The sequence below is a fragment of the Tiliqua scincoides genome, chromosome 15 (genome assembly GCF_035046505.1).
Source record: "Tiliqua scincoides isolate rTilSci1 chromosome 15, rTilSci1.hap2, whole genome shotgun sequence".
NCBI classification, from domain to species: Eukaryota; Metazoa; Chordata; class Lepidosauria; order Squamata; family Scincidae; genus Tiliqua; species Tiliqua scincoides.
In genome coordinates, this window is record NC_089835.1 from 2,554,314 (window position 1) to 2,689,378 (window position 135,065).

A 135,065-nucleotide genomic window follows, 5' to 3' on the forward strand; every position below is an offset into this window, starting at 1 on the left:
CTGTGGACAGTTTAGTGCATTGAGTGACAGACCAGGAGCAGTACAGTTGCAACTCTAGGCACGCTTACTTGGGAGTAAGCCCCCCCTGAATTCACCCTTCTGAGAAGTGTACAGCAGTTTCCCAAACTGTGGGTCACAAGCCGATATTGGTGGGTCGCAAAAAATGAACCCAGTTTCAGACTTTTGTCTAGCTTAACTGCAGATTTTGCTCCTTAGTTCAGCCTTCTGGAATAAGGGTCTGGGGGAACAGAACTTGAACTTCATTTCTAGAGAGAGTCTAGAGTTTGTCTATACACATAGAGACATACAAACTATAAGTAAGTTCTCTAGCAGTCTTGGAAGCACAGGACCCCAATTGTTATAATTTATTAATAAATATTATTAATTAATAACATATTTTCTTCTAGATCTCTTTTTTTGTTTGTTTGTTTAGTGGGTCATGATAGATTGTCATTTTTAGAAGTGGGTCCCAGAGCTAAAAAGTTTGGGAAGCATTACAGGATTCACTCACTAACCTGGCCTCTGAGGCAGTGACGTCACCTTGTCGCATGACAAGGTGACATCATTTCTGGGTTCTCCCAGGAGGAGAGGGTGGTGGCAGCTTTACGCCCCGTGTTCCTTCTCCTGTGGAGGCTTCCCTTTGAAGGAGAAGGAAGGGGTCAGGACCTCATCTGTAAATAGGGTGGAGTCTGAAGGGCAGTCATGCACTCCCCCTGGCATAGCCCTCCGGGCAGGTTCCCCTCAAGCTCCACCCTAGTCACACCTCTGGGAAGCATTGATGTATAGCAGTGTTTCCCAAACTGTGAGTTGGGACCTACTATGTGGGTCATAAGCCAATTTCAGGTGGGTCCCCATTCATTTTAATGTGCATTTTTAATATATTAGACGGGATGCTCCCCATGGTCTGTGACTGCATTTGGGGAAATGTTGCATATCTGTACTTTTAATAGGCTACCGTGTATATACTTTTAACCATGATAGTCAATGGGGCTCACTCCCAGGTAAGTGTGGATAGGATTGAATGGGATGTTTGGGGATCAGCAACAGCTTTGTTGGGTTTTGAGCGTTCTTTATTTTAAAAAATTTTTTAAATGCATACTTATTGCAAACTTTTAAGGGTGCAATCCTAACCCACTTTCCAGCACCGACATAAGGGCAGTGCAACTCCGAGGTAAAGGAACAAACATTGCCTAACCTTGAGGAGGCCTCCGTGACTGCCCCCCAACTGCAGGATGAAGCACATGCCCCACTGGCACAGGTATACCAGTGCTGGAAAGTTGGTTAGGATTGTGCTCTAAGTTGCATACTAATGGCCCAATCCTATCCAACTTTCCAGCTCAGGTGCAGCTGCAATGCAGCCCCGAGGTAAGGGAACAAATGCTCCCATACCTTGAGGAGGCCTATGTGACTGCACCCCCACCACAGGATGCAGTGCACGCCCCATTGATATAGCTGCACAGGCCCTGGAAAATTGGATAGGATTGGGCTCTAAGGCTGCAATCCTAACCACACTTTCCTGAGAGTAAGCCCCATTGAACAAAATAGGATTTACTTCTGAGTAGACCTGGTTAGGATTGTGACCTTAATTTATTTGATTTTGTCACACGGGGGGTGTTAAAAATTTTTCTGCTTGATGATGTCACTTCTGGCCGTGACATCACTTCCAGGTTAATGACATCACTTTCGGTGGGTCCCAACAGATTGCCATTCTAAAAAGTGGGTCCTGGTGCTAAGAAGTGTGAGAACCACTGGTGTATAAGACTGCACTGTTAGTAGGGAGCTAGGCCTGCTGCAATGCCCCATGTGCCCACGAGGGGGCAGAGCAGAATTGTGCTTATTCTCCATTTCCCGATTCTCCCCCCACTTGTCAATTTATGCAGAGCTCTTGAAAGAAAGCATCCATGGGAGCAACAGAAGCAGGTCACAGGTGCATGACCTGTGCCCATCACAACTGACACCCCCCCCTCACAAGCTTTTCACTGCATATTTTCCCACCCACCTTGCGGTGTGACAGTGTCTGCAACAGGAAAGGACACTGAAAGGTGTGGATGGAAGGGTGGGGTGGGGGCGATGGTGCTTCTGTGCTGTTCTCGGGATTGCAAAATCCCACGCTCTTGGAATTCCTCACACTTGCTCACACCTCACAACCATCAAGGAGGGGTGGGGAGGAACGAAGGAAGCAAATGCAACAGAGTCAACGCTACTGGGAGAGGGCTGCGGCCTCCCCAGTCTCGAGACGGGCCAAGTCTGTTCTCTGAAGATACAGCTTTGCTGTATCCTGAATCATCAATAGATCAGTGGTGTAGCAGTTACCTTCCATGCAGAAAATCCAAAACTGAATTGCTGCTCCGTTTTGTTGGAGACACTCTAGCCAACCACTCTCCTCCACTCCATCCCCTGCTTCTTTTTTGACACTCTAGCCCACTACTCTACTCTCCTCCACACTTCCTGTTTGCTCTGTCCTGGCTCTTTCCAAAATTGGGGACCAGCCCAAGCGGAAGTACTGCTCAAATACTTTCAGCACTCCTTTTTTGGGTTGTTTTTCTTCAACCCCTGCCCTCATCATGGCACTGCAGCCTCCTCCTCACTTTGCTTCCTCTTATCCGCCACAGTTCCTGCAAAGCTGGCCAGCTGGGCTGGTTCCTTCCTGGGAGCAGAGCCTCCCCAAGGACTGCAAGCAAGATAAGGATGAGGCAGTGGCTGGGTGGAGCAGCTAACAGGTGAAAGACACGTGGCCTAGAGGGGATGGTGGGTGGGCATGGTGTAGCCCCCCACCAGCTCACCACCAACCCTAGCTTGCTGTTAGAGATAGCCCCATCTTGGGGGTAGGCTGACCCCACCGGAGAAGGAGGAACACTGGAGGAGGAACAGAAGGTGTGTGGAAGTGGTTCCCCACTCACCAAACTGCTGCCTGAAGCGACCACCTCAGGCGGCCTTATGGATGGGCCAGCCCTGATCACTGTAACCTTATGCGACAAAATCAACCTAACCCCAAGGAGATAAAAACCACCCTTTACAGCTCACTGCTTTGTTCTGGTTTTGTGGTTCAAATGACTCTCCTCTGCTTCCTGAGCCAAGGAGACATCGAATCACTTTCCCGGATGCTGTTCTTCACTGTCTGCTCTGTGTTAATACTGTATACAATTGTGAGCTGCAGCGATTGTGAGCTGCCTTGAGTAAGTCCAGGCTGGACACAAAAAGGCTATTCGCACACACTTAGTAATATATACAGTACAGTATATTTTATTCTAACCAACCAATATGGCTATATGTGATTTTTGTTGTCTTGGATAATGTATCTGACTATCCCACAGAGGGATTTTGGGTCTGGAGGAAAAATGATTTTTATCCCCTGAAGGCAGGACTTTAATCCTTAGGGGTTAAATATCTTCCAGATCAGCTGGAGGAGGTGGGGTAGAAAGACAGAGTGAGAGAGCCCAGACCCTAGGCGGGAATCCTGGAATTGTTTCCATCAGTTGCCCCCCCCCCCATGTTCTCCTTCAGCAGTGACTCCAGAGGGGAATGGGGTACACCCTGGGATGAACAACATCAGTCAGATATTCTACCCATCATGCTTTACCCTTAATTAAAAATATAATTATTTATTAATATTAATTTATCAATGCTAATCAACATAATATTAATTAATTAATTAACATATAATTGTATTGGCAACCTTCAGTCTTGAAAGACTCTGGTATCGCGCTCTGAAAGGTGGTTCTGGCACAGTGTCTAGTGTGGCTGAAAAGGCCAATCCGGGAGTGACAATCCCTTCCGCACCGGGAGCACGTGCAGTCTGTCCCTGGTCTGTCTCCCTGGCTGTGGGCCTTCCTTCTTTGCCTCTTTGCCTCAGACTGTTGGCCAAGTGTCTCTTCAAACTGGGAAAGGCCATGCTGCACAGCCTGCCTCCAAGCGGGCCACTCAGAGGCCAGGGTTTCCCACTTGTTGAGGTCCATCCCTAAGGCCTTCAGATCCCTCTTGCAGATGTCCTTGTATCGCAGCTGTGGTCTACCTGTAGGGCGCTTTCCTTGCATGAGTTCTCCATAAAGGAGATCCTTTGGGATCCGGCCATCATCCATTCTCACGACATGACCGAGCCAATGCAGGCGTCTCTTTTTCAGCAGTGCGTACATGCTAGAAATCAATACTAATTAATTAAACAAATACATAATAAGATGAATAATAATTAATTGACTACTATAATTGATATTAATTAACACAATATAATTGATTAATATTAATTAATTATACAATTAATAGTAATTAATTTACATAATCTAATTGATATTAATTGACATAATATAATTAATTAATATTTATTAAATATGCAAATGCATCATATGATGCACAGTAATTAACATAATATAATTACCATTAATTAGCAATATAATTCAGTGATTCAGAGCTGTGGGTTGGGACCCACCAGATGGGTTGCGAACCAATTTCCCCATTCATTTCAATATTTTATTTTTAATATATTAGGGTGCAATCCTAACCAAGTTTCCAGCAATGGCATAGCTGTGCCACTGGGGCATGTGTGGGGCAACCTGCAGCTGGGGGTCAGTCATGGAAGTGTCCTCAAGGTAAGGCAGTGTTTGTTTCCTTAACTCGGAGTTGCATTGCCCTTAAGACAATGCTGGAAAATTTTCTAGTGCCAGTGCAGCTGTGCCAATGGGACAAGCACTGCATCTGGCAATGGAGGCCTCCTTGTGATATGGAAACATTTGTTCCCTTACCTTCTGGCTGCATTGCGGCTGCATCAGGGCTGGAAAATTGGACAGGATTGGGCCCTTAGACTGGTCTGTGGCTGCATTTGGGGAAATGTTACAGACCTGTACTTTTAACATTCTACTCTGCATATGCTTTCAACAATGATAGTCAATGGGCCTTCCTCTTGGCTGACAGCCCAGTCCTATGCATATCTACTCAGAAGTAAGTCCCACTACAATCAATGGGGCTTACTGCTAGGAAAGTGTAGATAGGATTGGGCTGTAAGTGTGGTGTGGGTAGGATTGCAGCCTAGGATTGTTCAAAATTTTCCTGCTTGATAATGTCACTTCCAGTCATGACATCACTGGATGTCCTGGATTACAAGCCATGATGTGTATGTGCAGCCTCCTGATTTTAAAAATGGGCTACGTCAGATGCAAGGGAGGGCACCAGGATGCAGGTCTCTTGTTATCTGGTGTGCTCCCTGGGGCCTTTGGTGGGCTGCTGTGAGATACAGGAAGCTGGACTAGATGGGCCGATGGCCTGATCCAGTGGGGCTGTTCTGATGTTCTTATGACAGATTCTCATTCTACATAAGAACAACCCCACTGGAAGTCCAGCTTCCTGCATCTCACAGTGGCCCACCAAATGCCCCACGGAGCACACCAGACAACAGGAGACCTGCATCCTACAAAGTGGGTCCCAGCACCAAACCACTGTGTTAATGAATTAATGTCAATTATATTGTGTTAATTAATTACTATTCATCATATGATGTATGTTTAATTAATTAATTAATCAATCTGTTTGATTGATCTGCTTAACTAACTAACTAATTAATTAATCTGTTTAAGGTCCTGAGATTCTCATTGTAAAAAGTGGGTCCTGGTGAGATGTGTGAGAACCACTGAGATAATTAATTAAATAAACAAATACATCATATGATGCATGGTAAATAATTAACATAATATAATTACCCTTAATTAACAATATAATTAATTAATATTAATTGCAAAAGCAAGTGCATCACACTTTGGGGGCTCCAAAGCTTTCCAGGAGCTCCAGCGCTCCCTGCCTCGCGGGGCTTCCTCGCATTGCAACCACAGCGAGGGACGCCGCCGGGCGGAGAGATCTTCGGCTGTTTCCGTGGCCCCGAACCTCCCTCGGCTGTTTCCGTAGACGCCGAACTCCTTCGGCTGCGCCCCCTCCCCCTCCGGAGACTGCTAGACTACGAGGGGAGAAGACTTTGGCCCCGCCCACTGCACGGAATCCCCACCCCCTCGCGCTCGGCCGCTCGGGCATTTCCGTGGCCCCCCGGGAGGCGTTCGGGTATTTCCGGAAGCGCAGGCGGAACTTCCCGAAGCCCGGCGGAGGCGGCCATGTTGGGAGCCGCCGCCGCTGTTGCTGTGTGAAGCGGAGGAGCGGCGAGTGGAACCCGGGCGCTGCGCGGAGACGGGAAGGGCGCCGGAGCCGGTCTCGGAGGCTTCCAGCCGCGTCCAGGCCCGCCTCGGGGTCCGGCTGCAGCTCGCTGCGCACCCTCGACCGGCGCGGCCTAGTTCCAGGACCGCATCCCCGGCCTCGCGTGACCCGCCCAGCCGGGCACCCTGCACCCTGCCCGGCCTGGACCCCCATGTCAGGTGGGCGCCGGCGCTGCTGCCTTGCGGCCCCACGGTGAGCCCCTTCCATGCTGGTGGCCCGGCCGCCCCCCCCGCCCTGAGGAGGAGCAGCAGCCAGGCCCTCCAGCCGGGCAGGGTCCGGGCGAGGGAAGAGCCCAGCGGCGGGCCCAGGCCTGAGCCATGTCGACCAGCGGGAGGAGCCCGCTGCCCACCGTCAATGAGAGGGACACCGAGCAGGTAGGGGTCGCCCTTGGCTTTCTGGGGGGCGGGGAGGGGGCTCTTCTGGGTTGCCACCTTTTCCCCACCCACCCTGCTCCGCCGCTGCCTTTGAAGCAGCAAGCAAGGCACATGCAGAAATCTGGCCCTGGGGTAAGCTGCCCCCCACCTCTGCACCCCTTGGAATGGTGGTGGGGGGGGTGAGGCGATTGTGGGAGAAAAAGCAGGCAAGGCGCATGTAGAAATCTGGCCCTGGTGTCAGTTGTTCTCCCCCCCTCCACCACCACCTCTGCACCCCTTGGAACAGTGATTGGGCGTGAAGCAGTTTGTTGGGGAGAAACCTACACCCCTTCTCAGTCAGGGTGTTGGCAAAAAGGCAGCTTGAAAGGAAGGAGCAGGAGAAGGTGGCAGCTTCACAGCAGGAGGAAGTGGCTCCAAGAAAGGTCCCTTAGAGTTGCATGGGAGGGAGAATCCAGCCAAGCTGTGCCTCTGTCTTCTTCTCTCCCCCCCTACAAATTTCAGTTTTGCAGCCCTTTGATTGGAGTTGCCACCTCTTTGATCATTCCTGCTCCTGTGTCCCTTTAAACAACCAGTTTGATGTTCAGATAATGCAGTGAGAGTAAAGCTTTTTCCTGTTTCTCCATGTCTGTTTCAGGGGAAAACTTCCCCTTCTCTGCTACTTCTGTGCATGCTGTCAAATTGCTCATTGTCAACCACAGGCACAAGGAAGTGGGGGGGGGGTGCAAAAAGGGCAGCCCTCGCTTTTCCTACCCTAGTGCTGCTCTTGCTGAGGGATGGGGGGGTTGAAGAGTTGCATCTGGCTTGAGCTCCTTTCCCTCTTAGACCCTTCTTTCCCGTGTAAGGGTGCCAGTTTTCTTTTACTGGCCCCTGCTCTTGTGTGTTTTTTTTCAACACCAGCCTGACAGCAGGGGAGATCTTAACAGGTGCGAAGGTTGTTTTATCTGCTTCATCTCTCGGCCTTCAAGGGAAGGGAAGCTTCCGCACACGTCAGGCTGCTGTTCAAAGGCTGAGAAACAGGGCTGTGTCTATAATTTGTGATGAGAACTGTGTGTTAGAGGGGAGGCCAAGAAGGCACTCTTCCTAGCCCATCTTTCCTGAAAATGTAGGGGGGTTGTGGGCATAGAGAGGGCCACGTGTGAAGATCTGGGTGAAAGGCAAAGGAAGTGAACCAGAAAGAGCTTCCTTTTGCTTTTCTACCTATCTGGGGTGTGGGATGTGGTAGGTGTTGCTTTGGAGGATGATTGGAGAAGCAGCCAACCAGGTGCGAGGGTGAAGGAAGGGAAAGGTGCATTTGAAGCTCACAGCTCATTGGGGAAGATCCTTCCTGCCTCTTTTCTCTTGCTCTTTCTCAGGAACACCTTTGAAAAGTGAGAGCTGCCTTCAGAGAATGACACCGGTACTGAGGCAATTATTCCATGGAAGGGCCTTCTCCCTCAAACCTTGCTCTTCGGGACATATACTTCTGTGAAGTGGGGAGCTGATTTTCCACTTCTGCTCCAGCACACGTGGTTAAGGGATGGGATAGGAGGAGGAGACTGAATAGTGTGCTGGAACATTGGGGTCAGGGTTCTTGTCTCTTCTGCTGGGTATATGGGTAGATGGCATTCTTGAGGCTTGTTCTACTTTCTTGTTTCTGCAGGTAGTGTTGTGGGGTGGGCTGGGGGAGCCAGCCTTTAAAGACTCTCTCATGTGTATGAGAGAGAGGCATACCCAAAGCCTATCTTGGGAAAACCATGATGCCCTGCACCCCTGTATGGATCCCTCTTCCCATGTCTTTTTTTTCTTCAGATGAATGTCTCCTTGGGGTGGTACTCTTGTCTTTTCTGTGCGTCCTTCCGGTTTCATTATTTACACTGTGCAGGCCAGTTGTCTGCGAAACTGGCACAGGTTGGCACCTTTTTCTGACTTGTCAATGGATGAGCTATATATACCTAGGCTGTGTGATTTCCTCTAAGCTAAATTACGCCCTGGCCATTATCTCATCTCCTGTGGTTGCCAAGATCTGCTCTGAATGGTGCATGATAGAGAGATTGTATCTTGATGACTCGACCCAGAGCAAGGGGGTGCTCTTTTGACCAAATGTGGGGGGAGGGAGATGCTGAGGGAGGGCAAAGGGCAGAGAGAAGACAGCTGTCTCTTCTCTGGACGTACATCTGTGTATGGTTCTTTCCCAGCATTTAATAGGTAGGGTCTTTAAAGACATTTGGATTCTGCTGGAAGAACTGCCGAGTATGAACTTGTCCGTTCCTCAGATGGTTCTGTCTCGGGGATACCCTTGATGATAGCGTCATCTTGTGTGGCTGACTTCCGACTTAAATCTGTTGGGGACAGCGCTAACTTCCATGTTGCAGCTGAAGGGCAGGGACTTGAGAGAATGGGGATTTAAGGTTGTTTCCCGAGTTTGTGTCTGAGGTGCAGTTTGAACCCAGGATTTTCACACCTTTAAGCCACTGTGCTGCATATGGAGTATGCATAGGAGACTTCATTACATTCTTAGCCAGACTTTCCTTTCCATGGAGGTGGTTCATGTTGGGGTTACCTCTTGTCCAGGCCAGCTTATCTTCTACCAGGCTGGCTGCATTGTAGGCATTCAGACAATGTCCTGGGACTTTGCATGACATGCAGTTGCTCACACACACCCCACCCTACATCCCTTGTGTCCAGATGCATCCCGTTGCCTCTTGAGAGTGCAGCTGAGCTCTTGGAGAGCTGCAGCGAGTCGGTGTCAATGCTTCTGGGCTGGATGGGCCAACAGCTTGACTCTTACACTGACCTCAGAAGAACTCCCAGGAGCAAGACTGGTCCAATCCTGTAAAACTGGCTACTGGTAGCATCTCTAGGTAGAGCTGGTAAAAGACTCCTGTCCAGTGTTAGCGCAGTTTTGAGTTGGTGCAGAGAGTCATCCAGCTGTTGTGGCTGTCTCCAAGGCAGTTCTTCTCTAAAGAGCAGGAGAAGGAAGTTCAGGACAGGGGTTGCCATGGTCCTGTTCAGTCAGTGTGCTCTGGCCACTTCAGCCCAGCCAACCCCTCTACTCCAGACCAATGACCCAAGGCAGCATACTTGCACGGGAGAGGAAAGTGTGGGGCTGTGCTGAGCGTAGTTGGAGCTTGCTCACCACTTGCCATGTTGAGGGTGGCAACCAAAACTGTGGCTTCTGAAAACCTGTGCCAACCAATACGATGCTAGATAGACCAGTGGTCTGACTGAGGATAAGATAGTTTCACACACTCGAGGCCTTTGGGTGGAGGTGCTGGCAATCTGTTGCTTCTTACTGAACCACCTTGTACTTTTCCAGCAAGTGCTGTGGTGGATTTTGATCCATTTTATGTAGGGAATGTTTTGCTTCCCATGTTGAACGCCCTGCTGGGGCTGTAAGGCCACGAATGCTCTGTTGAGTAGATAATAGGCTTTTATCCAATGGGCCTGGGCAGGAGAGATTTGTCTCCCACCGAAATGTTTTTGCCCTAGTGAGCATTGATGGGTTGAGATGGAGGCCCCTGGATACAAGGGAACAGCTCTCTCCTTGCCTGTGGCAGCTCTCCATCTGTGTGCTGCGCTTGAGGAAGGCTCTTCTGTACTGGCTCCAGCCTTCCTCCTGCTCACGTTGCTTGACTGCCCACGGAACCAGCGCTTGCTCAGAGCTGCAAAGAAAAAAACCGGCATCCCACCCTTTTTGTCTCATTCAGCACTGCGTGCCCCTCTCTTTCCCTCGCCCGCCTCAGCGGCTTCCTGCTCTTGTGGGCTGTTCCTGAGGCTTCCGCAATCACTTAATTGCGTTGGTGGGGCAATCATGTTCTTCAGCAGGGGGAGGGGTGGGAATAATGCGTAGAGAGTAAGGGGTGAACTGAAGATGGAGGCTGCAGACCCTACATAGGCAGGAGTCTGGTTGTCAGTATTGGACCCTAGAGATGGCCCTCCCAGAGGAGGCTAGATCAGAGAGGTTTTGAGTGATTGGGCTCAGGAGAGGCTGTGGCAGAGCCCTTGCACAGAGTCCAGGTACAATCCCTGACTCCTCCCAGGTGGGCCTGGGAATGGTCCTCCTGGTTTTCTGGAAAGCCACAGCCAGTCAGCCTAGACAGAACTTCGCTGGGTGGCTTTAGTTGTTTGCGTGTGGGAGTGCACTATTTGAGATGTAGGCTCCAAAATTTCTGGGGCCAGCCCTGTTTGGCCCATACCCAGTTCACGAGTTCGGCAGTGGCAGCACCCTCCTTCAGAGGCCGAGCACTGCCTTGGGCTCTGCTGCCAGGGTGATAGGCCATGCATCTCACCAGCCTGTTCTGTCTCCTTGGCCCTGCTACATGTCTTCATGCTGCTGTTGCTTTGCCTCTCTGCGCTCCCAGTCAGATTTTTGGCCTTGCAGCAAGACTGGGTTAACAAATTCCAGCATCTCTGTGCCTCTCCCCCCAAGGGACAGCCTTTGCTTTGCCCAACTTTTGGACACCCTACTTCTGAGAGTTCCAGTTCGCCCAGACTTCCCCTTCAGCTTTGAAAAGGACTTCCTCAGGGTATGGTTTCTGGTCTTGTTTGTAGTGGATTAGTAGCCGTGAAGTAACCCTCAGTTGCATATTCTCCATCACTGTCCCTTTTGCCTGGACCTGCCTCCCTCCTAGTCTGTGTGTCATCACTTCAGACCTCAACCTACCTTCTCCAAAAATCCTTTGACTCAATTCTTTATTCCTCTTTCTCCTACTGAAACCAACCCTAAATGGGCATGACGGTATTTACTCATTTTCACCCCTCGTTAAGATGACGTCTCCCTTTCATTTTCTCATCCCTGGTGTTGGAACTTTTGATTTGTAAGCTTCTCGGGGCTGGAGCGTAAAAGGGTTGAACTACTGATCTACTTAGATCAATCTGATCTGTATCAAGCAGGAGTCCTCTTGTCCATCTCTCTGACATACAGTGATGTCCCTCGCCAGGTCTCTTGGCAAACCCATCATTTAGTTAAAGCTTTCTTTACAAAAAGAAAAACCACTAGAGGTTTTTATTAATAAGAGTTGGCTTCCTCTTGGCTGCCTACTGTTTAAATATTCTTATTTTGCTGCTATTAAACTTTGGTTTGGTGTTTGTATCTCCTTTTGATTGGTGCATTGCCCTGGGGAAACTTTTTGGAAAGGCTGCATATCCACAGTAACCATTACTAACAGCAGTGACGCCCAGTGAAGAGAGAGAGGGCTGTTTGGGGTCTTGCTTCTGAAGAGAGGGGCTCTTGCTGCAAAGCTGGAACTCTCTTCCTTGTTGATGTGAACCAAGCAGAAGACAACTCTTCACTGCACTGAGCACAGCTTGACTTTCTCTTTTTTGAAGATGGAGGGAAGGAGGCTTCAGGGCAGGGTGCAGCTGTTCGGTTCTGCAGAGGCACCTTGTGACGTCCTTAACCATTTACAGGGGAAAGGTGGCAGGCTAGGGCTGTGGTTCTTTGAAAACAGCAGCTGCTGCAGGAGAGAGACCTGGCAGGCCCTGAATTCCATCCCAATGAGCCTCTACCCATTGGCTTTGTTATCCTCTCCTCTTCCGGTGAGTTGTCTTTGCCCCCACAGGGCCAGACTGCCTTGTCTTTGCCCCCCCCCGGGCCTGACTGACCTGCCTCCTCCCTCTGGCCTAGCCTTCCACTGCTGCCTTCCCCTTGATTTCCAACCCGTCCCCCTGCCAGTCAGCCCTGTTGCACTGCAGAGTGGGGAAGCCTCTAACTTCAGCTACTTGGACTCTCCCCTTCCTTAGATGCAAGCACCTAGATGTGTCTTAGCAACAAGGCTCGAAAAAGGAAGGCTAGCATAGAAATGAGGCAAGTTGGACTAAATATATCTCTAGCATCCCTGATGTTAGGGCCAGCTCAGAGATGAGAAAAAGCACCAGTTTGGATCTGGGACCTGGTGCTGGTTTCCTTCAGATCTCTTTTGGCCATCCTGGCCTGTGGTGGTTTTTCACATGGTTTCAGAAGGGGTTCCCCCTCCTCCTTTGTCCATGAAGCAACATTTCCTCTGCAGGTTCCATTTTCTATTCTCAGAAGCTTCTTAAAAAATAACTGACATTTAATCGTGACTGATACACAATAGTGTGTCCATCTGTCTGCTCTTTCCTCTGAACTTGAGTTGAAGATGGGCAGAAACGAGTGCTTGAAGTGGCTACCACAGGTATCTGATCTAGTGCCAATGAGCACTAGAATTCAGATTTTCATTCTGGTTCCCTAAGAGATGTGGAGTCTAAAACAAGCCTCAACGTGTTTTTAGCTGTGCAGGAAATATTCCCTTTATTTGGTTTTCTGCCTAGAAATATGCTTTTTGCTAAATGTTCTCTGTTGCATGTCAGATGGTAGCTGGTTTGTTCAAGTATTCAGGTCTTTAAAAGTGGAGGACGGGGGGAGAGAGAGGGAAAAAATGGTTTTCTCCTTGTTTTTCACCTGGATTGAATGTTTGTGTATGTTCAGCTTAAGCCCAGTTGTTATATAATCTAATTATACAAAACTCCCTTTTTATTGAAAACTCTGTCCCCCCAGGGAGAACTGGTGTACTCTCTCAGTTTCCCCCCTCCTGCTTTTGATGTATCTGAAACTTTTCAGATAAACAGCTCTTTGACTGTACGCTACCTTGTTTGGCCGGCGCAGCGTCCTGGTCAATGGAACCTCCTTATACTACCCATCGCCTTCCGTTTGGTCCCTTGCAGTTCTTCCACAGTCTCTCCCTCAAGTCCCCTCTCCCCACCCTGTGCTTTTGGTCTCGCTCTCACCACCTCTGTGGGGCAATACGAGTGGAAGGCCATAGCACACGGGATGCATGTATTGGAGACAAAATGCAGAACTTTCCCTTCTGCGTCAGCAACAACTTCCTCCCCTCTCTCTTCATGGTTCCTAAGCGAGCTTTTTTTATTTTGTTTGTTGAATATTTTGAGTTGATTGTGCGTGTAGCTCCATCCATGTCGTAGGCACGTTGAAGAGTAATAGATGAGCCACAAACCCAGGCGCCTTTCCAAAGGCATGACCAGTACAAAAAGTATTGTAGGGGCTAATGGGTGAGGGAACCAATGGCCTAAAGGCCAAAAGGAGGTGGGACAAATGTATGAGGGACTGGCCAATCATTAACTCCTAGCCATGGTGGCTGTTTGCTCCCCTCCAAGTTCAGGAGGTGTCCTGTGTCCACTTATCTGTGGCAGATGCTGTCCTTGTGTTTCTTAACCACCCATCTGATCTCTCCTGCCATGACTGTTCTCAGCCTCCTTCTCCTCTTCCTCTGCCTTTCAGAATTGGGTGGACTCTGTCTTTCTACCTCAGTTTGCCCTTCTCTGCTTTCAGTTGGCCTGAAAGAAGGGGTAGGATGACACAGCAGCAGTGTAGGCTGATTGGCTGCCCCGTGTGGGTATAACCAATCAGGAACTGTGACTGCTCATTGGCCCACTCCTCTTCCCCAGCAGGTTGTTGAAGGTGGGTCCTTGTGTTGCGGTTTGAGGGTTTGTCCCAGCATTTGACAAGTTGCAGGCCACTGCTGGAAAGGGGAGGAAAGGGAGAGGAGGCCTAGCTAGTGTGGATCTACATGGACACACGCAGAACCATCACCTTCTCTGCCACAGTCATGAACAGATGGATGCCCTGAAAATTTAGCCTTGCCTTGCTCAGCAGCCATGATCCTGAAGCAGCGTGATCTTAAGGACATACTGCTCTTGGCAGTCTCTGTTCTGTTTCCAGTTGTCAGGCTAAAGCTAATGCAGGCAATGGCAATGCATCTGTTGATCCAAGCTGGTTAGAGATTGTGATGGTATTGCAGGCCTGGGCCGGTAAGCAGGCCTCGAAATCAAACTCCAGAGCAACTGAAAACCTGAGAGGGGACCAATCCATCCCTCTTTGGAGCAGGGATTTGCACTGATTGTTTGGGCCCCTCAGCCTCTTTGTGTATATAGCTATACGGGGTCTTGTTGTGTGTCAGCTTTGCATTCTTCCCGGGACCTCTTCTGCAGCCATTCCATTTTTCTGATACTGCTGTTTTGCTTCTGTTCCCTCCTCCTCTTCTATACAAGACAGCCACCCTGAGTCAGGCCCTTAGTCGCTTTGGCCCAGCATTGCTGAACACTGAGCAGCAGCAACTCTCCTGGGTTTCAGGGAAAGAAGAGTCTTTCCTAGCACTTGCTGGAGATGCTGAGCCTGGGAGCTTTTGCATGCAGGGCAGGGGAACTGTGACAGTTCCATCCCCAATTTCTGTCACTTTACTTTAGAAACTGATGTGAAATGCTGCTGGGTGTTCTTGTGCGCTCTCACTGCCCCCCCCTTTCATTCTTTTGTGAAGATATGACTGCATCTGTGCTGGGCAAACCTCTGGCCGGATGTCTTGGGAGCCCTGGCTGGGTGGATCTTTTATGTAGTCCATGTAGGAGGAGGGTTCTCATCCCACCCTTTGCATTTCGTCAGAAAGGTGGAGGAGGAGGGTCATGTTTCTTCTTGCCAAACTCGTCAAGCCAGTTCCGATAATTGTGTGTGTGTGTGTGTGTGTGTGTGTGTGTTCTACACCATGAAGAGCTGGAGGAGAGAGATGAAAAAAACTTCACGTCCGTCTTGAAGGCCACACTTGATAGATGGGAAATTTTCCTGTAACAAGTGGAGACTCTGTCTTTCCTTGGACACTTTGTCCGAGAGGCATGGCCTTTCTTGTGGGCCTATCTGATTTGCATTCTTAGAAATCCCCCAGCCGGCACGGGTGCATCCTCTTCTGTGCCCACAGAGCGAAAGCTGCGTTTTCTGTCAAGTTTATTCACAGCCATCAATTGTACTCAACCTTGTTCTGTGTGAGAAGCTCTAGGTGTGTGACAAATTTTTTTTTTTAAGCCATGGATACAGAACAGGTTTGATTCTGTGTGTTGGTGTTGCACAGTGTCTGAGACCAGGAAGTCGAATCAAAATATAATTAAAGAAACATCTCATTAAAATAGGCAACTTCCCCTCAGTTGTCTGACTAGCTCAACGGTCTTCCACTTGTCAAGAACCGGGATCCATCTTCAGGGGGCCAAAGGGGAGGGCAAGAGTATGAATGTGTCTCTTCTTTTTCAGCTTGTTGTTTGCCTGTTCTTTCCTTCCAGGCCTTCAAGGGAGCCAAGCCTTTGGTCCATCTAACTCTGTGGGAATGCTCAACGGCTACCAGGGTTTCAGGAAGGGGTCTTTCCCATCTGTACCTGGAGAAGCTGACAGCTCCCAGGAAGACTATTATGGCAAGGCCCAGCCATTGACCAGGGAAGTTGCAACTGTAGGGAGATTTCCTTCTCCCTGTCAGAGAGGTAGCCTTTGCTCTGTTCCTGTGGACAGTTGCCCAAGAACTGTTGCTGTAAGTGGGCCTCTGCAATTGACAAAAGCACTTTGCAGTTGTTTTTACGTGGAGATGGTTATTTTGAAATTATTGCTTCAATTCATCACAAGTCACCTTGAGGGCCATTTGTAGTGTTGTGGCTAAGGCTGCAGTTTTTTACAGCCTTCCCTGGAAGTAAGCCCCACTGAACCCAGTGGGACTTACTTATGAGTAGGCATGGATTGGATTGTGCTCTGAGAGACTGAAGTGCAAATTGGGACCTCACTGGCTTAAAGGCCCCCCTCTCCTGCCATGAGCTCACTTGTTGCGGCCTTGGGGCAAAACACTTGCTCTCAGCCTCAATCTTCCCCATCTGCAATATGGATATAATGCTACTGACATATGTGACAAGGATGGCATCAAGGTAATTTGCCTGAAGCAACAGGTGCACCCGGAAAGTAAAGCATCATCATTATTCTAAATCCTTCAGATAAATGAAAGACACCTGGGACTCTGTGCAAGGCATGTACTCTGCCCTTGACCTCAGAGCACCTCCCAGTGCTTCATAGGCAACCCTGCAAACTGTCCTGCATCAATCAGGAAATGTAGATGAGAGGATCCCTCAGTAATGGAAGAACCAGCTCGCTAACCTGCAGGTGGAGCTGTCCTTGATGGGCGATTAGCACCCATTCTTGAGCGCTGTGGTGTTGGCTTAAAATCAGACATGCAGAACCCATGGAAAATGCCATCTTGAGCAATCCAGGACCTGCGCTGGGGGGCAAAGCACCCTCTGTGTGTAAATCTACTTTTAATTAAAACTACCGAATGGAATGCCAGAGTGTTCTCTCTCTGTGCCTTTTTTTCCGATTTCCTAAATCTCCCCCCACATTATCCATCTTAAGTTTGCTCAGGGCACGCAATGTTCCGTTACAGTTTCAGTTCGGCAAACCCGTTTTCCTTGTCTACTGACCTTGTGTTGGCGAGAGAGTACGTGTCTGGGTCACGTGCCTCCAGGTACGACGGATTGCAGCGGGTTCTGTGACTCTTGGGCTGATGCTAGGAAATGGAAGCACTGCTCCTGCCTCTGCAGAGAGGGAATTAACTCTTGCCTGGAGGTTGCACCTTCAGATTGTAGGCAAAACTTTGCATTTGTGACCACATCTGAGGAGTAAGTCGGTAATGGGGCTGGCACCGTAGGTGTAGGCCAGATGGCAGGCCCTTGGTGTGATTTGGCTGACTGTGCCATAAAACTTTCATAATTGCATCTATTTGACTGTCCTGATCTTGCATAAAGGCCTGTGGGTCAAAATAGCACCTGTTTGAGTTGTGTTTCAGAAGCCACAATGCCTTTCTTTCCAGTTATGCAGTCACTAGCTTCTGGTGCTTTTTCAGGGTGGGCAACTTGGTACAGTCTCTCCCCAACTAACCACTCTTGTAAATGCCTCTCTTGGTGGGAGCGTGATATAGTCCAGGCACTCCTCATCACTGCCTGTTTGTAGCGAGGGATGGTTAATTTAATCATTTTCATCCTGTGTCTGTTTTGTATGCAAACCAGTATTATCTGAGATCTGTGTTAAGCCCCATATTCTGTGAACTAACAACAGAAGATGTGGGTGAAAAGGGTGTGCAGGGATTCAGTGACTCTTTGGCCTCCCCCCCCCCCAGCTTTTAATGGTGCCCTGGTGCTCTCTTTTTTCTTCTCTGATGAGAAAATATGCCTGGTGTGGACAGAGAGTGAGAAGTCTGATTGGTGGGAGATTTAGGATGGGTGAAAGGAGTGAAGAATTGGTCTGTGGAATTCACATTCAAAAATGTGTGGTGGGCCCCTAGGTGTGGATGACTTTTGAGGAGGAAGTTGGGTCCCTCAGTTGCTGCTAGTTGGAACAGCTGTGTACTCCCTCTGGGTTCATCAGCTGTTTGCCTCCAAACACCAGTTGTAGGGCAGCAGTAACAGGAGAGTGGGCTGCTCATGGGCTTCTTGGACACAAGTGGTGGGCTACTATGGGAATTAGGATGCTGGACTAGATGGGCCTGCTGTGGCCTGATCCAGCAGGGCTTTTTTTTAAACATGTTGGTGACACGCAGTTCCACTGAGTTTGGATCTACTGTGTAGGGCGAGCGGGAGCCTGGAGAGGCTTAACAGGAGGGGCTGGAAAATGCTTTCCAATTCTTTGGCACAGATGCCGAAGTCCAGCTCTGTAGGTGTGTTTCTTTTCGAGACCTGGGCGATTCTGTTACTCTGTCTCCCAGAGGTTCCTCTTGGTGGACAATGTAATCATCCAGTCCTTGACTCTGCAGGCAGCACCAGCGGGATGTCAAGTACTTCAGTGGCTGCGTCTAATTAATTGGCCTTACCTGTAGTGTTGTGCTTCGTGCTTAAAAGTGGCAAGAATTTTAAGCATCCAAGTGTTGAGCGGCAACTCCTGCTGTTCTCATTCTTTGTGCACTTAACCTCAGCTCGGCATATTCAGGCAGTGATGACTCACTGGCTCCTCTTCCTCTTTCCTTATATATCCATTTATATCCCATTCCTCCCTCAGAGGAGCTCAGGTGGCTCTCCCTCCCATGTATCCTCACAGCTGCCTTGCAGAGTAGGCTAGGCAGAGAGTGAGTGAGCTTGTGTGACTAGTCAAGGTCTCCCTCTCTCTCTCTCTCTCTCTCTCTCTCTGTGTTTTAAAGGGCTGATGAGGGTTTCAAATCCAAATCCCTCTTCTCCTAGTCCAGCCTCATAACTGGTACAGACTCTTCTCCTAGTCCAGCCTCATAACTGGCACGGACTCTCCAGTCATGTGGCATTGCAGGAAAGAGCTGCCTCTTGAAAATGCGTCATGATGAGACCTTCAGTGCTCCAGGGCAGTGATGTTCAGATTGTTAAGAACTGGGACCCACCTCAAACCCCAGCCTGCCACATGGGACCCATCTTTAAGGGCTTTGCCAGTGAAAAGGGTGGGCAAAGGAGTGCCTCTGTCCTCTGGCTGTTGCTGGATGCAAAAAGCAATCCGCATGCAGTGTGGCTGTTTTATTCTTCCAGCAAGGAGAGGATGGGCAGAGAGTGGCAGGGCAATACTGTGCCCTCAGTTTTGAACGGTGAAGAAGGGAGCCTCGGGAGAGAAGGTGGGTGGATGGGAAACTATGGGCGCCCGCTGAAGTTTGGGGGGGTCCTCCAAATCTAAAATCTCCAGTGGGGTTTACCCCAGCTAGGTCCCTGGCTTACACTGTGCAGGCCTGAACTGAACCGTAACACAAAATCAGCAGTGGCACCACCGCCACAACCACCTCCTGGCTCTTGACCTACCTCTGGTAAGGCCTATGCTCAAGTGAGCAGAGGTCAAGAAAGGGTGATGCCAGGATTGGGAGAGGCTTGAACTTCTGACTGCATCTAGAGTTCCGTTCTTGTGATGCGACATCCCAACTTTGTGAGCTTGTGTCAAAGCCTGTTAAATGCAAGGCACAGGGCTTGTTTCGTGGCTTGCGAGATCTTCCATCAGTGCCCTTTTGCCATTTTCATAGGCCAGGCTGGGCTATCTCTGCTCCAGAAAGTAAAATTGATATGAATCAGACATCAAAAGGACGGTAATTCTCAGAAGCCCAGCACAGGAGCACCAGAGTCTCCCTGGGCGCTCCGTAACACACTAGAAAACTGCTGTACTCTGGCAAAAGTTTTTGGAACAAGACCTCCCAGCCCCAGGGTGCTGGACTGGAATTTGTGTGAAGATTTGACATGGGGCTGTATGGAGACTGGGAGTGAATTGCTCCCCATGGGAAATGATTCCGCTTTGGTTGTCTATGTGCATTGTTAATCTTGCTTCTTAATAATTGTTAATCTTTAGCAGCTGGTGGGTCACACCCACTGTGGTTGGAGCTTTTACTCATCAGGATGGGTTTCCTGTGTACCTGTGCTCTGTGCATCAAATCAAATGCCTTTCTCTTGCATTGCAGGGCCTTCCATTCTCCCAGCTAAGTTCCAATCCCAGCCTTTTCTATCTTTGCCTGTGTATGCCACTGTAAATTCATGAAGGCCGCCTTTTGGCACATTTCAGCAAACAACTTTTTTGTTGTTACAGCAAATGCATAAGAGGTCCTGCTGGATCAGGCCAAGGGCCCATCGAGTCCAGTATCCTGTTTCCTAAAGGGTCCAGCCAGTTGTGTCTCAAACTTTTGAGCAGGACATGTAGGCAAATGGCCCTTTTCCAGCATTGCTGCCCTGCAGCTGGTGTTCAGATCATGATTGGTATCTGTTGATGGGAAACATGACAGAAGTCTAGCGAGTTAGGGAAACCAAATATGAGTGAAGAAATTATAGAGCCACATGGCTCCCGGCAGAGTCAGGAGGGTTTGCAGCTCAGTAGTAAAACCTTTGCCCTATGTGCAAGAAAGCCCTTGGTTTAGTCCCTACCTGTGTCTCCAGGTAGGGCTGGAAAATGCTGCTGTCTGAAGCCCTGGAGAACCACTGCCAGTCAGTGCTTGACAATGCCAAGCTACATGTAGTCCAAATACATGTGAACTTCCTGTGCTCATTCGGCGCCTCCACCAGTCACTGGGTTGGTTGAGCAGCAAATTTGCATGCAGGAAGTCCCCGGTCAGTTGCTAGTAGAATCTCCAGGTGGGGCATTGACGGTCCGGTGCTAGATGGATGGAGGGTGAGAGTTGGTAGTTGACAGCTTTGTATGTTTCTATAGCATGCAAAGGCAATCCTGTAATTATACATGATACTTTAATAAATGTCATTTTATTGCCAACGCTCCCCTCAGCATGTTCTTGAGGACGGCTTTCTTAAGACTGTCTTGTATTTACAACCATTTTTGTTCACAAAAATGCTTCTGGGTCAGGCTTGGGTGACTGCCTAATCTCTGGCCTTGCCTGTCGGAGTGTCTGTTTCTCAGTCTGCTTGCTGCCTCCTGCTCCTCCCAGGTGGGTGCCTGAAGTAGACTCTTGTTTTAGACTGCCTTTCGGAGTGGTGCTTTTCCCCCTCTGGCTGTGGCAACTTCAGGCCTACTTTTGTGTTTTCTCTGTCTGTATCTGTGTCAGCTGCATACATTGGAAGACGTCCAGTGGTGAATGCACGAAGTCGCATTTCCCTGCGTCGAGAGCAGGGCTTGTCAACCATTTCTTTGCAGGGACTGCTTCTTCTGAGGTCCACTTTGGCAGATCCTGTTCTTACAAGTACAACCGTCACCAGAGAAGATTGCCGTGTAAAGAAAATCCCCTACTTGCCCCAAGCTTGTCCATACAGCAGGGCTTCTCAAACTAGGGTGTTGCAACGTCCCAACCTGGGAAGGCAGCAACACGATCCCCAGGAGCGTGTCGCTAAGGGGGGGGCGCAGGGGCTGGCACATACTTATCAGTCCCTGCAGCAGCCTCCCAAAGGTGCGGTGAGCCCTGTGCGACCCTCTGCAAGGCTCCTCGAAACTTAAAAAGTGAAAGTGGAGCAATTGCGCTCCACTTCTGATTTTGTGAAGGTGGGGCGCAATCGCTCCGCTTTCACTTTCTATGCTTCGGGGAGCCCTGTGGGATCCTGGGGTTTGTGTTGCTACCTCCCCCCCACCCTCACAAGGGCTTACTGCTGCTCAAACTCTCCTATAGAGTTTGAGAACCGCTTCCTTACAGCAAGGGGGAGTCTTCTTAAGTTGCCACTCCATCCTGATCTTTTTTTTGTCTCCGACCTGTGTCTCTTTTGAAGGGCCAGGCTTGCTGTGCAGCTGCAACTACCCCACTGGCACACTGCCACCCTGGGTAGGTGTGGCCTTACGGAATAGTGTCACCCAGGCCCTGCGGCAGCTGATCCAAGTGCTGCTTGTCATGCTGTGAATAACCACCAATGGTACTCATTCTGCCTGAGGAAAAGCATTTGGCCTTTGAACACTGCAGGATACCTTCCCTTGAATCTGGGTCTTAATGCATGCTAATCACCCAGCAGTGGCCCCATCTTGTATAAGAACTGCTCATGTCAAGTCAGATCCTTGGTTCATTAGCTCAGTACTGCAGCGCACTCTGGAGTTTCAAGTAAGGGTCTTTCCTGGCCTGACCTGGAGGGGCTGTTGGTATTTGAGCCTGGGATTTCTGCCATGCAGATCCTTTGCCCTTTCTCTGAGCTATGGACCCTTGTTCCCTGTTGAGAAGATCTAGAGCCTTCTGTCTCGCTTCTATGCAAGGCTTTGTGGTGGATTTGAGCATTCAGCCTATTGGATATTTTGGTTTCAGCTTGCAAAAGGTGGAATAGAAGCTTGATCCTGCCCCCAGTTTTTTTAGTTTTCCCAAGTACCTGGCTGAACTTGGAGGGAGTCACGTCAACCTGGTACAGAAGCTGCTCCTAGAGGTGTTGAAGAAATCCAGATACAGCGTTTTTACCAGAGCTTCAGCAAAAGTGAAGCAACGTCCTCTTTCAACAGGTTGCTTCCTCCGGCTTTTGCTCTGGTGTCCTTAATGTGGGCTCAGAGTGGGGTTGCACTTGCTTCCTGAGCAGCTGCCCCACCCACACGAGGCATCCAGGCACCAAGTAGGCTCCTTATTGATGCTTGAGCTTCAGGATTTAATTAATTTAAAAGATTTGTATCACACCACTTGGAGGCAGCTTCCAATAGCAGTAACTGTAGCGCACCATTTTAAAATGGCAAAATAATAAACAGGGGCTGATTCCTTTTTATTCACGTGGCACCATCAACCTGTATGGCATTTTTCATAGAGTGAAAAATGGGCTTCTGCATCAAGGGACATTGGGCTGCTGCCAATTGGGGTAGGCTGGACTGGGCAAGGAAAAGAGTATTGATGTGACTCGATCTGAGGCAATGTAGTATGTTTGCAGGCGATGGGGGTTTTCTGGCGGTAGTTCTAAGGTTTTGAAATCCCCCCCCCCAAAGAAGCTTGCATTGATTTTTTTTGCCTCTTGTTGATGCATGGCCAAGACTTCGCTTCTTCAATTACTGTTTGGGTTGATGGTTTAAGTGAATGAATTGTGGAGGGACCATATCCCCCCCCCCCCATAATACTATATCGCAGTAGGAGCTCCTGGTTTGCATGCTGAAGGTCCTGGGTTCAGTCCCTGGCAGCACCTTCAGGTAGGGTTGGGGAAAACTCCTTGATTGAAACCCTGGAGAGAAGCTACCAGCCAGTAGTGGACAAAACTGAGTTAGATGGACTCATTGGTTCAGTGGGAGGCAGCTTCCTATATGACTTGCTGTGCTCTGTTTTGGCTTTGCCGTGTTGTCGTGGCATGTGTCATGTTTGTAGACTACTTTGTTGGTTTGCCTGTGCTGCCTTTGAGTTTGGTGGTTGTTTGCTGGCTGCCCTGAGGATCTTTGGGTCCAGAAGTCAAGGTAAACATGTTTTGGTGAGCAGTCAGCAAGGACAGTCTCATTGGCGGTAGCAATACAGGGTGGTGATACCTGCTCATCACCCATAGTTCTTGGTAGGTTTGTATAGTCTCTGAAAAGAACTGAGTGACTTTGACCTTCATAGATTTCATATGAAGATGAGTCAGACCGTTTGGTGCTGTCAACGCTGACAGTAGCTCTCCAAGGCTTCAGGCAGGGATTTGCCAAACCAGGAGCAGCCAGGGGTTGAAGCTGGCATCTCCTGCATACCTCTGACACTGAGGTAATTGCCCTCTGAGCAATTTAGGAGAAGGCTCTCTCCTTCACCTTCCTGGCGTGTGGAGGAGTCCCTTGTGCAGGCTTTAAATGGCAGCTGTTCTGGTCTGGAAGAAGGCATTTCTGAGATGTGTGTTTAAGTTCATGGAGGGCCCTGAAGATGAGCACCATTGCTTGATTTGGACCCAGAAGTGAACTGGAAATGAGGTCTGTTGCGGCAGAAAAGTGGGGGGGGGGTTAAACCCAAGATGTTCCTGTTTTCTACTGTCATAATAGGAGCCTGACACCAGTATTCCGCTGTAGTTGAAGCCTCCATATTGTATCCTTAAAGTTGGTTCTCTCTGAAGGCCAATGGAGCATCCTAGTTGTGTCCTGGTTGTGTCCTGGTAAGTAAGTGTAAGTGTAAAGTCTTGCACATTGGGGCGTATGAGGAAAGGCTACAGCGTTTCGGCCTCTTCAGCCTAGAAAAGAGACGCCTGAGGGGGGACATGATTGAGACATACAAAATTATGCATGGGAAGGATAAAGTGGATCGAGAGATGCTCTTTACACTCTCACATAACACCAGAACCAGGAGACATCCACTAAAATTGAGTGTTGGGAGGGTTAGGACAGACAAAAGAAAATATTTCTTTACTCAGGGTGTTGTCGGTCTGTGGAACTTCTTGCCGCAGGATGTGGTGACGGCATCTGGCCTGGATGCCTTTAAAAGGTGATTGGACAAGTTTCTGGAGGAAAAATCCATTCCGGGTTACAAGCCATGATGTGCATGTGCAACCTCCTGATTTTAGAAATGGGCTATGTCAGAATGCCAATGCAACGGAGGGCACCAGGATACAGGTCTCTTGTTATCTGGTGTGCTCCCTGGGGCATTTGGTGGGCTGCTGTGAGATACAGGAAGCTGGACTAGATGGGCCTATGGCTTGATCCAGTGGGGCTGTTCTTATGTTCTTATGTACCCCTGCACAGCCCTTCTGAAGGACCTGTTGATGGAGGAACCCGTGTGTGGCTAGCTTTGCTTTCATCCGCACCCACTGCCCTGCTCCTGTTTTTTTTTTTTTTTTTGCACCCTGGCCTTCCTTTCCTTTCCACCTCCCACTAGCCCAGGATCTTGCTGACTTTCTACCTCTTTTTCTTTCTCTAGTCCTGCCTTCCACCTCTAGGCTTCCCTCCCCACCAGTTAGTACTGTACTCCTTGCCTGCCATCTTGGCTGGCTCAGCTTTCATGACTTGGATCTCCTGAGTCCTGCTTGCAATCCAGACCTGTCTCATGCACAGTACTTGTGCTAGAAATGTTATGAAGGGCTTGTGTGAGCGAGGCCATGATCTTCAGGTTTGAGAATCACTTTGTCTTAAAGAGGGGAGACACTTAGCTCTCACTGCTAGGCCTTTTAAGTGTGCCATCCTGCTGCTAGCAGTGTTTTGTTTTTTCCACCTCTTGCTCCTACTTGAAGATTTGTTTTTTAATAGTAGATTCCAACCTGATTTGCTTGGAAAGTGTTCTTGTTTTTCCTATTGTAAGATGGCCCATTTGCAGTGATGCTTAGAGTTTGAGTGCAGCATAAATCCCCCCCCAACGGGGGGGATCTTTAATTACTCTGATGCCCTGGCAGAGAGATGGGTGCTAACTGATGAGGTGTTAGGCTGGCACTCTTTTAGCAAATGGGCTGGGGAAAACCCCTTATTTCAGTGGCCAAACCATCCTAATATTTGTTTCATTTAACCACAGAAAGTAGATGCACTCCTCAGTCGCTATCCTGTAGCTCTGAAACCACCTGAAAAGCAGCTCCTCTGCCTTGTTGCCACTGTTGCATTTTTGGCAAAAATATGTGTTTCTAGTCAACAAGCAGGACAGTGGGAGCCATTCTGCCATGTTCATGACAAGTGCTCAGGCAAAAAGACTTGGGCCGATTCTGAAGAATGACAAATTTATTTCCAGCATTTGGTTTTCACAGACTTCAGGCTGAAATAAATTGGAGATGGTTCAAGATTCTCTATTGTTTCTGGCAAAGAGAGGACACTCCCGCACCTTTTCTACCTGGAGATGCTGCCAGGGGTTGAATCTGGAACCTCCTGTCTCCAAAGCATGTAGCTCTGCTGCCAATTTAGGGATGCTGCTGATGGGCAAAGGGAGCTGTCATCCTGAGCCTGCCTGTTGGTCAGCCTAGCTCGGTATTGTCCAGCACTGATTGGCAGCAGCTGCCTTCCAGGGTTTCAGCTTCGGCCGTTTCCCAGGCTCAGCAGGAGATGCTACCAAGTATTGAACCCCAAAACTTTCTGCGTGCAGAACAGGAAATGTCCTACTGAGCTACTGCCCTTATAAGCTGTCTTATGCTGAGTCAGGCCTTTGGTCCATTAGAAGGGCAACTACTGTATTTATGTAAGGTATTTTTAATCCACTTTTCTATTAAAGTATCCAGAGCGGCTTACAGGGGATAAAACAGCAATCTATAAAGCAATTGCCACAGAGACAATAAATAAGATCTTTTTCAATGTAAAGTGGAGGAGATCGATTAAAAACTTACATGAGATCAAAATAGCAGCAACAAGACTCTGCGCCAACAGTAAAAAAAAAAAAAGCCTATAAAATGCTTCAACAAGCAGGAAGGTCTTAACTGGTCTCTAAATGATAAAATCATTGGTGCCCTGTGAAGGCTCTCTTATCTGGTTGCCCCTCCTCTAACTTCACCTGTTTGGGGGCACCCAGGAGAGGGTCTGTGATGTCTGCTCCGCTCACCCAAGGTCTCTCTCAACTTTTTAGTGGAGGAACCTTAATTCAATAGGAGGCTGAAGATGCTTAATCTGCATCATCTCAATTAACAGTTGGCAGTGCTCAGAAACTCTTGCTCAAAGTCTTCCGAGTGTCCTGGATCAGAGCAATAGAAATAATGTAGATCAGCGTTTCTCAAACTGTGGGTCAGGTGATCCAGTTTCAGGTGGGTCATGCAACATCTAGCTCAGCCGCCACTGAAAATATAGAGCTGAAAATACAGGGTGCAGAGCTGCTGGGCAGGGGAGGCTCCCAGTGGGAGAGAGGCCTAGTGCATTGCCCTGAATAGGGGGTAAGATGGGCACTGGAAAGGGGGGAGGGCTGTGTGGTTGGAGAAGGATCCAGATTTGCCTTCTGCTTTGACTTCTGAGCTACACAGAATAACAGCACAAGTGCACTGTCTCATGGGAACTTTGGCTGATTGTGGCTTAGGTTTGAAGCCTAAATTGATGATGTCACTTCCGACCTGACATCACTTCCAGGTTAATGATGTCACTTCCGGCAGGTCCCCACAGATTGTCATTCTAGAAAGTGGGTCCCAGTGTTAAAAAGTTTGAGAACTACTGATGTAGATAAATCACACATAGACACCACACCTTGAGGCACCATTCTCAAGCGGTGTGGGGTCCCCTTTCTCTGCCCTATATGCTCTTACACTTCTTGCCTCCCCACCCCCAGCATTTTCATCAGCGCAGGCTTTGAAACGTCTCTGTGGCACATCTTTTGCTGATCGCTGGAAACCGGAGCCCCATCAGAGAGCGCCTGGTTCTTTGGCTATGGCTTGGGCTGACTCCATTGTGTGCTGTACAGTGGGACATTGTCCTGGAACTCGTTAAGCAACAACAGAGATGCGAGGGGGAGAGGCAGATGCTCCATAGGTTCAGAGTGAGTTGAATGGGTATTTACAAAGGGATTGTTTTTGGGGTTAGCAACTTGGCTGGTCCAAAACAGACAAAAAACAAACAAACCCTGCTACCAACTGACTGGTTAATTTAGTAGGCCTGTAGGGGAGAGAGAGAGAGAGAGAGAGAGAGAGAGAGAGACTTGAATCTTCTGTGTTTAGCTCAAAGCTACAAAAGGAGGAAATTAAATCCCTAAGGAAGCACTGGCCAACTTTATCGGCAAGGGTCACTGTGCCGCTCCAGCATGTACAGTATTCCGTGTGCATCCACCCTCTGCTTGGTCTGAACTGTGTCATCCATTCACTGGGCCAGCAGAGTCATGACAGCATTGGTCTGTTCTCAGCACTGTGTGGGAGAGGCAAGCAGAAGTGTTCTTAAATTCTGGCATGACCAGGCCTGCAGGCCCTCTCCAGGTGCCCTGCATTCCAGGTGCCCTTGGGCAACATGCGTGCCCTGGTTTGAGTCACCCACCTTTGACACTTGCAAGCAATCTTCAAGTAAGTGTGAACCTTCTTTGGTCCCCCAAGGGGTATGCTTAACCACCCAGGGCCATTTTTTTTGCATAGGCAAAGATGTTCGTGGGTGCCCCTCTTCTCAGGTAAGAGGCCATTAGCAGGGTCCCACCCACCCTGTTCAGCTTCCCATGGTAATCCTGTAGCCAAACCAACGGGCGTATTTATTTTGTGCATTGCGTGGAGTGGAATTCTGTAGCCATGTTTCTTATTAAGGCTCAGGGAGCTGCGAAGAGGCCTTTGTGTTTGTGCATGTGTGTAAATGTGGATGTGCCACTGAATACTGCCAGGAGAGCACTGTTACCTTTTCCTGTGCGCTGTTGTGGGTTTCCTGCAGGCATTTGATTGATGTAGGAATCGGTGGAAGGTGTGTCTGACGCAACAGGGCTTTTCTCACGTCCTCCTAGGACATGGTATCCATAATGTCTTGTGTCCTTTAAGGGAGGACCTGCAGTCGCAGAGTGCGTGCTTTTGTGTCCAGAAGGTCACAGGTTCTGTCCCTGGCATCTTCATGGAGGGCAGAGAAAAAATTCTTGCCTGAAACCCTGGAGAGCCACTGCCAGTCACTGTTCGCCATACTGAGCTAGATGGACCCATGGTCTGACTCGGTAAGAGGCAACTGTCTGTCAGTCTCTCTTGGATTTCATGTGGAAGCAGCCAAGTATCTTGTGGCCCCTTTAAGACAGAATTGACTTATTGGGACAGAACTTTTCATGCACTTTGCCAGCTGTGTACAGTGTGACTCTTAGTTGGCAAGTGTATGATGCATGTGTGGGTACAAGGAGAGGAAAATGGGAAGCCATGGGGCTGTGGAATGCAAGAGTGACAGGAAGCCTGTATCCCTCCTCAACAGTGATAATTGGTGCTAATGCAATCATCCTGGGTTGGCTGTACCTGTCTAGCATTTGCAGCACAGAAGAAATGCATATCCCACCCCCATACCCCCAGGAAGCTACTTCCAGGCAGGGTAGGGCACGGCTTTTCAACCGGTCTGTTTGGTTTGCAGGTAGAATATTGCAAGTATTGATCTGCCTGCAAGGATGTGGCCTCTAAGTGTGGGGCTGGGCCGCTCACCACCCAGTCGTTCCCATAGCAAGGGAGAGGCTTCCCCTGTTGCTGCTGCCGCCGCCTCCTGATCTCTCCTTCCTCCTTGCCTGACCTTTTTGCCTCATTGCCATAGCCAGTACACTGTTGCCATGGCCTCTTCTGGTGAGGTTAGGCTGGGCAGAGGAGTGCCACACAGTCCCTCTGGCAGCGGTGATGCTTCATGCTCTCTCAGTATTGTTCCTCCCGTTCTCCTGTGAAGTAGCACGGCTTGAAAAGCAGGGGTTTAGAGAACCCCCAGCTGTGGGTGTTCTGGGATCTCTATCTGCCGAGTTGCATCTTCTGCTTCTAGATAATTCTCGTAAATGGGTTCATTAGGCTGAGTCCCTGGGCCGGAGGGCAAGTCAAGCAAGCAGCAGCTGGCCTTGGGTCACCCAGTAACCTCCATGACTCAATGGGCCTTCAGATCTGGATCTTCCTGCTCCACTACACAGACTGTTCTGTAAGATGTGGGCATCACCTGTTTGTCCCGAGGCAATCAGAGCTGTCTGCAGAGACTTTCTCTCCCTGGCTGGGTCTTGCTGATACCTCCATGGACCCGCAGATGGGAGCCTTCTGCCTCAGCAGTTGAGTGCTTAGAGTATCCTCCTGAACCCTCCCCCAGTCACCTTCTGTTCAGCTTAGTGACTTTTCTGGGTAGCAGCTATCTAGCTGGAAGCTGAAACTTTTGCTCTGGCTTCCTAAAGGAGGGGCATTCATGGGGGGTGCCTCCCGAAAGGTTTGTTTTTCCTCCTTTGAGAGAGTGTCTTCATTGTCAGATAATCGCTGGTGCAATATGTTTGTCCTGCTCCCAGCTTGATCAATAAGCTTTCTTCACTCCCAGTTTTTTGGGGGGAAAGGCAGGAAGAGAGCAGAAGGGGTGAGAGCCCTTTGCAACGGTTGTCCTTAGCATGAGACAGGAAGCTCAGTCCCAGATTACACGAGGACAGATCTGTGTTTCTGTATTCAGGAGCCCAGCCCTGCTGCCAAAAAGCTGTCTTTGGGGGATCTGCGATGTTATCTCTGCATCCAGGTGCTTAAAGGGCCCTGTCTGTAACAGCAGGTAAAAGGGTGACGCAAGGAGAGCTGCAACCCCAAGTTGTAGTTGGCAGGAGTTTAGACACACGGTGTTGCAGGGTCATAGTGAGGGGAGAGGCTGTGTCTCCGTGGCAGGGCATGTGTTACATGTGGCAAGCTCCCAGGTCCAATCAGTAGGGAGGGTGTGGAGGGCTTTGGAGGGGCTGGTTGGGCTGCCTGCTTATGCTCTGTCTCCTTTTAAGCTCCTTGGCCCACGGGACTGAGCGTTTTGAGAATAGCTACCATAGATCCCAGCTTCTTGCACCACCTTTGTGAAAGTGCAGCGTCCTGTATAGTCATCCACCACTGTGGCCTCTGTGGATACAAAGTTCTGTTGGCAAACATCCTGAATCTGAGTATGGCTCGTGGCACAAAATGGGAGCTAAACAGCTAGGGTTCCTTTGCCCTCTTATTCTCCCCCCCCCCACCAGCTGCTGAAGCTATTGTGTAAATAACACTCCTTCTACAATTAGGATAATGTGTGTTTCAACCAACTCTCTTCCACACAGCAAAGGAACCATAGGGCGGGGCTTTGACAGGATCTGCAAGCCATCTGGTCCAGTCCCTGTTGTTCTGTGGTGAGATTTCTCCCACCTCTAACTTCACGTATGTTAGAGAGCTCCATGACTAGGAACTCTCTAGTCACGGAGTCGCTGAACTAGGAGCCCCCACTGTCAGCAACCTTCAGTCTCGAGAGACTATGGTATCGCGCTCTGAATGGTGGTTCTGGAACAGCGTCTAGTGTGGCTGAAAAGGCCAATTCAGGAGTGACAATCCCTTCCACACTGGGAGCAAGTGCAGCCTGTCCCTGGTCTGTCTCCCTGGCTATGGGCCTTCCTTCTTTGCCTCTTTGCCTCAGACTGTTGGCCAAGTGTCTCTTCAAACTGGGAAAGGCCATGTTGCACGGCCTGCCTCCAAGCGGGCCGCTCAGAGGCCAGGGTTTCCCACCTGTTGAGGTCCACTCCTAAGGCCTTCAGATCCCTCTTGCAGATGTCCTTGTATCGCAGCTGTGGTCTACCTGTAGGGCGCTTTCCTTGCACGAGTTCTCCATAGAGGAGATCCTTTGGGATCCGGCCATCATCCATTCTCACAACATGACCGAGCCAAAGCAGGTGTCTCTGTTTCAGCAGTGCATACATGCTAGGGATTCCAGCACGTTCCAGGACTGTGTTGTTTGGAACTTTGTCCTGCCAGGTGATGCCGATCCTCGGAGGCAGTACATGTGGAAAGCATTCAGTTTCCTCTCCTGTTGTGAGCGAAGAGTCCATGACTCACTGCAGTACAGAAGTGTACTCAGGACGCAAGCTCTGTAGACCTGGATCTTGGTATGTTCTGTCAGCTTCTTGTTGGACCAGACTCTCTTTGTGAGTCTGGAAAATGTGGTAGCTGCTTTACCGATGCGCTTGTTTAGCTCGGTATCGAGAGAAAGAGTGTCGGAGATCGTTGAGCCAAGGTACACAAAGTCACAAGGTACACAAAGTCACAAAGAACTAGGAGCAGGTTTGCTTTATTCAATAATGACTGGGGAATGTAGAAGCTGTGTTGTGTTGAGTCAGGCCTTGGTCCATCTTTCTCCCAATTCCAACACTGACTGAAGTGGCTCTGTGTGGCTTTCCCCAGGCCTACTTGGACAGTCTGCCAGGGAGCGGAACTAGGACTTCTGTGTGCAAATCGGGGAGGGTGGAGCTCTGCCTTTGAGCTAGTGTAACTGTATTTTCAGTGCACGAGCAGTGCAGCCTCGCAAACAAGTTTGCAAAAGTAATTGGTGTGCAGCGGTGGAGATATGTTAGTAGTCCTGCACAGGTAGGTGTGCCATGTGAATAATTTGTGGTACATTGGTCACCTCACCCCTCACAACATCCTTGCTAGGCTAGGCTGAGGTAGGCTAGGCTGTGGCAGAGGGTGACTGAACCCAGATTAATCTACTGAGCTTCATGGCTTAGCGAGGACTTGAATCTTGTGCTTCTTCCTTTCATCCAGGTCATTGTGAGAGGTTTTTGTTGTCCCCCTGTCCCTTCCCTGTCCCAGCTGCTGTCATCTGCCTCCAAAAGGTGGTTGAATTACAGCAGGTGGAGACAGAAGACTGCAGCCTGCGTTGGCATGGGTTGAACTTGATGATCTTGCAGAGCTGGAAGGGACCTTCGACTGTCATGTCACTGGTGTGGTTGGCTCCTTCTCTGTGTTCAGACTGGGGTATTTGAGTCTGTCCACACCTGGGTAGGAGACAATGCATAACCTTTCAAAGTGCTTTCAAAGGCCGATGTGTGGAGTTTGTCATTGATTGTTGTTTTACCCACCCCCCATTGCAGACCTGGTGAACTGAGAGAGGGAGTGGCTTGCCACATTTGAGTCAGGGAAACATCCCAATTCCTAGTGCAGTCTTAAGCTGCTATGCTTGCCCAGGACGTGATTTGGATATATAGAGGAGGAGGCTGAACTGGGGCAAAGAACTTCCCAGCACTGGGGATCCTTATGCAGATTTGAAGCCTCTGTCAACAGACCTAGCTTCCCCCTGCCCCCAAAAGAGAACTCTGCCCCTTTTTTCACCCATTTGTCTTTCTGTTCCATGCTTGGCCCCTGCTGAACTTCTTCTCCATCCAGTCTTGCCAATGTGCGATCAGCTCTCTCCTGTTCAGTGTTATCTTTCCCAGCTACAGCTGCATCTCACTCAATTATTTGTGACAAGGTATGCTAAGTTTCTGGAAGTGTGCCAGGGTCCCCCCCCTCCCTTGTGGTGGGGGGGTGCAGAGGGAGAGCACTGTTTTTCCTGTTGCAGTGTGTGTTTCCCAGATTCCTCACAGCACTGCAAAAGAGTGGATCAGTCTGCTGCCAAATAGCAGGAAGCTCAAAAATGTGAACAAATCTCTTTTCCTCCTCCTTCCCCTTCACCCTCCCGCTGCTCCACCCCACACCTCCCTCTGGCTACTTTCAGAGGGAGGGAGGGAGAGAGGGAGGAAGAGGTGGCGCTACTCCCTGTACACAGGGAAGTAACCTTTCGGTTCTTGCAAGGAATAGGACGAACAAAAATTGCTTGCAGGGCTGTGAAAGGCAGCAAGCGGCTTGCCCAACTCTCGGCTCCCCATGACGGCTGCAATATGGAGGAGAATTAATGGGCTAGTGAGTACTTGGGGGAGGAGAGAAGGGGAAGGGGGCTGGCCCCAAACAGCCCTGTGGCTGTGGGTAACTCTCTTTTGGGGGGATGGGGGATGGCGTCCCCTCAAGCTGCGCTTGTCACTCCTGTCTAGCTCCTGCTGGGGATGGAGAAGAAAGCAGCGAGGTGTGACTTCATTCATCTTGGAACAAGATCAGTTGCAGTGTTTACCCAGGCTTGGTGGGGAGAGTGAGAGAGTGTGTGTTTGTGGTTTATACTGAGAACTACATCACCCTCTCTCTTATTTTTTGGGTTGAGTTTGGTTCCTATTCTTCCACTGGATTGTCCTCCTGCAAAAAGCTCAGTTTTGAAGCTTTTACTGGCAAGTCCAGTGAAATCAGGCTTCCCCCCTTCTCTTTCTCTAGTTTGTAGCAAAACATACCATTAGGCAGGACTGGTTTGTTCTCAGAGGTGATAGAAATTCAAATTCTGTACTGAGTACATCATGCCTTTTAAAAACTGGTCCCTGAGTTGTAGTGAATGTTTTATCCAGCTTAGTTTTGGTCATAAAAATGTGCTCATTTTCAGCCTAATATTTGAGTGTTTACAGCCTTTGGAGTCTTGGCTAGGGGTAGTGTGACATAGCTGGTGAAGTTGGGGTATGGACAAGTGGTGAGCACAGTAGGTGGTATACATCTGTGATAACTGCACATCTTAAGAGATGGGGCAGGTAGGGAAGGTCACCTGTGCTTCCAAGGGCTTTTGACGCACATTGGTGCATGCTTCCAGGTCACAACAATTGTGAGGGCTACAAACATGCTGCTTTTTAAAACCAAAGCAAAAGGATTGAAATTGAGGCTGCGGATTTTGGGAGTTTGATGTTTGCCAAGTGTCCCTCTTCTGCATGGGACCATGGAAGACAGACCTGTTGAGGCAGAGCTTGGATGGACCATGGAATCCTGCACCGGGGTATCTAAATCAAGGAACTGGAGCCATCTAATGTGTGTGTCTGGGCAGGCCTGCTATTAATGGTGCTTTTTATACCTCAGCTATTTTTATGGCTGGCATGCGTACTACAGCACAGCCAGAAAAACAGAGGTGCCTGGGGTTTATTTTGGTGTCATTGAATAATCTGCAAACACGTCGTCACCTCTGTCTTTCTTGGCGTCTTTCTTGGCGTAGCGGGAAGCCAGGGGGGAGGAAGGAGTACTTGGCTTGAAAGTTTTGAAAAATTTCACTTAAACAGGGTGATCTGTGCAAGGTGGTGATTCCTGAAGTATTAACTTTTCCATAGCCCACAAGAGGACTTGTTAGAAGTCAACATGCACCCAGTTCTTCTGCTTGCTTTTTAAATGCTCTCTTCACTGGCCCAGGAATGTATTTCTTTAAAAAATGTGGTGTGAAAAATATGAAAATGGCACAAAACGTGGAAGCCAACCAAAAGAGGCCCCCGTGTGGCTGCAGGTTCACCTGTATCACTGAAATTTGCATGGTGAATTTTGTTGAGCTGGCATCCTGTGTTCTTTCAACATCCTCGCAAAGTAGATCATGGATTCTGTTTTATATATGAGGGAGCCTTTTCCTGAGGTCTTGGAGCATGGCTTCTCCAAAAGCAGAGAGTGTGTCCGTGGCAGAGGTGGCATTGGAATCCGGGTCGGTCAGGTGTGCCGCACTACCTTGTTCTGGGTGCTTTGGATTCAATTCTGTCTCCAGGGTCTTTGCTTAAGAGAGCTCAAGCTTGCCTGTGTTTTGGTGTCACTGTTTCAGGAGACCTCCCAAATTTTGCTCCCAGTGTTTAAATGAGTTGTTCATTCTTGTCTTTGAGAGCCTGGTTTGAACTCTAAATTCAGAGCCCAGAAAATATTAGCAGGGTCCCCACCTGCTTGGGAGGGCTGACTGGCTAGCTTATTTTACTCTGTGGCCTTGAAATGGGCAATGGGAATATTACAGGGTGGCGGTGGTTGGCTGGGATAACTACCTTCCTTTCAGTCTGGCTACCTGGCCTCTGCTTTCATTTCAGCCTTTGGCTTCTGATTCAGGAAATGGTTGTGGCTTCCTGTCTGCATGTTTCCCCCCCACCTTCAAAATTGCACACCAAAGTGTCCTGAGATCTCAGACTTAACATACCTACCCAGGGAAGCTTACAGATCATCCTCAAGTGCTCAGGTGCGTTATTTGGTCTTTCACAGAGGGACCAACAGGTCTCACCCCTGTTTTCTTGTGTGTTGGCTTTGATTCTTGGATTTGTAATGCCGTTCTGTTCTTTTGTGTGCCCGTCCCCACAAAACACTACAAGTTGCCCATTGACCATGGCAATAGTTTCTGAACTAGGTTTCAGGGAATTGGGGTCAGCAGCTTGTCCACCTCTGTCAGTTTTTTCCAGTAGGGGAGGATCTGTATGTTCCAGGGTGCATTCTCAGTTCACACAAGGCGACAGGAGCATTCAAATGCACCCCAGAAAGTGTAGCTATCCCTGACCTAGAACATGCTCCAGAATCTAGTGTGTATCGGGGTTTCCTTGGCAAGTGGGTCGATTGTCAAGGCAAGGAGGTTCTGAGAGCCACTGGAGTGCATTTTTGTGCCTGCCTTCCCCTGTGCTGAACTTTCTGCCTCACATGCTGTCGTTTTGATCAAGAAGGAAGGAACTCTATGCCCTCGAGGGTGCAGGAGTGGGGAAGGGTGGGTGTGTGCTGCATGAGTGAAACTTAATCCGGCCCTTTTTATCACCTATATAAAGCTGGTGGGAGCCCCAGGCATTGATGCTTTTCCTTTCTGGCAGCTGTCCAGAGAGCAACTTGAAATGGAGGTGAAGGGGAGGGCAATAGTTCCTAGTCTGGGTGGAGGGTGCTTAGTCTGTGGTGTGGGTGCTTGGACAGTGGATGGGTGGAAACGGTAGCTGTGGGAGAGGAGCAGTAAGCCGTGCTAAAGACCGAGACCCGGTCTTGGAGGCATTCCAGGCTCATGGTTGCCTGGGCACCCAAAAAAGAAAAGAGTGACATTGGCACCTAGGAATTTGAAGCATTCACGTAGGACTCGAGAGACTTTCTGAGGCTTCAGCAGGCTTGGCTTGCACTCTCAGAAGGGTTTCTCCATGGCCATGAGGCTGGAGGCATCCTTCACCAAAAGGAAGTTGAATTGGGAGCCTGGCAGGCCTGTTGTTTAACCCGACCCTTTTAATGAGCTTATCAGTTATGAGGGGATGGAGTGTGGCTCAATTTGGAGCATTTTAATTCTGTAGCCTCCTTTGCGCGCGCACACACCCTGTCCCTCCCAAGTGAGCATTTTTTAATCCCTCTGCTTCTCTCACAGGCGGCTCTTATCTTGGAGTGGTATACTGGTGTTGGGCTTTGAGATACGATGAATCTGTTGGCCTTTTAAAGGTGTCCTGGTGGAAGGCTGGTGACAGCTGCTGAAACGTAGCCGAATAACACACGGGGGTGCTTGGAGCTGGGGCTGAGCAACCTTATTTGCTGGGGCGGGGATTGAATGTGTTTTATTAACTATGTCTGGTGTTCCCCATGTGTTGCTCACTTCTACAGCAGCTCTGCAGTGTAGGCCATGTTGCAAAGGTGGAGGTTTGTCCAAGGCTCCTTCGTGAGTTCCCGACAGGTAGATTTGGAGACTTCTGGTTTAGCATCTTAGCTGCTCCTCTATCCAAGTTATCAACTGTACGTCTCCACCACATGGCAGCCTGCTTTGGCTGGCTTGCGTGGCCCTTACTGCCCCTGCCGTCAAGTCCCCGGTTGCCCCCGTTCTGTGCAGCATGAAGGAATGCCCGTCTTCTGCCCCAAATACCACAGAGATGGGTGTGCTTCCCAGAAAGCAGATGGGGTGGTCATGGTTATGTGCCTAGGACTGTTAATGGGAGCTAATGAGGCTGGTTTTCCTGAGAGCTGTAAACAGCTGGAAGCCACTGAGTCTGTTCCCTAGCCCCCATGAGCATGTTCTCTGTCTTGCTCTCTTTGCATGTGTGTGTTTGGCCTGTCTCCTAGCTGTGCTTGGCTCCAGTGCGAGTCCCTGGAACTGCAGCACAGAACCCATTTGGCTTGATTTCACAGTCAGAGGGTGAGTGGGGATGCTTTCAAAACAGCCCAAGGTGTTCAGTGTCTGCAGTGCACCAAAGATTCTGCTGCCTGCAGGATACGTCTGAGCAACACTGCAAAGAGGCACAGCTGGGCAGAACAAGGCTGAACGTGTGCGCTGAGGCTCACACTCTGTCGTCAAGGGTTATATATGAACAGTTGAGGCTGCCTGGTACAGGATCAGATTTCTGGCCCATTCAGGCTGGCACTGGCTTTCCGCAGTCGTAGGCAGAGAGAGGTCTTCCGAAGCCCTGCTGCTTGGGGTTCTTTAAAACAAAGACGCTGAGGATTAAACCTGTGGCCACAGGCATGTGGAGCACATGTGCTCTACCACTGATGTGTGACTCTGTGGAACTTGCTAGAACCTCCAGCAGATGGGCATTTAAGTTTCTGTCTTTTGCCTTGGTGCCTGAAACCTGGAATTTTATGAGTGCTCTAGTTGGAGACCCTGATATGTTGCTTTCTGTTCAGTCTGACTGGAGAACCCTAGGATTCATGTAAAGTCTGACCTTTAGAAGTCTGTGGACCACTGAGGCAAAAATTGGAATTGTCATGGACTACTTGTGGCTGTGGAGAGTCTGGTCTCCACCCTCTCCGGTGGTCCGACTCCCATGCACTCCCCCATGTTGGAGAGGACAGAGAATGGCCTGCCCACAGCCACAGCTGACACTTCAATGGTTGTGGCTGTGGGCAGTTCATTCTCCACCCTCTTTGGTGGTCCACAGGAGATTGATCACTTCCAGTGTCTCGCTGTGCAAGGAAAGGTGATTTTTTCCCCCTGAAACATCATGAACCACTTCTCAGAGTCTTACGGACCACTTGTGGTCCCTGGACCACAGTTGGAAACCAATTTCTTGTCCTCGTGTTTATGGAGACGAGGTGTAAGAAGATGACGATGGCATTTGATTTGGAGGGTCTGGGAAGAATGCCTCATTGGTCATAGGATGGATGTTGTTCTTCAGAGCTTCTCATTTCTCCCCATGAGTCTCAGGGCCTCGCTTGCTTGCCTGTGCTCTCCTTGATCCTTGTGAACCCTGGCAGTCCTGCAGCCTGTAGCAGTTAGAGGCCTGGCCTGGGAGCACAGCTCGCTTAGGCTGAGTCTTTCTTCATAACGAGAGTCAGGTTCACATGAAGGGTGTATTTTTGCTGAATTCTGTTCGTTGGTAGTTTTGTGGAATGGAGGTTTTCAGCTTGTAAAATTTCCATTTTCACCAACGGTGCCTTGGTGTTGATACCGTCTTTTGGCCTGGCTTTGGATGCTGTATGGCTATGCCAGTTTTCTGCCTTTGTTTACCCATTAGCCGGAGAGCCCCCCTTGCCTGTACCACCTGTGTGCTGCTGTTGAATGGGCAAAGGGCATGTTGAAAGGCATTTTCAGTGACACACTTTATGGGTGTGGAAATCCCTCTTCCTACAAGTCCAGCACAACAACCCTTTCAGAAGAGCTTTGTGCATTGTGGGCTGGCATGCAACAGCCATGGGTTGATCGGATGTGGAAGCTGTGATGGAGAATGTTGGTTGTGTGTTCATGTTCTCTACTTTTATTGTAGAAGGTGACATCCCAGACCAAGCCCTTGGGAAAGAGTGGAGTAGAAATTGAATTGTACAAACAAGCAGGTTTTTTTTAGTCTGCAAGCAGCCCCTTGCCTGGTCTCCTGCAGCAGGTGGGATTTGCTTCCGGGATCCCAGGCAGAGAAGCTTTACAGAGGATAGTCGTTTGTGACCGAGAGATGATGTGAACTAACCCTGTGGACTAGCAACTTTTCTGGTTAGCCGGAGCAACCTGCTGGTGACAGCCTGCAAGTGGTGAAGCTGTATCTAGAGAGAGAAGGCACTCTGGCTGCTGCTCTCTGAGGGAGAACTGCAGAGCTGGCAAGCTGCCGGGTGTGCAGTTTATCTTGTGGCGCATACATAGTTGTCCATCTTTCCCCCCTTCTTCTTCCTCGGCTGGCAGTTTCCACAGCACTGGTCTCTTGCCAGCTTAATTGCAGAACCGCTTCACCCCAGAGTAACTGTAATTATCATGATTGTTTTAACTGGTGCCTAGCTGGGTTTTTCTCCTCCACCCCCAAGGCATTCCTTTTTTCTATCCTTGTGTGAAAACATCCAGACCTCTAGGCCTATTCCCAAACAAAGGGGTGGGTATTGTGGGCAAATGGCCAGACTGTTGGCAGCGGGTGATGAAGGAGTGGGGAATAAAGTCACTAGGACAGCAAAAGGGAGAATGAGAGAGGTCAACAGTGTTCCTTAGTTTGCAGACCCTAGGAAATGGCTCACATAACATTTTAGTGACCATACATAAAGCTCTAATAATGCTTTCAGCCTTTACAAAGCACATGTTGAGTGTTTTTAAAGCATCTCCAATATACAAGCTCAGTAATTTTCTTCACAATCCTTTTAAGGTAGGCCAGCATTTAGAAGGGGGCTGGAATGAGGCTGAGAGCTCAGCAACTCTGTCCATGTGTCACACCAAATCATGATTTGGGCCAGCCTGGGACCTCTCATTGTTGACACTCTAGCCCACCCAGTTCTTCTCATCTACACTTCCTCTTCCTTTTTGAATCCAGAGAGTGGGAGGAGGCTGGTATGTGCTTTCCATCAATCCTCTGCCTCACTCAGCTTTAATTTTACCACCTTTGAATAAGGTTAGTAAAAGCATAAATCATTAGATTTTTTTTCCTGGTTTTTTTTGCAAACTGTTTACTTTTACATCTGAACTGAGAAACTGTGGTGTGTACTTGTCCTGCAAGCCAGGGCTTGATCTTCATTTGCAAGGCAAATGCAAGAGAGAGGAAAACAGTGGTTTGCCAGGAGGGAATTAAGCTGAGTATGTGAGGGTGGGGGAGCAAGCATGCCTGATGCTTCTTCCTGGTTAACAGAATCACAAAATTCTGTTTGTATCTGAACTGAAGCAGTGACTTTAGCCTTCATCGGAGCCAGCGCATAGGGTCCAAGTCCCCTGTTCAGAGATCACCTACCTTTTGCCATTTACTGTGTGGCCTTGTGCAAGTCCGTCCCTTTGGCCTCAGTCTTCCCTATCTGCAATATAGATGTAATAATACTTTGTAGGGTTGTTGTGAGGATTTTAGCAAGATAATTGATGTGAAGTGCTTTGAAGTCTCAAAATGCTATACAGACACCAAGTTGGTAAGGTATGAAGGGGGGGGCAGCTTACATTGTAGCTCAGTGGTTCTTAAACTTTTTAGCTCTGGGACCCACTTTTTAGAATGGCAATCTGTCGGGACCTGCCAGAAGTGATACCGTTAACCTGGAAGTGATGTCATGGCTGGAAGTGACATCATCAAGCAGCAAAATTTTTAACACCCTCCATACAACAAAATCAAATCAAGTAAATGAAAAGTTTACAATAAGTATGCGTTTAAAAATTTATTTAAAATAAAGAAGAATCCTCCTGACCTTCCCAAGCAGTTGCTGATCTGTTAAAAAAAAAATTGACCAAACATCCTAAAGGTTGAAATTCTATCCATACTTAAGCTGGGAGTAAAGCCAATTGACTGTCATTGTTAAAAGCATATATACAGTAGCCTGTTATAGATCTGTAACATTTCCCCACATGCAATCACATACCATGTGATTTATTAAAAATAAAGTCTAATATATTAAAAATAAAATGCATATTGAAATGAATGGGGGGGCATACCTGAAATTGGCTTGGGACCCACTAGGTGAGAGGTGCTCAACCCACAGTTTGCAAGATGCTACTGTAGCTGTTTTGCTACCCCAGACCTTGTAAGCTTTTAAATAATAGTTAGAAGATTCCCGCCTTGGCCACTGTGGTGTTCCTTTGTAGTTGAGGTGAGGCCTCATATTCATCTTGTGTTGCTGTGGCTGGCTTTGGTCAAGTCTTTGGAGCTGAGGAGGGTCTCCTTGGAATTCACTGAACTCAGAAAGGAGAAAGAGCACTGAAGATGTTGCTCAAATTGGGGCTTTTGACTCTGGTGGGAGCTGGGTGGAGGGTTGCCTTTCTTGTCCTGTGCTGGCAAAGCCCCAGGCTCAGAGGCGCTGATTATGCAGGGTGAGTCAACAGAGTTTCCAGACAGTTGTCTCTGCTTAATCTGCCCTCCTGTGAAGGTAAACTGCCCTGACAGATTTTCTATGTCCTGCAGCCAGATTGCAAGGGTGTGATATTCTGTTGAGGCATTCATTGTCTGCCCTGCTCTCTCTCCCTCCCTGTCTTGTGAATTGGCCAGCCTTGCTTCGGGAGTCAACCAACACGTTTAGTGCACGTAAGTGCAAGTGCACTGTCTGTGCTTGCTTGTTGGTGCACACACAGTGTCTCTGCTGGGGCGCTGATTGCTCTGAAATAATGTCCTCTGTGGGTGATGGATAGAATTGCAAACATGGGTTGCGGTGGGAGGAATGATTGTGAGCGTAGCAGGTGCTGAAGGGGTGTTGCCCAAGGGTAACTTAATTTGTACTAGCTGGTCTTGAACTTACGGCTAGGGCAAGGTTATGAACAAATTCTGTGGCCTGTGACTGCCCAAAGATCACCTCTCCCTTGAAATGGCTGTGTCCCTTCTCCTTTGGTATTAATAATAATACCTTGAATTCTTGAATTCAGCACACCTGTGTTGGCACTGCTTCTCTTCTCTTCCTTCCTACAAACCTCAGAGCTATCTTTCCTGCAAAGGCTTTGATCTGATGCTTTTTTCTGTGCCCTGCTGCAGAAATTGGGAGCCAGAGCAGAGTTCTGTTGTCAGGTGGGAAGCAGCTCTCGCTTGGAATCGGTTTGCTGGTGGTGCTTCATGCAAAAATGCAGTTGGGCTTCCGGGAACGGAGTCATTCGCCCAGGGGAAATCTCAGCCAGGTCCGGCCTCATCTTGTGGAGGGAGTCATGTCTATTTCAGAGCATGAACTCAGGAATGTGTTGCCATGTGAATTCCCTATCAAATATTAATTAATCCACTTGGGAAAGGCTATAAGTGCAGTTCAGGATGGGGGGAAAGAATACTGTCAGCTCTGAGGATGGACAAACTACAAATGAAAATATTCAGGTGGAATTCCACTTTGAACCGTAAGAACTATACAAAAACCTTAAAATCACTCAATCACTAAGTGTCTACTGCAACTCTGAGCCCAAGTTTGTGTGACTGAACTGAACGCACATTCTTTCCCTGTTTCTGCCTCTGTCTGTCTTCCCTTCCTTGCTTTTCCCTCTGTTGAAATTTCGATTGTAAATTCCTCAGGGCAGGGATCTGAAACTTTGTCCTCAACACCTTAAAAGTGCCTTGTAAATTGATGACTATGTCTGTTTAGAATTCAGATGAGGTGTCAGCACCTTCTGCATCAACTGAAGAGGGTACAAGGTGACAGAATATTATTTGCTTAAAATATGTCCCAACTCACTCCTTCCTGTTGGGAGGTGAGCAAGAGATGGCTTAAAAGTATTTTCCCCTTACACATTAGTAGTCCTGTGCCTGAGGGCTTGCAATCCTAAAAGAAAAACAAAATGGTTTGTAAGATGAAAAGAGGTCAAACTTTAAAAATCACATTAAAAACATTTTCCCTTCCTTCCTCCTCTTCCTTGCAAGGCAGACACAGCTATACCCAGAGTGATTTTGCAAATCTGTGGGGAACAGGCACAGCTGGAAAATGCCACAGTTGCATTTCTGTGCAGATGTGTGCATATAATCTCCAAACAGAAAAGCAAGCACCTGGCTTGCCACACTCCAGGCCTTTCCGTGTTCCTCCTTGACATGCACAAATCTGAAAAACCAGCATTTAGAGCAAAGTTTTGCAGTGAATCAGGCTTCATAACTGTGTCATGTTCCTTGAAAGCATCAAGAACTGGTGTGCTGTCTCATGCATTAAGAGCATAAACTTGCACCAGTGCAAAGCTGATGCCTACCTTTCAGACGGGGTGGGGAAACCAAAAGAGAGGCACCTCTGAAGCAAGGGACACCCTTAAAGGTTTGACTCACAGGCTGGAAAATGCTCGGCCCAGGTAGATTAATTCCAGTGATTTTCAACCACTCTGCCGTACATGGTCTGCAGGTGTACCCTGGGAGTTTGGGGAAGGGTCACATTTTGGGGTCAGAGTTTGGGGGAGGACCTTTGGGGGATGTGAGCCCCTGACTGACAATACGGTGTGCCTTGTCAACTGTCAAAAAACCGTTGGTGTGCCTTGACTATTTTAACACTTTCTCAGTGTGTCATGAGATGAGAGAGGCTGAAAATCGCTAGTCTGTCTCCTTCAGGGAATATCCTCATGGACCGAAGCAACTTTTTTGTTCAAGATGCTTTCTCCCAGGGGTCTTCTCACAAGCTTTTAAGTGGGTTGCTCATGCAGCTGGAGGATGTATTATTAATTGACCCTAGAGATTATTTATTTTTTTACTGGATCCAAGTAATCTGGGGGGAAGGAGGTTTCTCAGCTACACTCCAGTGTCTAATGGGTTCTTGTAATTGGGCAGCTGTTTCTGCACTTGTCAGACTCAAAAGCCTTGTGCTCATGGAGAAACTATGTATTATTTACCTTTTATTGGCTTATATGCCGATTTTCCCAGCTCAAGCAGTTCATTCTTCCTACTCCAATGTGATTCCTTCTCTGTTGTCCTATTAGAACAACCCCTTTGGACACAGAAGAAGCAGGGTAACCCAAGGCCCTCAAAGGGGCAGAAACCAAATAATCTGTCCTTTCGTGGATTTTGGGAGCTAAATCCCTGGGCATTGTGGTCATAATTAGGCAACCTCTTTTTTCTCGCCTTTAGCACAAAACCAAAATGAGATAATGCACACACAGCTCTGTCCATTGACTCAGGCCTGTGATGTGATTAAGGACCACTGTTCATTTAAACAGTTTGCATGATTAGGGTTTTCGTTTGAGCAGCAACAAACTGTTAAGTTCTCCAGACTTCCTCATCTGGAGTCCTTTGAACACAGGGAGCTGCTTTCTGCAGAGTCCCAACCCTTGGTGTATCGCAGCTGCCCGAGCTCTGAAGTGGGGACTTTGTGCATACATCAGAGCTGCTCTGTAACTGCTACAGAGCTGATCTTTTCTTTTATGGGAACCATTTTTTGTCAATCCCACTACTGACACCTGAGGAGCGGGTGACTCACGCCCCAGTTGGGGCTGTGCTCCACACCCACCTTCCCTCAGCTGTGCCTATTTCAAAGGGCTACCCCATCTTGTACACTTCCAGCAGAGTTGGACCAGGCAGGGCAGCATCATGTGGTCAAGCACCAGAGACGTCACTAGGTTTGCATCAGCTGGTGCAAGAACTCACCGCACCTTTGTGATGGTCCTCTTCTCATACTAGACCATACAGAATAAATTGCAGTATCATATGCACAGCCTAAATGCAGTTGGCATCACTGCGGTTGGTGTCACCCCCATTCAGGTCGCCCAACAAATCAAAACGAAAAACCAACCAACTTGATGACACTCACACAACTGAATAGTAGTATTAACTCTGCTGCACGGAAATGAGAGTTGACTCTTACTAACAACTTGTTGGTTCCCTGCTGTGTCATAACACCTCATTGGCTCTTGGAACAGTCACTCTCATTGGTCAGTTCTGAGTTATGGAAATCCATTTTTTGTTGGAAATCGGGCAGTCGTGTTTTCCTTTTCTGCTTATTTAGCTATAACATTTGATAGAATAAAGATGTTCCAGTGTGGCTTGTTTCATTGCATTCTGCAATACATTACGCATTGAATGATATACAACATGATGGTGATATTTGATAATACCAAGATTTTTTACAATTTTGGCTGCTAGTGGTGGCCCCCCCCCCAGTGCATTACCTGGTGTGGTCTGCACCCCCTGGCATCATCATTGCCAAGCACCCTCTACTGCCTCACCCTCAGTGGTCAGAAAGCGCTGCTGTAGTGCTCCTGATGCTGCCTTTTCCAGAGTCAGGCTATTGGTGTACCTATTCCAGTATTGTCGAGCACTGACTGGCAGCATCTCCACAGGGTTTCAGACATGGGGTCTTTTCCGGCCCTTCCTGGTTATGTTGCCAGGGATTGAAACCGGGACAGGCTGAATGTGAAGTTTAAATGCTTTCCCACTGAGCTTACAACCTCATTCCCCTAAGGGAGCAGCAGAGTTTTTCAGTGGCTGTCTCTTAATTGGGATTTTTAAAAAAATCAGCCTGATTTCATTGTTGTTTTGTTGGGTGTGTGAAGGGTTTTATTGCAGTGCGTGTTCTGTTTTAATTTCCTTACACAGGCCGCTTCAGCTGTCGGTGTGAATGGCAGAGAGCGCAGCCTGGGAATACTTAAAAGGGTGAAAAGCAAGGTGATGGTCAGAGCATGTTCTGCGGCCAAATCAAGAGGCCCCTGTGAGCTGGCCTCTACTTTTGCATCTAACCCTCCCTTGCTCAGGGAACAAGAACAGTGAATGTAAAAGGAAGCAGGAGAAGCCCCTTCTGTTCGAGGCAGCCTCACCTTTCATGGAGCAAAGCTGGCTGGAATCCCTGCCACTTTTCAAAGCAAGGCACTCCTTCCCTCCTTGTCCTCGATAGCCTAGCTGCATTGCTGTGGTTGGCAGTACGCTCTCATCAGATCCTGCCACTATGCATCTGTCCCTTCCTCATTGGGGTTGCGTGGTTGCCCCTCCGGGCCTGGCCATACAAGCCACAGACAAAGGGGAAGCATGCTCTGGGATGCACTGCAGAGGAAAATCCCAGTGGGAGGTCGGGAAAGAGCAGAATAGGTGGAATGGAGCAGAGCTTTCACCAGAGGAAGTTTGAAACTGATGGGGGTTGGGGGTGGGAATGTGAGCCAAATGGTTTGGCTGGATGTTGAGTAAAAGTTTGTATTCTCAGCTCCCTATTTTTAGATTGTTTCTCAGATGCAAACTATACATGGTGGAGGGGGGAAGTTTCCGAATGAGTGCAGCTCTTGCCAAATTTTTGAGCCCAGCTAGGACCTCTTATCTTCTGGACTTAGGGTTCACCTGAGCCAGTTGTCTTGCCTAGTGGTCACTCCTTAATCCTGTGATGCATAGCAATTCAGTTTTATTCCGAACTGCTGGTTAGCCCAGAGGGATTCTCTTTCTCCCCAACCATTTAGGGAAGAAGGTTGGCCTGTGTCTTATTCGACTTCCTGTCTCTCTTCAGTTTTGTTTGTTTGCTTACATTTTTACCCTGCCATCCCTGCAAGGAGGTCGAGTTGGTGACCACAGTCTCCCTGCTCCATATTATTACCCCCCCCCCAGCCTTGTGAAGGTAGATTAAGCTCCCTTGGCAAACACGTATGTCTTTCTCTGTCATCCGCCTCACCCAGGAGACTCAGCTTGTTAGGTTTTCTACCTCCTTAAAAGCCTGCAAACGTTATAAACAGCTTATTTGTCCTCGGAAGAGATCGTTGCTAATTTTATTCCTTAATGTCAAGTTCAATTCGGCTGACACAAACTCATCTTGAGAATTCCCCTTTCTTCCTTTCAAGGATTCTTCCTGACTTCACCTCTCTTTGCCATTGAGGTTCCCTGTATTTCCTTCCTGTTTCATTTCTTACTCTGTCAGTATTGGGGGTTAGGGGCAAGGCAAACTAGCATATGGACCACCCTGTTGCTCCCTTTTCTGTGGGTGAAGCTTGGCACAGATGTCTGGAGCCCCTTTTATTTCCTGCCCCGAAAGCACTCTGGAGAGTGCACAGGACCTTGCAGCTGGCTTTGGGACTAATGCTTGTCTCATGGGCATGTCTCTTGTCTTAATAAATCAGATTTGCTACAGGAGACAGCAACAAAGGACTCTTGTCAGCTGAGTGGTCTATGAGGGACTCCCTGGGAATATCTCTTAGTATTTTGGTAATCTCCAGCAAAGGTGATGAGCTGACGTCTTGAGGTTCATCTCTCCCACCCCAAACTCTATATATGAGACTCTGCCTTGAATATCCAATTCAGAAGAACATGTGTTGGTTTTAATTTGAGAATCCTGGAGGAAATCTCTGAGATTTCTTGGACAGGGCACTGGGGTTTGGCTATATAGTTTTGAATCCCAGCTCAGTTCCAGGGCTGGGATGTGGGGTGCCAACCTGTGGCGTGACCTCTGGGGGATTTGTGGCCTGCTGACTCAAGGAGGGGGGCCTGTGGCATAGAGCGGGGTCTGTGTTTTAATCTGCCTCTCCCTTGTCGCACTCCTGCCCTAACCCCTCAGATTATTGTATGGAAAAAATTGCTCATGTGAACCTGTCCACAGGCTGGAATTTGGAGAGTCTGCTTTAGTGCTCCTCCACCACTGTGTGTGGTGTCTGTCTTGTGTTTTGTACTGGACTTATGGTACAATTGCTAGAGAGGGAGAGGGAGGGGGGAGAGAGGGAGGGGGGCTTAACAGCCTCTACTTGCTGTTGACCTTTGTTCCCCACCTGCAAAATGGAAAGGCTAACCATCTCCCTTGGCATGACTCTTGGAAATAGAGGAGGAAGAAGGAAATGGTCTTTCCTGTGTTGTCAGTGAAGATTAAGTACGGAATCAAAGTTTATTAGTCGTGGCTAGTGGTCTCGGATGAGTGTGTCATCAATGAGAAGAGGGCTCCTGTGGGATTGTTTGGAACAGAGCGAGCTCTGAAGCGGGACAGCATTGTGCACTGGGAGACTCTAATCAATTAAGCAGTCAAATTGGCGGTGGTGGTGTTGGCTGTGTTTGGATATTCCATGCAGGCAAGAATGCAGTGTGTGAGTGGCAACTGTTTCTCTGTATGTTTCATACATACACACACGTATGTAAATTGCATCATGGTGTCAGTAGGTACCAAAGGATCCCTTGAACCCCCCCAACCCACATGAATAAGTTTTCCGTAACAGAATACACATGTCTTCTTCTCCCTCAGTTAAACCCCACACCTCAGCTTTTCCTCTGTTGACCGTGTGCTGGAGCTGCATGTACCCCTGAGCCAGAGTTCAGGAAGGCAGCTTGCAGGAAATACATGCAAAACAGGTGGACATAAGGTCTGCAGGGTGTCCTTAGGTGGCCTGAAGTCCCAATAGGGTGTGTGATGGTTGTGTGAAGATTGTCCTTGTACGCTTAAATCACCGTATAGTCCTATGACTGCATTAGTAATGTAGTAGATATTTGCATGCTGTGGAAGTTGTGTTATGATAACAAGTGCCTCTCTCTTGGGAAGAAAGCCTTGCCCCTGGGTGGGAAAAGAAACTCTGCACATTTCCAGAGGTGCTTGGCCCTTGGTGCCAGAATGTTTGCAGGCAAGAAGTGGCACAGGTACCAAGTGCCCAGGAAGGGAGACCATCACTGAATTGACTGTGCTTGTTGGGGGTGGGATGGGGGGGAGCTGAACAAAGGCCCCTACTTAACCTGGCCCAGTGGAGTTTGGTAGTGATAATATCCTTTATGTGCATATGCCTGCATATATGTGCACATATCGTTTATGTGCATATGTACCTGCACAGGCTTATGGTGTCATGGCTCTAAGTCGTACAAATCCCTCCTCAAAGTCACCTTTTCCTGATGGCCTCTTCCTTTTAGCCCCCATTCCCACCTGTAACCAAATGTTAAGACTCGTATATTGTGTGTTACCTTTATGAAAACATGATGGTTGTATGACAAGTATATGGCAGGAGATCTGGTCTAGAGGGTAGAGCCTCCGTTAGCCCAAAGATAACATCGGAACATCGCCAGTTTAAGGCCACCGTCAGCTCTGTGAATGGCGACACCTTGAAGCAGCTGACAAGCCCGGAGCTGAGTTATTCCACCTTCTCTTTGGTGTGAGTGAAAAAGCGTCTTGGCTGCCCTTCATGTGAGAGATGAAGGAGCTGCTTGTCAGCCTGCGTGGGAGGCCCTGGAGGCCGGAAGTGATATCAGACCAGAAAGATCCATCTGAAATGTTGTGTGGTTCGTTGTTGTTGTTGTGCACCTTGGCAGTCCCCAAAACAGATAAGTGTTGCATTTTTTGAAGGCACACATGACTGTTTTTTAACTTGTCAAATGTAACACATGAGTTACAAATGTAACACATAACAAGGAACACAAGCAAACATGAATGTACGAGTAGTTAGATGGTATTATGCCCCCAGCCATGCAAACTCAAGGGAAGGTTTGCTTCTGTTCCTCACTGTTGTCCCCCCCCCCAACCCTTTGGGAACATGGGCCAAACTCTCTCAGTGAAATGGCGGACCTCTTGGCTCTCCAGACTGCAGCTTAAGGGGCTCAAGTAGAGAAATTCTCTCCTGTGTAGAAAGCTAGCACAGCAGGGGAGGGTGGTTGGCATTGCCATTTCTTGTCTGTGTAATCCAGCACTCCAGGTTGGCCCCAGACCCCCAGCACCAAGGGAGCATGTCAAATGCAGCCCTCTCCAACCCAAGGCCATGCCAGCTGCTGCTCCTCCTCCTGGATCCTGGGTTTCATGAGGAGCATGGTGGACCAGAGTGATGGAGATCTCTGCCCTTAATCCCAGACGATGAGGCACAGACTCCCCTGTGACTTAGTCTGACTCTTATGACGCAGAGCTAGGGCAGCAATGATGATGAGGTCCCGTGCCTACGTTACTAAAGACTTGGGCCCTTAGTGGGGACTTTCCATGTTCCGTGGAGAAAGGGGAAGGAGTCTGTCAAGGCTCAGAAGAGCCCTTTGACTGAAGGACAGCAGCCAGACAGGCAATTCTCTGAGCATGCTTCTGTCTCACGTTGAGCTCCGCTTGGCAAACCAACGATGAACATGGGAGGTTATCTGGGGGTTGCATCTTCTTGACTATTTACCTGCTTTAACTGCAGTTTTCCTCCCACCCACCAGGAGCTGTAGAATTAGCAGATTCCTGTGGAATTTTGCAGGCTGTGTTGCCTGTTTTCCATACCAGCCCTCTGGACAGTCCTCCTGTCATAAGGAGAGTGGCACTCTGTGGTAGACAGGAACATGCAAGGCAGATATAGGGAAGGTTCCTGCTCCAGCAGCTTTGAGACAGTGCAGGCCCCTCTTCCTACCCTATCAAGTTGCACTGGTTTTATACTCCTTACTGGTCTGCCTTTTGTCTTGAGAACTGCGCTTCAGCTACAGCTACTGAGGATTCTGTTAGTGATCCTTAACTGCTCCCCCCTTGCGGATCTGCATCTCCCTGAATTTTCAGAGGACCAGGAACAACCACTGAAGTGTGTGGATTTATGCCTCATTTGGGCAGGATTCTGTGCTTGCAACATCTGCTTCCAGCAGGCAAAAATGTTCTATTTGTGTACAGCAAAATTTATACAAAGCGGTTATGCAACACTTCTGGCCTTGGAAACCCTAAACGGTCCACGGCCTCAAGACCACCTTCTGTGTGAGCTTGCCAGAGCTTTGATCAGTCTCAGGCGCCCTTCTCTCAGGCCTGCCTTGAAGTCTGACTTAGTGAACTTAGTGAAGTTCTTTTGGCGGGTGTCAGAGGCAAGGCCTTCTTGGTAGTGGCACCTTGGTTTTGGAGCACTTGCCCCAAAGAGATTCGCCATGCTCTTTCTGGTTTTTGAATGGAAATTGAAAGCTTGTTTGTTCCGTGAGGTCTATTGAATGTCATGATGTCAGCCTGCCGTGACTGCTCCGTCGACAAGGTTTGTGGTGCTTTACACAGAATGAAGAGACAGATCCCTGCCCCAAGGAGCTTACAATCTAGATATTGAGAAGGGAGACAACATTGCCATGATAACCAAAGGACGTGTGTGCTGCTGTTCAGTTACGTGTCGAACGTGAAATGCTTTGTCTCCTGGAACATGTGCATGATGTTTCAAATTCCTGCCTAGGAATCTACCCTTCTGGCATCAGGCCGTAGTCTCTGTTCCCCATTGGAGCTTAGTTACAGTAGAGAATGGGGACCCAGGCAGGGTGCCAGAGGCTTCACGGAAAAGGTTGGCTCACAAAGGAAAGAAGCCTCAACAGGTGATTCCAAGAGGAAGTGTGTGGTACTTTGTGCGGGTGTTATGAGACTTTATTCTGTGCTATGTGACTGTTATGGTTTTGTTCAGCCGCCTTGTGCTGTGTTTGTGGGAAACGGGAGATAGTGATCTGTTAAATAAATATCGTGTAAGGTTGTTTGCCGGAGCTCATTCCAGCTGCCTTGCGCCCATCACATTAAATTTCTAGCTGAAACAGACAAGGACACTTCCCTTCTTTTCAGTACCTGAAGTGACTTTGTTGGAAAATTCTTAGCAAGTCCAGAGGAGCCAGAAGTAGAGGTGCTTTTTATTTTTTTATTTTTTTGAAGATTTCTTTATTTTGTTTTACAAAAAGGATCAGTACAGAAATCTTCCCCCTCCCCCCTGGTGCATTTTTATAAATTATAATTTATTATTGCTTTAAAAATTGCAATTATAATAATAATTAAAGGTGGGTGGTATAGGTGATATAGTGCCAGCAGATTCAGCAACTTGCATGTTGAGGTGTTAGCAAACAGTTTCATTTTTTTTTTTTTTTTGCAGATTTTGGGATTTTGTTTGTTTTTTCAATAACGAGAAGCACGTAAGGCGATGTTATGTGTTTTAATTTCGTCATCACTGAAAAACCCATATCTTGCCATAAGGGAAGGCCAATGGATTCTTGCAACTGTGTCTTTCCAGGTCTGACAGTTGCCAGGAGTTCAAATAAGTTTCAGCAGCTCATGAGGGGAAACTGACTTGCTTAGCTGGCAGCTGTCATAGCTCTGTGGTTTAACCCCTGCTTTGTAGGGAGAAGATCCCAGGTTCAGTTTGTGGCAGCGCCTTCAGGTAGAACTGGGAAAGCCACTTCTCTGGCCAAACCCCCAAGATGCTGCCAGTCAGTGCTTGCAGAGTGGAGATAGCTTGACCAAGGGTCTGGCTAGTAGACGATAGCTCTGTGTATAGGTTTCTGAGTAGCCACAACTGAAGCTCAAGGTTTAGCAATTGGTTCTGCCGGGCTTTAATTGCGCACTCATTTCCTGTGAGAAGAGCAAAGCAACATCAGCCGGAATTATAAGTTGGTTATAGTGTAACTTGATGAGATCAGACTGTTACTGGCTGCCCCACTTGACCCCAGTTGGTGTTGGAAGCAGAAGGGGGGGAATCATATTGCTCCCCCCACAAGCATAAATCTGGCCATGGCAGATCCGTGTTGAGTTGCACAAGCTTGCTAGGAGTCTTCCCCACTGGTGTTAAAGATGGTTGCTTCTCCAGCACAGGAGGCTCTGTTGTCAAACAGGCCAGTATGATAAACCACCCCCCTGGCAACTCTGTGGAATGCAGGTCTCAATAGGAAGCAATTTATCATCTCACCAACTTCTGAGCTATCTGATTCTGAAGCCCAGGATGGTAAACTGGAGCTGGAAACCAGTCCTGCCCTTCCCTCCCACCCTGTTGTTGCTGAGCATTTGCTGAAAGTATCCGTTGGGTCAGCCTGCAGAGTGCTGTCAGGGAGCTCTCACTCCGCAGCCTCCTGATTCTGCTCCAGGATCAAGGGGACAGTAAGTAGGTGACTGCCCTGCATGAGTTAGGAATTCATTCAGAGCCATATATAGGTAAGCACAAAAAGGCTAGAGTGGCACACTGTCTTGACTTCCTGTTCCAACTGGAAAGCTGCCTTTGGGGATGGCAGGGCTTAGCCCACAGAGAGACGCAGTGGCTCTGTCCCCTCTCTTTGTGATGTGGTGACAGAGCTTTTGCCCAGTGTTGGTTGCCCTCCAGCCACCATACTCAGTAGAAAAATAGGACATTTGCATCCAACCGCATTGGGTTTGGAACTCCTTGTTCTGAGCTGAACACATGACTATTTCATTCCAGTACAGTGCCAATTGTCCTTGGTGAGCTTCTCCATTGGAGAGCATGTTGAAAGTTGGCATAGTGGCGCTTGTATAGAGTGTGATGTGAATTGAGACCTTCCCAGTTTGAATCGCAGCCCTGCTATGAACTTGCAATGTAGGGCCTTGAGCAAGCCGTCTCAGTCTTCCCCATCTGTGATATGGGGTTTGTACTACTCATTGAGATAACACGTGTAACGCAGTTTGCACATTCGAAGGGGTTGGTGCTTTTATTGAAAGAGGGGTTGTGTATCGAGCAGAGTCTTGGTCTTTGGTCAGGTACATAACACAGACAGGGTCTCATCCCCTGTCAAAAAGCAGCACACTGTCTAACTGTCTGCGGGCCAGCCATTATCCTGGCCTTGCTTATGTGAAAGGTGTGTTGACACACCTGTTGGCAGTAGAGGGAGCTAGCTTCTAAGCAACAGGCGAAGGAGTGTTTCTCAAAGCTTCTGTACTCCTGGCACGTCGGGTCTGGGTTTGAATCCATTCCTGTTCCAGCCTCGCTGAGCAACTCTGCAGCAAATTCTGTCAGCCTCCCGGTCGCCATTCTTGATCTAGGAGGATACCAAACTTTAGTGGCTTAGAAAATGCAGGAATCTTCCTTGTAGAGAATTAGCTCGGAATTGCTCCTGGGATCTTCATAAGAACATAAGAACAGCCCCACTGGATCAGGTCATAGGCCCATCTAGTCCAGCTTCCTGTATCTCACAGCGGCCCACCAAATGCCCCAGGGAGCACACCAGATAACAAGAGACCTGCAAGGCTTCCTGGGAATTGTAGTTAAGAACATAAGAACAGCCCCACTGGATCAGGCCATAGGCCCATCTAGTCCAGCTTCCTGTATCTCACAGCGGCCCACCAAATGCCCCAGGGAGCACACCAGATAACAAGAGACCTCATCCTGGTGCCCTCCCCTACATCTGGCATTCTGACTTAACCCATTCCTAAAATCAGGAGGTTGCGCATACACATCATGGCTTGTACCCCATAATGGATTTTTCCTCCAGAAATTTGTCCAATCCCCTTTTAAAGGCGTCTAGGCTAGACGCCAGCACCACATCCTGTGGCAAGGAGTTCCACAGACCGACCACACGCTGAGTAAAGAAATATTTTCTTTTGTCTGTCCTAACCCGCCCAACACTCAATTTTAGTGGATGTCCCACTAAAATTTTCTGCACACCAAGCAGGGGCTCTGCCTTTTTCCTTCCTCAAAAGGTTACTTAATATGGTGGCTGTGAAGGGGAATGAAATTCCTTCTGCCAAGATTCAGAAGTTGCTCCCTCTCACCTGGTTAGCCAGTCCCTGCTGTGGAAGCAGGAGGCTGAGGTTTTCTCCTTGCTGACTGGTGTCCTAGTAGTGCATGGTTAAGGCTGCCACTGGGTAAGCTGATCCCTTCCTTTCTTCCTTCTCCTCGCTCCAGCCTCAAGAGGAGGGGCTGTTCCACGTGAAATTTCAGCAGCTTTTGCTTGCAAGAAACCGGAGCATCTTTCAGGATTGGTATGGTTGAACAAGAAACAAACTTTCATGTGTCTAACTTGGAGTTCTTGCTGATGTGGAACTGGTGCATTCAGTCTGCTGGATTGTATTCTGAGCTCTTTGCAGCAAGGCCTTTCATAAAGTGCCGTGTTAATATTGTGCTGTGCAGCTAAAACTCAAGGGGCTGTGTTGGTTTTGGAGCTGCTTATTTGTTACAGTGGAGATCTGGCTACTCTCAGACATGTCACATAAAGACATAAGGCTTTACACTCAGAACATCGATCCGTCTAGCTCAGAGATGTCTAAAGTTTTTGGCAAGAGGGCCACGTCATCTCTCTGAATTCATTCATGTTTAAAATTTGAATACATTTACATAAATGAATATATTAGAGGTGAAACTTATATGAATGAATGAAGGTCTTGTGATAACTCAAGGCCCGTAGAAGACCTTGTGCAAAGCAAGGTTGGTCTTACCTTTGCTGCTTCACAGGCACAAAACAGCAAGAGGCAGAGGGAGCCCTTAGCCCGCAGCTCTCGTGAGAGGTCAAACAGATGGTCCTTGTGCTGAGAGTGGTCACGTCGGGCCAGCGTGTGCTCTAGCAAGTCTCCGGAGGGCCAGAGGCTCATTGGAAACTGGGGGCTCCCTGCGGGCCAGATTGGGCATCCCTGAGTGGCAAGTGGCTCCCGGGCCGGGGTTTGGGCACTTCTGGTCTAGCTCAGTATTGACTACATTGCCTGGCAATGCTGCCCAAGGTTTCAGGCTGACTGTAGATAGCAGGGATTGGTCCAGAGGTCTCTTGGATGCTAAGCAGATGCTCTTCCAGACGACCCCCCCCCCCCCAAATGTAGAAGCTGGGGTAGTGTAGCAGCCAAGAGATTGTTCCAGAATAAGGCCAAATTGCACAGTCCACCATGACAACTGAACCAGCACCATTTACCAAACTGTGATTAGAGAGTAGTTCACCAACCAAGCTCCACAACCATGGTTTGAAACTTATTTTCAGCGCACACATTTGGCAAACTGTGGTTTGGTGCTGCATCTGAAATGCCAAATAATGTTTTGGGATTTTACTCCACCCTTCAAGGGGAGAGCACCTGGGGATTCTCATGGATGGTGGGGGAGAGAAAGAGAACACATGGAAACCATGGTTTGCCTGTACTTCTGAAATCATGTTCTGGAGTCTGAACCATGGTTTTTCTAACCACAGTTTGGTCTGAGTATATGAACTAACATGTTACTAGTTTCAGTCTCACAACAGTTAGGAATTGAGTGGGTGAGCAGAGGTAAGTCATTACCCTAATTTCCCACGCAGGTTTAAGAAGTCTGGTCTACCAGGATGTTTTGGCTCTAGGGCTGCAATCATGTTGACAAGTAGATTACTCAGCTGAAGTCTTACTATGTTACTATAACAGGAAATGAAAAAGGGAAGCATTTCAAGATGGACTCTCCTAAGAAAGAGCCATCGCTTCTATTCCTTATGAGGAGCAGCTGCAACACTTGAAACTTTATTGCTTGGAGGAAGAAAAGGTGATTAAGCAGGGTCATGACTGGGACTTATGCGGGACGTTTTTCTGTATCTCTCGCAGCACTAGAACTAGGGTCATCCAATGAAGCCAAGTGGTGGGAGATTCAGGGCAGACAAATGGAAGGCAGAATTAATTTATGGGATTCCCTGCTACAAGATGTGTTAGGACTGCTTTCAAAGCAGACTAGACAGATCTGTAAAGGGCCAGTTTAGCAATGGTTGATAGTCAAAATGGCCACACTGAACCTCCAGGTTCAGGAGCAGTCCACCTCTGAATGCCTGTTGCCGGAAAAGGGCTGTTTGCCTTCATGTCCTGCCCATGGGCATCCTGGAGGGAGCTGATGGGCCACTGTGGGAAACAGGATGCAGGTCTAGGCAGGTCTTGGACCTGATCCAGCAGGGCTGCTCTTAACCAAGGTATTTGTGTGGAGATTTTGGTCACATGTTTGTTTAAATATAATTTTGAAGTGATTAATGGACAGGCACTGTGGATTGGGGCCCACTATGTGGGCCACGAACCAGTTTCAGGTGTGTTGTGTAGCACCTAGCTCAGCTGCCATTGAAAATACAGATCTGAAAATACAGGGTGCAGAGCTACTGGGCAGGGAGGACTCCTGGTGGGAGAGAGACAGGGTGCTTCACCCTGAATAGGTGGGAAGCTGGAACAATGGAAAGGAAGGAGGGCTGCGTGGTTGGAGAAGGATCCAAGTCTGCCTTCTGCTTTGGCTTCTGAGCTGGAATGTTTGAATCCCAAGCTCTGCAAAATAAGAGCACAGGAGTGTTGTGTAATGGGACCTTTGGCTGATCACAGTTTAGGTTTTGCAGCCTAAATTGATGATGTCACTTCTGGCTATGACATCACGTCCAGGTTAATGACCTCACTTCCGGCAGGTCCTGATAGGTTGCCATTCTCAAAAGTGGTTCCCATTGCTGAAAAGTCTGAGAATTGCTCCAGTGGTATTTAAATGGAGATTTTGATCGTGTGTGCATTTAAATGTGATTTTTGCAGTGATTAATAGATTAAAAATCCCTTAGTTGACTATCCCACTTGCCTGCCTTTGAAAACTCAGTTGCTGGATAGCAGCTGCGACTAGTGTGTTGGGGTAGGCACACCTCAAACCCTTCCTTGCTGGTAAGGAGCAATTTAGAGTGGAGCACTGGCTCTTCTGCAGTGACCTCCTCCAGCCCAGAGGGGCATAGCCATATCTTTTCATCACCTCTCAAGCGGTGTTTATTCAGGACAAACAGACTGCTGGGGAGAAGCAAATGTAACTGGAGTTGCTCAGCTGCAAGGAACCTGACGAGCGGGTTCTGGCAGGGGACTGGAAGAGCGGGCACTGAGTGGGGGAAGGAGGGAACTTTCTCTAGGGCTGTGTGGGGGGAGGAAGCTAGGCTAGGCAGAGAGGCCCCACCTATCCTGGGTGTGTGCTTGCACACTGATGCCCACAGAGCCACCCTTGGATTCTCTAGTTTGTTTTTTTATAACACATCTGGATTTACTCAAGGTCAAAGGACTTTGGGGAGGCTTGAGAAAAACACTGACATCAAGCCAGAAAATGGAAGTCCCCAGTTTCAGTCTTGCCTCTGCCATGAACTCAGCTGATGGCCTCAGGCAGGCCACTTATCTCTCTACCCCCTTCCACCCCAGCCTCAGTTCCCCAACTGCTATATTTATATTTATTTTTAAAACTTAATCCTGTATTGCCTCCCCTGTGGGCAGCCCCAGGTAGAGCTCAAGGAAAGCAAACACAGTAAATAATCAAAGCACTGACAAAGCACTGGGCCATTAACACAAGCACCTCAATAGAGAGGGATCAGGCCAGCAAGCCAACAAAAATCACCCACTGAAAACATAATGGGACAACAAAGTTGTTACAGTGCACCAAAAGGAGCTACAGATTGGGGGTGTTACAGTTCTCTGATGGGATTGGTACCTCCTGTACCTAGTGGGTGATTTGTACCCTGTGACACCCAGAGCAGGGCCTCAGTGGATTATCTGAGCGTGTGATGTGAGGGCTTGTCTGGGAGAAAGCAATCATGAAGCCAGGGGGACCTTGAGGTGGTCGCCATCTTCCAGCTCTAACCTACTTGACTGTTGGAATAAAATGGGAGGCTGGGTCATGGTCACTACCTTGAGGAGGGGAGGTACAAGTCAAATCAAGAGATTAGAAAGTTCTGTAAGAAAGCACACTTTCGCTCTCTCCCACCCTCCTCAGTAGGAGAAATACGCATAAGAGGTGGGGGCTTTGCCTCGATTTGTGTATTTTCACAAGTGTATGGAAGGTGTGAAATTTAACAATGAGAGCCTGGAATAAAGGAGAATTAAATTTGAACAGTGTTTTTTTCACACTCGTGTCTGGGTGGGGGAAAGAACAAAAATTGCAGGGGTGCATGGAAGACCTTAACATTGGCAGAGAGGTCAAGAGTGATTTATGAAAATGTTCTGGAACCACCACCCCTGCACCATGAAAAACGGAACCTTTGCAAATGAAACAGTCCCTTGTTTCAAACCCAGATTCCCCTTTTGTTCCAGAACAGCACGTTGTTCCTAAAGTCTGTTGTGCGTTCAGTTACAGGCTGCCGTAACAGCTGCTTGTTTTCATGGGTGCTGGTGGGGTCTGTGTGTGTGTGTGTGTGTGTGTGTGTGTGTGTGTGTGTGTGTGTGTGTGTGTGTTCCCTTGATATTCTCTGTAGTGGGAGCTGTAGCTCAGCTTTTCGATAGATGACTTGATTGACTTGGAATCATAGATATCAGCATGGATTTTGGTCAAGGGTGACATAGAGGCACCCATTTTGGAAGGTCTTCCAGGAGTGCATTCTGACATCTCCTTCACTGTGGAACTGCTGTCATTCAGAAGCACCCTGCCGTGCACACACACACACACCCCTGCACGCCTGCAGGGAAGGTGGAGAATTTTTAACAACCTGCTCTCTGTCGTCACATTGCTCTACAGAGCCTGGGAGCGGCATGTGCAACCCTGTGAAGAAATCCTTCCAGCCGAACGAGCCCTGGAATCAGGCAGCGTGACTTTCGTTCTTTCCTGGTCGTTGCACTAATCGGCCCAGTGCCCTGCAAAGGAACCAGAGGCACTAGTCTGGCTCTCCCTTTGTGGTGGATGGGAGCAAAGAGGCTGGCTTCAATCCAGGCCGCTTGAGAAGGGAGAACCTGACCCCAGGCCTGGCTCCTGAGTGGCCGGCCACATCTACCCTGTTGCTTCAGAGTCAGGTTGCCCAACACGGAGGCATGAACTCAAATTAAGTCACTTCCTTGAGACGTACAAAGTTGTTGGATCGGCCGCGGTGACTGGGTTAAATATGGTCAAGTGATGCAAGATGGCAGCCACCTTGGAGTGATGTGGTGGTAGCGATGTCTGTGCTGTGAACTGGCATGCTCTTGCCACCTCTTCCTTGTTCGGGGATGGTTTTGCACAGGCCAATTCTTAGCGCTCCGTCACATGCCAAGGCCCAGAGCCAGACTTTTTAAAATTTTTATTTTAAAACTGAAGAAGAGGAATATAAATAGGAGGAAAGTAAATAAGTGAATGAACAGGAGGCAGGTTCAGTCCATGCAGGTAGAAGCAGTCTAGATACTCAGTGGTTTGATTTGTTGCGATAGCTAGAATCGCTGTGGGGAGAGTATGCTTAATGCACACTCTGTTGTGGTGTTGCTGCCTGCTCTCGTGTCCATCCCCCATACACCTCTTCCCCTGATGTAAAGAAATGGTTGCTGTTTTTTCCTATGGTGAAAAACTAAACTGTCTCCCGGAGGGGCCTTGTTACATGGGGAGCAAAGCCTGTCTATGCTGACAGAGGAAGCTGCAGCCTCCTGAGCTTGGTCTGTATAGCTCCTGTATAGCTTGGTCTGAGCTCCTCTTGGTCTGTATAGCTCAGTATTGTCAAACACTGGCTGGCAGCATCTCTCCCAGATGCATGAGGAATTTTTCCCCAGGCTGACCTGGAGGTACTGCCAGGGATTCAACCCAGGGCCTTTTGCATGTCAAGAAAGGGCTGTCCCACTGAACTGTGGTCCCACCTTTGACACTGGACATCCTGATCCTTGCTCGTAAGGGATGCCTAGGGAGGGGAGTTGCATCCTTTACGTTAAGCCCCATCTGTGTTGACGCAACAGTTGTTTTGATAGTTTTGAAGCACTGTAGGCCCTAGAAAGTGGTGGCTTTCCTTGGTTTCTTTGCAGGCAGCAAATAACCATTAATAACAGAAGGGAGTGTAAGACCCCTTCAGGATCCAGCTGAAGGCCCATCTTGGTCAGCATCTCATTCTCTACAATAGCCGGCTAGCCAGCTGCCTCTGGGAATCCCCCAAGCTGGGCTTGAAAGCATACCCGAGCATCGGTCTGTCTGCCTCCATGTTGTCCACTGCACTTACATCAGTGTGTGTGTGTGTGTGTGTGTGTGTGTGTGTGTGTGTGTGTGTGTGTGTGTGTGTATTGATTCGTTTTAAAGAATGTCTTAACTTCAGTTCAGTAAGCCTGCCAGCCACTGAAAATCTGAATTCGGGAAGCTGCAGAATTGGGGTTCTTGCCCAGCTGAATTTTAGCAAAAGGTCATTTCAGGAGTAGGATAACAGTGTATAGGGTTGGGCCCCTCCTCTCCTCCTCCAGATGCCTGCAAGCTGTTCTTAACCTGTAATTGCCAATGGAGGTTAATGACTCCTAGGAGGTTTTGTTGTGGTGGATGTGGCAGTGGCTTGCCCAAAGGAATCTTGGGCCTGAGAGGACACCAGCTTGCTTGTGTGAAAGGCACAGCCAAAGAAGATTTTTGTCTTGTCTCATAGACTTTGGGCTTTTGGAGATCCTTAGATAACCTGGGGGAGGGGAGGCGATCCTGCATGGCCCCATCTGAGCAAAGCGAGGCTTGTCTGAACCACAGCCACCTGGTGCAGGTTTTCCAGATCACTACCAAGCAGTGTGTGTGTGTGTGTGTGTGTGGAGGTGTGAGTGGTAGGGGAGGAAGAGACTCTTTCCTTTAGAGCTGGCTTGCTTTTTGAAGCCCAGTTCAGGGGAGGGGAGGAAGGAGGTGTTGAACACACCTCTGATTGTGTCCTGTGAAGGATCCTGGAAACAGATTAAGCTTTTCAAGCCTATGGACACTGCTATTATGGTGTGTGTGTGCCTTGCTTGCCTATGGAAGCACAGTCTTATTCATTACTATTTATTAATAGGAATATTAATAAGAATATTTGTCTGCTGCTTTTCAAAGAGAAAAGAGTTTGCAAAGCGCTTTGCAAAGCCAATCAAATCAAGAAATGTTTCGTTTTCCTCCCCCTTTGCCATCTAAAAAGAAGCATGGAGCAAAAATGCACCACGCCTGGGTGAAGGGGGGTGTCTGCTCTCTGCCTGTGAAATGGAAGAGCAGCAGCACTTTTGAAAGTGCCCCTTCTCTCAGTACATGACATGCTAATACCCCACCCTTACTCGCTGTTGGAGTCCGTCCCCTCAGGGCAAAGAGCAAACTGCAGGTCTCATTCTGATGAAGGTTCAGGAACAGTGGGAGAGTGGTGGCCTGGAAATGTCCTCAGAGGTCAAGCGTTTGCTGTGGCTTTTTATAGTGTTTCAGTTTTTCTCCTGGCATCTCTGTGGATCTTACCACTCTGCTGATGTTATTGATCACCTCCTGTTTTTAGTTTTGAAAGATCCTGCCTATTTATTGCTACTGCAGCTGGCTTTTATAAAGTGGCGGGTTTGACCTTCCAGAAACTCCTTTTGTGCATTTAATCCTAACAGGGAGGAGGTCTAGACACGTTTTGGGTAAACTACACAGTGTCGTGTCCCCAGGGAATGAACCCCCCCCCTCGGTCAGTCTGGGAATGAGGTGATCCAGAGACACTGTGGGAGGACATTTCCTAACCTGGGCGCCTCCACTGCGCCTTACACAAAGGGGAGCCACAGCCAGATCCCACACCCCCTCCAAAGCCCAGAGAATGGTGGCTCTATTTCTTTCCCAAGGACTCCCTGAAGTGCCCCTCTAATGGCTACAGCCACTCTGTGACTCTAGCCACAGTCTTCTAAATGCCATCAAAGGAAATGCTACAAAACTAGAGAAGGGCCCTTTAAGGCCCTGAAGGTTTCCCCAGGAATGGAACCAGCTACCCTAACAGTCAGTCCTCTTTATATCCAAACTCACTTCTCTGGGAGGGGCAGAATTACCACCTCCCTCTCATCTGTTACTTGGTTCTCATTATCTGTGAATCCCGTTAATTATACTCCTTTGTTTCCAGAAAGTTGTCTGGTTTGGGTCAATTTTCTGCATCAAACAGTCATTGGTTTTAGTCTGTAGAGAATCGAACACATTTGTGTCCACTTCCAGACTTGCCCCGCCATCTTGGGGACTCCAGCTGAGCCTTCACAACTCTGGTGATGATGAGAGGCAGATAAGAAATCTCTGGAAGGCTACCTGAGATCCATGCTGGGGCTGTGGCAAATCCAGGGAAGGTGTCAAGAAACAGGTGGAGGATAGATGAAGCAACCCCCTCCCCACTGCTGAACTCTGTGGCCTTGTTGTTGGGTCAGCAACTAGTCAATGGATAGCCAGCACGGAGAAATCACCATCGCCACAGCCTTCCATGCATCGAGGGATACAAGCACAGAGGAGGAAGCATCAGATGTTGATGAGCCCTCAGTATCACCCAGCTCCATAGACTTCAAATTAAGATTCAGGTTCGTAAAGTTCATAGAATGTATGGTGAAGAGGATCCCCTTGAACCTAACCCCATTTTCCCCCCTAGGTTCAATGGTTCCGTATTTGCTAATCCATTAGGTTTCCCAGAAACTGAGCCCTAGCAGATAACAAGAATTGACTGTTTATGCAGCAGGTACATCAGCTCTACTAGCCCAAGACCTTTGTGGAGCAGCATCTGAGCTTGCTCTTAAGACCTGTATCCAACAAGATCTTGCCTCTCTTTGGAGCTATCTGCGGTGCTGACCTCTGCTGAGTCGGGCTTGTGTTTGCTCAGACTCCTTCCTCTCCCGATAGCTGTCTGACGTCCAGCTTCCCTGCATGGGCTCTTCCTGCTTTGGCTCCTGCTCTGGGACGGGATGCATCGCCGTGGCACTTGGCAAGTGCACACTTGGGCACTGCTATTTTGTATGTGAAGGCAGCAAGAATTCCCACTCCTGTGGATATGTCCAAGTCAGAGCAAGCTGCACAGGCCAGCCCCAACCGTGGCTTACCCTCACTTCTGAATTCTTCTGAAAGAGGAAAGCCAGGGGGAGGCTTCTCTTAGCTGGAACCAGAAGGTGTGTGGAGCGCCACTCTCTTCCACCAGGGGTTTGCCGGGAGGGCTGTGGAAATGAGATTAAAATGGGGGGGGGGTGCTAAATGAAATAACATGCTAGGATTTATAGAGCTAGGAAATCCCTGGTTGCCATCCCAAAAGCTCAAGTAGCAGCATATTAATTTTTATCGGGCCTATTTGCAAGTCTAATGGACCAGAGGAGTCACAGCAGAGCATATGAATGATAAGAGCGTGGCGGCCATTGTTGCACCTCTTGGGGATGGCGCTGGGCTGTCATTCCAGACACTGCAAACAAGCCGGGAGTGTGTGGCTCATGTCGAGCATTTACTTGCTGTGTGTCGTGTGAGGTCTCGCGAGAGGGGGCAGAGAGCTTGCAAGCCCCACTGTGGGGGAAAAAGTGTGACTTGGAATCTGGGGTGCTGCGTTCACCGGGCACGTGTGCCAGAGCAGAGGACCGCTTTCTCCTGCGTGAGAGGTGTCATTAAGGCTGGTGTCAGAGGCCCTCTTTCTCGTCATTAGCAGAAATTTGGTTGTTGGGTACCAGAGGCGGAGTCTTCTCAGTGTCGACACCACAGCTGTGAATAGAGGGTCATGTCCCCCCCCCCTTCCCAGTACTAGAACCAAAAGTTGCCCAGTGAAACTGATCGGTGAGAGATTTTGGGTAGGCTTCTTCCCACTGCGCATTTTAGTCTGTGGAATTCCCTGCCACAAGATGTGGTGGTGGCTAATCGGTTGGACAACTTTCAGAGGGGATTGAACAGATTTATGGAGAACAGGGCCATCAGTGGATAATAGTCTCAGTGTCTGTGCTCTGCAGGGGAGCAACAGCCAGAGAGCAGTGTGCCTTTGTTTCCAGTGTGTGGGCTTCCTTGTGGCAGCTGGTGGCCCCTGTGGGGAAACGGGGCCGAGCTAGAGGGGGCCAATTTTGGCCTTAGGTGGAATTTGTTTCCACTGCGGGATCAGGCTGGTTCCCTCCCTTCCCACCTTTTTGGGCAATCGACGAGATCTTCTTCTTCCAGAAGATTTTTTTATACTGCTGGATTTTATTTTTTATTTACTCCATTTGAATTTCCAGCATTTCTTGAGCAGAAGAGTAGATCCCTGCCCCAAAGAGTTTACACTCTGCTGTATGACAGTATGGAAAGCAGGGAGAGATGCAGCTCAGTGGTAGAGCCCTTGTTTTTCATGCAGACGGTCCCAGATTCCATCCTCTGCATTTCCAGGTAGGGCTTCTCTTGGAAACCCTGGAAGGTTCACTACCCGTCAGTGCTGAGCTAGACAGATCAATGGTCTGACTCCAGTCGAAGGCAACTTTCTCAGTTTTCCTGAGCAGGAGGAGGGAGGAGGAGCAGCCGCAAGGGCTGAGTGCTGCACAGGTGCCATGACATCCACCAGGGCGGATGCTTAGAGGTCAGTGCTTCATCGCCCATTATCCCCAGCAGCCCATATAAATATCTGGTACAGATGGAAGCATTTAAAAATCTTCTTCCCCTTGGAAGCCTTGTTGCAAAGAAGACCTTGCTTGTAGGCCCAGTTTGGGGATGGTTCAAGGCTCTCTGCATGCTGTGTGTGTGTGTGTGGGGGGGTTCCTCCTGCAATCTGTGGTTGCAAAATTCCTGGTCTTCCCCAGGGGTTGGAACAAAGAGCTCCCTCCACGTGGCCTTGCCTTCCCTGTTACACAGCCCTCGGCAACTGCCAGTGGAGTGGGCAGCAGCGACAGGGGTGGGAGGGGAAGAGGGCCTCTTTTCCTGCCTCTGATTTGTGTGTTCAATCCCTGCTTGTTTTGCATGGATGTGGCAGGCAAGTGCAAAACATGCTGCCAAATGACCGCATTTTCTAACAGCCCAGGGTTTGCATTTCTCCCTGAAACACGCAAAGAGTTCCAATTGGGACAGCCTTTTTAAACCCACACACCCCACCAACTTGTGTTGGCTGAAGAAATGCGTTGGACTTGGTTGTCTGACTTGTTGGTGTCTTTGACCTCATGCTTTTTCTTCCTTTGGCCTTTTTTTCTTTCCTGCAACCAAGAGGACTAGAAACCTGAAGCACAGCTGCCTAAAGGTGTCGAAAAGAGCCTGGAGATATTCCTCAAGGGCCATCACTCTTTTTTTTTTTTGTTAGGTCAGGCTGAAAACTGTAATCAGTGGATTGATCCACTAAGGCTAAGGCTTTAATTAGTGGGGGGAGCAATTAACACTGTTTTTCTGTGGCTGTTTTGTTTGTGCTACTGTGATAATGAGGGATGGTACAGAGAATGTAAAGGATGTAAGGTTGCCATCCCTTCTAACACTGAGTTGCAGCTTTGTAACTTAAACACTGGTTATCTCACACCTTTCCTTCTTTATCCTAACAAGCAGCTATGCTGAAGTTTTGAGAAGTTGCCAAGTGCAACTCATAGCAGTTGGGGAATCCACTCCTTCACTTTCCTGTTTGTGCTTAAGCAAATCTGTAGCAGTCTGAACTGAAGACTGGGGAGGATTTGGAGCTCAGTGGGAGAGCGCTTGCCTTGCACCTAGGAAGCTCTGGGTTTAACTCTTAGGTTTTTGCCTCCAGCTTGAAGTGCAGTCTTGAATAGCAAGCCTTGTGGACTCGGGGAGCTGTTGCCAGTCTGAGTAGGCAGATGCTAGAGGGGCCCAGTGACACGTTCATGGTCATATCATTCATTCAGAATTCCTGTATGAAAGGATGGTCCTACCAGTGCCCCTGAATTCTCACAGTCTGAAAGTAAATTGGGGCAATTCACAGCTTCCAAGAAACCTGTTGGAAAAAGGCTGGTTGCTTGAAGTAGGAAGCTGATGGGGGAGGGACTAAATACAAGCTGAAAGTTTGGTTAATTCTGCAGAGCCAGGCCCTGCAGCTCCTGCCATGAGCTGCAGTGGTCCCTTGTTAGTGCTGCTGCAGCATCTGTCCGTCATGCTGAAAAGGATGTGTTGAGAAGCTGCTCTGCAACCGAGTGCCCTCATATATTTAAACTAGAGAGTACACTTCAGGGGTTGGGTATCTCATTGTCAGGAACTGCTGCTGGGTCATAGTTGGGGAGACATAACTGAGCACTGGAGCTGCAGAAGTAGGGTTGCTCTTGCCCGCCTGACAAGCCGTTTTCCTCGCCCCAGGCGATCAGGCAGGAGCAGCTGGATGTTATGAAACGATGGGACTTTGAAACACTTCACATTGGCTAAGCTGATCAGGACCTGGTTGGAGATTTCCTGGGAATCCCCTGTTACACCTCCGTGAATCCCATCACTGACAAGAGATGGGATATAAAGGTACTCAACAGATAACACAGCAAAATTGGGTCTCCTTTGGCAGTACATGTTTGAAAATGGTGCCTTAGGAGCAGGTTGGTTTGTGTGACTGTTGCAACTCTGTGAGAGCACAGAAAAATGGCCAGGTATGATCCTGCCTATTGGATTCAGCTTGGGGGGGGATTCAGCTTTCATTTGAAGCTTCTAGTCCTCAAGGTTCTAGACTTGTGGCTGTCACAGTATGCTGAGGGGTCAGCATATACGTTCTGGCATATACCCCAGGACCAGCAGAAATGGAATACATTGCGGAGAGGGTACGTTTTTGTGTCAGTCTTTTTTACTGGTGGTGGTTGTGCCAGTTGCAGAATCCAGCTTTTCTTGCTTCAGAATTCTCTCTTGGCTCCGTTTTCCCCCTGCAGCATCTCGCCCAGGCTTTTCCAGGTTGCCTTGTGAACTTTGCAAGGTTGCTGGGCCCGTCAGAGCTCCCAATCACCTGGTGACAGGTCGAAGAAGTAACGTCACCCAATTCTTTCTTTTCAGAAGTGTGCGTCTTCCCCCTCCCTGGCGTTCTCCGGAGCCCTGTCTGGTTTGCATGGGTGGGGCAGGCCGCTTCCTGTGGGGGAGAAGTGTGACGTTGCTGTAACTCACTCTCCTCCCTTCCGAGTGAAATGCAGGTTTCTTTCTGCCTTTTGCCTGGTTAGGAGGGGCCGTCACAGCTCAAATGCCCAGAATCTGCTTGAGGAGGATCAGATTCTAGCACAGCCGGGCCGTCTCTGCTGAATTGATTAAAAATGGGGAGGCAGCCTTCCTTATAGGGAAGTTCCTTCTTTTCCCTTGGCCGCCCCCCCCTGCTTCCAGCCCGCTTGAAAACTGGCTCCCTAGACTTGCCAAACAGCCCAGGCACTCTCTCTGCCTCAGCGACTGGGGAAATTGCGAAAGGTGTTGCCTCGCTCAGGTATCGGAGGTGGAGACTGGGCACCAGTTGGATGAGGAAGCCCTGCCACTTCCTCGGGGCTGTTGCTGCACTTTGCTCCTTTGGGAAGGTTTCACTTTGGGCTGACCAAGTGAAGGGGTGCGCTCTGGCCGCATCCATCCCTGGAGAGGCTTGATATTTGCCCTCCACTGTTCCCCAGGACACTTCTCTGCTTGGACGGGTCGGCAGGAGCTCCAGGTTTCGGCACACCCATTTCCGCTCATCGGTACAGGCAGCAGAACCTGGTCTCACCTCTCTCGTCCTTCCGCCCCCCCCCCCCCAAGCAGCAGTGGATCGATGAGGCACAGGTCACCTCTGGCAGGCAGAGGCGCTACCACGTGAAGCGGCTGAGGAGACGGCGTTTAATGAGCAGTGGAGACAGACAAATCGAGCCGATGACCATGGGAGTAGTAAGTGTCTCTTGTCCTGAAGGGCCGAGTCCCCAAGTTGCCAAGGACTCCCAAAATAGGGGTGAAGATGAAGTGGCCGTGTAGGATGTGGCACCTGGGAGGGGAGGGTGGTGTGATAGGTGGTGGGGGAAGAGAGCTGAGTATGAAGACTGCTAGACACGTTGAACTGCACTGTGCCCTAGGAGGGGTTGGGAGCAGGCCTGTGGGTTCCCAGGCTCCCCCTCTGCCCCCCCCGGAGAGAAGTGAACTCCTTGTGGGAGAATCTTCAGAATCTCCTTTCCCCCCCCCCCCAGAAGATTTTTTTTAAAGAACAAAATCTTCCTGGTCTTGAGCAACAGAACCTGCTAGGAAGTGAGTTTTATTTTCCCAGGCCATTGGTTTTTTGCCTGTGGACGTCTCTTCGGTTTGGCTGCTTGCCTCTTCCCATTGCAGAGGGAGGTGGGAGGAGGAGCTCCCATGCGCAGTTCTCATATTCCCAGCACAGGCTCAAAGGGAAAATAGTGCCTTATCAGCAGGGCTGTGCTTGAGCCTGAGGAGCCAAAATGTGCACTCTCTCAAGGGCAGCATTTTGCCCCTCTTGGTGCCAAAGGATCGATCTGGGGCAGTCACCCTTGCTCTTGCATTGTGGAGAGAGATCCATGGCAGAGCCAGGTAACTGAATCAGCGATCGATGTGCCCAAGTCAAATGCCATTGTGAGGGCTTCCTCTGCCCGTGCTGTTTGTTCCTCACCTGTGGGCTGGATGATCAAGACGTTGTGGGAATTGCCAGTCCAAGTCACCTTTCCTTGGGAGTATTTTAGGTGACTCAGCTGCACAAACTTCAGACATCTTGTTTTGGTTCTGAAAATGCAAGCTGTCAATTGTGTTCATTGATTTAATCTGCCCTGTGGCAACCTGACTGGTTAAATGGCATGTTACCCACACAGCAGTCTTAGTCTCAGTGCCCAGAGCCGGATGTGCTAGTTTTCTGTGTGAGGGATATATTTCTGTGGGGGAGCTTCCAACTGTGTGAGCCTCTTTCTGCACTCTGAGAAGGTGCAGCTCAGACCACAGATTGGCCTCTTCAGCAAAAACCTGGCCCACTGGGGCCAGCCCCTGTTCCCGTGGAGCTTGAAGTCCTGCCTCTGCAGGATTCAAAAAGGAACAGAGTGCGGAAGTGTGGAGAATGCGACTGCTGTGGTCCAGGGTTTCCCAAAGTGTGGGACGGGGCCCACTGGCGGGTCATGAGTTGGGCCATTCTGCCCACCCTCTGGAACTGTTTGGCTCCAAATCAGAGCCATTCCAGGAGCATCCAGGAGCACCTCCAGGCGAGGTGGGTTGCAGCATGGAAAACTTTGGGAACTGCTGCTTTAGCCCGTCGCTCTCCTCTTCTCCACACCTCCTCTTTTGTTCAGTTCTTTTCTCCATTTTTGAATCAAGGGAGTGGGAGTGGCAGAAGTGGGCACCAGAGGCAATCTCCTCAGTCAACCTCTTGGGTCAGCTGTTGCCCACATTAGTAGTGCCAGGTGTCCGTCCATCCATCCATCCTTCCAGAATTGATTAGGCCTACAGTTGTTCCGTGTAGCTTCAAATTATGTGGTGTGTTCATCCAGGTGGGGCTTTTGTAGCTTTGTGGAACTTGGAGCACAGGCATGTTTGCTCATTAGCTCCAGATCATGACATTGATGGTGTTGTTCTGGAATGGCATGGTGTCCAGGGTGGTTCTCTGGTTCCTTGTTGGCACCTTGCGCACATGCACGTGTGAGAGAATTTGGGGTAAGTTTCTGGAACAAGAATCACGGCAAGAGTTCACCTCTGTGCTCTCATGGCTTGAATCAAACTCATGCCCAGAATAAGTGAAATAGGATATTCGTGGCTTTGCACAGATGCGTTTCCTGCTGAGGAGTTGCCCAGCAGCCCGTGTGTGCATGAGAGACTGGAAAATGGCACGGAGCTGAACATTCTGCCACAGTCCATTTTGGGGCAGGAGGAAGGCAGCCAGTGAATCCATAAGCCTCTGATTCAACCAGGCCTGGGCCACAGTCAGATTGCACACTGTTTGGGAGCTGTTTGTTTCCTGGGCAAGGGTGCCCTCGTGGAGCTTCTGTGAATCACCTGGGAGAAAGCGCAACCCCCTGCAGCGTTCCAAAGTTCTCAGAGGGGAGGCTCCAGTAGTGTTGACAAATGTACCTGTCCAACCACCTCCACCCCTTTGAAGCAGGAAGGGAAGGCTTCACAAGGAGAGGCCTTGGCTCTCATTGCAGGTGTAATCCAAGCTACAAGGTTGCCCCTTTATTTTATCCAGGTATTTGCAGAAGCCAGTGTGGGAGCAACAGCAGCATCCCTTGATTGAAGCATTTTGGGCCTGCATCATTGGGGGATTTAACTTGGCTGTGTGGTGCTGGCCCCGGTGAACTTGGTGGGTGTTGGTATTTGTAGGAGCTGGGAAAATTCCGAGCTGTCTCTTCACCACCACCACCCCCCCAGTACACCCAAGCTGCTGAATTTTGCCTGATTGGCTGTTACCTGTGACCAGCTCTGAGATTTGTCTGAGTTCTTCCTGAGAGATAAAGGGGCCCTGCCGCCAGCTGGCATGCAGTGTGTGTCTTTTGTGGGGGTGACAGCCCTTCATATTTGCACCCTCTTTCGAAGAGCGTAGGTGAGAGCTTCAGAGGCAAAGGCCCCAGATTCCATCCCCAGGCAGGGCTCAAAAAGACACCTACCTGAACCCTGGGCCAGTTGGGGTGGGCAGGCAACTCAGCCAAGGGGCACTCATTGTGTATCTTGTATATTGTATAATTTTCACCTGTGGTTTTGTCTTCTGGTACCCAAAGCAAAACGTCCAATGTTTATAAGCAGTTATGGAAGGGCTGTAAACGTTCATAGATTCTCCCAGCTGAACAAAGGGGAAATTTTCCTTCTCCGGAATGGCAAATGAGGCTTTGGCTGTGTTAGGTGAACGGTGCCTCCGTGATCAGAGGCACCCATGAATGCCAGATCAGGAGAAGCACCAGGAAGGCCTGTGGCCTTCAGTTCCTGTTTGTGGGTTTCCCTGGGTCATCTGCTCAACCCCATTTAGTTACTGGGCTGGTTTAGATCCTGAACCTGATTGGGCATGGCAGTTCTTGCATTCATAGGGCGAACTCATACTTCAGTGACGGCACCCTCATTTGCAATTTTGGCCTTCAGGGACCTCCTTGAGATCAGCTAGGTTCTACTGAGGTGACTTGAGTCTGTAGGGACAGGCCATGTTTTAACACTTATCTCCCACCAGCCACACTGTCCTGTGCCTAAGGAGCACTCACTTGAATCTGCAGTAGGAGAAAGTCATGTGCTATCTGTTTACCCTCCACCTGCCTCTAAGAGTTAAGATTGGGCTGTTTCTCGCTGGTTTTCCTTCTCCTCCTGCCTGGGCATACTTTATAGATGAGCCAAGGCAGGCTTTGGATTCAGCTCCTCCAGGGTGCCTTTTTGGAGCAGGGGCTCAGCTGTGGTGGTGAACCCAGGAGAGCCACAGCCCACGGCATCCTTCAAGACAAGTCAAGTGTGGGACACGGGTCCAGAGCAGAAAGCGCCCTGTTTATGCAGGCCCACCTGCGTTCCACACTTCTGCAGGATACTAGTCTAGTGTCATCTAGTCTGGGTGGCAGAAGGCTGGTCTTCTTAAGTGCTGGTTACTTTAATGGGGTGGCAGGGGTGGGAATGGAAATCTTGGCCTCAAGGAGGCTGGCAGATGTGTTCAGCCCTTTAAAGTCAGTGCACCCTACAGCCATGGGGGGTGGGGGTGGGCTATGGAATGCTGCCCTCAGGCAATCTGAATGCTATTGATGAGTGAATCTTTGTACTCCCCTATTGCAGGCAATGCTGCCACCTTCAGTCATATTTGAATCACCACTAGTCATTGGGGTGCAAAGTGCTATTTCCTGCACTTGACGAGTGCAAACAAATGTTTTGTGCCAGTTATCTCCCCCCCCCCCACATGCACACAGTGGAAACATCCCATGGGAACCAAAGGAACAAGCACTTGTGCACCTAGAAAGGCCTTGTGCTGTAACTATGCAACGGTTGCATAGCCACTTATTTGAACCCACTGTCTTCCGTTGCTGGCGTGTACTTTTCCTCTTTGACCATGTTCTTTCAACAGACAGACAAACTTCTAGTTCTCATGAGGGTGGTGAAAATAGCAAGGGGATATTTTTGAAGAAGTTTTTAGTGAGAGTTTCTGGGCTTTGTCTAGTTTAGGAATTGTAAGTATCGTGGATAGAGCTTGGAATTGAGGGTGTGGAACAAAGGCTATTCTGGGCATGTAGAGTAATCTGGTGCAAGAAGGGAATGTAGGTTGTCAAGATTGTAAACATCTTGGGGCAGAGGCCTGTCTCTCTTGCTTTGGTTCCTTTTTAAATCACTATGGTACATTGCTGGCACTGTAAATAACCCAGAATGGGAACATGGATGGCCCAGATCTTTCTCACTCTAAGCCATACGCTTGGAATTGTCTTGAACAAATTGTGCTTATCAGACTTTTCCCCCTCCCATCTGTGAAATGGGTACACTAATGGTCGAGTATCTGTGATAAGCAAGATGAGGCAGCCAGTAGTGTTTCCAGAGAATGTGGCACTGGGCTACAGGTTCAGACATCTCTAGACTTCCTGAGCATGTTCTCCTGTAAGTCTACAAATAAGGCTGTGACTTCCAGAGCAGTCTGGCATCCACCAGTTGGGGTGTGTGAGTGAACGTGGACAATTGCTCTTCCCTTCATTGATCCGATAGCATTCCAGGACCTTGCCTCAACTGGATTATTTGGGATGGGGTATTGCTGGTGGCAGCGGTCGCTGCTTATTCAGCTGCCTGGAGCTGGTTATCCCATTAAACATTTTGTGGAAGTCTTTGTTAGCCAGAAAGAGGCTGTGCAGGGTCATGGAAAGCCTGATGTATTCTGGGGGTGGGTGGGAGGGTTTTAAAACCCCATATTCTGTGCCAACTGCAATCTGATGTGCATTGTGTGAATGGAGCGGGTTTTCATGTATGTGGGCATGTGGACTAGTAACCTGTATGGATTGATTGATACTGTTGTTTAAGTACTGGCTGCTACATAATCCTCTGCTTACCTTGCTCCGTGGAAACATGGAAAGAAGTCTTGCCTGGGACTCTCCAGATGCAGACCTGTGACACCTTTCTTTTTTTCGATGTCTCTTCAGCCGGCCTTGGGACACCCGGAGTCCAAACCCAGTGCAAAGTCCAACATGCTGCGAGGCCGCACCCCGGCCACCTCTGCAGACGAGCAGCCGCACATCGGAAACTATCGCTTGCTGAAGACCATCGGCAAGGGCAACTTTGCCAAGGTTAAGCTGGCACGGCACGTCTTGACAGGGAAAGAGGTGAGAGAGCCGTGTGTGTGTGTGTGTGTGTGAGAGAGAGAGAGAGAGAGAGAGAGATGAGCGGTCAAAAAGAACCAGGTAAACCAATTCCATGATGAGAGAAACTGGATTCTGCAGTCTGAGTCAGTGACACAAATCAATACACTACTCAACATTCTTTCCTGTGGTTCTCCAAGACCAGCAGTTCTTCAACTCTCTAGCGCCAGGACCCATTTTTTAGAATGACAGTCTGTTAGGGTCCACTGGAAGTGATGTCATTAACTTGGAAGTGATGGCTGGAGGTGATATCATCAAGTAGGAAAATTTTTAACACCCCCATACAACAAAATCAAACAACTAAAAGTTTACAATAAGTTTGTTAAAAAACTTACTTAAAATAAAGAACCCTCCCAAGCAGTTGCTGATCTGTTTAATCCATTTCTGCCCAGGCCACGGGTAGACACATTTGATCCCTGTTGCGTGTATGCAACGTTGGGCAGAAATGGCTTTTAAAAAATTCTCCAAACATCGCAAAGGCTGCAGTCCTATCCACACTTACCCAGGAGTAACCCCATTGACTATCATTGTTAAAAGCGTATGCATAGTGGCCTGTTAAAAGTACAGATTTGTAATATTTCCCAAATGCAGTAGCATCCAGTTTGATTTATTAAAAATAAAATACGCAATGAAATGAATGGAGATACACCTGAAATTGGTTCACGACCCACAAACTGTGGGTCCTGAGAACTGAGGGTCCACGACCCACAAACTGAGAAACAGTGTCCTAGGGTGTTCTTAGACTTAGTACAAGTGTAGCTGAAGGAGGAAGCATGGTTTGGTCAGCAGCTGGGGTTGAGCGAGTGGAGAGTACAGCTGGAGGCCACAAAGGAGGGGCAGGTAGTCACACAAGGTTGCTATATGTCTCTAAACACCAAAGCCTCTTTGAGATGCTGCCTATTGCCACATATCCATAACCATGAGGACTAGTAGCTTGGTTTAAAAACTCAAACCCCCCACAGATTAGTCCTTATTAATAAACAAGCCACCATGGCAACAGAATAAAGGCCAAGAGCCTGGTGGCTCACCTGAAATCACATCAGATTTGAAGTTGGGGGGGGGGGGGAATCTCTCAATGTGTGCTCACCACATAGTAATGTGAAGAACTCCTTGGTTGATGAATCATTCCTGTGTTGATTTATAATTCTTTGTATCCGTAAGAGCCACTTCTGGCTATATGACCTTGAAAAACACAGAGATTGGTCTCTGAAGAGACCCTTGCACAAGAAGGGTGTATGTGGGGGGGGTGCACCCATGCACCAATCCCCAGCAAGTCCTCCAACCCTCAGGAGTAGCTTTTTCAACGGCTTGAAGGGCTGCAGTAAGGGTAGGGGGCAAAGAAACTCCATTAAATATGAGTAGAAGTTGTCCTCTACCCTTGAAATCCGAGCAAGAATATTGCAGCATTTTGAAAACAGCTTTCTTTTTTAAATCGATTAACAGACAGACAAACAAACAAAAAATCCCTGCATTATATTTTAAACATATTCTACTAAAAGAAACTTTGACCTCCGGCCCTAAATGCATCCTCAAGTGAGAACTCCCAAAGATGCACAGAAGCATCTACTGCCTAACCACACCAAAGTCATTGTGTCAGAGAAGATTGTATTGATTTTTGGCTCGAGACGTCCGTGTGCTTCCACAGCTGCCACGGCAGACTCCCTTCTGTTACTAAAGTGCTTTGAATGCAGCTTCCTTCCCATACCTACCTGACCGCACTTTCCAGCGTTAGTCCGGAGGAACAAACGTACAACCTTAAAAAACGTCAAATCTTGTATTTCCAAAGGCTTCCAAGAGCTCGTTTCAGGACCCCCCTCCTGTCTCCCTGAACAGATGGTGGCGCCACTGTCACACCCAGGCTGTTCTTCAGAAGCTGTCTGCTGCCTCCTGGGCAGTGGAGATGGGAAGAGAAGCTGCAGCCCCCATCAGGGTTGACTCTGTTGCCCCCCCCCCCAGGGTAGCCAGCTTTCTGGTCTTTTCCTTTGCCCCCAAAACAAAGTTTTTTTCAACCTATTCCCCTGAACGTTTTGACTTGGCCGTCTTGCTCTTTAGGGATTGTAAGCAAGCCTAGCTAAGGTGCGTGTCTAGCTCAGATGAGAATTCTCCAGCAAATTCCTGTTGCTAAAGAGCAGGAATGATGTGACTGAAGCCTGCCATTCCATGTTCTCTGAGGTCTCTTCCTTGTAAATCTCACAGTTGAGACCTCCTGCCTTTATCTCAGCCCACACCCTGCAGTGCTAGTTTTCTGCTTACGGGGAGACTTTCTCCCACAAGGGAGCATTGAAGCACATATTCTTCCTTCCCCCAGTGGTCAGAAACAGTATAGGTCTGTTCTCATTGCCCCTCTTGTCTTGTCTGTCTGTCTATCATTCTGCTGTGCCTTAGGTGTCTACCAGGCCTTAGGCTAGATCTGGATCTGCACCCGTAATGGGATCAGGTTGCTAGACTCCTGCAAGGTGGTGGAATGGATTATACCATTTCAGATAGATACCATTTTGGAACACTCCATGCAAATCAAAAATTAGCAAGACCAGTTGAAGACTGGTTTGTTGCCTTGCTTAGTTAGTTTTCTTTCGGCAGGGAGTGTTTTGGAGATGGCATAGTCCCCCACACTTGCAATCTGGTATAGTTCCTGCTACGGTTTCAGGGTGCATTCCGCTGAGAAGGTAAACCAGGCTGCAAACAAAAGTTCTTGCCTAGAGGTTGGCTGCTGGCCTGAAATCCTGGTGGCATAAGCAGTAGAAACTGTTGCCTGGCTTCCCAATTAAAACCTGCAGCTCCCAACACTCTCTCCTTGAGCTGCTGATGGAGTGAAATGCTGACCCCTCTCACTCCCATGTTAAAGCAGCTTATGAGGAAAAGCACCCTGTTGATCATGGTTTTCTGCAGTTGACTTGTCGTGTCTAATCCTGAAACTGCAAGGAGCCAGCATTGCTCTTATCCTTGTTCCTATCAGGCTGTTCCTTGGCAGCAAAGAGTCAAGTTTCTAGTCATAACTTGGTGCCCTCTAATGCATGTGGGGGCAACAACCACAGAAGACTTCATGTCTGTCATTTTTGACTGTGACTCTCAATACGTCTTGCTGTTGCAACCTGCCAAAGGTCTTGTGCAGCTCAGTTTGATTTATGCCCCACTTTTTCACCCATGCTAGAGCTCAGGACAGGATATCTTGAGCTCCAAAGCCGACTCCAATCCAGGCAGTGGCCAGATCCTGCCTCCTGAGTTCCAGCAAGGTGGCCGCCTTGCATACCTTCAGACTGGGATTCCCCCAAACCCAGAATCCTCTGAGCTGTGAAACTCCAGGCCAAAGCTAAGCAACCACCACTTTTGTACCTGGGTTTTTCAGTTGATTCGAAGTAAGGATTTTGCCTCTTTGGTGTGGGATTAGGTTTCTTCAGAACAGAGCTAGTACCACTCAGTGCAGGAGCTGTGTGCTGCGTGACACTAGCCGGGGAATCTGGAGTGCTGGTTTGAGGTCTCCGCTCATTGCAATCCTTCCCCGCCACTTGACAAGAGATGCAATTACCAGCCCTGGTCTACTGGTGCTGAGGCTGGCCTCCTTCCATCTCTTGTCTGTGGGTTGTTGGCTGGGGTTTTTTTTCCTTTATTTTATATTTTTTTAAAGCAGAACTGATGTCAATTAAAGAGGATGGAGGCAACTCAGACTCTCTCCCTCTCTTTTTTTGCAGGACTTGGGGTGGGCTCTACTTTCCTCCCCAGGTTGTCTCGCTGGTATATGCTGCTAGGGACAGCAAGGGATCTGGTTACAGGATAGAGAGGCACTGTTTTTCTTGCAGTAAGGGATCTGGTTCTGGCCTCTCCCATCTCAAAAAGAGGATACTGCAGAACTGGGAAAGAAGATCACATTCCAAATTATCTTGGACTTGATAATTGTCCAAGATACTTGGACAATTGAAGCACCCTCCACACTAGAAAAGGAAAGAGCATTTGAAGCCTTAGACCAGGGGTGTCCAAACGTTTTGGCAGGAGGGCCACACCATCACTCTGACACTGTGTTAGATGCCAGGAAAACAAGAATTAATTTACATTTCAAATTTGAATAAATGAATGTATTAGAGATGGAACTTATATGAATGAATGAAGGTCTTGCAATAGCTCAGGGCCTATAAAAGGCCTTGCACAAAGCAAGGCTGGCCTTTCCTTTGCTGCTGCTGCTGCTGCATCACAGATGTGAAACAGCAAGCAGTGGAGGGAGCCCTCATCCCACAGCTCACATAAGGACAGTTGGCCACCATGCTGAGAGCAATTGTATCAGGCCAGCACAGGGTCCAGCCAGTCTCCGGAGGGCTGGAGGCTCATTTGAGACTGGGGGCTCCCTGAGGGCAGGGTTGGGAGTCCTCGAGGGAAGCAGGTGGGTTCCTAAGTGAGAAAAAAGTGCTTATTTCTGGTCATCACTTGCTTGATGACATTACTTCCTACTTAATGCCGACACTTCCAGCCTTCAGCAGGCACCATGAATGCTGTTTGGCCCGCTGCATGAAATGAGTTTGACACCCCTGCTTCAGAGTTTAGGGGAAAGGGGGCTAAGGGTGGAGGGATTTCTGACTTTCTGTCAGACTTGCGAGATTTTTGGGTGGTGTGGAGAAAATTACTAGCGACAGCTTTCTTCTTTTCATGTAGAATCAGAATATTGGGGTCTCCCAATGAAAGAGGATTGATGGCAGATTCAAGACAGACGAAAAGGAGAACCACTTCATACAAGCTACAGTTAGATCCTTGTAGAATCTGCTACCCCAGAATGTGCTTAAGGCCATTGGCTTAGATAACTTTAAAAGGGATTTGGTAAATTTGTGGAGGATGACTCTGAGTCGGGCATTAGCTGTGATAGCAAATGAAGCCTCCATATTTGGGGGCAGCGTGCCACTGAAGCTAGTAGCCTTTTGTCTGGAGGACAGTCAACCAGGTAGGGCTGTGAATTGTGTTCCTTGCTTGTGAGCCTTTTGAAAAGCTTGACAGTGGAGTACTGGGCTGCTCCTGCACTGTTGGGGGCCTGGCTGACTAAGATCAAAGCTCTCCCGTTCAGAATTCGCTGGCACCCATGAACTGTCAGGCTGAGGAGATTCATGGGGGGGGGGCAAGTGCAGTAGTGCTGCTGGGGGTTCTCCAACCCAGCAGTGTTTCTGTGCCGGTGACCACGTCACCTGGACACTGTGAATCCAGGCCCAGCCCCAAGCCTGCTAATTGCCCGGCCCCGTGACAGTTGCTGAGCAGGCAGCTGGTTAGCAAGTGGCATAACAGGCAGCTTTTGGAGCATCTGCCTGCTCAGGCAGTGCATCTCCCGGAGTGTCTTATTAGTACGGTGTCTGGGGAAGCTCCGCAGCCAAGTGCTCAGTGAGCCTCCCCCCCCCCTCCGCCCCAGAGCTTTTAAAATTGGAGGCAGGCATTTCAGTGGTTTCCCTTTGTAGGAAGAAGTGCCTGTTAGAGCTGGTGTGCTCAGGGGGAAGGGGGCTGGAGCCCCTGATTCCAGTCTTGCTGCTCTTAGGCTGCTCTTCTCAGCAACAGGAGGGGTTATTGATTTGTTTAATAAATAAACTTAACGTGGCTTTTCTGTGTGTCCTTCTATCCAGGTGGCTGTGAAAATAATCGACAAGACGCAGCTGAACTCATCCAGCTTACAGAAGGTAAAAGGACAGGCCGCTTGTTTGGGCGGGGGGGGGGTCTCAAGGAGCCCTGTGAAAAGTGCTTTCATCACTACCTTGCACACAGCTCGCAAAGCCACTCGCTTCTCGTTCCAGTGATTGGAGAGCAGTGGCGGGGTGGGGGGGGCTTGTCTGAATCATAAATTGGTGGAGAGATTTCGACAGCGCTCCTCTCAATGAAGCCTTCAGCAGAGTTAGGCTTAGTTGTCACAAGGGGGGGGGGGCTCTGGCTGCTACTGGTTGAGTTGTTTTGGCTGTCAAGGGGGGTGGTGGTGGTGGTTGTACTGAAGTCGCAAGAGAGAAATGAGGAGGACAACAAGATAAGGCAAGGGAAGCCTGTTCCTTCTCATGTGAAAATGTTCCAGGCTTAGAGCTCTGTGTATTGGGGTCACGACCTGCTCTGGAACTGTGGACACTTGAGAGGCTCTATCAGATCTCCTGCTTCACTGGCCTTTCTGGCCTCTGTCTCTTCCCCCTCCTTTTGTCCAACCCGCTGAGCAACTTTTTTTTTTGTTATTTCTGGAGCTTCAGCTTCCAAAGTTGCTTCAAGTCAGGCAGAGCGAGAAGGGAGCAGTCCTTCCCTTTCTTTCCTCCCTCTTGCCTTTGGGAGACGACAGGACACGATTGCACAGCCAGTGGAAGAAAAGGCCAGAGAGCAGAGAATGGCGGAGGTCTCCCCCTTTCTCTTTCTGCATCCTCTGTCAGTGCAGAAAAGCGCCTCAGCTGCTGCTCCCCTTGCCTGTCCTTTCCCCCTAATCCTCCAGCTTTCCACCGGAGCTGGCCTGTGTCCGACGGGGGCCTCTGCCAGTGACCCAGTATCAGCCTCCTTTCCCTGTGCACCCCCCACCTCTCCGCAGTGGCTCCCAACCTGCCAGCACTGTGCCTGTCGGCAACCACCAGCTCCTGAAGCACGAGCACCGCTCCAGTTGGACTTGGATTCCCATTTGACTCTGAGCCTGACACGGCCAGCCCGCCCCATGCGGCTCTACTCGGCAGCAACTGCTGACTCAACCTTGTAAACAAAAGCCCTGGAGAGCCAGCTGGGCTTCTTGCTGCTGTTGTCGCCACAGCTCTCTGGACCTGAGCAAAACTTTCTCCTGCTGGCCATCCTTCTCCAGGGCAGATTTTGTTGCTCACTTGCACTGCCTGGAGGCATTTCCCCCCGCTGGCCAGCCTGCATGAAAGTCCTTTGGCTTCAGAGGCCTCTTTGCCACAGAAAGGGCTCCCTTGGCTGGGTCAGCAAAGAAAGCTTGTCTGTCCTGGCAACGACCACTCAGCGCCTGCCGTGCTGACCCTGGTGCCAGGATTGTAGCCCCAAAGCTTTGGCACTGGAGGAGCAAGGTCTGGAAGGACAACTTTTTAATTTTTGTGTGTGTGGGTCTCCCTCAGCTTCCACCAAGCCCCAACATCTTATCAGGTGTTAACACACCAATCCCAGTTATGGAGAGGGAAGGACTGGGGCAAGCTGTGGCTCATTTGTTTAGGTTTGTATGCGGCTACTTGCCCAAAAGGAGTTCTCAAAGTGGTCTGCATGGCTGAGTGAGCAAATAAATGGCTCCCCATCTCCAAAGATCTCAGGCTATAAAGGAAAAGGCACTGGAGAGGCCCACAAATGCTGTGTTGGGAGGAGCAGTGATGGTTCTCCCCCCCCCCCCACTAAATATAAGAGAGCTGCCACTCAGGAGGTGAATGGTGTCCACTTAGCCTGGTACACCTTCTGTCTGTGGATGGTCATGTTCAGTCTCCAGCTAAAAGGGTCAGGTGATGGGAAGGACCCCCCACCCCCCCAGCCCGGAGACGGCAGAAAATGCTGAGCTCAGGTGGATCAATGTAGAGGCAGCTTTATGTGGTGATGGGTGGTTGATATTCTTGGAAGCTGGAACTTGATGGCAGGGGCACAGAATTCTGTTACAACCCCCACCCACATCTGAGAACTGGACAGGGAGGATAGGCCAGGCTGTCTTTGTGCTCAGTGCAGTTAAGTGTTCTTTGGTCTGCCATGTTTATCACCTCTTACCTCTGTCCCTGGCCCAGTTCAGAACAGGCTGTAGCTCAGTGGCGGCCTCCCTCACCCACCTTGCATGAGGAACACCCCTTGTTCAGTCCCTGGCATCTCCTGGTCAGACTGGGAAAGAAATCCTGGCCAGTCAGTGAAGCAGTATTGAGCTGAATGAATGAACAAAAGATCTGGAAAGCACCCATGTTCACATGGAACAAAACATACCACTTCCGCCACCAAAGTTGAGTCCTGTGACCTTAAAGAAGGGGATTTGTGTATCTTTATTTAAGTCAGGGGTAAACCCGCCTTCCTAGCCATCCATCAGGTGGCCTGTCTCCTCCCCCCCCCCTTTTGTAGGATTTAGGTTGTCAAAACTTGGGGTTTCTCTTGAACAAGCAGTTCTAGCAAGGTAGCCAGCACCACAATGCCTGTGAAATGTCCTCTTCTTCTGTTCCGCTACAGGCAGCTGGACTTGCAAGCACATGACCTCCTTCATCACAAGAGGCTGGAATATTGCTTGCAAGGATGAATGCCTTCCCTGTTGTAGTTTCTTCTCCACACCTCCCCCCTCCCAGCTTACACGCTGCCTGGCTTCCTCCTCCTCAGCGGTGATGGATGGAGCTGGCATGCACGGTTGCACTCTGAGAGGCTCACTGCCCCCAGGGGGAGGCAGTTCCTGCTTGCTCCGGTGTGGGCTGGGAACAGTCCAGAACTCCCTGTGGTTAACCCCTTGCTATTCAGCAGTCATAAGAACATAAGAACAGCCCCACTGGATCAGGCCATAGGCCCATCTAGTCCAGCTTCCTGTATCTCACAGCGGCCCACCAAATGCCCCAGGTGGCACACCAGATAACAAGAAGACCTGCAAGGCCTCCTGGGAATTGTAGTTTAAGAACATAACAGCCCCGCTGGATCAGGCCACAGGCCCATCTAGTCCAGCTTCTTGTATCTCACAGCGGCCCACCAAATGCCCCAGGGAGCACACCAGATAACAAGAGACCTCATCCTGGTGCCTCCCTTGCATCTGGCATTCTGACATAGCCCATTTCTAAAATCGGGAGGTTGCACATACACATCATGGCTTATAACCCGTAATGGATTTTTCCTCCAGAAACTTGTCCAATCCCTTTTTAAAGGCATCCAGGCCAGGTGCTGTCACCACATCCTGTGGCAAGGAGTTCCACAGACCAACCACACGCTGAGTAAAGTAATGTTTTCTTTTGTCTGTCCTAACAATCCCAACACTCAGTTTTAGTGGCTGTCACCTGGTTCTAGTGTTATGTGAGAGTGTAAAGACATTACCACTGCTTCAGCAGGGCTGCTTTGGTGATGGGGTAGGGGTGAAGTGCTCCTTTGAATAGAATGGGGCTGGCTCTGGCATAAAGCTGATATCAACTGTAAGGAATGAAAGTGGTGAGGACAGTGGGAAGATTGGGAGGGCCTGGGCTCTGATTTGGCCTGAGACAGAGAGAAGGGGGGTGGTCACACTCCTACCTTCTCCTTCTCCCCCTGACCTGAGAGGGCGCTGCCTCTTATATGCAACTCTTCTGCCTCCCTTGCCCAAAGGGCCCAACTCCCTGGTTTGAGGGAACTGGCAGGCTGCCACCATCCCCTCTACCTGCCCCTCATCATCCACCGTAGCTGTTGTAGAGTTGGTTCCCGCCCGCATGGCCTGTCACCAGGTGTGGATGCCCCACAGATGTGCCTCTTAGCAGATCTTAAAAAATGTGCCTTGCTTAACACTCAGTAGGACACAGCTGGCCACTTTCCAGAGTTCTAAGTGTTGGCGCAGGAGGTGATAGGTTGTCTCCATCTCCTGCAGCTCAGGGTGATGTCCTTGGAGGTGACTTTGAGCTCTATCTCCTGTCCTGGCTGTGATCTGCCTTGCTCACAGGTGGCTCATCTCTGGGCTGTCAGCTCTAGCTGCGCATGTCTCTGTTTTCTGCTGACATGGAGTTGATTATTTTGAATCCAAATGCGTTGAAAAACCACAGGTAGCAGACCTCATCCTGGAAGAGGTATTCTTCTCCCCTGATGCTTTCTCTTGCAGGAGGGAATGCCTCTTCTGTCTGTGATGCCTAGTTACCAGAATGGTGTCTGCCATACAGCATCTCATAACGAGGAGAATTGTGTTTTTTATTTCACCCCTCTTAATAGTTGCTGTGATCCTCTGCAGATTTAACTGAGGTCAGTTAGTTTGAAACATGTTGGTTTAATTGGCAAAGGTTTCTCTAAAGTGGGGCAAGCACCCTGTGTGCAGCTTATATAACTAATGTTGAATTCAGGTGGGGGTGCAGGAGGTGGGCTGGATGCCTGCTCATAGTCTGAAAGGCACACGATATAGCCGCCACGTCAAAACCAAGTGGGTCTGGGAAGTCCTCAAGTAGAAGAAAGTAACAGTGCAGCCCTAGAATGAGGGTCTTGTCCACGAGGAGGGTCTGACTGCTTTTCCTGGAAGGCTGGCGGTGCAAGATGCTGGGAGAACCTGGTGTCTGTGCCTGTTTGCCTCGCATGCCCTGGCTCAGCAGTGCTCGTCCAGCATGAGCAAGCTTGAGTCTGGCAAGCGTGAGCCCATATCCACGTGCCCGCTGACTTCCAAACCTGCCTCTGTGCCTGTGGGGTTCCCACCATCCTCCACCTCTGTGCCACGAGAGTCCAGAGCTGCCAGACGGAATCCATCAAAAGCAGAAGTGCCTCTTTCAAAAGGCGCAATGATCCGGCGGAGATGACAAGCCGCCACAGATAAAAAGGCCCAGAGGGGCGATCTGTCAGCTGTGTCGCTGTGCTGGCCCGAAAGCGCTTTCTGCTTGCGTCGGCCGGGCAACCGGAGCAGCCAGGGCTGCTTGCCGCAACTTAATTGTCACAGCCAAACGCTGCTGCAAATCGGGACCGCCTGCTGTGAACTTGGGCGGTGGCCTCAGGCAAGCCCCCCCCCCTCTCTCTCTCTCTCAGCCTCGGTCTTCCCCACCTGCAAACTGGGGTTAATGAGACTCGCTCACCTGGCGGTGGTGTTGTAAGAATGTCATCAAGGGAGTACACTTGATGCCCTTTGCATGCTCAGAAAGCACTACACACAGTGGCTTTAATTGAGCAGCCGGAACATCTGGCCGCCTGGTGGGTGCCAGCTTTGCAACTTCTCCAGATGTCTCTTTGCTGCCATGGTCTTGGAAGTGGTTATAGATCCTTTTCCCAGGAATGGTTGGGGGGGGGATCCTATTTAGCAGCTTCAAAGCAGAGAAAGAGGGGCACAGATGAGCATTTTGGAACCCCAGAAGGACCCTGCAGGCTGCTTCTGGCGCCTTGGAGACAGCACTTGGGCAAACGGCATGCTTAGCAAGCGCTGTGCAGCTGTGGTGGTGTTTGGGGGTTCTGTCGCCTCGCCCAGACAAATATTCCGGCACTCAGGAGTTGGTCACAGGGACCAGGGGCAGCCCTCGTGCCCTGAAGTGGCAGATCTGGCGCAGGGCCCTTCAGCGAAGGCGAATGGGGTCATGAAGTCTTGGCCTGGCCAGGAGGAACAAGGACTGAGAGGGGTGGGCTGCTGAGAGGGTGACGGAGAAGGGAGAGGCAACTTGGAAAACATGGAGCAATTGAGGCTGATAAACAGATGCCTTGGAAAAACCTGGTTGGGATCTGCCACCTGGAACTGAGCAGATTGCAGGGTCTGCGTACATAAGAACATAAGAACAGCCCCACTGGATCAGGCCATAGGCCCATCTAGTCCAGCTTCCTGTATCTCACAGCGGCCCACCAAATGCCCCAGGGAGCACACCAGATAACAAGAGACCTCATCCTGGTGCTCTCCCCTACATCTGGCATTCTGACTTAACCCATTCCTAAAATCAGGAGGTTGCGCATACACATCATGGCTTGTACCCCATAATGGATTTGTCCTCCAGAAACTCGTCCAATCCCCTTTTAAAGGCGTCTAGGCTAGACGCCAGCACCACATCCTGTGGCAAGGAGTTCCACAGACCGACCACGCGCTGAGTAAAGAAATATTTTCTTTTGTCTGTCCTAACCCGCCCAACACTCAATTTTAGTGGATGTCCCCTGGTTCTGGTATTATGTGAGAGTGTAAAGAGCATCTCCCTATCCACTCTGTCCATCCCCTGCATAATTTTGTATGTCTCAATCATGTCCCCCCTCAAGCGTCTCTTTTCTAGGCTGAAGAGGCCCAAACGCCGTAGCCTTTCCTCATAAGGAAGGTGCCCCAGCCCCGTAATCATCTTAGTCGCTCTCTTTTGCACCTTTTCCATTTCCAACTCTTAAAGGCAGCTCTGAGCCTTGTCCGTGTGCAGCTCTGCAGACCAGCGACACAGGAAAGCTGCCCTGACCCAAATGGGGCTCTTGGTCCGTCTAGCTCAACACTGACCGGCAACAGTTCCCCAGGGGTTTCAGGCTCCCAGGTCTTTCCCCTGTGTGGAGAGGCTGCCGGGGATTGAACGAACCCAAGGCTCAGCCTGTGCCGGGGCTTCCACGCCACGTGCTTTGCTGCTGCATGAGGGCAGAGAAGCTGGCTGTGTTTCTGGCTGTTGAGTTTGGGTGGAACTGCATCTAAACAGCACCCAGTAAAATTTCCAGGAGCCGGAGGGCTGTTGCACCCAGACTTCGGCCACTCAGGGCAGTCGGGTCTGCCGCCCCAGCTCAGATCCCTCATCTTGGTCTTGGTTTCTCACTCTCGAGCCGCTGCCATCTCCTCTCCAGGCACCTGCACGCACAAGCAGCATCCGGGCACGCAGGTTAGGAGCGTGGGAGGGGGGCAGTTGGAGTAGCCATCTGTCTCTGCCCTCCGGGCCGAGGCAGGATCTGAGCCGTGTTTCCCAGCAGCAGCAGCAGGATTTGCCTGAACAGCTGCCGTCAGGCTCGGGCAGGGATGGGTTTTCCCTCCGGCGTCGGCCTGAGCATCTGCTGGTTGCGCTCGAGAGATGGTTTTCCGGGTCTGCTCAGCAGAGGGCCTGATCTCCCCCACAGCTCCTGAGTGAAACCTGATTCCCTTAAGCAAAGGAAATGCTTTTGGGGAGGCCTCTCTCTCTGCTTAAAATGTGGGTTTCCTTGTGTGCCACTGTGGGATGTGTGCGCATTGGGGAGAATGAAGCTGGCTCTTCCTCCCTCTCCAGGCCCATGCATGGGTGGGGGGGGGAGTGTGCACGCTCTGCTCCAAATAATATCCCTTTGCTCAGTTGTTAGCAGCTTATTATTACCCTGGCTCATGGCAGGCAATCCGATTGCCTTTTTTAATTAACGGATTGTGGTAATGCATTATCCTTAAAAATGTCTAATCTTCTGAGAGAACAGGGAGGGGGGAGAGGGGTTCTGACCTAGCCTAGGGTGCTGGAGAGTGGGTGCTGGGCTGTTCTGTTGCAGGGATTTTCAACCCAGCTGCTGCCTGCAGAAGGAGGGTCTTGCCTCCTGGGTGTCCCCATCACAAGGGAGAAGCTTCTTCAGTTGTTGCCTCCCGATTCTCTCCTCTGCTCTGCGTGTCCTCCTTGCGCAGGCTGTGCCTTGTGTGTGTGTATTTGGAGGGCCAAGAAGAGTAATATCACATTGGTCCCAAGGGCCACCTGTCACACTGAAAAGTGTCCCCCAGTGGTACGGACACAGCTGGTTGAAAAGCACGCGTTTTTGGCCATGCGTGAGGAGTTGACCCTTCAAATCTCATCCTTCTGCAAACCCGGGTCTTCATTCCTCCGTCCTCTTTTTGGTAGCTGGTGCCGGGAGGTCATCAGAAGAGTGCCGTGCAAGAAGTGTACCCATCGGGTATGTTTTGTAACATCACCCACATTTTATCTTACTATTTCTCCTCTCTCCCACCAGCTCTTCCGGGAAGTGCGAATAATGAAGGTCTTGAATCATCCCAACGTAGGTGAGACCTTGGCTCTCATTTTCTTCTCTCCCCCCCCAGCTGTCCCATATTTGCTGCAGATGCTCCATACTTCAGAACAGCTGATGAACCCCCACCTTCCAGGAATTTCGCTTAATCCTTTTTTCAAACCTCTTTCCACCCCAGCAAAGAGTTCCTGTAGGGCCCTTAAGACTAATTTCTACACGAGGCCCTGCAACTTTCCCCCATCTACGGCCATTCTTTTCTAGAAGCCCATCGGCTAGTGGCCATCGCCACAACTTGTGAAGGAGCACTTTGCAGCTCATCTGTTCTGAACCCTGGCCAGCTGGGAAATTTTGTCACCCTCAGTGAACTTTCCTCACACCTTCCACTGTGTTAGACCTTCCACGTCAGCGCCTGCCCACCTGTCACCTTCTCTCCTCTTGTCTTGCAGTTAAATTATTTGAAGTCATAGAGACAGAGAAGACGTTGTACCTCGTCATGGAGTATGCCAGCGGGGGTAAGTGTGTCCTCAAAACCCCTTGGAGAAAACATTGAGAATGGGCTCCTAATCTGGAGAGCCGTTGTTCCTTGAGCCGCTGCCAGGTCTCCCGCTCTCAACTTCAAGGGCAGAGAAAGGTTGTGTGGAGGGTTTTGTGGCTTCATGTGGCCTGGTTCGGTATTTGCAGCTTCTGACACCTCCTCTTTCTGCCTTGTTTCAGTCTTTGGTTGGGGGGACAGGAAGAGAACGTATCTCAAGGTCAGGAGGTTCTTTAGGACCAATAAAAGTAATGATGTGAGAAAGAAAAAAAATGTGCAAGCTTCTGAATTCTGTAGGATTCTTCATCAGGAGGATGGTAAGCGACGTACTGGGTGAGAAGAACGGGGAGCGTGTTGGGCAAACCCATTGTGGAAACAGCCAACTGTTGGGGCTCTTCCAGTGTGTCCGCAGCCTTTCCCCTTCTCTCCCATGCTTCTGTTTACCATTTGCCTGGTGAAGACTTCTGTAGTGTTCAGAAGCTCATTTTCTTACATCAGGATTTTTGGTTGATCCTAAATAAAGCACTGCCTGATCTTGGATTGTGGATTTTTCTTCTAATGGATCAACAAGGCCACCTACAATTTTTAAATCATTCTGTTATCAGAAGTGAGTTCTATTGAAATAGCTTCTGCTCACCACAACTGGTAGCAGCTCTCCAGGGTGGTTTTCCCAATTCTGGCACTCAGCAAAAATGTACCATGTTAGGTTAGTTCAGATGTAGCAGCAAACCATGGTTAAAATCAAACCCTGGTTTATTTTTGAACTGGAATTATAACAGACCACAGTTATATGTGCTATATATAACACAGAACTGTGATTTGTTCTGTTTTAGGTGAAAGCATCATCATCCCTCCTCCTCCAAGAGTGAGTGGGGAGAACCTGTGAACCCACAGTTCTCCAAAGCTCGGCCATATAGTGCAAAATCAGCTGTGCCAGCCTAAGGGTTGTTTGCACTGGCTTCCTGTTCCAAGGCTATGCAAAGTGGCAGACATGTCACAATTAATCTAGCCCAGATGTTCTATGTAAGGCACTATTCCTGGCTGTATTTGATTCACTTCATTTAGAACAGTGACTTTCAACTTGTCTAGAACTCCCTCCTCTCCTAGGTGTCCAACACTCTAGCCAAGGGGTCTCTAAACTACACAAGATTTTTTAACTTCTTTTTTGTCAGAGCATTTGCTAATGTTTGACATTGTTACTCATTATATATGATTTCTCAGTTTAAGCATGGCCTTGTTTCTTTGTAATTGTCACATTTCTCTGGCCTGCAAAAATGTGTAAAATATATGGGGTGGCCATCATATTGAAAAGTTTAGAGATCTCTGCTCTTCTCACCAGTCTCCTCTCTTTCCTCCACACTTTCTTCTGCCCCCCCTTCAATATGGAGAGGGGGAGGAGCAGAAACAGGTGACAGGGTCCTCCTTCCCTGCCAAACTGTCACCTAAGCAACAGTTAGATTTGTGAGCAGGAAATCCAGGCTTTAAAACCTTTGACAAGCCCCACCAAGGCCAGCCTGCTTTCCCTTCCTCTGACTGGAGGCTTCACTAGAGTTGGTGTCTCCCAGTGCGAGAAATCATGATGTCACCCTCATAGTCTTCCTCCTATACCAGACCATATAAAGAATTCTTAGTAATGTTTTTTGTACTGATGTTACTCATAAATTGTAATTCCCATATATCACTGAATGCATTGGCAGTAATGGTGACAAACTAGCAAAATTAAAGCAGCACCTTTAAATTACAGTATCACAAACATGTTTAGGATCAAGCTGCACATATATCTTGAAAGAGGATGTCTGCCGTCTTTATTCCTGACTTACGTCACATATCTATTACCTAATGGATTGCTTTGAAAAGACAATAGCTCTCATATGTTATTTGCTATGGTGATGGAATTTATTTGCTAAATTAAAAAAATTGTAATAAACTATTCTGTGCTTTTAATAATTGATTTTAAACATGGACTTATCAACTCAAGTGTGTTTGACCATTTTTTAACCACTGGTACATTTTCACACCACTGGTAACAAATATGGTCATTTTGGTGTCACTCCTCCCTGGGGTGTCACCCGGAACAGTCCCCCCTCCTAACTATGGCACCCCTGCCTGCGATAAGAGGGGGTCTGCTTCCAGCTCTGCTCTTCTTGGCAGCTGCCCATAGAGAAGGCTCCTCTAGTGTTTGGGGAGATGGGATTCCAGGCCCTCACACAGATCCCCTGGTTTTCCAACCGCAGAAATATTGGGGTTTGGCAACAGCCTTTCCTCCCCGCAGTGGTGTAGTTGAAAACCAGACACCAGGAAACCAATTGCTTTCTCATTCTCTCTCCTTCCAGGCGAGGTATTTGATTACTTAGTAGCCCACGGAAGAATGAAAGAGAAGGAGGCAAGGGCAAAATTCCGACAGGTTAGTGCGGTTGCCAGGGAGCCTAGTGGCTAATAGGCTACTGGTTGAATCCTCACCATGAACTCACTACGTGGCCTTAGGCAAGCTGCTCCCTCCGGCCTCAGTCCTCCCCATCTGCATTGTGGGGAGAAAGATTATGCTCTGAAGAGTTCTAAAGATTGCCACAAAGTGATGCGTGGGGAGCTGGTTGCGCACTCAGAAGTGCCATAAACAGTTGTGATGGTGTCATATTCTCGGCCTGTGCTGAGCTGCAGTGTGTGTATTGACCCCATGCCCTCAGCCCACCCTTCTAGCCCACTGTTCCATGCCCAACAACTGCCAACCAGAAGCCTGAAAGCAGGGCTTCAAAAGCCCCCCACCCTGCATTTGGCTTGCAGAGATAGACTTCCTTGGTACATAGCAGTTCCATTTAGCTGCATCTTGGTGGCTGCCTGCTCTCCACAAATGTGTCTCATCACCTTCTCAGGCAACCCTGGCCAGCAGCCATTACCATGTCATGTGGCAGGGAGACCCATCCATTAACGATGCATTGGGTGAAGAGACAGCAGTCATAAGCCTTTCCTTTGAGGCTTAGTTGCCATTGTGGCCTTTTACACCTAACACTCCCTGCCCAAGGTGTCTTTTAGATTAAGCCCCCCAACTGTACAGGGAGCCCTTCTCCAGTAATGTACCCTTAGGCAGCACAGTGGGATGGGGGCTGTGTATGAATGATGCATCATCACCTGATCATCATCAGGAATATCCTCCTAACCACCCCTGCTCTTGCCTTGCAGATAGTGTCTGCTGTGCAGTACTGTCACCAAAAATTCATTGTACATAGAGACTTGAAGGTGAGTGCAAGCATTCGGAGAGAGCAGCTGTGGGGCAGAGGTGTAGGATATCCGCTTCTCCGCCCTCGTACTGTGCCAGTGTAGAATTGAGGACTGGAGGCAGGATGCGGCTGATGTTTGGGAGAGGACCAAGGAGCTAGTCCTCAGGACTGCTGAGATCTGCCCAAACACCTGAGGAAATCTCAGGGGGAGGGATTGTACTTGGGCTTCAGACAGTCTGCATGAACGGCTGTCCTTCCTGGACAACAACAACAAACATATTCCTAAAGTTTGTGTTTCATAGGGGCCTGTATGAGCACAAGGAAAAAGGGGGGAGGGGCAGAAAAAGGCCTCCCAGAAGCATTGAAAACATTAAGATTGGATATTGTTAAAGTGTGATAATAATCACCATTTGTCTCTCTGCCAAGTGCACTCCTCCCCCTCCTCCATTGTCTCCCTCTTGTATGTTTCTAGATTGTGGACCTCTTGGGGCAGGGACCTCTTTTTCTTTTTTGTTGTACAATGTCCTGCGCTTGATGGTGTGGCATATATATGTAATTACTGTCGTTAATGAAGCATAGCGACAGGATAACAATGTTTCCCCCTTCTCCTCAGGCAGAGAATCTGCTCCTAGACGCCGACATGAACATTAAAATTGCTGACTTTGGCTTCAGCAACGAGTTCACTTTTGGCAACAAGCTTGACACGTTCTGTGGGAGCCCCCCCTACGCCGCACCCGAACTGTTCCAGGGCAAGAAATATGACGGGCCGGAGGTGGACGTATGGAGCCTGGGGGTTATTCTTTACACACTGGTCAGCGGCTCACTGCCCTTCGATGGGCAGAACCTCAAGGTAGGCAGGCCAAAGAGGGTGATGGGCCTCTTGAAAACCGGGGTTTCCAGTTCTCCGCCTGTCATACCATGATTCCTGTCTGTGAATCCCACCCCTGCACCCAGAAACAGGAGCCCATGGCTGGCCCCACACGTGGGACTTTGCTCTGTTCCCTCCTTTCCTAAACTGTGTGTCTTGAAGGGCCAGGCCATATCATGCCCCACTCTGCTTAGGTTTGCCCACACAGTCAAGATTCAGGAGTCACTACTCATGGATTGTAACCTTTAAGAAAGCTTCTTCTTTCAATTAAGAGGATCACCAACTGTCCCAAGTTTTTTGGGGGGAGGTATCCCACTGTAGTAGCACATGGAGTTGTCACTTACTCTCACTTCTCCCACCCCCCACCCCCGTCTTTAGGAGCTGCGGGAACGGGTCTTGAGGGGGAAGTACCGGATCCCCTTCTACATGTCCACGGACTGCGAGAACCTGCTGAAAAAATTCCTCATCCTCAATCCCAGCAAGCGAGGCACTTTAGAGGTGAGCCGTCAGGGGGGCGGGATGGTGAAGGGGGGAAGAGTCGGTCATCCACAGGTGGAGACTTTGTGAGGATTGCACCCACATTGGACCCATGAAGTGCTTGGCACACTCTAGGTGCTGGCAGCTCATGCGGAGTGATCTTTGCATCAGCTGCCTGAGTGGTTTTTCTGACCAGTCACACAAACCCACCGTTTGTTCTTCTAATTATATCTTTCGTTTTTTAATGAGTTTAAAATCTTGTCAATGCTTCCCTGATTTTTTGAGACTACATCCAGCACGCAAGAGCTTTGCAAAGGTGAAAGCCACATCTTTGTGCGTTGTGTGGCTTCCCCCCTTAAATAAAAAAATTGATTTATTTGTTTAGAAAAAAAAACACGCAGAAAAACCCCTCCCTGCTTTATGCTCTGCTGCTGGTGGCAATAGGCCATGGTTCATTTCCCAGTTGTTGGCTCGTGCCTGGGTCTGGCTGGGTTGCAGTGCCCCCTGCCATCCGAAATTGCCTTCTCTGTGTAGGCAGGCAATTAAGCAGGGCCCCTTCAGCCTTCTGTCTCCCCAGTCGGCGAGGGAAACTCCTTGATGTTTGGCGTTTGGGCTCCGCAGTCTCCGCTGTTCCTCTGCTTGCTAGGAATAATTTTAACCGTAGGCTGTGAGGGTTTGGGAAGGAGGGCCTCCTTTGATTTGAAAGGAGTGTGTGTGCGTGAGAGAGAGAGAGAGAGAGAATGGGGATAGTTGCTCTGCATTCACATATGGAGAAAGGTATAGACGAGGACTCTTCCGTTCGTTATGGATGGAGAGTGTGGCTACAGTGCTGAATTGATGCACACAACATAAGGAGACCATGCTCACCATAGAAGGGGTCTCTGGCGTCCACAGGAGGGCCTGGGGGTTTGCAGTCAGCAATGCACATGCACTGAAGTGTGTGTGTATGTGGAGCTCCCCCCTCCCCGCAGAGGATGACCTCCTCTTTCCCTGCCCAAGTGTGTCTCACTAACTGGTAAATGCACCCAGGCCCTGCCAGCCTGTTTAATCAAGCAGGGTTTGTCAGCACTGTCTGCACTGAGGAAAGGCTGTGTGTTATCTCCCCACCCTGCAAGCTCTCTTTCAGGGAAGCAAGCAATAGTCAGTTTACCCCCCCTCCCCCGGGTGCATGGACCCGGATGAGAAGAGAGATCAGGCTGGGAGAATCCTTCCTTACCCGCCCAGGTCCTGCACTTGCCTTGCATGGTTGAGTCACTCCGCCCCTGCTTTGAATGCAAGAAGGTCCCAGGTTCTACCCTCCTGGCAGCTTCTCTTAAAATGCTCTCCATTAGCTAGGCTGGGAAAGGCCTTCACTGGGGCTGAGAGGAGATGGCCTGGGGCTAGGGGACCAAGTAGCTCATGGGGACCTCAGAAGCAATGGTTAGATTCAGACTAGGAAGATCTAGTCCCAAATCTCACTCAGGCCTCCCTGGAGATGTTGCCAAGGTTTGAACTTTCTGCGTGCAAATGAGGGTTGGTCTCTCTCTCTCTCTCTCTCTCTCTCTCTCGTTCACGGGGTGGTTCTGAGGATAAAGGGGGGGATGCGGTGTGCTGCCCTGAGTGTCTCTGAGGAAGGACCGAAATAATAATGAATGAATGAATGAATAAATGCAAGCATTAAAAGGAGGAATAGATCCTCTCTCCCTGCACCCCACCTGTTTGCTCAACTCCTCCCCTTGTCCCCCAGCAAATTATGAAAGACCGCTGGATGAATGTGGGGCATGAAGATGATGAACTGAAGCCTTATGTGGAGCCTCTACCTGACTACAAGGACCCCCGGCGGACAGGTGCGGCTCTGGGGCAGGGGTGCCTCCCCTGTAGCACAGACCCTTGGATCTCTGCTGGCCTCATCAACACAGGCTTAATTTCTGTTGTGTGTCCCAAAACCCTTTGACCTTCTCTCTCCCTCCCCTTTTTCCCCCCATGCAGACCTCATGATATCCATGGGGTACACCCGGGAGGAAATCCAAGACTCGTTAGTCAGCCAGAAGTACAATGAAGTCATGGCTACATATCTGCTGCTAGGATACAAAAACTCGGAGGTGAGTGCTCTGGCCGCTGGCTGGGCTCAGGTCTGTCAGGAAGCTGGCTGCACACTCTAAGGTGGTTTGCGTTCCCGAAGGGTGTCGGCTCAGCTGAAGCAGTTGACTGCAGTGCCTTCTCAGTGCTGTGCCGGGCTTCTTCCTTGCCCCTTTGAAGCATCGTAAAGGGGAAGGCTGGTGCGAGGGTCCCAGGCGCCTCCCCTCCAGAGTCCTGGGGCAGGGAGCAACTGAAATCTGGAAGCAGGGTGTTGATCAACTTCCTGTGTCCAGTAGCGAGGGGGAGCTCTGCCCCCAATTCTCATCTTGCCTGAGGCAAGAGGGGAAGGGTTTGGTCTGATCTCAGCCCCATGGCTCCCTTGCATGTGTCAGGGCCTCCCCCAGTGGTCCCCAACTTTCCCTTCCTTGCCATCACAAGACCTTGCAGGTTGTGCGGCTGTGATCAGCACCCCACCAATGAACAGATCCTGTGGCTGTGGCAAACACAACTGACCACAGCTCGGCATCACCTGCGGCCAGCTGCAGACCAGGCACTTTGCAGCAGTCCTGGCCGTGGGAGCTGGGGTTGCTTGTTCTGCATGGGAGAGTCACCCCAGGTGAACAGTGCTGCTGTCCCTCTAATGTCTGACAGGTCAAAAGTCAGCCCTTCCCCCTGTTACTAACCAAGCCCCAGGTCCTCCTGCAGCTGTGTTTACAAAAAAGACACAACGGGAAGACATTCCATCAGTGTGCGCAACTTGTGGTCTCACGAAGACGCCTTGCTTGTTGACTTATGTCTTTTATCTTGCATTTTCTGGCCTCTTTCCCCCCCCCCCCCCGCCCCACACTTCCATTTTGGGGCAAGGCTATTTCACCAAACTTTCCAGAAAATGTTGCTAGGCCCCAAATGTGGTGGGAGTGAGGCAGTGGTGGCGGCTGCACCATGTCAAGACTGTCTTTTATGTGCTGCGCCTTCCCTTCTTTTGTCAACTCCCTGAAAGTTAATAATCAGGGAACAGGGCTTTTTCCATGCAGGTTTTTAAAATAAGCATGAAGGGGGAACATCCAACTGTGGGATCCTCCACTGCAGTCTTCAGTGGCACAGCCCATTCTAGTTCTCTGCCCTGTGTAGACCAGGCTTACAGAATAAGTATCCCTCCCACCTCTGACACACATACTCTCTTCTGTCATTGACAGCAGTGGTTGGAACTCAGTATTAAAAGAGGCTTTCTTCTTTCTGGAAGCCGTGACGTACCAGATGCTCTTAGCCTGGCCTGCCAGAGATTCTTTCCAACAGGACCTCCCCAGCTTCTCTACTGGTGTTTGCGCAGGGTGCGTCCAGGGTCCTCTGTTTTCCCTTGGCTGCCACCGTCCCTTACTCCCACTTACGCTTCCTTGCTCTCTTCCAGCTTGACAACGATACCATTACCCTGAAGCCACGCCCCCAACCCGAACTCACCAACAGCACCGCCCCCTCCCCATCGCACAAGGTACAGCGCAGTGTCTCAGCCAACCCCAAGCAGCGCCGTTTCAGTGACCAGGGTGAGTATTGTCTCTCTTCTCACCCCAGCAGTCGAGAGCCATCGCTCAGTGGTAGGGTGCATTCAGAACTCAGGTTCCCAGGTTCAAGCCTTTCCAGGTAGGTCTAGGAAAGTCCATTTTCTGAAACCCTGAAGAGCTGCTGCCAGCCAGTGCTTGGCAGTGCTGAACTAGATGGACCAAGGACCAGACTCAGTTGGAGGAAGCTTCCTGTGTTGTTGTTTTTTGGGTGTGTTCAGCATGTCTTACTGGAAGACAGTAAAAGGGGAAAGTTATGTAAGTTGAATGGGGTATGTGAATGCTCACCAGGCATCACAGAGAATGTGCTTGTGTTGGGGGGGTTCCCTTCCGAGTCCAGGGGCTGCATGAGTGTTCTGCGCTGCTCAGCGAATGCGTGAATGATGCTCAGGTTGACCAGGCAGTCTTGGGAATGCTTGCTTTTGATGGTCGGGCTTTCTTCCCCGCCATGGCTCAGGGACTCTAGATGTTAACCAAGCTTTGAGAACTTGTTGTAAAGCGATATATAAATATCCTATCTGAAAAAGCAATATGGCAAAAAATTCCCCTCTTCCCCCCAAAATGATGTTCATTGTTCCAAACACTTGGCACATGGTCAGTTCTTGATGCATTCTCCTTTCAGCTTGCCTTATAAGTCATGGACTTGAAGGCAAAGGTGCATATCTGTAAATGAAGCACGGAAATGAGGTTCTGAGGCGGGATGAAAGCACATACCAGGCTAACTAGGGCACCTTGAAGAAATGTGCTTATTTATTGCCAACTGTTTTGTTTTGTTCCACCTGCCAAATTGAGGGCAGGTGGCGAGCTGAGATTTGCTGGATTGACGGAGGACGAGAGAGGCAGGACCCTGCCACGGGGCATGCAGGAGAACAAAGGGGAGGCGATGGGAGTGTGCTGTGTGTCCACCCCCTTCAGGATTGGAAGCCCTCCTGCCCCCCACTCCAACTGGTCTCAAGAAGACCCTTTTCTCCTCCGTTTGCTTTAGGAAAAGCTATGAGGGCTACAAACATGCTCTGGTTTTTTTAAATGGAAGGTTTTTATTTCAATGTAATATAAGTGGCAGGTGAGTGCGGCTCCTTAACCTGCCTGCTGCTTGTTGATCTCCATTACAGTACAGTGAAGTCTTGGATGCTTCGTCAGCTCCCTCCCTAGATAACTACAAACCGGGGGGGGGGGCGGTTTGAGGGGCTGAGTCTGATGCACACCCCTTCCCAGACTGGGGTCCTGAGCTCTGCCTCGTCCTCTCCTTCCTCCACACAGTACCCACCATCCCAACATCCACCTCATACTCCAAGAAAACGCAGGTGGCCAATGCGGAGAACAAGCGGCCTGAAGAGGAGCGGGAGACCGGGAGGAGCGGGGAGCGCAAGGCCAACAGCACCGTCAAAGTGCCTGCCAGCCCCCTGCCCGGCCTCGAGAGGAAAAAGAGCACCCCGACCCCCTCCACAGTCAGTCCCTCTTTGGTGCTTGGGGGGCTACTTCTGTGTGCCGCTTCTCCGATAACTGGGTCGCTGGGATCGGGGCAAGTGCGGCAGGAGAGGGAGCCGTTCCGGCTGGTTTTGGGAACTGGGAGGGATGCAGAACTAGAGCCCCCTCTGGCTCTCTGGGAATCTCCTCACACTGCCTCTCTTCAGAAGCAGCACACCAGCACTGCTGCTGTTCTGCAGGATCGGGGCCGGGTGGCCACAGGGCTCCCACTTACCGGCTGTCTCTGCCCTCCACAGAACAGCGTCCTCTCAACCAGCACGAATCGCAGCCGCAATTCCCCCATGCTGGAGCGCGGCAGCCTGGGACAGAACTCCATTCAGAACGGCAAGGACAGGTGAGGTGTCCTGCTTAGCAAACAGAAGCTGAGCCTCTCCAGGCCGATGCGCAGGCTCCGGTCGAACGATCTGTCCGTGGGGCTCATGTCCCTTAATGGTGGCTTTCGTAAGAATGAGTCCCCTCCCTCCTTTCAGGACTGGATTCTGAACTCCCGGCCCTTCCCTGGCCCAAGCAACGCACACACTGCCCCCCCCCCCACCTGGGTGCTGAGCTCTGTGGCCCCTTCAGCAGATCTGGGCTCCTCTGGGACTTGAGTCCTGCGTGGGCAAGCAGCTGGTCCTCTGGTGCCTCTTCCCAGCACGTGGTGCCTGAGACTGCAGGGTGGGGGCTGTGCTTTGGAATGCTTCCCTGTCTGGAAGGAGAACAGTCCTGCACTGAGAAAGGTAGCATAGTGGAGCCACTACTGCACCTGAGCCTTTTTCCGACGTGTGCTGCCTTTCTAGACACAGGGAGCTTTCTATTAGGGATGTCTTGGCCAATGGATTCTCTCTTAATGCAATCTGGGGCAGTGCAGGTCAGCGTTCTTGCCTCGTCTGCTATTTGTCTCCACAGAGCCTTCATGGCTGGCTGGCTAGACTGGAGCAAGCAAGGTATAGAGACCCACTCGCGCTTTCTGTTCAGCAACCACCCAACTCCTTGGTTTGGCTCTTTTCCTCTCGTCACCCCATGGAACCTCTGGGGTTTCCAGGCTCCACTGCAGGCTTCCAGTGATCTGCCAGTGGTTCCCAAAGAGGCTGTCTGACAGAGACTCCGCAACACCCCTCACCAGCCTGCAGATTCCAGGATTAGATCCCCCTCGTGGGCGCGTTTAAACGGACTCAGCAGTTAAAGCTGGCTGAGAACCAGTCTGGGCGCATAGATGTGTCCGTAGCTCAGTCCCTGGACTTGACTTCAGAAGTAGAACTTCTAGGGCCGAAGTGACCAATTCCTTCTTTTTATTCAGATTCAGATCAGAATGTGAAATCTGAATCGTGTGAGTGCTGAACGTGTTCCAGGGAGGCCTCGTAGCTAAAGAATTGTTCTGTGGGCTGGTGTGGGGCTGGTGTGGGGCAGCCTGTGGGCCTCTCTCCTGTCTCGTTCCTCAGTAGGAGCCAGGATCTGGAGCAGTGAACAGGCTGGAAGTCTGTCCACGGTGAAGCCAACCTAACCCTTCTAGGGGGCAGCCGTCCATTCCCTGCAGGGCCCAGCATGCTCTCTGTGCATTCAAGGGGGCTCATTGGCACAATTCCCGTTGCTTTTTGCCTGCCCCGAGCGCGTGTTTCTTTTAGGTGAACCGAAGTTGCTGCACCTGGGCCAGGTGTTGGGAACTTCTTCCGCTTCATCTCCCTCATTGGCCGGCTCTTGAAAGGCAGGTGCTGGCTCCTTTGGGGTAGTACGTCTGCCTGTTCTTGTCGTGCCTGTTGCCAGTGTACCGGCACGAGATGTGAGAGGCCTGCTTCCTGAACAGCTCCTTGAGGTGCCCTCCACGGAGTGTCTGCTGGGTTTGTGGAGGAGCCTCTTTGCTTTAGGAAAGAGGAGCTTCTGCCCCCTCTTCCCTCTGTTGGAGCGGAGACAGAGTAAGCTCCGGCTGAACAATGTTTCTTTGCTTGTTTCTCCCCAAGGCAGTCAGTGTACCACCTCAGGCTGAAGCTGGGAATTCACCCAAAGCAATACTTACTTCCTCTATTTTCAGCCCAACTCCCTGCATATAGAAAATGATTGCGTCGCGGTTCTGCCTGGGCATTTTCTCTGACATGCTGGCTTTCTGTGTATGGGGGGGGGGATAAGTAATGGAGGAGCACTGAGTCATGTGAGCCCCCACCTCCAGCCTGAGAGTTGTGCCATCGGTGTGCGTGGCAGGTCCCTGCCCTGCGAGGAGCTTGCAGTCTAGATATTGACACAGGGGAGGCCACGGCCAGTCAAGTGGAGCTTAGGACCCTCTCCCCTCTGCGCACGAGTGTGGAAGAGCTCACGGAGCAGCCCCGCACTCTGCCCACCCACCCCTCTTCCTCTGCATCTCCAGGTGCAGCCAGGGAGGGGCAGCCCTGTGGCCCAGTGTGGTTCCCCTGCATTGTCATTCACTTGCACATGCACATCTCCTGTTTTTTCTTTCTTCCTGATCACATGACTCCCAGGGTCTGGCCAGCTGTGCCTCCCTCCATCCACATCCATTTCCTGCCCCCCCCATAACCATCAAGGTTATGCCTACTCTATATACACATATACTGGGTCGTATATTGTATATTTGCTTCCCTTTCTTCCCCCACCCCCTCTACTGGGATGTCCCTGCGCCCACATGCAGCTGTATCCGTGACAGTGGGGGGAGGGGTCAGTGGCCAGGGATGGGAGGGGAAGGCGGGTGCCTCAGTCCCTCTGCAGCCCAAAGGAGAAATGCTTCCGGGGGCATTAGTGTGAAAGGCCAGAGTTCCTTTCCAAATATTGTGCTTTACTGATAGACTGGATAATATCCCAAGCAGAAGGTGGAGTAGCTGTTGCTGGAGGGGGGGTTGGTTTTTTCCCAGGTTAGGAGTCACCAGTTTCCCTCCTGGCCTGACCTATAGCATTATCCAAAGAGTCGCTGATCCAGGGAAGTTAGAGGAAACAGTAGCCCAGCCCACCCCCCAGAGAAAACGGGAAGAATGGCAGATGAGACGAGGCCGGCCCCTGCATGGAGGAAAGGGACAATTCCCATGCCGCAGAGAACAGGAAATGTCAGGTGGACGAGTGACAGAGGAGGTCACACTGCTCAGCCCCCCTACTGGCTGTGTGAATGGGGCAGGGCAGCCGGGCATGGGCCAGTGGGCTGAGGGGTCTTGGGCACATGGAACTGCCCCAGCCCCGAACCAGGGAGGGAGAGGAGTGGCAGTTCCAGGGACTGAGGCTCTGCAGTTGGGGCAGCGAGGGGTCCCGGTTCTGGGCAGGGAGCCTTGCAGGGCCAGGGACGGATACAGCTGCCCATCGTCACCCTCTTTTTTCTTTCCCCTCCCTTTAAACTTGTGCTTCTCCCTGCCTCTGTTTTTTTCCCCACCCCAGCCTAAGCACTCCGGGCTCCAGGGCTTCCACTGCTTCAGCTTCCGCCGCCGTGAGCTCCGCGCGCCCGCGCCAGCACCAGAAATCCATGTCCGCCTCGGTGCACCCCTCCAAGCCCACGCTGCCCCCCTCCGACAATAACTGTGAGGTGCAGCGACCCAGGCAAGTGGGCAGGGTGTGCGCACCGCGGTGCACCATCTCCCCCCTTCCTCCCATGCCCCCTGGACCTTGCTGGCCTGCTAGTAGGCTGGCTTGGTAGGGCCCCAGTGCGCTCGCTCAGGGCCTGCAGGTAAGTGGACAGGGAGTAGTAGCCGCAGCTACTGTGGGGCAGGAAACCTCTTCCAAAGTCTGGTAGAGCCAGTTCTAGAGCACAGATTTGGAGGGAGAGCTTCTCAGTCATAAGACTCCATGTTCAGTCCCTGGCAGCATCTCCAGGTGTGACTGGGAAAGGCCCCTTGCCTAGAGAGCTGCTGCCCGTGTTCCTGGTTGCTTCAGGGATGAGGTTATGGACTGGCTTGAAGGGAACCAGAGAATTAGGAAGAATCCGAACGGCAGGAAGAGGTTGCACTTGGACCAGGGGCAGGAGCTCCTCCAAGATGACACAAGCCCAGCTGGATCAGACCAAAGGCCCATCCCACCCAGCACTCTGTTTCCAACGGTGCTGGTCAGGGGTTTCCATGAAGGCTGCAACCTGCTCCTGTTGTTGTAAACTAGTACTGGTGTCCAGGGGTAGACTGCCTTTGACCATGGGGGTTCTGCTCAGCCATCGTGACAGTTGATAGACCTTGCCCCCTCTATGAATGCTGTCTGAGCCTCCTTTGAATGCATTTAAAGTAACAGTCTAACCTGCATGGACACGAATCCCCCTGCATCGTTCATGCATATTAGGGATTCTCTCCCTTCCGCAACAGCCAAAGGGCTCTGTGGGCCTCCCCCGAGTGGGTGGCTGCAGTGGCCCAGATTCTGCCAGCATTCTCCCCCTGCGTGTCTTGTGGCCGGCTCTCTTCAGTCCGTGTCTCGTGGAGTACGTGGCTGGCCGTCTCTGCTTCAGTCTCATAGCCCTTCCGCATGGCAGAGGAGGGCTGGCGCAGGGCTGAGCGGGCCCCACTGTGGTCACCAGCCATTCTGGTTCAAGCACAGCTACAGATGTCAAGTGGTGGCTGGCCCTGCAGTCTGCGGGGAGGGGACTTGGTTGGAAGTGGGCTTACTGGTCCTACCTCCCCCTTTGAGGTGCTAATCCATTTGCAGCCCTGTGCGAGGGGGGGGATTGAACTGAGGTCTGTGTAGTGCCCTGGAATCCCCCTGCAAGCAGAATCTTGGCTTCCCTTCATGGGACTCTGTAGATTCTCAAAATCTTTGCTCAGCATCGCCATTCTGGATTCATTGTGACCACTCAGGCCACTCTTCAAACCATAGTTCCCAGGATCCTCTGGGGCAAGGGCCATGGTGGCTTTCGGAACTGGCTTCTAAGTCCCAGTTTGCCCACCATCCCGCTGCAGCCTGACAGGGGCCGCCTCCGAGACTGGCCCGCTAGCCAGCCAGCGCTGACTGTCCCTTCTCCCTCCCCCCACAGCACTGCCCCTCAGAGGGTCCCTGTCGCCTCCCCCTCAGCCCACAACATCAGCAGCGCCCTTTCTGAGCACACCCATTTCCCACGGGACGTCTCCAGCCGCAGGACCTTCCACGCTGGGCAGCTGCGGCAGGTTCGGGACCAGCAGAACCTCCCCTACGGCCTCACGCCTGCTTCGCCTTCCGGGAACAGCCAAGGCAGGAGGGGTGCGTCCGGAAGCCTCTTCAGCAAGTTCACTTCCAAATTTGTGCGCAGGTAAGGGGGCGAAGTGGGGGAGAGGGGCACACAACCCCCACAGTACCTCTGGGCAGTGGATGTGGGGTGGAGGCACAGTGGGGAGAGCGGCTCAGCCCCTTTTAGCCATTCCTTTGGGGGGGGGTGCAGCTGCAGTTTTTTTCTCCCTGGCATAAATCCTAGAGAGAGAGAATTTCATGTGGCAGATTTCAGTTGGGGGGGGGGGAGTTGAATCCAGGCCACTCTCCTTCCAGGCAGATGCTGCAGGCAGTGCGCAGTTGGGTCTGTATCCAGGCATGCAGCTGACCCTCAGGGGCCTTGTGGCTACCACAGCCCAGTACCCGCCTGTGTGCACTTTTGCAGTACCCGCTTCTCCCCACTTTTGCATGCACTACCCGGGTCCTTTCTTAGGGAGGACCGGCCTCCTGGGCCTCCTGTTCGACCCGGGGCAGCTCTTTGCTGCACTACCCTGTTGGGAGGGTGAGGAAGAAGCACCCATTTCCCAGTCTTGATGTGCGGGGTGGAGGAGCAGCTGTGAGGCAGAGCGCCTTGGGCAGAGAGGCCTAGTGGTGAGGGCTGTGCCTGGATCGTCTGCAGGAGCCTCTTTGGGAAATTCTCTGGAGGGAGAGAGGATGCAGCCTGGGGGTGGTGCTTCTCAGGCAAAGGCAGGGGAAGGGCAGGTGCCAGCTGAGATGCTCCAAGGCCCCACCCTGGGGCCACCTCTCTAGAAGCAGCAGCTGCTCTGCTGGCACCAGCTAGTCTCCTGGTCATGTGCTCTTCCCAGGGAATGGTGGGATTTGTAGTTGGCTGGGAACGCCAGGCTCTCTTTGCAAGGCCAAGAAAGGCTTCTTAGTGGAGTCCCAGAGCAGCTGAGCTCTGCATCCCCAAACGGTTTTGGCCCATCCCACACGTCCATCGCTGATGGCACCCCAGGCTTGGCTGTCCCCTGTCCTGTGTGCACACCGGAATGTGGGAGCCTGGCAGTGGCGTTATCGGCATGGCCAGCTGAGGGGCAGCTCCTGGGACTCCTGGACCACTCACAGCCACACTGCTCCTGGGAGCGCTGGGGTGGAGGAGATGCACAGGGAACCTGCCAGACCTGGTTGGCCTCTTCCAAAGGGACAGATCAGCAGCAGCCAGGGGTCAGAACACCCCTACCCCTCAAGGCAGCTTCCCCCTTGTGCGTGTGTGTGAATAATCCCCGCCAGATGCCTTCCCTCCTGGCCCCAGAGCAGGGGGCTTCTGGCACCCTTCTGCTGTGCGACGTGAGGAGGGAGCCCTTCTCTGCAGCCCAGCACCTCCTGCCCTCCTCCCCGTTCCTTCCCCCTCTTTCTCTGCTGTGAGCGTTTAACCCGCCCTCCTCCCACCCCCTGCTTCTGTTCATGGCTCTGTGGGGAGTTAGGCGGGGGTCATGGGGCTGGGGTGAGGAGGGATGACTGAGTGCAGGAGGGAGGGCTTTCCTGACCCCAGCAACAGGGGTCTCCCCCGCCTCCTTGTCTGGGTGCCGGAGGGGCAGAAGAGAGCCAAGAGGGAGAGGCTGCCCCCCCTGCTCTAGGGCGGCTGGTGCCTGTCACGTGTGCGTTTCTGTGCTCTCCCACCCGCCCACCACCCACCGTTTTTTTCCCTTTTTTTTTTTCCTTTTAGAAATCTGTCTTTCAGGTTTGCCAGAAGGTAGGCGTTCATCACTCTGGTTTTGTTCTGTCCTCCTCCTGTGCAGGACTAACCCTCCTCCTTCTCCCTGCCGGCTGCTTCTTCCTCCTCCTCCTCTTCTTCCTCTTCCCCCCTCCTGTGCCTCCTGGCTGCTAATGATGTTTGTGTGTGAGCCTGAGGGCACACTTAAAGGGACAGCTGGAGCATTGCTGGGTTGGCTGTCTGTGCCAGTGGGGGGAGCAGCCGCTGCTTTCTTGTCTTCCTGCAAATTGGCCAGCCTGGGATTTGGAGGTGGGCAGGAGAATCCTCCAAGGGCTGTGGGCCTGACCCCTCTTCAGATGTGCTGTCTCTTTAAAGGTGACCTCTGTCTTCCTCGTTCCCTGGGCTGGGCCTCTGACGTTTAACCAGACCCCCTCCTCGTTCTCTCTGTCTCCCCCCCCCCACTTCACCCCCCAAACTAATCCCCCTGCATGGTGGTGGTTAGGAGACGCTGGGCTGTACCTGTGCTCTGTTGCTTGTAGCTGCCTTGAGGGTTCTGGGTGGGCATTGGGGAGGGGGTGGCAGGTCAGGGAGTCTGCATGAATAGTGGGACGTGGCCTCCGGGGCATGTTGAGCGCCATCTGAAGAATCCCAGCCTTTGTTGTCATCAGAGGTGGGTGTGGGGAGGGGGGAAGAGACTTCATCTTTGTAAGGGCAGGTGTTCCTAGTCCTCATGGTTACGGACACAAGTACTGGCTGTTCTTTGTGATGGACCACTGGGTAGAAAAAGGGGGAGATGTAACTCCTGCCTGGCTCTGCAGCTTTTCAAGAATCCCACCCATCTTTACTCATTCAAAATGTCATTTAAAAACACACACATTTGAGATCTAACAAATTTCCCTACAGTGGATTAGGGAGGAATTTTAACCCCCCTGGTCTCAAAGTGTGTGTGTCGCTCTTGTGAGAAGAGTCATCGTGACAGAGTGCGTGGTTTTGCACACCAAAAGGCTGCAGGTTCAATTCCTGGCCGCTCCCCGTAGGACCAGGAAGACCCTCCTCTGAAACTCTGGGGAATGCAGCACAGAGCTTGTTGGACCAAAGATCAGACTCCGCAGGCAGCAGCTTCCTGTGTTCCGGGGTGGGGGTGTTTTGCTAGAGGTGACCCCTGCCCACTCTGCAATACTGGGGATGGTGTAAAGTGGCTGCAAGGGGGACTTGAGAGGCCTGTTGTCTCATCCCTCCTCTGCCTGCCTGCCTGTGGAGCACGGGGTGGAAAGAGCCCTGCCTGAGATACAGGCTTTGCCCCCTCAGCTGAGCAAGTTTGAGTTGCTCCTCGGGGTGGGTCAGAGCAGTTGGCATTTCAAATCCTGGAAGAGCTGTTGGGAGGCGTTTGTCCTTTGCTGTCCTCCTTGCAGTCAAGCAGTGCTTCATGCGTTCAAACACAAGCGGAACGTAACCCGGTTTTGATACCGTGGCAATGGTTGCTGACCAGGGTTGAGTGTGGCCGAAATGTGTGACCTAGAGTAGGCTTTGACCGCAGTGGGGGCTGCCTGACAGGCGGCCCAAGGGAGCAGCTCTCCTGCGCTGTGTCCTGGCCTGGGTGGCACCTGAGACGTCTCCACTGCCGGAGGCAGATACTGGAGGAGCCTCCTGGAGGGCTTGGGGAAGAGTCCTGAGCGGGCCAGAGGTCAAAGGCCATTTCCAAGCAGGACCTGCTGCTGCTAAGCACTGAGTGATTCACATGTGTTGCCACAATGCTCCCTGCAACGTCCCTGTAAGGTAGGCTGGTGGTGATCTCACTGAGGGCAGAAGGCCACCTGCCTTCCTGTGTGGTGGTGAGGCTTCAACTTTAAATTCTTGGCTCGCAGCTCACTAACTCAGTCGCCGGCACCTCCTCTTCCGCTGCTGGAATGTCACTTCTGCTTGTGGTGAGGGAGTGGCCCAGGGCATTGGTGCATGAAGGTGTGTCCCATGGATGCGGCAAGTTGATGCCTGCCCCTGCGCCCGCAGCAGCCTCCCCAGCCTGCCCGAGACCCCATCGGCTCCCCTTTGTTGTCTGAGCACACCCCCTTCAGCTTCCAAGTGCCCGCTAAAGGGATGCCCTTGCACATGTCCCTCAGAGGGAGAAAGGAGAGTGAGGTGCAGACACTGCTGACTTGAGGGGGGTACCTGACATGCTGTCTCCCACTCTGTTTTTTGAGGAACCTGCATGAGCCCGAAAGCAAAGACCGCGTGGAGACACTCAGGTGAGATGCAGCCAGTGCTGGGGGGACACCCCCAAGCCTCCTCTGGGGCCGAGTTAGCTCCACTGTTGTCTGTTTCTTCAGCAGGGCCAGGCTGCTCTCTGGCATCCCCTCTCCGCCTCTTGTCCGTCCGTTTCTCTCCTGTCACCTCCTCCCTCCCGTCTCTTTCTCTAGCTCTCCGTTGCCGCTGACTGGGCCGGGCCAGGCACTGCTGATGCTGGGCCAGGGGGCCTCCCCTCTTGCCTTCCTGACCATCCCCGTTTCCTGTCTCTCCTCCCAGGCCTCATATGGTGGGCAGCAGCGGGGACAAGGAGCGGGACGAGAACCGGGAGGCCAAGCCGCGCTCACTGCGCTTCACCTGGAGCATGAAGACGACAAGCTCCATGGAGCCCAACGAGATGATGAAGGAGATCCGGAAAGTGCTGGACGCTAATAACTGCCAGTGTGAGCTGCAGGAGAGGTACATGCTCCTGTGCATGCACGGAGCGCCGGGCCACGAGGCCTTTGTGCAGTGGGAGATGGAGGTCTGCAAGCTCCCCCGCCTCTCGCTCAACGGCGTCCGCTTCAAGAGGATATCCGGCACCTCCATGGCCTTCAAGAACATTGCCTCCAAAATCGCCAATGAACTCAAGCTTTAACAGGCCCCCCTGGGGGGGGCTCTGGCCTGCACGCGCATGGGGTGGGGGAGAGTAAAGCTGCAATGGTGGAACTCTGGAAGGGTTTGTTTTTGGAGACCCTGGTGCTGGACGGGGAGACCAGGGAGGGGGCAGGTGGCGGTGGTGGTGTCTGGGGGGACAGCCCCCCTTCCCTTCTCTCCCCCAGCCCAGAAGCTGCTGGAGCTCCATGGAGACGGGAGTGTGTGGGGGAGTGGCTGGCAGCCACCAGGCCGGTCTCCGTGGCAACAGTGGTGGGAGTGTACCAAGGGCTGTTGGTCTCTATAGCGACGGTGTTGGGGGCATCCCTTTTGGCCTCCATGGCGACCATGGTACTTTCCTTTTTTGTTGTTGTTGCACATGAGACAGGGTTTAAATTACCAAACTCTCACACACACGCACGCACACACATGCGCTCTGCAAGAGCTCGCCCTCCCTCCCTCTTGGTGATGCCTCTTGAACCAGGCCCCCTCCCCACGTGCCTCAGTCTGTCCCAGAGGCGGTTTGGGGTCCTGGCCTCCAACTGCAGGGTTGAGGTGGAGAAGGGGGCAGGCTTTCCTTATGGGCATTACTGCAGAGACAGGCCCCCCCTCGTTTTCCTAGTCAGGCCAGTGAAAAGAGCAGGGGGAGGCTTGAGAGTGGCTGCTCCCTGCCCTGCCTTGGCACAGTGAAGTTGCCTCCCGCTTTGGGAGGGAGAGTGTGGTGGGGGGTGAAGTTCCAGACCCGCATCCTTGTACCACCTGCAGGTTTTTGCGCTCTGATGGTGAAAGCAGGTAGGGCTTCTGGGAGCTGCTCTTGCTGTCTAGCTGGACCCCAAAGGCCCCTTTACCCCTCCCTCCCTGCATGCCCCCAAAGCCCCACATCCTCTGCTCTCTTGCCTCTGTGCCCAAGGGTGTTGCAGGCACTGCAGAAGAGACCTCTGTGGGGCTTTGTGACCCCCAGTCTTCAGTGATAAAAGGCTGCACGTGGGCCTTGCTGGTGTCTGGGTGTGAGAGGAGTGGGGGGGAGGCTGAGACGCCAGCCAGATTTTCCTCCTTGGCTTGCAGCTTCTGGCTGTGCCTACCAGCGTCTTCTTCATCACAAAGTGTGGGGAGCCCTTATTACTTCCACTCCTGCCCCACCAGTACAGGGAGCACAGCTCCCTTCCCCCTCCCTCCTTTCCAAAGCACAAAAACGGGACCTTGGCTGCAATTTCTTCTCCCCCCCCCCCCAAAGCTGGATTTCTTCCTTGCTCATATCGCCACTTGAGAATGTATTTTCAGTCCCTTTTGGGGCAGTTGGGCTCCCCCAGACTGCTGAGCTCCCTTGTCCCTCCTGCCCTCACTCTCTCTCTCTCTCTTTCTCTCTCACACACACACACACAAGAAATCTGGTTTGTATATAACTGTACTGATACCTCGGTTTTGTGAGTGGTTAATTTTTTTTGTTTAATTCTGATCACAAAAAAATGCCTTTTTTAAAAGAAAAATCATGTTCCCTTTTTTGTTCGTTCCTCCCCCTCCCAGGGACGCTGCCGTTTGATGTAGTTTTACAGGTTCTAGATTAAAACTTTCCAGAAAGCACCTGCCTGGCATTGGCTTCCTCTAGTGTTGTTTTCTAGCACATCACCGGGTCCTGAGAAGACAGCAAAGGAGGGGAGCGGGGGCTGGAGGTGTGCCCCTTTGCCTCTCCTCCCCACTGGAGTCAGTGTGTGAGCGGCCATTCCCCTAGATCGGGGGAGCTGCATTCAGTCGTCCCCCCCTTGGTCTCTGCTGCATGCCCTCTCATGGGACCCGTTCCTTGTTCTGGCTCGGGTGACCCAGGTTGGGAAGCCTGGCCCTGTGGCCTTCCTCCAGGGTGCAAGCAGCCTGCCTGACCCTCATCTCCCTCCAGCCCCCCCCCCCCCCGGGAAGGGCTTGCCTGGCTCTGCTCCTCCTCTGCGTGTTCCTGCTTCCCGTTCTGGCCCCTCCCTTCCCAGGCGCAGAGTGGGAAAGATCAGCCGCTTGTAACAAAATACCTTTATTGAAAATGCTCCAGGAATAAAAACAAAACCACAAGCCCCCCCATCCCGCCAAGATTCCTGGCAACAGGAGGAGGAGGGAGGACACGGGGCTGCCTCGGCCTTCCCATCCGCAGGGAGCCTGGCTGCCACCCGCTGCTGCTACTGCTGGCGAGGCCTCCTGTCCCCAGGGCAAGGCTGCCCCCCCTCATGCTGCCTGCCTGCCAGGGAGAACGGGCAGCTCCTACTCCTCCAGAGGTGAGGCTTAAAAAAATTCATTGCCCCACGGAGAGCCCACAGGCTCCTTGCCTTGTTCCTCCTCACCCCCTCCCCCACTTCAAATGCTCCCACCTGTGTCGGCCACAGGACATCACCCCCACCTCCCCCACTCACACAGGCACTGCCGCAAACCAATCCTGCAAAGTGTAAACATAATCCATAATTCACCCCCTCACTATGCTACTAGTCTACCTCTTCATTTCTCCCCCTCCCCCCCAAGGGAAGCCACCACCTCCGCCCAGTGTCAGTGGGCATTGGGGGTCACTGCTGGCTCTCTGGCTGCTGCTACCTGAGCTGCAGCAGTCGAGTGCATGAGGTCCCCTCGCGCCTCCTTCCACCAGCACCGCCAGCGCAGCAGTCCTGCATCTCTGGCCAAGGAGGGCAGGCTGGAGGAGGTTCGTACCAGTCCCAGCTGCAGCTGGTGTGGAGTGAGGCTCGCAGGCTGCTGAGAAGCAGGCAGGAATCCCCCCTCAGAGGGCGGCGGAGGAAGGCGGAGGTGGTTCCATCCCACCAAGGAGCGAGGGGGGGTGCTGGCTGCCTCCGCGGGGCGCCTGTCGCGAGGTGGCCGGCCGGATGAGGGGGGGTGGCGGCTGGTTGAGCGAGAGTCTGGGCTGCAGGAAGCGGCCCTGCTGCAGCGGCGGCGGTTGGCGGTGCAACGTCGGTGCAGTGGGGAGCGTGGGCCTCAGCAGAGGGGGTGGCTGGGAGAGGGCGGCCGGTGGGGGCCGGGGCGAAGCCGGGAGTGCCGGCAGCGGGGGCAGCGGCGGCGGCTGAGGCGGCAGTGACTGTGGCAGTGGCTGCTGCTGTGAGGAACGGGAGACGGCAGTGATCTGAACCTGCAAGGATGGAGGAGGTGGTGAGTGCCCAGGAAACCAGGTGCTCTCCTCTCTCTGAGGGGCAGCTCCCCCCCTCCTCACCTCATCCTCTTCCTCACTGCTGGCTAGTGAAGCATTGGAGCTCTTGTGGTGCTGGGTGGGGGAACCGCCCTGTGGGACCGCTGGCCCCACGCCCTCCTGCTCAGCCTCCCACTCCTGCAGCACCTCCTCCAGGTTGAAGCGGCGCCGGTAGCTGACAAAGAAGGTCTTCACCTGCGCCACCGTCTTGTTGCCAATCACCTCCGCGATGGCCTGGAAGTCCTTGCCGTACTTTCGGATGGCTGAGCAAGGAAAGAGAGGGGTGGGCGTTGGGGACCCCCTGAAGGGGCTTCTTTGGCTAAAGCAACCTCCCCAACTTGCTCTGGGACAGAGAGCCAGTAACGGTGCTCACCTTGGCACACCAGCAAGCTCACTTGCTTGATGGCTGCCATAGTGACCCCAGAGCACAGTAGCCTGTGCAGAGGAGACAGTGCAATGGGAGGGCAATTCCAGTGGCCCCTTTGGATCATGTCCGCTCTGGCTCTCTGTTCCAAAGGGCCATTTCCCCCTCTGATGGTCCAGAGACAGCCCATTAATCCTCCTCACTAAATCAACCATGCAAATGTGTCCACTGTGAAGTTCAGCCCTATGCCTCTAGGTGGAGGAGGGCTGTTCTCCCTCTCTGCTGACCACCTCCAGCCAGACCCACGTGCGCTTACCCTGCACAGCCAGCAGCTGCTCGTCAGTCGTCCAGCGTGAGTTGAACTTGTTGTTCGTCTGCAAGAAGAAAAGGAGCACAGCTGAGCCTTGCAGCTTCCCTCTTGCTTGCATCACAGCCACCCTTGCCCCCTGGGTGGAGGCTGCTCCAGTTCCTGCTCCTGCATCACTCACCTCTGGGGGCCGTAGTTTGTCTATTCCTCCCTCCAGCACCTGTTTCATGCTGCTGTTGATCTGCTTGATGCTCTGCACCTAATACAAATGCTGTGTAAGGGCAGTAAGGGCACTTTCTTCTTGCCCATTGGAGAGCTGCTGCCAGTCAGTGCTCAACGATGCTGAGCTATAGGGATCAGGTGTCTCCGTATGGCAGCTTTTATGAGGAAGGGGACTGCTCCATGCACTGCTTCCCCCAAAGCAAGGTTCATCAGAAGGGGAGGCAGCAGCAGAAACCCGGGAGGGAGGGGTGTTGATCAGTACCTGGCGTTTGAGGGACACCAGCTGAGAGTCCAGGTGGCGGAGCGTCAGGGTGGCCATGTCGGGACTGGCAGACAGTCCGGTGATGTCCTCCTGGCTCAGGTACATGCCTTTTGGAGGGCGCCGGCGGGCACGCAGCGGGTGGTGCCGGTACTGGGACAGCTGTACCTCCTTTTTCACAGGCCCCGGCTTGCTATTCAGAGGCTTCTGATAACTAGGCTGGGGGGACCGAAAACAGGAGGGAACTGAAGCAGGACCCCCTTCCCAGAAGCTCCCACACTCTCCTGCTTCCAGGACTGTCCTTCTGGAAGAAAGGTCTTGGCGCAAGCTCCTTCCGTGGACCAACACTGGGGGTCACTCTTTCCCCACTCAGTCTCCTGCTTTTCTCTCCTTGGTGGTTACGTATGTGCTTTGTGAGAAGCAAACAGGTTTGGCCTATCCTGGGCTAACCTCTCCCCGACTCCTCTGTCTACACTCATCTGAAAAGACGAAGCAGATTTGCCTGTCTAACTTGACATTAATTGCTCCTTGCCCACGAGGGCTAGAAACTTAAGGTATCTTTAAAACAAATGTTGAGGATTTTCAGGACTGGACAACAGACCACACCTGGACAACAGCATGAGTTTTCACGCTGGTGCTTTCAAAGACATTGGAGGCCAGATTGGTCTTAGCTCCGCTCACCTGTCCTCGGACTGCTCAGGGACCCATTTTCTCCTACCTCCTTCTTAGGATCCAGGGCATCAAATTCACCCTCGCTGGCCTGCCGTCCTTCTTCCAGTTCATCATTGCTGAAGGGGAAATACAGCAGTGGTTAAAATCAATTCTGCCCTCCTAGCCCCACAGTCCAGATTTCTTCAACCATAACCTTTTGGCCCTTCTTGTTCCCGTGCCAATGGGGTAGGGGAAGCCAAATCCAGGCTGCAGAAATGGGATTCCATGTGGCTTGGAACCAAGCTAGTTTTGAAAACCCCCTGCTTGGGAGTGAGAGGGTGTGTGCTCGTCATTTGTTGGCACTCCATTCATTGGCGTCTCCCAGATAAAATCCTTTGGGGCTTGAAGGTTAAGCTATTATTCCACAGCAAGCCTAGGCAAAAAGCTTACACTGGTTGCAGGAGCACCCAACAGCAGAGACTGTCGGAAATCATCAACTCATCCCACTCCTGACACCAGTTTTTAGGGCCAGGGAGCTGCTGGCAAACCCATTTCTCTGACCTCCACCCCAACTGACAGCCTCTCCCTCTTGCCCACCTGTCATCCTTTTCCTTCTTGCTGAGCAGCTTACGGGCTTGCCGGTCCATCACACTGGTCCTGCTCCGCGTTTTCTTCCAGGAGTAGTAATACTTGACCAGGCTGGGTATCAGCTTATCCGGAAGCTGGGCAGGCGCAAGAAGGAAGCAAAAGCACAAATTACTGCCTGGCCTCAGAGTCATTCTAGCAAGTGTGTGAAGAGGGGTGATAACAGGACATGGACACTAGCCTGTGTTGTGAAATCCTTGGTGTGAAGAAGAGAAATGAGCAGGATACACTCCAACCCACATCCTTGGGGGCCACAGGTAGGCAAGATGCTCTCAGAAGCCCCCTTCCCTGACTGGCTTCAACCCCACCAGGGTCCTGCCCGTGCATCTCATTTACTTGCCCTCCACCTCTGTGGAGCCAGAGCAGAAGATCGCTACAGCATGCAGGCAAGTGGCAGGCTGCTGTGATGTTGAAGCAGAATGTTGGACTAAAGGGCAAGTCTCCTCTTATGCTGTTAGCCAGGAGACATGAGTTGAGCCTCCATGGGCTGAGGCACTCTACCCCAGAGTCCCAACCACGGATGGAAGCGGGCTGCTCGCTTTGTGCCTTGGAGCAGCTGGACCCAGAGTGCTCCAGGACTTTAGCAGTGGGGATCGGGACTGGCAAAGGTCACAAAAGACTGCTATTCCTCAGACCCGCACACCACCCAACCAGAGGCGCATACCATCTGCTGGATGCGAGCAAAGCTTTTGCCATGGAAGCTGAAGGCTTGCTCAAACAGGACTTTGTCTTCCACTGTCCACTCGTCGGGAAAGGGCGTGAAGTTGGCTAGGTCTGCCAGGGACTTCTCCACATCATGCTTGTGCCAGAGCAGCATCCCCAGAGCCTGTGGGGCAAAGAGATGGACAGTCAAGGTGGGGATGGCTCTTTCCAGTAGCCCCTGCTCCTTTTGTATTCGAAGGGAGTTTCCAGCCACTAGGATTGTGGAGAGAAGCTTGACAAGGTGCGCACAACTGGCTTCCAGTGCTCCAGCTGCAGGGCACCAGTTGCCTCCCCAATTCCCCCCACTCAGTTTCTCAACCAGCCTTCCATCCCCTGCTCTGTGGTCTTGGGGTTCTTTCCCACAAAAGAGGTCCCAACTTGAAGCAGAGACTCTGTTTCAGTGAGCCCTGATCAGTGCCAAACTGAATTGGTGTCTTGTAAATCAGATGGGATTGCACGTTGCCTTACTGGGAGCAAGTGGAAGCTCTAGTGTTAAGATTTCCGCAGGAGGCCCGGAACAGAGGCCCCAGTTTGATTCTCTTTCCCTACCTGCTCTATATTGTAGCCGTGCTTCTCCTTGGCCATCGCAATGTATTTATCCACTAGAGGGAGAAAGACACAAGCGTCAGGGGCCGGGACTGTGAATGCTGCCTCCCTTGCCTCTCCGAGAGTGGGTGGCAGGCTGGCCTGCCTGCCAGGCGAGGGTGGGAGGGAGCCACTTGGCCCCATCCAGCACCCACAAGCGCTTTTCCCCAGGGAGGGAAGGAGCCCAGCACTCTGCAGAGAAGGTGGAACAGCAGAGTGCTGGGCCTCATGTTCCCTCACGTGGAAGAGCAGCGTAAGTGGGGAGGGGGGTCACGTTCTGAGGTGACCGCCTAGAAACGACAGCAGGGCTCATGTGACTCCATGTTCGGCAAGGCACTGGCCTCCACTCTGGGACAAAGTGACAACGAGCCATGCCCTGCTTTTTGCCTCCTCGCCCCCCCCCCCCAAACAGGGTAGAAGAACTACCTGGGGGAGCCAAACACCAGCACCCGGTATCTCTGCTCCAGTGTCACCAACTCGACTGTCCCACCCGTCCACGCTGCCTGCACCAGCCAGATTAATAACCTGGGAGCCGGAGGCAGCGCAGCAGCCGGGCGGTAATTGCTTCTAGGAGTCCCGGGAGGGGGGAAGGGGGAGCTGTCACTCAGAGGCTCTGTTGCCAGCAGAAGATGGAATGCGCTTCCCCACCCCACCCCCTCCTGGAGCAAGGCTGGTTCTTGGTTGCTTCTGGAATTGGTCCAGATGCGGGGGGGGGGAAGAGTGGGGCAGGAACCAGGACGTGGGTGCTGAAGCAGCCCCAGGGGGCAGGAGGGTCTTGGCTGCCTCAAAAGGACAGTGATCTGATTCTGTCTCTCCCATAGTGGGGGGGAGGAGCAACTCACATTTGGCATCGGAAACACAGTGATTGGGTGACCAAACCAGCATCCCTTTCAGCTCCTTGTTGCTGTAGCGGGCTGAGCTTTCTGCGTGACAAAGTGGTGGCAAAGGAAGGTGATCAGCACAGGCCCACTCCACCCCCAACCCCCCAAATCAGGGGCTCAAGGAAGGAGGGGTGGCTCCCACATCCTGCCTGTAGTCCTGGGGCTCTGCTCTGGCTGCAGGCCTCACCTGTGCCCACAGTCATCATCGCCTGGCCAGCGGGCAGGGCAGGGGCTGTGTGTCCCGTCGTTTCCCCCCTCCCCCCAGAGCAGAGGCAGGTGCAGTCTCCTTGCAGGCCGGCAGCAGCTGCCTCTTGCCAGCAGGGCGGGAGCAGGAGGGTGCCAAAGCGTGCAGGAAAAGAGCAGCCACCAGTCTGCTGCCAGGTGCAAGCAGGAGGAGGGTGGCGGGAGGTGCCACCTGGAGAAGAGGAGGTGGCAGGGGCCGCATCCCTCTGCCTTGAGGGAGGGGCACGTGGGTCAGGCCCACTTGAGGCTGTCCTCAGTGTGCCCCACTGGGAGAAAGGTGCTGCCTAACAACCTGCAGTCCTGGGGTGCCCGTCCACCCACCCCTTTACCTGGTTTGCATTCGGGGATCACGGCCTGGTAATCTGCGCCCACCCGGATCATGCTGTCTGCAAAGGAACAAGAGAGGGGGGCGTGAAGGGGGCGGAGGGCGCAGGCCCAGTGCCCCAAGCAGGGTCTTGCTGCCACAGGGACCCCAGCGAGCGGGCGCCTGCCTGGACTGCCCCAGACCCTTCCTGGGGCTGCTGCTGGAGGGTGAGGAGCAGGCTGAGAGCCTGGGGGGAGGAGCGTCTCGCCTGTTGCTGGCGGGTCTGGCCTCTGCCCGCCGCTTCACCCCGAGAGCCAGGAGGCTCCTGCAGAAAAGGAGCAGCAGCGCGTGCCTGGACGGAGCCCCGAAGACCCGCAGGGCCCGCGCTCCGGGCCGGCGAGGAGAGGCAGGCGCTGTTCCCACCGGCACCCTTGGCCCCAGGGCTGCCGGGCGCAGCTGGCTCTGGAGCGCCTGCCCTGCTATGCCAAGCGGCTCCCGGCTCTGCTCTGGCAGCAGGGACGGGACCGCGTCTCCAGGGGCCCGTCCTGTGCCGGGGGCATCCCAGAGTGCCGGGCGGCCCGCCTGCAGAGGGCGCCCAAGGCCGCGTCGCTGCCACCTCGGGGCGCTCGGGCGGTGTCGGGGCGTCTGCCGGCGGGGGGCTCCGGCGCGGCGGGCAGCAGGTGCCCGCAGAGCGCGGGGGCAGGAGAGCGCGGCCCGCGAGCCCCTTTGTCAGCCCGGCGGCGGGCCCTGAGAGAGCCCCTGCGAGACCGGCGCCCTCCTGGCCTCCGCCTGCTCGGCGCCCGCGCCCCTCGCCCGGCCGCTGCCCCGGCGGGCTCTCGCTCCGGCTCCGCGCCCCTTCCCGGGGCCGGCCGGCCAGTGCCCGCTTCCCCCGGGCGGCGGGGGCGAGTGCCGGGGCCGGAGGTGCCCCTCCGTGCCCGGGGCTCCGCTCACCGTGCGAGTGCTCCTCCTCGCTGCTGTCGTCCTCGGAGGCGCAGGGCTGGGCGCCGTTGGGGGCGGCCTTGGCGCGGCTGCGGGACAGGATCCCCGACTTCTCCATCACCGACGGCATCTCCGCGGAGGAGCCGCGCGCCCGTCCGGTGGCGGGGAGTTCCACGGGCGGGCAGCTTCCGAAGTTCGCGCAAACTCCGCCGCGGCCGGGGGGGAGGGGCGGGCAACTCTCCGCCGGAGCTGCGCGTCCTCCGGGGGAGACCGGCGCCCGGCCGGGGATCGGGCGCCCTCGCTCCGCGGGGCCCTCCTGCAGGCGCCCCCTCCGGGCAGGTCGCGAGAGGTCCCACCGCAGGAGTCCGGGCAGGAGGGCGCAGCCCCCGCCTCCGCCCGCGACTCTTGCGGGGCCACTCGGGCGCCCTGCGGAGAAGTTGCACGAGGCTCCTGCCGCCAGGCGCCGCCCCCGTCCCTGCCTCCCTCCCTCGCACACAATGAGCCGGGGCTGCTCCTCGCTCCGGCTTCGCTCCGGCTGCCGCCGCCGCCGCCGCCAGAAAGTAGTTCCAGTTCCCGCCTCAGCACCTCCCGCAGACCCCTCCGCCCGCACATCTGGCCAGAGGAGGCGCGGGGCAGGAGGGCGGGCGGGCCAGATGTGCGGCAGCCCCTCAGTGCCCAGCACACTAGCAGTGCAGGGCAGGCGGAGGGAGGGAAGCTCCGCCAAGCCTGGCAGCAGACCAGGGATGCTGAGGCTCCAGCCCCAGCAGGAGGCACCTGGGAAGGCTCCCTCCCCCCCCCCACCCAGGAGGGAGACCCTCTGGGGGCAGCAGGGCTGGCATCCTGCCCCTCTGCACGCTGCCAAAGTCTGCTCTCCTTCCCCGGCTGCCTGCTGGCTCTGGCACTCCCTGCCTCCCTCTGGCCTTGGCGCTGTGCAGCAGAGGCTGCCCTTGTTGCTGGGGAGGCCCCTCCAGGTGAGAGAACCGCAGCACACCCTTTGTCCCCACCCCCTCCGGCAGCGATTCTCAATCGGTGTGCCATGGCACATTTTGTGCCACCAGTGGTCCATGGGTGTGCTGCGGTCTTTGGGTAAGTGCCGTTTATCAGCAGGGCCTTTGGGGGACACGAGCCCCCCCTGGTGTGCCTTGTTGGTTGTCCAGAAACTGAGGGTGCAGCCTGGAGATTTCAGTGCCTTGGCAGGTGAATTGGAAAAGGGTGCAAATCACTGCCCCGCCCTCCCGGCCACCCCCTTCCCGCTGCACTGACACCCTTCACCTTGGCTGGGCTGCCTCTTGGAAGCACTGTCCAGTAGCTGCACAAAGAAAGGCCTTGTGGTGCAGGCAGAACCTGCCTCCGTGGCCAGCGCAGAGCGGGTGGAGCCGGGCAAACGGCGGCGCTCAGGGGAAGCGGTCCTTCGGCCAGCCTTGCACACAAGCGAAGAAGCTTAATCGGAGAATATGCTCAAGCGGCTAATCTCTCGGTTTGTCGGCTAAGTCCCATTAAATGGATTTGCAGGGAAAGTGCAGTAGAGCAGGTAGCCAGTCCCTCAGATGCCCTGATGGTTCTTCAGGGATGCCTTGCAGCAGGGTGAATATTACAGAGTTTGGTGGGGGGAGCCTGACCCAGCAACCCATTCCTGGATACCTTCACCCTTCAATGGAATGGGGAGCTGTGTCTTTTGGAGGAGGTCAGCTCTTCCCCCCATTCCATGTTGACCCTAGCTTGGGGTTCTTTACCCAGGGCCAATGAACTGGGGCCAAAAGCAGAATCCAAGATTGTGGGTGGTTCTGTGCATTGTTCTGGGGAGGTGGTCCGGAGCTTCCATCACACCCTCACAGGGATCCGTGACCCCCAAAAAGCTTCTTCACCCATCACCATTTCCTAATCCATACGATGATTTTGTCCCTTGTCACATGTTTTCAACAGAGGCCAATTACCCATCCCCCCATTTCTGTTTTCCTGGAAACAAAGGGATTGCGGTCTTTGGCTGGCGAATCTAGAGGCTCAGGGCATTGTTTGCAGCCAGAGTGGCTCAGTAGGGAGATCTGGGGAGCTGACCAGAGAAGGGGGAGCTCTTGAGGAATAAGTATAGAAGGCCTCAAATATGGGGGTACCCTATGTGCTGCCCTTGCTCATGTGCAAGACCTTCTCCTCCAATGAACTCCACGCTTTGGCCAACCCCCCCCCCCCCGATAATTTTCTCTGCTTCCCCCTCCCATGAAATCCTATCCCCTTCCTTCCAATAGGGCTGGTTTCTCTGGCAAGGCACTTTGTTTTTCCCCCCTCCGGCCTTTCCCTTTGGGCTGCGCAGAGTAGCGCTCCCTGGGTCTCTTTCATCAACATCAGCCTCTTTTGGTTTCCTGTCATTTTCCCGGCCATCAGATTCAAGCAACCAGCAGCCTCCACGGGCAGCCAGACGACTAATTCAGGAGGCTGGGAGAGAAATCTGGTGGAGATTTCAAACCGCGTGGCTCTGGCTGAGGATGGCTCTGAAGCAGGGTCATAAAACAATGGCTGGGCCAGAGGTGCAAGGTAACAAGACTGTGCCCTGGTGCGAATGCTCCATGCCACCAACAGAGCAAAGCAGAGCAGCTCCCTGCTGGAGGGAGGGAGGGAGAGGAGAGGAGGAACAATAGCTCCCCCCCCCCCATGGCTTGGCAGGGGAAGGAAGCAGAGGGGTGAGTTTTTTGCAAGGAATTCTGTTTGTTCCCAGCCTCTTTGTAGAGGCCCTTTGATGTCCTCAGAGCTGAGGTCCTAGGCAGCCTTCCAGCCGTGTGCAGTGTGGAGGTGGCGAGGAGTGCAGGGAAGAGGTGGCGTGGGGGGGGGGGAGAGAAGTCAAGCTGGCAGGAAGGGAGTACTCTAAGAGCTGAGGCCGTCTACCCCATCTTGTTTGTTTCCTGGCCAATTAGCTGGAATGGAATGCCGGGTCAGCCTGGTGCTCACAGGCCCTTCTGCCCATAGGGGCAGGACCCTGGTTCCCTGCTCTGGGCTAGGCCATCCATCTTCAGCTCTCAACTTGTGGGTATCCCCAGAGGCCCCCCAGAGGCTCGAAACAGAGGCCTGGCTGTGCGCCTGGGGGAACAGGAGCATCAGTGCCTGCCTGACGGATCACACTGTGTTGGAGCTGCAGTGCATCCGCCTGGAGCTTGCCTTGCCGGCTCCTCTCTTCCCAGCACAAAGGAGAGGGGTGGCAAGGAGGGGATGGGGGGCTAGAGACAGTTCAGGAAGCTGCCTGGCAAGGTGGAGAGAAGAGGGGAGCACCCAGCTTTGCCCTTCCAAGTCTCAAGAATACCAGTGCCAAAGGAAGGCCTTTGCTGCTATTCCCAGACAAGGAGCAGGCAGCAGGTCCACGGCCCTCAGGATGTGTGCTGAGCATGCCTGGCATCTTGTCATCACTGGAAAATGGAAGGACTGAGGGAGAGGATTCAATGTGATATGAGGTGGGTGGGCTGGAATCTGCACCCGAGTCGCTGAAAGTGTAGGATGCTGACATGAACGGCACTGGAAAAGACGTGTGTGTGACACACCTCTAGAAAACACAACAGGCAGGGTGGCCTGCAGGGAATCCTATCAGCCTCCATGGCTGTATGGATCTGCTGGCACCATCAGCTGCATAGCAGAGGGAGGGAAGACAAGGCAGATGGGCCTGAACAGTCCTGGGAGGACACATTTCCGTTTTATTCATTTTATTGTTCACATTTCTATATCATCCTTCCTCCAAGGAGCTGGTCTGGTGTACAATAGTCCTCCCCTCTTTTGTCTCACAACAACCCTGCAAAGTAGGTGAGGCTGAGAGACAGAGGGCACAATCCTAACCCACTTTCCAGCACTGACATAAGGGTAATACAGCTCTGAGGTAACGGAACAAACATTCCCTTACTTTGAGGAGGCCTCTGTGAGTGACACCCAACTGCAGGATGCAGCACACGCCCCATTGGCACGGCTGTGCCAGTGTTGGAAAGTTGGTTAGGATTTGGGCCAGAGTCACTCAGGGAGCATTGTGGCTGAGTAGGAATTTGAACCTGGATCTTCCAGGTCTAAGTCCAACTCCTGAACCGCAACAGTATCCTGGTGTTTTTAAGCTAGGCAGAGGTTCAGTCCTCTGGGCATAGCAAGCCAGAGGATAAGCCGGACCAGACTGGCAGGCTCCTCTTACTGCACTGACACACTGCCCCGGCAGGAAAGACCGAGACCAGGTCTGGGTAAGGCCAACGCATACCCAGGGGAACCAAAAGTGAGACATAAAATCCCTGTTGACGACTAACCAAACTGTCCCTCAACACACAGAGATGCCTCTTCCGTCACCCTGTGCCTCTATGCTGAGACTGCCAGAGCTGCTCGCTTCACCTTGTGCCATGCGGCAGAGAACAAAGGCAGCCAGCCGGGGATTGGGGGGAACTGACAGCAACCTCTCCCTTCGCTACTGATGCAGGGATCACTCCTGAACTCCAGCCTCCCTCTGTCCATTTATTGACCAATTCCTTCAAGAGACCCTGTGATCCTCTGCATGCTTACCTGGGCGTCAGCCCCACTGAGCATAAAATGGGGCCTGCTTCTGAGTTGACATGCACAGGCTTGCGCTCTTCACAGAGCACACTCAAGACCCACAATCACGGAGGTGCCATCTGGACACAGATCACCCATCCTGCACGTTCACAGGAGAAAGTTCCTGTCCCATTCCTTCCTTCTTGCCCCTTCCCACCTCCCCTCCTGCCCTCCAACTGAAGCACAACAAAGCAGCTGCATTGTCTAAACAGACACCTGCTCGCCTGCCTCTTTCCCTCTGTGCACAGGCCTGCAAACTGGCTGGAAGAGGGGGGCAGCGGAAGGGGGGGTGAGAGGAAACAATAGGATCATCAAGGGGATCATTTTCTTCCCCCTGTGCAGAGTGATCCTGTGCTCTTTGTGGAGGCCGGGGAAAGTGAGGCTGGGGATGGATGCTGAGAAGCAGCCAGCTGCGGCAGACACAAAGTGCAGGCCAGGCTCCCCACGTCCCACACACCGCAAAGCTGCTGACTCCCAGCTGGATGCAGCCTCTCCCGCCCTGTATAGGTGAATCCACCAATAACGTGATGTATCTGTGTTCTAGTTAAACAGTTGATGTAATGTGACTGTAGTTGAAAATGTAAAATGTGATTTCTTTCCTTTGTATTATTTATTGTTGTATGAAACTTTTAAAATAAAAATCTATATTCCCTTCCCCCCCCCCAAAAAAAATCTATATTTCCCATTGCTTGCTCTGAGCAGCAGGCAGGCCAGGGGTGGGGCCAGGAGCTGGAGCCCAGGCTGCTGTCCCAGCAGAGAGCCCTGTGCCAAGCTGGGGAGGGGACCAGCCAAGAAGGACAGTCCCCTCCCTCTCTCTTTGTCCCTCTCCTTGCAGCGCCAGAGGGACAAAGGGTATCAGGAGGACAAGGCCCCAAGGTGGCAGGCCGTCTCCTCCTCACACAGGGCCATCTGCCTGCCGGGGGAAGGGTTGGTGGGTGCGCTGGGCGCTTGCACACAGACAATGGGACCGAGCCAACTCAAGCCCCTGCACACTGGAGGCTCTGGAGAGGCAGCAGGAGTACCCTGTTCCCACCACCCACTCTGTTTGCAATAGGGACTGGCTAGGAGATGTGGAGGAGTAATGCTTTGCCTAGAGGAGCGGGAGAGATGGCTCGCCTCCCCCTGCAGCCACACAGCCCTGCTGGCACCATGCCCTGCCTGGAGTTCAGCTTCCATGTTGGCTCGGATGGGAAAGACGCCACCTCTGCGCTCAGGGCAGCACTCCCGGGAGGGCTGGGGGGGGAGAGACGGGTGCTTGCCACTGCAATCTGGCCCTCTCTCCTTGCACATCTCAAGCGCATCAAGCAGGTACTACTGGACCGCCCTGCCTCCCAAGAAGAGGCAGCTCGCCAGCCTCAGAGACAGCCTGCTTTACTCTGGGAACACACGGAGTACCTCCTCTGTTCAGAGCTGCTTTGGGGGGAGGGAGAGCAAGTCCTTGATTTGAAGTGGAAGAAATAATCACACCATCAACGGCAGCTCACTCCAGTGGGAAGCACCGCACCATCTGGTTTGGTTCCAACCATGACTCCAAGGTGGCTGCCTTGCAAGACTGAGGCCAGGGGCCGCCTGAGAGCTGGAAGAGGCTCGGTGTGCGTGCAGGCCCAGGCACAATCCCCGCTGTGTGACAACCCTGACGCTTGTGGGTGTCAGCCTTGGCACTCCCCTCAGCCTGTTCAAGAGCTCTGTGCTGCTCCGAAGTTGGCCTCCTCTTCCTCCTCCCACCCCGCAGCCAGAGGTGTGGCTCTTTTCAATGGGACGGCCTGGCCTGCTTCCTATCTCTCTGCTGGGAAGAGGCACGGGAGCAGCTGCCAAAACCAAACTACTGTGTGCGGATCAGGAAAAGATTTGGAGGAGATCTGTTCAGCAGGGAGATGGCAATAAGGAGCGCTGGGTGTGAGTCAGAGCAACTGTGACAGCGATAAATGATGCTGTGTGAAAGTGAGAGGGTGTGCAGGTGCATCTCACACGCCATGTGTGTATTCCCTGGGCCTCTCAGGAGATGCATTCATGGAAGCCTGTGCATGTGTTCCTGCTCTCCCTCCCTCCAACACTTTTCTATTTGATGGGAATTTTCCTCTGTTCTTTCCAAGCCCTAAACTATAATCAGGCTCCTAAATTTAGAAGACACAAAACGAGTGGCCTGCCTGGGCCCTTCACCGCATCTGAGGCCAGTCTGGCCCACTGCTGGCAGCAGGGAGCTCTGGGTTCATCATGTGCCTGCCTCTCCTCTCTTCTTCCTATCAACCCGCTTGCCTGCCTTCCCTCCTCCCTCTGCTGGTGCTGTGGGATGAGGCGCCTGCAGGCAAGGGAGCCCAGAGTACTTGCTGACAGAGTGCTGCAAACTCTCCAGCCTCCTCTGTGCACAAGCCGCCTGGCCCCCATGACACTTGCACGTAGACTGTGCATGGATGCACTGTGCTTCTTTCTGCATGTGTACACGCAAGAGAATGCACTTGGATCATGTGAGAGTGTAGGGCTGCACACGGATGTGCACATTTGGCTTCAGCTCTGAATCCCCGAGTCTGCCTGCTTCACCATGGAGAAGTTGAACATCAAAGCCAAAGGACAAGGTTGGAGGGGAGCTCTGATGTGCGGGGAGAGGGAGAGCTCGGAGCAGACCAGCCGTTTTCCATCCTATGGAAGATGAAAGAATCTGATTGCCCTCTGGGGAGCAGGCCTGGCCTGCAGCACTGCCCAGAGCAGAGAGGAGAGGAAGGGCCGGGTGGGGGTCATGTGCGCACTCCCCTACCTCTGCCCCTGTGCACAGACAGCTGCACTCGTCCACTTCTGCTCAGAACATGCTCGGCATCCTGCATGTGATCCTCTGCACACAAAGAGCTGCTTTCTGTCAGCGCACACGGCAATGTTACCCCATCAGCCTGCACCTATACCACATGTCTCCTACTGCCTGCCACCACATCCTCCCTCCCTCCTTTGCTCTCCCCCTGCAAAGCTGCCTCATCTCCCACAGACAGCAAGGACCCCCACCTTCTCTCCAAGGAGGGCCTACCAACCTGCCATCTTGAGACATCCGCAGCCCTCCTCCTGCAGACCAACCACACGCTGTGCCAATCCCCACCTTGTGAGGGAGAATCCCACCCTGCAAGCTGCACTTTCCTCCATCTTGGATGCTCCCTCTCCTGCCACCTTCCTCAGCATTCCACAGCCTTGACAGACATGCAACAAACGTGTACCTGCTGATGTGTGGGTCTCGCCCCCTCCTCCCCACATCTCAAAACTTTGTGTTCTGTCCAATGCGCAGTCCCCAGAAGCAACACACCCCTTCCCAATCTCTCCCTGGCAGACAGATCCACCTATGTTGCAAAGTGTAGCTCTGATGGCCACTGCTGTCTCTTGGCCCATGTCTCCTGTGATGTGCAGCCACCTCCTTCACCACTGCCATATTCCGACTCCCCGCTAATTCTGGGACTTGGCCGGACAGCTTAATTTGGTCCACTGGTCCACCATCCTCAGAATTGTCCCTGTCTTTTGAACCTTCACACTTCTGCACCTCCTTGGGAAAAGGGCAAACAGGCATGAGGTTGCATCTGTGCATCATCCAGCAAAGAGCCCTCCATCCTCCAGCCCACAAAGGCTTGGCAATCCCAAGTTTACTTTTGCAATCCACCAGCTCCTCCATCCCCCCCCCTCCCCAATATGTCTGCTTCAGACCTCCCCCAGCTTCTCCCTGCACCCAACTCCACCCCAACACAAAGAGATGGGGGGGGGGTAAATTCAGGAGAGACAGGCTCCCTCTTTTGTGCAGCCACACAAAGAACAAGGACTGGAAGCAGATGCCATCTGCTCCCTGCAACCTGACAGTCTTAAAGAGACAGGCACTTTCCCCCTTCCCCTCCCCCTGCCCTGATTGCCAGGAAACAAGAAGGCTGGCTAATGGTGAGGTGGCGGGTGTACATGTGCATGTGTGTGGACAAAAGCAAGCACCCCCTTTCACCCTGACTCCTAAGCCTGTTGGAGGGAAAGATTTTTCTGCTCATGTCCTGGTGGAGAGGAAGAGACCTAGGTCTCCAGCCAGTTCAAGCGCTTATGAGATTGGTCTGAGTGATTGTCCCGGCTGTGGCCCTGCTATTGCAGTGCCAGCCAGTGCCGTGGAGACTGTGGGCCCCGCAGGTTCAGGATGCTTGTGGCTGTGACACCCATGAGGTCATGAGGGACACGAGGCCAGCTCTCTTTGCTCCCCGAGGGTGGGGAGGGAACTGAAGGCCCCTGCCCTGGTGCCCTGGTGCTTGAGGGGTTAAGCTTCGCAGTGGCAGCTGCGCCTTCAGTCAAGCTGTGCCAAGCCATCCTCCTGCTGCGCTGGACTCTGATGGGGGGGCAGCAGGGGAAGAGATGATCCAAGCCGCCTGTCCCTTTGGCTGTGGCCATTCAGGCTGGCCAGCAGAGGATGGAGGATTTGCCTGGCACAGACCCCAGCACTGGAGAGGCCAGACAGGGAAAGCAGGAGGCTGCCATGAAGAACGCTGGGCAAGAGAGGCAGATGGGGGGAACTCCCAGATAAAGGAGGAGCCCTTGGGGCTGCGGAAGTGGGCACAGAGCAGAGCAATACAGGCATATGGGAGGGAGTGCATTGTTCAGTGGAGATGCACCACAAGCCCTTCTTCCCTCTGGCTTATTTTTTTGTTCCCTAGGAGGGGGGGTGGCTCCCCTCCGGAAGAAGGACACAGGAGCTTGTCTATCTTGCAGCAGCCTGGGAAGGGAGCCAAGGTGGTGAAATGCAGCCTCCCCACCTCCTGGCGTCACCTTGGCCTTTCCCCTGGAGACTAGATACATGAGCCGAGTGCAAGGAGCCTTGCTGCCCCCTCCCTTTCCCACTGCCACTGGCAGGCAGGGAGGCACTACCTGCCTTCCCCTGAGCTGCTTTGTCATTCACAAAGCTGAAGATACACACACACACACACACACACACACACACACACACACCCCATCATTGCACAAGGAAAAGAAACTGCGGCTGTTGGAAACTGGGGATGCTGCTCCACGAAGGGAGAGATGCTTGGGCACAAAGCTGGGTGATGGAGGCTCCACCAGGCCAGATGCCTTCTGAGTGCGGGCCAACCGGATACAGTGTGCAAATGGGAGGTGAGAAGGAGCCAGTTGTTCATGCCACACACACATCTTGTGCCCATATATTGCTGCTTACACTGAGCATGGGAAGAGAGTGAGATCTCCTAGACACGCGGTGGAGGTGAGCCAAACAGTGCCAGGCCAGTGTGCATGGGAGGCGCATGGGGAGTGCTGGGGCTGAAGTGGGCCCAGTGCTCAGAAAAGAAGAGGTAGAGATGTGGCCGGGGGCTTGGAGGTCAGAGGCAGGCTCAGGCAGAGGATGGTAGAAGAGCTGTTGAGCATGACTGGCGGGAGGTAAGAGCCTGGAGGCTGAGGCCCCAGAGCGGAAGGGAAAGTGCTTCCATGTGTGAAGCAAGACAAGGCATGAGAGTTGGGGGGGGGGAGAAGCCTGGGAGAAACCTGCCATTTCTGGACTGAGGCTGGTCCAGGCAAGCCCAGGTGATCTCGATTATGGGCTCAGGCGCCATCTGCAAATGACAACATGATGGCCGAGGAGGAGAGGGGGATGTTCTCGTAACAGAGAGGCCACAGGCCTCTGGTGCAGGATCAGGGAAGAGACTCTGCTCATCAGGACCTGTGGCTGTTCTGGCAGAGCTGGCCCGGTTTGTTCTTGCAACCCCAAAAGGAGGGTCTGGGTCATAGTCATTCCAAGGAGGGAAGCTGGCTGACCAAGCACAGAGCTGGTTGGTCTAAACTAGGCCGAACACAGGGCTCATCTGAGAGCTGTGGGCAGCTTGAAGGCTTCAGAACTGGGGGGGAGGGAGGAGGTAGGGCTCTTTTGGCCAATGATCTCATTCCTCTTGACTCAGAGGAAATGTCTCCTTCCCAGCCTCAGGACCATTTTCTCCAAAGGTGACACTGGGTCTGTTGCATACAACCTGAGCCCAGGATCAGATGACCTAGTGCCAGAGCAAGCAGCCCTTTCCCAGGATGCAATGGGAAGTCAGCCACATATGGCCTCGAGGAGACGCGTCTGCCCCCCTCCTCTCCATCTGAATTCTCATTCGCAGCTCCTGCCACCCCATCCCACCCCCCCTCCTCAAAGCAGGGAGGGTGTGGGGTGGGAAGCTCAAACTCTCACAGCTCCTTTGGGATGCAAGAGCCTGTAGCACAGGCGCCCTCTGGTGTCTCGCTGAGGTTTCACACCCAAAATCAAAACTAAACTCTTTCTGATCAATTCTGATCTCTTTCTTTACATGTGCCCCAGATCCAGCGGCACTATTTATTATGATTTTTTTTTTCTGTGGTTATTGAGGAAGTGAGATCTCCCAGAATTCAAGCCTCTCAAGGAGATCAACCAGGGCCAGGACGTTTGAAATGGGAGTTCCTTCCACACTGGGAGCTTAAGCCTACTTTCCCTCCATCAGGTTCCACATGGCACTTGGTATAACCCTCTTTTCCCCATTTAAAAATACAGGTGGAGCCTATTTATCCGCATTAGTTCCGTTCCATGACTCGCACGATTAACAAAAAACGTGTTGTGCTAAATTCCATAGAGTTACGCAAATACACTGCAGCCTGACACTTCCGGATGGAAGGAAACTAAGGCAGCTGTCCTCAATCCCCTCCCCTCCGCTCCGCTCCGCTCCATACTCAGCCCTCCCTGTTGCCAGCTGCCCAGTTTCTTTCACAGTTAGGATGCTGATCTTTTAAGAGTCCAGCCCTATGCGTTTCTACTCAGAAGTAAGATCCATTGTAGTCAATGGGGCTTACTCCCAGGAAAGTGTGGAGAGGATTGTAGGCTAAATCTCATGCTTTGCTTGGTGGGAAGGCTTGCTTGTGTCTGTGACAGCCTGCACCATGGGGGGCAGGGGTTGCTTGTGTCAATGATTGCCTGCACCATCCCAATTGGGGGGGGGGGGAATTTGGCAAACACTCCCTGGGTTTTTTAAAGCAATCCCCCCTGTTGCTACCACACCTGCTCCTGTGTGAGTGAGTGAGTGAGTAAGTGAGAGAGAGCTCCACCTTGCTGCATGTGTTCTGGCTACAGAGATTTTTGGCCCCCCCCCTTCCCCTCTTCAGCCTCTTTGTTGGCTCAGGGGCTCCAGGAGTGTTACTGTTCCTTTGCAAGGGGAACCTCTTCCAGGGCTCCAGGGCTATTTCCCTGCCTGGGGGAGGCAGAGCCTTTTTGCAGTGTTTTAGGCTGCCTGGAAATGGAGTAAGACACCAGCGCAGGGCAAAGGAGGCAAAGGTGTGCGTGACTTTCTGTTTCCCGCCCCATTCTTGTTGAAACAAATCTGAAGATAAAAAATCCGTGGATAAATAGGCTGCACCTGTAGAAAGATCCAGCAGTGCCCACCCCCGGGGGCAAGACTCATGAGATCTTTCCTGGGAAGTAAATCCTGTGGAGAGAAGATGACATTCTTCCCCCCCACACAGACACACACACAACTGTCCACTTAAATTAGGAGCTTCCTCCTTGGCCCTAGCTTTGAAAGCCACTCATAGCTCATTAGATGTTTCCTGTTCGCTTTGGTAGCATTCCCAACTTGTGCCTTAATTAGTCCATTCCTGTTCCCCGGGGGTGGGGTGGCTTTCATTGCTACTTTCCTCCTTGCAAACCAGAACAATCACACATTAATATGTTTGTCTCTGATTTTTTTCATTATCACAACAGCAACACTGAGCAGGAGCGAACTGTGAACACCGAAAGCAACGAGGAAGCAACAAATTAGCTGGTTTAAAAAGGATTTGTTTCGTCTTGATCCTCTTCCAAGGAGCTCCAAGTGACTCCCTCCCCTTTAGCCTCATAACATAACCCTGCAAGGTAGGCAAAAATCAAAGATTGTGGCTTGACCAAGGTTAGAACCCAGGCTTCCCACACTGGCTTTTCAAGCAGCCCTGAGAAAACCCTGGAAAGTCTTTGGCCTGTTCTCATGGGACAGGGTTGGCACAGCACGGACATTTTTAAGAGCCCCCTTTCCCCACAAAACATCTGGGGGGCAAGGGAATAATCCAGATGGAAACACTGGCATGGGACAGGTTGGTAATGCCATCAAATGGAATTGGGTGTCTTTTTAATGAGTACTGTGCTGTACAGTACAGTATTGTAAGCTGCCTTGATGTCCCTCAAAGGGAGAATGGTGGGGTAGAATTTTTAAAAAAATCGTGATTGTAAAGATTTGCACCCTACCTTTCCCCTCTTGCAAGAAAGGGGCTCGGAAAGACTTGAGCAGTCATGAAATGGTGTGCAAACAAAGGCCAAAATGACCCACACAGAAAGCATGGCTTGGGGAGTGCAAGTGTAGCTGAGGAGCTGTGAGACGTCTTGGGTGAAAATTCTCATCTCAGTCAGAGACTCACTCAGTGGCCTTAGGCAGGCTGCACTATCTTGATCCCAAACTGCAGGCTTGATCCCATCTCCCCACCTGCAATGGGGAGGGGGGCCTGGTGGAAGGTTTACCCAGACAAGGTATGCAGAATGCCTTGAATACCTGGCAAAGGGGCATATCAGTGATGAGAGGGTTGCTGCTTTTAGGTTGCAACTCACACCTGAACTGCCCAGCGTGCACATAGGCCAGTAGGCACGTTCAGTCCCACTACCGCCTCCAGCAATTAAGCCATCCCCTCCAGCTACAGGAATAGGGATGCGCCTCTGCAGGGACTATCTGGGGAGGGGGCTGGAGGAAGATCTAAAGCCCTGCTGTCTTTGTGTTTCAAAGTAAAGGCTTCTCATCACCAGTGAGGCTCCAAAGAATCAATTTGTTCTTTGATGATGAAAGAGCAAAACGTATTAGGGCGCACCCCTCCGTGCCCTCCCTGCCACCTCTCTCCTGATTCCTCCTCCTCACACATCCTCTCCTCCCTCTCCCCATCACCCTTCACCAAGGATGCATTCCACTCACATCTGCAGAAAACTTGGTACAGCAGAGCTGGAACGCTGGAGGTCAAAAGCAGGTTGACAGGAGCCTTCTTCCTGGGAAGTGGCTAAGCTCAGACTGCCGTGGGACAGTTTGCAGAAAGCAAAAGACTTGCCCGTTGGAGGCCTGACCAGTCCCGGAGGAATGGGCCGGTCTGCTTGCCAAGTTTAAATGTTTTAATGTCTAGGGCGACTATGTTATGTCTCTTTCTGTGGGGACAGATGCTCTGCTTCCAAAGGGACAGGCATTCACTTCAAACAAGGACGATGGGGAGCCTTACCTGTCCTCTGGAGGACCAAGCATGCCATGTTGGAGTTGCAATCTGGACCTGCAGGTTGATGTCATGTCCAAGCCTTAAATTTCAGGATGGAAGGTGCTGGAGGTGCACATCTGTCCAGGAAGTTGTGTTTTTCCCGTACCTGCAATTTCAGGTAGATTCAGTCTGGTTGGAATTATTCAGCTGAGGACAGAGCATCCTGCACATGCTCACCTGTTTCCGAGTTTCAGCTCCCACTTAACAAGAGCCCTTTTTTAGCAAGTAGCCCTGCCACTTGCTAAATGGCTTCCTTGCACAGCTGCCAGTCTCTGGGTACAGTTCACGAGGCAAAGTGGTGAGCACCCACAGGGCTCAAGAAGGACCTACCAAAAATTGTTTCATAGGCCACTGATCAAGGAGTCAGTCACAATGTCAAGGAGTGTGCCTGCCCAAACAAAGAGGCAGTCATGCTCAGACACCACCCTGAGCATCGCATGGTTATTAACTATTACATTAGCATTCACTGATGTGTAGGGTGCTCAACACAGAATAAGGGGACAGACCTCTGTCCCGAAGGGCTCACAGTTGATGTACTGCCACTGTATAGGTTCTAGGAGAACTAATCTGTGCCTGAGTTTTGAATATTGCCACAGCCTTTTGCTCACAACATGGCTTCAGGCAAGCCACTTCCTCCCAACCTCAGCGCCCCACCTGCAAAATGGAGATCACAGAATGCGCTCCCCTTGTGAGGTTGAAATGACCACAATGATACTCAAAAGTGCTCTACAATGGCTATTAACAGCCTAATCCTATCTTTCTCCTGCACTGATGCAGTGGCGCTAGACTGGCTTGCGCTACATTCTGTGGGGAAATTTTGCATGCTAGAGGTCTCAGCAAGGTCAGGGGACACCTGCCCCCTTGCTCTGGGGAAAGCCCCAGCAGCTGCAATGGCGCAACTCAGACCTGCACCTGCTAAATTACTGGAACAAGTCTGCATTGCCCCATATCCGATGGGATTATGCCCAGGAAGGGGGATAGGATACCATATGTGCCACTGCTGCTGATTCTGCCCCCCTCCTGGGCCCAATCTGACCACCTCCTGCCCCATTGCTTCCCTCCCCTCACCCCATTATACCTCCTTTCCATCCTGCTCCTACCTCTGCAGTGCTCAGCACAGAACTTAATGTGTCTGGCATGTGCTGCTGCACAGGCCTACCTACCTATCAGGCCTACTACTAACTGGTGAGCTGTTACTACATGCTTTATGGCATGTTTGCAACAGTCTACCGGTGGAGTGCTCACTCCAGTGGCGCAGAAGCAGGGATAGGATTGGGCCATAAGTTATTTATTATTAACAGTGCAATCTTATGCTTGTCTACCCAGATGTCATTCCTGTTGTGTTCAATTGGCCTTACTCCCAGGAAAGTGCATATAGGATTGCAGGCTAAGTAGTCACATGAAAATATTATGTGGGTGTATGAAAAAACATACAACTTTAAATAACGTCCTTGGAGCGTTTTCTTCTAGAGCCACTTATTCCAAGTTGCAAATGTATTATCTAGTATCTCATTTAAAGACTGTCACTGTGCATGTACAAACGTTGCATTGTGTATGTAGCTGAAAATGAAATTAAATGCAAATATTTAATTATATAAATGAATATATCAGATATATTCAGTATAAAAGTATCAGTATAAAAGTCAGTATATCAGCAGATCAGTATAAAAGAATGACACTGCTAGCCTCTGCTTGCTTCCTCAGAAGTAAGCCGCACTATGTTCAATAGGGCTTGTTCCCAAAATAATGCACATTAGAATATAGTATTTCAGCACAATCTTATGCCTGTCTTCTCAGAAGTAAGCCCCACTGAATTCAGTGAGACTTACTCCCAGGTAAATCAACACAGGATTGCAGCCTTAATGTAACATGAGCTATATTCTGCCTCTTAAGCAGCCCTTGGGAAACAGGATGGCTGCCCTTAGCAAATTTCTCAGTTTGTTTCCTGCTGAGCCAGATGCCTCTGAATTCACACCTGAGCACTCCTGACAATGTCGATGCTCCTGCTGCAGGAGAAATGCCAGCATTCCACACCCTGGAAAAGTCTTTGAACTTAGAGACAGCTGGAAAAGTATTTGAAACACAGGTCTACCAACCCATGTGGCATCAATAGTGTTCCCCGGCAGGCAACAAGTCTGAGTAGACAGGAAAACGTGAGATCCCAGGAAATTTCTGCCCCCCCCCCTTTGGCTCCAGGGTCCCCATTTTGACCCTGGACCCGGGTACAAATTACCCCCTTTACCCCCCTCTCCTCTCCCAGAAAACCAACAGTAGCAGCCTATGCTTACTCCAGGGCTTCAATGAAATGGCCGTTTCCCTGCCCTCTGGATCTTTTCCAGCCCTCCAATATGACTGACAAGCACTGCAAATCTTATGACTTCCACACAAAGGCCAGTTATAATAATTGCCATCTAGATACAAAGAGTGTTGAAAGTGCCTCATGTACATGGCTTTGTGACAACTCTTACAACAGTCCTGGAAGGTGGGCCAGACTTAGGGCGCAATTCTAAACAACTTCCCAGCACTGGCATAGCTATGTCAGTGGGGCATGTGCTGCATCCTGCAGTCAGTCATGCAGGCCTCCTCAAGGTAAGGCAATGTTAGTTCCCTTACCTCGGAGTTGCATTGCCCTTATGTCAGTGCTGAAAAGATGGTTAGGATTGCGGCCTTAGCGTTCAGGGTAGAGCGTTCAGGGTAGAGGTGAGATCTGAACAGGGGATTCCCTTTCCTTCCCTTAGCTTATACACCAGTATGTCACATACTCGCAAGTTGCCATGCAAGGCAGAGACTATGGCATTTGTCGGGCTGCCTCAGAGCCCAGTCCTATGCATGTCTACTCAGAAGTAAGTCCCATTAGAGTCAATGGGGCTTACTTCCAGGAAAATGAAGATAGGATTGGGCTATCAGCTGCCAGGAGGTCTTGAACCAGCTCGGCTGGCAAGAAGGAGCAGAGAGGTTACATGAAGGGAAACTGAGGAAGAATTTTCTAACTGTAAGAACTGTTTGGCACTGGGGCAGTCTGCTTTGTGTGGTCGGTCGGGCAGCCAAGCAGAAGCTGAGCAGCTGCCTGTTGCCTGCACTGGGGGTGTACTAGATCAGGGGTCTCCAAACCCTGGCCCGGGGTCCAGATGCGGCCCGCAGCAAGCCTCTTTCCGGCCCGCAGCAAACTTCTTGTCCCCTGAAAGCCTCTGGCCCACTCAACTGAACATGACCAGAACTGTGCTCTGATTGTGTCTGGAGGGTGTTCTGAGGGCCAGAGAGGTTGAACAAATGAGTCCATTCATTCATTTATTCACTCATATGAGTTACATCTCTAATTTATTTATTTAAATTTTATATTTAAGACATTTTTCGGCCCTCAAAACCTCACCAGATATTTGATGTGGCCCTCTGGCCAAAATGTTTGGAGACTCCTGTACTAGATGATCTCCAAGGTCCCATCGGACTCTTAACACCCTATGATTCCACATGGAAAACGCTGGACATCTGGATGGCATTGTCATGTATCTTTTATATGCTGTTCTTGAGATGCATACTGAAGTTTGATTAATGTAAAGTAACCAATAGAGGAAAAAATGCACCTCTTTAACACCCTTTGAAACGGGTGGATTTTTTCCCTATGTGCAGTGCATAACTCTGGGTGAATTCCCTCCCCCCAACATGACAATAAAGTCACATGGAAAGCTACTCTTGGTATATTTCTGCCTCTTAAATCAGAACTGCTGACTGTCAGGAACAGGGGTGCTCAAACCCCAGCCCTGCGACCACTGGCAGTCCTCAGGCAACCCCCAGTTTCCAATGAGCCTCTAGCCCTCTGGAGATTTGTTGGAGCCCACACTGGCTCGATGCAACTGCTCTCAGTGTGAGAGCGACTGTTTGACTTCTTGCGTGAGCTGTAGGATGAGGTCTTCCTCCACTGCTTGCTGTTTCACATCTCTGATGCAGTAGCAGCAGCAAAGGAAAGGCCAGTCTTGCTTTGTGCAAGGCCTTTTATAGGCCTCGAGCTGTTTCAAGACCTTCATTCATTCATATAAATTCATCTTTAATATATTCATTTATGCAAACTTATGTAAATTTATTCAAATTTTAAATGTAAATTAATTCTTTTTTTCCCCTGGCCCCTGACACAGTGTCAGAGAGATGATGTGGCCCTCCTGCCAAAAACTTTGGACACCCCTGGCCAAGAAAATAAAAAAAAAATATTAATAATAATGACAGCTCTACCAGATGAAATCCTATCTGAATGTGTGACTCTGTGAAATGGAATTGGAAAAAAAAAAAACACAAAGTGGAGCTGAACCCTTTTTGAAATGGGACTTTCAATCTGAAATGAAAAAGTGTCAAAGGCAACCCTGTTTCAGAAACTGAAATTTGAGTGCCAGACAGCAAGTTAGAAAAACCACAGGCATGGATTTGATTCTAACATAATCAAAACGTAGGATGCAGTACTGTACACGCTTACCTGGAAGTAAGTTCCACTGAACCATATGCAACTCATGTCTGAGTAGACCTGCATAGGATTGCATGCAGAGGACTGAACCCACTGGGAGTAGATACGTGTAGGATTGTGCTGTACATAGCTCTGAACACACAGTGGAGCAGCCGGGTAGAAATTTCACCTAAAAAGAAAGATTAGTATGTTTACTTTTTAAATCCTGTGTACTTTTTATCAATATACAGATACAATCCAATAGAAGAGAAAGGCGTAAAAAAAATTTGCTCAGCCTTTTATGAGGTTTGTTCCTTCTGACACCCAACATGATTCATTTTCCAAAATCTGATTTTGGATATGGGCTACTGGTATTTTAGTATTGTCACTATGTTGTTTTTATAAGACACTATATTATTCTGTTTTAAATATCTGTAGCTGTGCATGTGGAAGGGCATGCACGGATTTTGAGAAAAATGAATAACTATCAAAAGGAGTCAAAATAAATGCAAATAAAGAAACACACACATCATTTTCTACCTCTATTTATATATATTCATTTTTTATTTATTTCTACCCCCGCAGTCCATTAGATAACCAAAAGTGCCTTCTAGATATAAAAGTTGGATGGAAAGAAAATAAATAGGGGTCAGAATAAATAAATCTATTTCTATCTATCAATATCTGCATTTATTTACAAGATTTCTACCCTGCTTTTCATGAGATTCCCCAAAGTGGCAGTAAGCTAATAAAATGCAGGGAATAAATGAGTGATGAGAAATAATGTTCGGGAGAAATTTATTTATTTATTTATTTATTTATTTATTTTTAATCCCGCTTTTCTTCCCATACTGTAGCTTCCAAAGTAGCTTACAAAAGATAATAAAAATAAAAATAAACCAGAAAATATAGATAATTTACTTATACAAACATGTAGGTTTTTCCAGCCCTATTTATATTTATCATTCAGAATGTCAGGATGCCAGATGCAGGGGGGGGGGGCACCAGAATGAGGTCTCTTGTTATCTGGTGTGCTCCCTGGGGCATTTGGTGGGCCGCTGTGAGATACAGGAAGCTGGCCTAGATGGGCCTATGGCCTGATCCAGTGGGGCTGTTCTTATGTTCTTATCACCCAGGCTGACCCCCTCAACACCCATTCTTATTCAGGTGTAGCATTACAGCACAATCTTATGCCCATCTACTCAGAAGTGAATCCATCTGAGCCCAATGGGGCATTTATAAAACATTTGTATTTATTTGCATTAAAATATATTGATATTATATTTAGGGCCCAATCCTATCCAATTTTCCAGTGCTGGTGCA

General features: G+C 51.2%; 2 protein-coding genes across 12 annotated transcripts; one reads left to right on the forward strand and one right to left on the reverse strand.

Moving 5' to 3' along the window:
• The first annotated feature begins 6,085 nt into the window (after positions 1 to 6,085).
• On the forward strand, positions 6,086 to 107,817 carry MARK2 (microtubule affinity regulating kinase 2). 11 transcript variants are annotated; one of them, XM_066610447.1, is made up of 19 exons: positions 6,086 to 6,563; positions 72,687 to 72,866; positions 78,491 to 78,544; positions 86,379 to 86,427; positions 86,840 to 86,905; positions 89,259 to 89,329; positions 90,103 to 90,159; positions 90,754 to 90,990; positions 91,387 to 91,506; positions 93,212 to 93,311; positions 93,454 to 93,566; positions 94,952 to 95,084; positions 96,360 to 96,547; positions 96,824 to 96,921; positions 99,936 to 100,094; positions 101,506 to 101,757; positions 103,381 to 103,407; positions 105,567 to 105,611; positions 105,889 to 107,817. In XM_066610447.1, exons 1-19 carry the CDS (start codon positions 6,507 to 6,509, stop codon positions 106,244 to 106,246), a joined length of 2,364 nt encoding a protein of 787 aa, XP_066466544.1. In that variant the 5' UTR covers positions 6,086 to 6,506; the 3' UTR covers positions 106,247 to 107,817. The 11 variants fall into 11 exon arrangements, with proteins under 11 accessions (XP_066466544.1, XP_066466547.1, XP_066466546.1 ...); XM_066610448.1 differs by lacking the exon at positions 6,086 to 6,563 and adding an exon at positions 32,643 to 32,873; XM_066610452.1 differs by lacking the exon at positions 6,086 to 6,563 and adding an exon at positions 62,147 to 62,303.
• A 1,171-nt stretch (positions 107,818 to 108,988) lies between these two features.
• On the reverse strand, positions 108,989 to 115,640 carry RCOR2 (REST corepressor 2). The gene is made up of 12 exons (XM_066610389.1): positions 115,523 to 115,640; positions 114,597 to 114,653; positions 113,986 to 114,066; positions 113,108 to 113,160; positions 112,521 to 112,682; positions 111,809 to 111,933; positions 111,279 to 111,348; positions 110,564 to 110,779; positions 110,261 to 110,338; positions 110,089 to 110,146; positions 109,433 to 109,671; positions 108,989 to 109,351 (listed from the first exon to the last, which is right to left on the reverse strand). Exons 1-12 carry the CDS (start codon positions 115,638 to 115,640, stop codon positions 108,989 to 108,991), a joined length of 1,620 nt encoding a protein of 539 aa, XP_066466486.1.
• Positions 115,641 to 135,065: the final 19,425 nt, after the last annotated feature.

What these genes read in the sequence shown, in the direction of transcription:
- RCOR2 (XM_066610389.1), bottom strand. Translation starts at nt 115,640, where the DNA reads ATGCCGTCGGTGATGGAGAAGTCGGGGATCCTGTCCCGCAGCCGCGCC. An exon ending in CGAGGAGGAGCACTCGCACG is followed by an intron (nt 114,654 to 115,522) that starts GTGAGCGGAGCC and finishes GTTCCTTTGCAG; the next exon opens with ACAGCATGATCCGGGTGGGC. An exon ending in GCAGTGAGGAAGAGGATGAG is followed by an intron (nt 109,352 to 109,432) that starts GTGAGGAGGGGG and finishes CCATCCTTGCAG; the next exon opens with GTTCAGATCACTGCCGTCTC.
- MARK2 (XM_066610447.1), top strand. Translation starts at nt 6,507, where the DNA reads ATGTCGACCAGCGGGAGGAGCCCGCTGCCCACCGTCAATGAGAGGGAC. An exon ending in ATGAGAGGGACACCGAGCAG is followed by an intron (nt 6,564 to 72,686) that starts GTAGGGGTCGCC and finishes ATGTCTCTTCAG; the next exon opens with CCGGCCTTGGGACACCCGGA. An exon ending in GCAAGCGAGGCACTTTAGAG is followed by an intron (nt 91,507 to 93,211) that starts GTGAGCCGTCAG and finishes CTTGTCCCCCAG; the next exon opens with CAAATTATGAAAGACCGCTG.